Genomic DNA, 119,454 nt, shown 5'->3' with positions numbered 1-119,454 from the left:
CGTTTGGATATATGGATTTTAGAAACTAGATTTTTAGTTTGAAAATAATGTAAAAGAGGGTTCATTATCAAGCTGCTGCATGCTGTCTTGACAGCATTTCTTGGATTTTAAGTGAGAAATCCAGGTTTTAGAAATCTCTCCCGCATCTTGAGATTTCTAAAACCTGGAAACATGGGATGATCTGCTACCCTCTTGCTGATGGAAAGAAGGGTGAGAAGTCAGAAAACGACGGCCGGTCAAGTTCTTCTCTTGTCTCTTATCTACAATTTTGAAGAAATCCCGGATTCTAAAATCCGCGGATAAAGTGTTTTTGCTAAAGATGTCTCCTACTTTGCCTTGTGTGCAAAAGTCTTCGAGCTTGGAAATTTACAAATTGAGTCCATCACATTTGAGTGAATCTTGCATATCTAGTCTTGCCCTCAATTTGTGACCAATTTTCCTGTGGTTATTTTTTCCCATCAAGTGAATGAAGGGCATTGTGATAAATTTTTAAAGAGCCTAGCATTCCTTTCCTTCCGAAGTGATCCAAATGGTGGCTAGTTTCACCTTCCTCCTAGGGCACGAGGAACCAACTTTTCAAAAAATATCAATCTCGCAACATTAGAATCCCCTCTCCCTCTCTCTCTCTCTTTAAAAAAACCAACGTACTTTCATGTTATAACACTACCAAAACTATCAATATTATCAATGCAAATTCTCCAACATAAATAAACGGTGCTTTCAAATATTTTCCAGTAACATATATGCCTGTTTTGCCATAAAGACTACCTAGCAAGAATCATCGAATAAAACTAAAGAAAAACACCATAGTGGAGTGGGGGAGAAGACGGATAAGAAACCCCATCAGAAAATGTAAGGAAAAGAAAACAAGAAAGGGCAGTGATATTCCCCCCCCCGCCCCCCCTTTGACAGATATCGTTAGGATCTACAAAGGGGTGGTGGAGCCACCGTTAACTCCAAAAGGCTTAAAAGTTAAAGATTTCTGTTAAAGGCGCGGGAGGGGGTGGTGGTGGTGTGGGTTATCACTGCCCAACAAGAAAACATGTGATTAATGACGGTCCTGAGAAGACTAGGGTTTATTTGGTGCAACTTCTCGATGGATTTTGGATAGCCGTTCAATGAAAAGGTCAAATGTTTCATCTTTGTCGACCATGCTGACCCTAACATACTTAGTATCTGCACCAAAACTGGCCAAGCAAGAGCTGAAACTATAAACAGAGTATATGCCTGTTTTTCGTGTTATAGTATCAACAAAATCATCAACGCTATCAGTTCACATTCTCCAACACCAATAACATTCACCATTGATACTCAAATATATTCCATTACTAAAATATATGCCTGTTTTTATTTAAAGTCTACCCATTAATGATAATGAGAGAACAGCCAAAAGGGAGAAAGCAAGGTTTTGTTTGGTGCCACATCTCAATGGCATACTGACAGCCGTTTGACGAAGAGGTTAAATATTTCATCTCTGTCAACCATGCTGACTCTAACATACTTAGGATCTGCACCACAATGCTTCCCACTCCGAGTCAGTATTTTGTTGCTCTTTAAAAACATCTCCAAGTCCTCTATGTCTCCTTCACATTTCAGCCAAGCAAAAGCTGAAATCATAAACAGAACAAATTAAAAAACAATGGAATTGGTGACTCAAAATCAGCTAATTGTTATCTTTCTCATTAAACATCTATTTTTAGTCAGAAGTTATACAATTGAACAAATTTAGATATGTTGAGTGTGTAAAATCTCTTTCTATGCTTGTCAGTGTTCTATATAAACACTCATTAGGCTCTCTTTACCTCATTTCACAATTGGTGCTAATCTTTCTATGTCCTTTGAGTGTTTTATATAAACACTCATTACGCTCTTTGCAATCGTGAAAGATTATTAAAAGATTCTTATCAAGATGATTAGAAGCATTGAACTACATTGCTTACCAGGGAGAGTGGTACGGATCTCGCCGGTGAAGTTGCAGAAATCTAGTTGGAACTCCGGCAAGCTGAATAGGGTGCTTTCTCTTAATGCTTCCCTGAGCCTCTCCCATCTCTCAGTCATGAGGCGATGACCGTACTCGAAGAATCTCTCCACACCACCTGTGTCGCCACCTTCATATCCATCACACACTGTATGTATAATCTTGGCAGCTCTAAGCTGAGAATCCTTTGACACTCCTATGGTGTTGAGCTCTATGAATTTAATCATTTTCTTCGCCACCTCTACGTCCTTAACCAAAGCCCACCTGCAGAAGTGTAACACCAAAGAAACAATGCATCTTAAAAATTGGGTTAGAAACAAGTTCCTTATAGGGCTGTTTGGTTTGCGGATAGGAAAACAGGAATAGAGATCCTGCCCACCTTGAAAAATTGGAGTGGGTGCATGCACAAGTGTTGGGAGTGAGCAAAAAACAGTTGTGAGCAGGATACTAATTACAATTACCAATTATTTAATCGCAACCAAACAAAGCAGCCCCAATAATCTGAACATGAGCTTTGAAACATTGAACACTAGCAATGCATAGAAATTCCTATCGTTTAATGAGATACATTTAACTCAGTGTCTAAATGACCATAGTAACCTTAGCTTCACCTAATTACCTGTTAGAATATATCAGATCGGATCCAAAATGATCTGACTGTTGGATCATTAGGGTCATATATTAGGCAACTTAGGTAGTTTTAACAATTTTGCATAGGTTTTGCAACTTGCCATACTAATAAGGGCTTCAGATTCAAAGATGGAATTGAACACAAGGAAGAGAGATTCAAAACTGCAGCACCTTGATTGAAAAGCTATAGATAAGGGCCTCCCTTACTAATAGGGCTAGCCGCAGTTTGAGTTCGGTTCTATAATTAGAATGCAACGGCACCCAAGACATTAATGGGTTCTCAAGAAAGATCTTAATATTGGATCATTAGGGTGGTATATTAGGAAACTTTGTGGTTATTCAAATGTAGGCAGTTTTAACAATTTTGCATAGGGAGTTTTTTCATGTATTTCATTTCTTTCGTGTAAAAGTCTCTATAATTAAAATGCAAAGGCACCAAAAGACACTGACGGGTTCTCTTCATATTTTCCTCTACAATACTACAAGTTACTTTATTTCAAATGAGAAGTAGTAAGCACGTTGAGAACATAGGCAGGGAGCTTACCCAATTCGGGTTCCAGCGTGTCCGGTGCATTTAGACACAGCGAAGAGCATGAGATCATGGTCAGCTGCAGAAGAAATAGGAGTGTACTGAGGCCAATAGTAGGCAAGATCATGGACCATTTTCCCTCCACTCTTGTTAACCACTGCTTTCCTAATGGAGCCATCTGGGTTGTTTGGCGAGGTGACGAATTCAATGTAAGGCGCGTCTTCGTTAAAGGTGTAAGCATCCCCTGCCCATCGATACAGTTTCGATCTCAAGTAGTCTGTCAAGGGCGGATACGACTGCAATTCATGGCGACCAAATTGACATCACTTGCAGAAAAAATAGATGCCAATTTAAAGCTTAATAATCAGGAGAGTGTTTTGGATATAAACGGTGTTTAGTGCTCAAAAAATGAGTGGCAAACTTGCAACCTTTTCTAGTTATGAACATATGATAAGCATAATTCTGAATAGTACAGTGAATCTACTTTACATTGATAGTATATAGTTGTGAATTAATGGCATAAATGGAAAATAGGGTTGCAAACCTGAAATCTAAATGGATAGAAATTGGGAATAAATGATATAAACAGAAGCAATTAACATGTCTTGAACATAATAAAAGAAAAGATTGTAAAGACAACAAGAGCAGGATGTTTTCGCATTATGACTTACGACATAAATAAAAGAATAATGAGATTTCACTAATATCAATTGATCTTTATTAGCAAAAATAAGTGTTTATATAAGCAGTTACAGATAAACACGATTAAGCTAAGGATAAACATGACAATCCTAATATAAAGCATTTGCCTAATCTATTCTAACTACCTAACACCATCAGGAAGCAAAGATCATGTTACCACTCTGATTTAGAGACGGGTAAGAATATAGAAGAAGAACATTGTGTTCTAAATTCCATTTTTAGCACTTTCCAACAGATAAAAGTAAAGATGAAATTATATAGATGCATGAGCTATACACCAAAACTTGGTATGTATTGTCTCTACTGTCGTAATTTGATCAAGCATTCAAATCATGAAAACAAATGACTAGTAATTTCAGCACTTAATTACACTAATCACATAAAATATTTGTTTGAATTATAAGATATTAATTGTATAGAATAGAAATGAGCTCACCGAGTAGTAAGGGACCGCAGACACCACGTTCATGGGTTCCGATGCGTCTGAAGGAGAAAGTGCATAGAGTGCAGCCTGAATGAGCTGTGATGAACCGGTTCCAACGATGATATGGCGGTCTTTTGTCTCGGCATTTCCGACTAACTGGTGCAATTTCTTAATCTCTTGGGCCAATTCAGGCTCCATAAACCAGCAAATGTTGCGAACATCAGAAAAATAGCTCATTGATTGTGAGCCCGAAATGACAATGGTGCTCCTTTGGCCCATCTCTTGCCAAAACGATTCATACATTGTTGGATCACCTCTGTATGATATTCATTTTTACCACAAAGTGAGACATTTGCTAGTAATATTACAAGTGTCAACAGATCCACTTGGGATTGGATACACCTACGTTAAGAAAATGAATTTCATATATTCGTCCCCTTTTTTCACTTTGGATGGCCACCTCTAGTGTATTTATGGGTTACGGCTACTCTTTTATACTAGAAGAGGGCTGTCCCGAGTAAAAGAGGGGTGAATGTATCACTTCCCAAAAATAGTTCATGGGCCAACCAAAAAAAAATACTGCATGGAATATTAGTGGGGCCAGTTGTAAGTGATGATGGAGGGGGAGCGACTTTGAGAGCGTGGAGTGAAGGAGCATGAAAAGTAGACCCGGCAAACGCGACCCGTGCCAGCGGGTCGACCGACCCACCCTCAAATTTGCTGGCACGAGTTTGAGTTTTAGTGACCCGTCAAAACTGACCCTCGGGTGACCCAACCCGCAGAAACACGGGTCAGGTCGGGTCAACCCGCAGGTCATTTGGCTTTTTTAAGGGTTTCGATTTTGTCATGCTAATCTAGTTAGATGGCTTTTTTTTTTTCTAACGCAAAAGATGGTGATTTTGTCATGCTAATCTCTTTTTTAACCTGAATAGGTTATGGCTGGCACCATAGAATATAAATAGGTTGTGGCTGGCACCATAGGTTGATCCCAACCCTCCGATCTGAATGTTAGAGGGTTGATCACTTGATCCTAACCCTCTATAGATCGGAGGGTTAGGATCAACCTATTGAAATGATTTTTGGGGCACAACCTATTTAGCCTGTGGGCCATCTAATGGACGGTTTGGATCATCCCACGGTGCCGGCCATACCGCCCTCATCAAAATCCAGTGATAACATTTCCCAAAATAAACGACTGTTTGAATTTGCGGGTGACCCGCATGTTGACCCGGCCCACAAAAATGCGGGTCATTTCCAGACCCGACCCGTGTGACCCGCACCCACATCACCCGCGGGTTGACCCGGCCCGGCCCACCCGTTTGCCAGGTCTAATGAAAAGCCCCCCAAAAAACAGGGAAAAAAATACTCAATTTGAAGTATGGTATTTGTTTTTCACTGTTTTTCTTTTTTTTTTTCGAAACATTTTTTTTTCCATGATAAATTAGTGCCAAGTTCATATGGATCTTAATTCTCCAAAATGTGATCCTAACCCTCCGTATTATAAAAACTCCACAGATCGGAGGGTTAGGGACTTAGGGTATCCATTCCGAGATGATTTTTGGGGCCCAACCTTATTAAGTTGGGGCAATCCAAATGAACGGTTTGGATCTTCTTGAAATATAAGTGCAAGGAAGGATACCATATAAAATAATATAAAGAGGAACGAAGGGACACCATATATAGAAACAAATCCCATGGTGGAGGATTCTATACTTGCTACCGTTACTGTACTCCTTCTTATTGTTTTGTATTAATGAAAATTGAGAGACTTTCATTCTCATAAAATTCAAAGTAAGGTGGCCCTGAGAAGAAAATGGGGGCTAATTTATCACTTCCCTCTGTGAAGCATGTTGAAAATAGCATTAAAAATAGGGAGATGATAAATTCGCACCTCCTGTAGGCTTATTCGCACCCATGGAATGTGATTCGACGTCAAAAAGCGTAAAAAATGAGGATAAACGGTGATAGACGTCAAATCACGTTCAAGAGGTGCTAATAATCCAACAAGGGGTGCGAATCTATGAAAGAGTGAACTTACCGGTCGAAGTTTATAACGGAGTCCGTTGAGAGCTTCATCCCCGTTCCGTTACAACGCCCATTGCTTATGCGTGTCTCTGGCTCAAAGCTTCCCATTTTGCCCTTTGTTCTGCTTCAAAGAAAAAGTGTTAAAAAGTGTACACATACCCTCCTTCACAAGGGTGCGAATTATCCTGCATGGGGTGCGAATTTACCATCGACCCTATTAAAAATAGTGTTAAAAACAGAGGGTGTAGATAGATTACACTCACTCGTCGAGGTTTATAACGGAGTCCGTTGAGAGATTCTTCCCCGTTACGTTACAACTGCCGTTGAAGCTTATGTGTGTCTCTGGCTCTAAGCTTCCCATTTTGGCCTTGTTCTCACTCTTTTTTCTTCCTTCAAAGAGAGCCTCCCTTTCCAGTATATAAAGTTGGTGATGAAAAACTAGGTTCAATGTAAATCAATCCCAGGCGTGGGGTGAAAAATCAGAAATAAAATTAGTGAAATCTGAAAGATTTGGTGTAAATTCGGAAATATGAGATACAAGATATCTTGCTATCTCTCACATGAAAACATGAATTGATTCCGATTTTGTGAAGGGGAAGTAGACCCATTTTTATATAGAGTTCCATAAAAGTGTCTCTTCAGGCTTCAGCCATCACAGTCTTTCACAATGGCTGTTCTCCATGCCCCTTACTACTCACACCCTTCTAACCAACGGTCTCGATGGGGAATGATATCACCACAACCATGTTTTGATATTGGCATTAACTCATCTTGTCCTTTATTGTTTAAACTAGTTGCAGACCCATCCGATGCACAGGGCGAGAAAAAAAGAAGAAGCTTTAGAACTGTTTTAAATAAAGATGCATTTTAAAAGAGATTCATGAGGATAAATGTTGATAACCCTATTAAAAAGAAAAGAAAAGAAGCTAAATGTACAAACAAATTAGGAATTAATGGGCGAGAAAAATTATAAATCAATTTTTATAAAGTCGTAGAAGCATAAACCAACATATAAATTAATTGCAAAAAAATGCCTTTTCTTTAAGGAATAAGACATAGCATAATAAAAAAGAGTACCTAGAGTCTGATATAATGGTGGATTTTGAGCAGAAGATATAGGGAAAATTGCAGAAATGGGATAGATGAAGGGTAGAGGCAATGAAACTATATTTAAATAGGTGGAGTTCAGGAGGCATTTCTGAAAAGACATAAGGCATGGGTGGGTACTTAGAAATTATGGATGGAAGGGTTGTGATCCTTCGTAGGGTTTGATTGGAGAGAGAGAGAGAGAGAGAGAGAATAAAACGGTTAGAAAAGCTTTATGAATAGATGCGTTAAAAAAAAGGGCTGAAATTATGGATTAAAGGGTTGTGATCCTTCATAGGGTTTGATCGGAGAGAGAGAGAGAGAGAGAGAGAGAGAGAGAGAGAGAGAGAGAGAGAGGGAATAAAATGGTTAGAAATGCGTTAAAAAAAAGGGCTGAAGTTAAAAAAAGAAAGACTGAATGCGGTATGCAGAGGGGGTGCCACGTGGCACACCCTCAGCGTACCACATCCAACTTTATATATATATAGAAGAGATAGATAGAATAGATACATGTTCCCCAAAAAAGCCCTCACAAACCAATTAAAAAGGAAAAAGACAAGCTCGGTTTGTGCAATTATAAATATATTGTTGTGATGATCAAGGTTTTAAATTTCGGTTTCAGGGTTAATTTCGGACCTACCCAAAACCGAAATTCGGTAAAGAGACACGAAATGTCGATTTTTTGGGCCGAAAAAAGGAATAAAAAATTAATATTTTTTTTTCAAATTTCGCCGAAATTTCCGAAACTTGGTAAGTTTCGCCGATTTTGGAACGTTCCGGTTTCAGTGGACGAAACTTAAAACCTTGGTGATGACATATCATTTCCACCTCGATATCTGATATTCTGTTGGGCCCTACACAAATATGTTGCACCCATAAAATCCTCCCTATAGAATGATCCTAACATTCCGAACGATCATAAACCCCTTCAGATTGGAGGGTTAGGAACATCGAACGGAGATGATTTTTTAGAGCGCACCAAATTTAAGTAACATTGAATAGAGATGATTTTTAGAGCGCACCAAATTTAAGTAAGGACCCGCAAATCATTAGTTTGGATCATCAAACAATGTGACCTTAATAAAAGGGCGGCCTAGTGCATGAGGCTTCTGTCATTGCAGGGTCTGGGGGACTGGATGTACGCAGCTTTACCCCTGGTTTGCAGAGTGGCTGTTTCCGTGACTTGAACCCATGACCACCAGATCACAATGAAGCAACCTTACCGTTGCGCCAAGGCTCGCCCTCTTAAAATCTATGTACAAATTGCTTAAAATCAGTTTACAAATTTCCATGTGGACACCATATAATGTAGCTACAGATATTGATAGTGCCATGTTTGATAGTTGCACTCACTCATCCTCTCTTTTATTATTTAAACAGCTGTCACATGTTATTACAGTTCCTAAAAAGCTCAACTACAAATAGCCTAAAATGTGAGCTAAGTATAATTTGGGGAGAATAACATAAGGGAAATGATATCAGCACAACCATATTTTGTTATTAGCACTAATGCATCTCGTCTTTTAGTATTTAAAGAGCTGTCACCAGGTTACTACATTTCCCTAAAAGCTGTCAACAGCCACTTATAAAATGAAAAGAGAACCTAGGTCCGTGCAATTATTAAGACATGGTTGTGCTGATAACATTTCCCTAATCTAAATATGATCAAGGTTTTAAATTTTGGCAGAAATCGAAACATTCCGAACTCGAAATTTATAGGCGAAATTTTTGATAAAATATTAATTTTTTATTGCTTTACAGAACTTCAGCTGAAATTTTCGGCCTTTTAAAACCTTGAATATGATATGAGTGAGAGCAGCCACAGAGGCTCACTCTTCACAAGATTTTGTCTTCATTGACGAGGTGGCTGCTTCACATGCAACAGCTCATCCACGAAATGCATTCCGCAATGGACGCTATCAAATCCCATATGATATGGGCCACCCTCATGTTTTGTCGTATGTCTTATTATTTGCTCTAATATGATGTGTGAGAAGCGCATTTCACGTCCGCGACCTCCTCTCCAAGAATCAAGGGCCTCAAATAGTTTCCCCTTATATTTTGATACATGAATCTCAGGGGATGAATTTCCAAATTAACCGAGGTATTGTTTCCTTCCATGTGAAATGAAGTGAAAACAAATTTTACGTGCATTTTCCACTTAAAATGGGTATAAAATTTGTTTTACACCCTTTTTTACGTCGAAAGAGAGAGAGAGAGAGTAAATATAAAATGCTGGGAGACACTTTTTTTGGGGAAATAATATCTGCGCCAAGGTGTTTCGATAAACAAGCGCTCCACTTGTTTGTTGTGTAGTATTTAAAGGGATTTCAGAGGATATTACGGTTCTCAAAAAGCTCTTTAAACCCTTTAAATACTACACGACAAACAAGTGCAGCGCATGTTTATTGAAACACTTGGCGCAGATATCTTTTCCCTTTTTTTTGGTTTGACATTGAGAACAAGTGTAGTGTTAAAAATTCAAATACAGCCAACTTTTCTTTAACTTGAATTACCCAAAAAGAGTTTTTATTGACTTCGCAGGATAAAACGCGGATAACTATGCCAATGTAAAACTAAGTCGACAACTCAAACGAGTCAGTGTTGAGTCGGGCAGTTTTGAAACAGTAGGAAAAAACAGTAGAACCAAGGGGATAAGTCTGGACATGTAGAAATTAGGAAGAAGGAAACATTGAGGCCATGTTTGGCAACCATGAAAATTTATTCCATGGGAGATTCGTAAGCCAATTGTCTGAGGACAGAGACAGAGGAAGAGTGTGTGTGTTTCAGCCAATTTAGAAGAATTTTATTTTTCAGTTTGTATAGAATTTTAACAAACCTCTTCACGAAAATTTTCTAAAGGATTCATTAGCGGACCCCAAATAGTTTGGGAATGGGGACACAGGCTTAGTTGAGTTGAGTTCTATAGAGAGAAGCTGGTTCACACTACATCTAGTTAGTGTGAACCAGACGCTTAATGATACTACAAGATCAAATGCTACCAACCCTCTATATATCTAGGTAATAATAAACAAAAAATTTGAATGAGAAACCGACTATTGTTTAACTAAGGAAGCAACTCCTTTATAAAGAAAGCTAAAGCTTAGGGCCTGTTTGTTTTGGATTTTGAGAACCGATTATGAGTCCAAAACTGATTATTGGACACAAATTTATCATTTAGGCCATGTTTGACAACCATGAAATTCGTTTTCATGGAATATTAGCTTACCAAGTGTTTGAGAGGCGCAGGGAGAACAGGAGAAGGATAGAATCTAGAGGGCATGAGTGAGGAGACGAAATGACAGAATAATAAACTCTAATTTTAATAGAGTTTTTCCCTTATTATTCAGCCACTTCTTACTCTCTCCTGTGTAACTCCCTATCAATTCGTTTGGATACGCGGATTTTAGAATCCGGGATTCCTGCAAAATTGTAGAGGAGAGACAAGAGAAGCGGACCAGCTGTTGTTTTCTGATTTCTCGCCCTTCTTTCGGTCAGCAAGAGTGTAGCAGATCATCCAACGTTTCCAGGTTTTAGAAATCTCCAGGGTGTAGGAGAGATTTCTAAAACCTGGATTTCTTACTTAAAATCCAAGAAACGCTGTCAGTACAGCAAACAGCAGTTTGATCATGAACCCTCTTTTACACTATTTTCAAATTAAAACCTGAATTCTAAAATCCGTGTATCCAAACGGCCCCTTCGTCTCCCGGCCTCCTTTCCCCTCCCGCCACTTGATAAACCAATATTCCATGGAAAAAACTTTCATGGCTGCCAAACATGGCCATAAGGTCAAACACTTGAGATCATGAAGAAATCAAGGGTTAGATGTGATCTTGTGTTTTGTAACTTTTATTCATGAAATTCAGCTAAAGACACTGCAAAAATAGTGGTGCTGGAACAGAAATTCCGTGAAGGTAAACAAGGGCTGCGAAAGAGAACCATACCCAGTGAAAGACAAACCCTGACAGTAGGGAGCAATTGCAGTCATCTAAGGGAGATGATTCTCATGGTGGATTGGGCTCTCTATAAGGATGAGTTTCAGGCAGAAGGACCCAAGACTTCTTTAGATGTTTTTTTTAACTGATTTCTTTAGATGTTGGAAAGAAATCATTGGAACATGGTGGCAAGGTTTTAAATTTTGGTTTTGGCCACCACCGAAATTGAAATATTTCCATTTCGGTGGAAATTTTAGCCGAAATCTTGTAATTTTCAGTGGAAATCTTGTAAATAGGGGTGAAAACAAAATTCCAGTAGAAATTTCCGCTTGGCGAGATTTCGGAGAAATCTTGTAAAAAAAATGATTCAATATATATTTCATTTCGGTCTTGGCCAAAATTGGAATATTTCGGCCGAAATGATATGTTTCAGCCGAAATTTTAAACCATGCAAGGTGGTGGAAGGAAAAGATAGTGGCAAGATAGAAAATCCACTGCAAGTAATAAAACTGAATGCTAATGGTTATTCCATCGAGAACCCGGACCCAGCGGGTACTGATGGAGTATTTAGGGATGATCGGGCTAGTGTTGTTGGCCTAATCTGGACTAATTTGTTTACCGGACTCAGAGGTAGCAGAGATCAGAGCGCTTCTCAAATGGCAGCAGGGATGAGAACGCTTCTTATGGGTATCCTGCCGTTTTGGAATGGGCTTATCAAAAGATGGTTGGGTGGAAGGTGACCCAAAGAATATAATTGGCTTGGGTTAAAGGAGAAGATAGCGGTCATCTGCGCTTCAGAGACAAGATATGGAGATCATTGATGGAATCAGAGACAGATGAAACTTGCATTCGTGTCCCTAGAGAGGGTAATGACATGCCCTTGCTAAAGGGAGGGACTGGTTCTGAATTCTGATGCATATTTAATAGGGAAAGCTCTAAACAAACAGATTATTAGCAAGTTTTGTGAAACCCGCCACAGGTAACTTTTGGACCACAATGACCGCGAGGGATCTTGCCAACTATAATGAAGAAAAACATGGCTGGTCAAGGGGATTCTGCCAGTGATGATCGTTGAGGAAAGTAGCATAAGTAAAGAGCCCAGGAAGTTTGGTTCAAGGGACAGAAAAAGATCATTTTAACAAAGGAGAAGATATGAGTTCTATATAAACAACCTTGGACTAAAAAGCAAACAACAGAGACGAGAAAAACAAGACCAAAACCTGAAAAGAAACAGATTTCCAAAAGTTTGTGGTAAACTAACCTCAGATGCCTTGAAATCAAGAGTGTGGATACCATCAACCAGACGGCAGTTCACACCATGTTTCCCAAACAAGAAGTGGACCTGCAATTCAACTGAAAGAGACGAAAGCTCAAAGTTCGCTAAGTTTTTATATATGAGTCGAGAACATAGAACCAGCAATTTAACTGAGAGAAGAAAGAACTAAGTTCACAATGTGCAGTCCTCAGAATCAAAGGAGAAAACACCAAATAATTGAAAGTAAGAGGACCCAACAAATAGACCATTCAAATTTCAATTGGAATTACATTTGTAAACTGAAAAAAAAAAAACACAAGCAACCTGAGAGGGGTGCTGACCAGTTTGCATAACCAAGAAAGCTATATTCAAGAGAGCATCATTGTCCAACTACATGAAAGATTGGTTTTTCCTTTCAACAATTTCTTAGGAACAATGAAATATTTTATATTCTGCCCTAAAAAAGCTAGGTACAAAATCTGCAAGTCAGAGATTCCACAGCTGCAAATAACAGAGAAGGGTTATTGTTTCTGCTCAGAACATGAAATTTGCTGGAGTGTTTGGATACGGGACCTCTGTGGAAAGCACACGTTGGAATTCCTTCTAATGCCAAAGCTACATCAATTATCAGAATCTGATCCGAGTATCACGTAACCTGCACTTGTCATTTCAAAAGAAATTGTTATAGAGAGTCCAGAACAAAAATAACAGAGTAATAACAATCGGTGTGTAAGTGTAACTTAGTTCGAACTTATTACAGTTCCAACAACCTCTCTCTCTCTCTCTCTCCACACACACACATATATATGGGATTTGCTAGCGTCCATCGCAGAAGGCTTTGCACGGATGGTCTGTTGCATCTGACAGTAGCTAGAGAGTGAGTGAAGACAAAATCTGCTGAAAAAAGGTGATTTTTTTTTAATGAATTCGGGTATTTAAAAATGAAGGAAATCACCAGGATTCAACACCATTCAGAGGTAAATGCGCACTAAATAAGAAGCAGAAATCGAACAATCTTCAGATACAATCTAAACCATCTTCCAGTGCCCATTTCCCTTTTATCTTCAATATCATAATAAAAAAGAAACAGTTTAGCATTCATAAATGTTCTAATATCCAACATTAAGCATCCAATCAACCGATGTTCAAAATATCACTGAGAGACTTGGCTGAGTAGACTGTTTCACCAGGGATCAGAGACAAGTTAAATTTGATTTCAAAAAAAAATAAAGAATCTGAATGGTGATAAACTTCATTCAAAAGAGAAAAAAGGTACAAAAATATTAACCAAGACGGTCAGTAAACGAGAAAAACAAAAGAAAGAAGAAATGAAAATACAAAAGAGAAGAAAACGTAGAGATGAGACCCAAAAAATGGTCTCAAGGTGGGAAGTGTCGATAATAAATAGACAATCTAAGGAAACACCACTATGAGCGAGCACATCGGCTTCTATACTTGCCAACCATAGAGCATGCTGGAATGTCACACTCTGTCCTTCAATCCAAACAAGGTCCTCAAGAGCATCCACAAACTGCCGTGGATAAACCTTCTTCCCCATCCAATGAATCAAACTGAGAGTTGCCCTCAACAATGGCGGGGCCTATCAACGATCACTTTGTTGGGATGTAAATAGTTTATTAGTATGTTTTAATCCTCTGTTTAAATTAGTAATACAACAGTAAAGTACAATTAGACATACAACCTTATTCGGTGAAACCTCTTTCCCTATCCCTCTTTATTTCTTATTTCTCCATCTTTCCAGTTTTCCGCATGGTATCAAAGTTCTGATCCAGATTTGCTCTAATCTTTTAAGTGTACACAGAGGTAGACATCAAGCCTATCAAAGGGACATTTCTATGAACTGAAAAGGTCAGCACCTGATGTCATAAGGCTGTACAGGTGACATCATGATCCGTACCACACATCCATTGCTCGATTTAGGGATCTGTATGGTGTTGGATAGATCTTGCGTTGAGTTGTTTATCATGATTTTTAATTAATATTTTGGATATTTTGAGAGGTGCTCACGAGGATCTGTGACGTCCAAAATTCTAGAGCCTGACATGAACCTCTTTTATCATCATTGCCTCTATGAAACTGTGTTAAAAGAAAAATCAGAGGGAAAATGGTAATTTTTTTAGAGAAAATAACGGCTGTGATTCACCACTCAAAGAAGTGATGATGGGTCAATGAAGACTGTTAAAGTATAAAAGATAAATAACGCCTTTCTCCAACAGCTTAAGCTTTTGGAGAAGTTGGTAAGTTAACAAAGACCTCAGATGATCATCACCAATCAAGTCCCCGCTAGATTCATTTTTTTTTTTACTTTTTCCATCTTCAATTCTAGATGTGTCTCTTCTTGACTTACACCTTGCCTTGCGTAAGAGCAAAACTACCTCTCAACCAATTTCCAGTTTTGTGTCTTGTGAGTCCATTTTTTTTTCTTACAAAGCACATTTTCCATCCATTGCCTGGTGTCATGGGGCTATTTTGTCTGGAGTTGTTCGCAAGACCGATGGCCCGTGACACTAGGCTGAAATTCCTTCCAAAGTTGCATATGCCTTCTCTTGACCTAAGTGGAAAGAGGCTATGTATTAAATGCCAAAAAACATGTGGTCTTATCGAGCTATCCAAAGGGAAGCATATCGTTAGGTGAAAAAAAAAAAAATCTTTACACCTCAAAGCACATGCCTAATGGTTCGATCCATAGTTATCAGAAACTTTCTATTTGGATAGGAAGCTCACTTCAAAAGCTAAGTTCTTCCCGCTTCCCAAATTCAGGGTAAACACGCTTCCCACACGCTCCTTGTGTGTTTCCTCTTAATTAAGAATACGCCTCGTATTCAGGTGATTATTTTTTCCTAAAAGAGTGTTTTCTCCATTCGATTATGAATTTGAGCATATTTAAATAAAAGATTGTACCTACAAATTAAAAACTCATCTTAAGTTTCCAATGAAACTGATGTTGATTTTTTTTCAAAAACTTTAATATTTTTTTTTTTTGAAAGACGACAATTTTATTGATACTATGTGTTAAAGTATAAAAGATAAATAACGCCTTTCTCTAATAGCTTAAGCTTTTGGAGAAGTTGGTAAGTTAACTTGGTATCAGAGCCAAAGGTCTCGAGTTCAAACCTCCCAGATAGCAAAAATCCACATGAGATGGTCGGCCCAAAGTGGGACCACATGTGCCACGTGTTTGCCAAGTGGGCCACACGTGCGGGGGAATGTTAAAGTATAAAAGATAAATAACGCCTTTCTCTAATAGCTTAAGCTTTTGGAGAAGTTGGAAAGTTAACACTATGAAAGGTACACTGGGGACCAGGGGTCCCAACTTACATTACATAGCAACAATTCATATTTATATGGCCAGAAGCATAGTCCTAGACCAGAAAGGTTACTAAAAGAAGGATACTCTGTACCATAGCCACACATACCATAGTCAGAACTACCAGGCCACCCAAACCCATAAAATTCTAGCAATCTTCCACAAGAACACCAGACCATCCAAAAACCAAAAAGCTTTAGCACTGCCCCACCTTAACCAGACTAAACTATGCCGCACACTTCTCCAGTTCCTTCAGGATGTGCTGGATTAGGAAGTCCGGCATCTCGATGAGTAATTCCTCTGGAACCTGTTCCAAACGGCTAGGGAGTCTTCTCTCAGCAATCATTTCTTCCACTTGACGGATACCTACCACCTTATTAGCTCCCAATTTAGCCTCCTCTTAGCCCTTTCTTCGGCCAACAGAGATTTGAAGAAAGGGTATTTAAAAAGTGGCGAGTGGGTGTCTCTAACCTCGCCTAACCCAGTGAGGCTGTAAAAGGTAAGAGGGCAATTCTGAGCATCTAATTTAATGATTTTCGGCTACTTCTTTGGGCGTCGGATCCATGATCAAGGCCCTTTCTTCATCATAATTCATCGATTTTATCCTCTTGAGAATATTCTCTAAAATCATAGTCTCAGTAAATAAACGTCTCCTTCCACCGGAGAAAACAGAAGGATCACTAGAATTACTTTGATTCTCCATTCCTGAGAGCTATCTTGGTTGACCAAAACTAAAAGCACCCAGAATACCTAATGAATCCAAAGAGACTCCTTAAGCTACTCACTATTCTTCAAGTTGCAAAACTTATAATGCCAAAAGACCAATTTGTGACCTTATAGCTTTCCTTTCCTCGGTAACGAAAATAATTATTCAGTTTCGCGGTAGGATTAATGTGGCCCACCTCAAAAATCCAAACAATAAAGATGGGACAAACCAAACCAAAAGCAGGACCTACTCTAGACACAAAAGTCAAAAATACAAAAGGCTACATTTTTATCTCTCACCCCTAATGGGAAGCTATTTAGGCGCTCTAGAATAAAACTCCAGGACCCACGGACCCACGGCTACTGAGTTACCTATAGATGGGACCTATCCTACGTCATCAAATAAAATTTTAAGAGCTTCAACAATCTGCTGATTATCTTCCTTGATCCTGATTTTGGAGCCAAGATATTCCCAAAAATATTCAAAAGGAAATTTTCTTGTGATGTTGACCCCCTGGCAATGGGATTTAAGCCATCGTAAGAGCCGCCAAGGGCACGATAGTCAAAGCCCTTCTTGGCTCTTGGGTGAGGACAAAAAGTGTTGGTATTGGTGAAAAGTGCAGCCAGCGAGGCGAATTTAAATTTCTCGGGGCTCACCAACAGACCAGAGTAGTATGAAATCTTCTCTTCAGGTCCCATCACACCTTTTTCAAGGCAAACCAACGGCATATTCATAGGCATCCCAATATGAGGATTTGAATTTGAATTCCCTATGGGGCCCAACGGCTCCTCAGGCAAGGGCCTATTACTCACCGGAGACTGATTCGCCGGCGAAGAAGGACCCGATCCAAGGGTGACGGAATTAAAATTTTCCTTTGAAAGATCAACCTCAATGGTAAAGATCTCGTCCTAAATTTTGACAACACAGGAATTAGGGAAACTTTAATATTAAATCTAGATGAATAAAACATATGAAATTATAATCCCAAAACTTTTAATTCTAATCAATCCTAAAATCCTCTTTAATACTTACAATCCTCACCTACACTAAACCCTTGTCCTTAACCTACTACAACCCTATTCTTTCCATACACTTCTTGTTCACTTCCCCAATGAGGCTTATTAAATATCTCACGTTGATTTTCAATGACGCTTTCCACATATTTCCTATTTATTTCTTTAGAGCTTTTTGCTTCTACCATTTTCTCTTTTCTAAGCCCCTCACATCCTGCTTCCTCTTCCTGCATCGCTTCTGATTCTCGTATCCCAATCTGACAACTATGGTTCGATCAAAGAATGCAAAGCTAGAGTGGTATCCTGATGTAGGGTAAGTTGTAGGGATGCTCTAATACCACTTTTCTATGGCAGTGACCGCAGAAGCGTCTTCGGATTCTTCGAAAATTTGATCAATCTTTGAAGGAAGTACTTGATTCTTGATTTTTCACCACGAGCAAGGGGACGCAAGGGGTCAGATCAAGCACAGAATCATTGGATATGAGTTTTCTTGCATTCAACAAAAAATAAAAGAAAATTGAAGATTAAGGGAAAAAAGAGTAGCACTCTAATCTACAATTTCAAAATCGTAAGGAAGAACAAGGGATAATGAAAAGAGAAAAACCCTCTCTAGTTCTCTCCAAAAGGAGGTATCTTTACAAAATCAAACTCCAGCAAAAAAACCCCAAATGAGAAAGCAAGAGGCTTTATATAGGTAGTCCCTAAGACAAGGTAAAAAACCAAACATACCCCTACTTATGCTAAAATGACAAGAAAAGTATAAAAATAACCAAACTAAACCCCCCCCCCCCCCCCCCTCCCAATTTTTTTTATATCTTTTGACTCGTCAAAAGAGAAACTTAATTTGCTGGAAGCCTGGAACACTATCAGACAACACAACCAACCATTGGATATGATGCAGGAGCATCCCCTGGACACCTTACATCAGCCCATGCTTGCTCGTTTGGGAGGCTTAGTGTAGATTTTGCTTGTTTTCTTCATTGCATGTTTCAAGATCGTCTAACTGATGTCCGAGTACGTGTTCGGATTCTTCGAAACAAAAATTAGTACAAGGATTGTCATGGAAGTTGGTTTGCTCCAACTAATCCAAAAAAGTGAAGCAATGATTTCAGCTTGAGTATGTGCTCCAAGTCATACGTGTTCTCTTGCTGCAGTAAGTTCCTTTGTTCCATATTTGAAACAAGGCGATAAGAGTATTGGGGAATATTATGGAATTCTTAAAGGAATGTGAGAGGAGCTTAATGTGTATTTGCCCCTTAGGAGTGCTATCTCAGTTCAGAGACGGTAGCGTGAAGAGTTCAGAGTGGTTACATTCATCTCTGCATTACAATATGAATATGTGCTGATAAAATCTCAGATTTTGGGCAGCACAGAGATACCCTCATTGAATGGCACCTTCAAAGAGTTTCACTTGGCGGAAACCCATCGCATGCTACTCTTGGTGATAGCTCAACTCTTGCTACAGTTGGAGTTTGTGGTCGTGGTAGAGTGATGCAGGAGCATCCCCTGGTCATTTTACATCAGCCTTGTCATAGCTCGTTACAGTAGGGTCTCTTGCATTTCATTAGCTCTAGCCATGGTTTTAGGAGAACCAAAGAAACTAATGAAGAGAAAATACTTGAGTCACCTGACGCATAGTGTCTAGTACTTGTATCTAGTACCCAAGAAGCTTTGAAGGGTGTTCGAATATACAGAAACCTCAGTTGGTGAGTAAGGGCGATCATCGAGTTCTGCTAGTATTGCACTATTGGGCATTAAACAATGATAGCAATCAATAATTGTGTAGTTCTTGTGACCACAAATCTAGCGATATTAAGCATACATTGGTTGGTGATATAACTCACTGGAGTGTAAATCATGTGGGTATGAAGAACTATGCTGCGCAACATGGAAGAACCCACGAGTAGGGTCCCCTTGTGAAAGACCTTGAAAGTAGTTGGTCAGTGTTATAGGAAAGTTGGCCACGTTGCTGATTTGGATAGTACCCATGTTGAGGCCAAGCCGAGAAATACCCTTGCCGCTAATTTAGGGTAGTAGCCTTGACCACGACCGGAGCATGGGCTGTGTAAAATGTCTCAAATGAGTCTTATGGTGAAGTTTGTGGTGTGGAGGCTTCGCGGGACCTTTAGTGGCAGACATGAGATCATCATGTTGAAAGAGAAGCACATGCAATTCAGTATATTGTATACATGGGGAGTGTTGGCATCAAGATCAAGGTGCTAAATATGATGTAATCAACTCCCGCCTAGTGTGTATGGTGGACCTTCTCATCTAAGAGCTTGAGTAATTGCAAATTGGTCGAACAAACTTTTGCATTTGTTGAGAAACTTTAAAATGGATAGTCTGCCCTACATAGTTTTGGAGCATCCTCCTGCATTGGATGCCATCCTGCGTTGGATGATACGAACCCCAGATTGTTGCAAGTACGAATCATGAAGTGTTGTCCAAAGTTCCCAAGAGAAATGTCATTCCAGATCAGATATTCAGTTGAAAGACCCTAAATACTCTTTCCTAACAAGAGTTTTTAAATATATATTTTGGTCTACCTCTCCCCAAATCACTTTCCAAGGAGACACAATGCTCGAAGATTCTTTTGATCCATTTGTTCCATACTCCAAACAACTCCACAGATTGTTAATCTCTAAAAGGAATTTTTTTTTTCTCTATCAACAATGGCCCTTTTCACCATCACAAAGAAAAACACAACCAACATTTGTAAGCTCCCAAAAAATGTCAAAACAATGTTGTATCTTCTAGTACCTTCACTACTTGAATAATTATGATTTGTGGACACAGACACGGAGTGTCGGACACAACAAACCCCTAAACTTTAGAAACGTGGACACGGCTAAAATAGAAAGTATACGTAATCATGATTTGTGGATATGGATTCGTGTTTCCAGTTTCGACATGGATACGAGTTGTCTAAATGAGGTAAACACAATATTCAATAAAAAAACAGCATGTCACACTTGACACGGTACAAAAACATGTCCACACACCCACATTAAGTCATACACTTCTAGCAAAACAAGTAAAAGTGTCCAAAGGAGTGTCGACACGTGTAGACAGGCGTGTCGTGTCCGACACAGCAGGACACATGAGTCGGCAATAAATTCGAAGTGTCAGGCAAATCATAGGAATAATGTAATATTTTCTTGTATCAATTCAGCTACTTTAAGCATAATTAGAGAAAGGAAATCAGCTCACCTTACTGTGCGAAGAAAACATTCATCCCATCCTAAATGTTCATAACAGCTGCTTTAGGTGTCTGTTCCTCGCATGATGACATGGTAGGGGAACCTGATAGGCAGGCTTCTACTGGTTCCTTTGTCAAGCACTCGGAACCAACATTTACACCTTCTAAATTCTCGGATTCTCTGTTTTCAGTGGTGGCACTTGTTTGAGAGATGGCCCCGCATGTTGATGTTCCAGTATTTGATGAAGAAGACTCCACTGTCACAGTTTCGGCCAGAATTTCTGCATCTGGAGGCCCCTTGGGCGTGAGTCTTGGAGAATTTTCTCTGCCACCATGGTCAGTGGTAGTACTACTGGAGGTTGACAGCCATGCAAACTGTAAATTATGGCTTTGCCAGCATTTACCGCTTAGAAATGCCCTTTCAGCCGAACGTCGTGTTCTGAAAGTCATACGAGCAGAACAATTTTGAGATGCCTTCAGGTCTGCACTCTCACTACTGATATCCGCATCTTCGAGCTCAACTGTAGATAGATCACCGAAAGATGAAAAATGCTCTTTCAAAACAGCAACCTGGAAAGACCATGAAGACACAAGTTGAAGAATAGTATGAAAGTGGAACACATTCAATTGGCCCAACTCTAAGAGAGGAAAAGAGAATGAACTCAAAAAGGAAAACCTAAGAAATTTTTTACAAGGAAAAAACAGAACTGAGCACCAGAGTTTTTGGGAATAACTGCTACATAATTTATAAGGGGAGAAAAATGAAAGAGAATGAAAGAGAACTTACTCCAAAGCAACTATCATGGTATAAAAAAGACACCTAACATCATAACAAACGACTACTAGGTGAGGATTGCTAGACTAGGTCTAAAAACAAGCTATCTTTTTGTAGGAGAGACTCTAGATCAGTAATAATTGATATATATATATTTTTATAGGTAAGCTGGGGTTAGGCAGACCCCTACCAGTATTTTAATGAAAGAAGATGATACAATAAAAGAAACAGGACCACTCCCCAATCCTTAGAACAAGTAATAATAATAATTGATATTTAATCAACAAAAATAAACAACAGTAAACCTTCTGTGGTATAAAAAAAAATCCTGGTAATCTTGAATCTCTGAGTTATTAATGTCACGTGACGGAAATATTTAGAGTTCAACAGATATTTATCTTGCAACTGTAACATGGAGGAAATCAATTTATACATACTAAGATTTGAATACTTCTATTTCCATCAAATATATAAAGATATGCATAAATAAAAATATATAAAAAGAGAAAGAGTAGGAATGGCATACATTCGCAAAGTCAGGTGGCAAAGGCGGAAGAATTCGAAATGTTGTAGGACGATTATCCAGTTTGAACCTATTCACCGGGAAGGGACTCCCTATTGGTGGTGGCAGGCGAGTTGGCTGTTTCAAACTCCTAGGTGACTGTTGTGGCAGTGTCGAACTTGTTTTTTGACTGGGTGAAACAATTTTCTCTCCAGAGCTGTTCTTATCCAGCATCTTCTCAGTTTCAGGTCGTGGCCCCGCGGTCATAGGCGATGTGGGCCTCAGACTAGCAGCTTTGGCAACATCTGTTTCCGTCTCCACCTTGAGTCTTTTAAAAGATTGCTCTGAGGATACTTCACCTTTCACTGTAATAGCCTGCACAGAGCCCACATTTTAGATTTCCCTGCACAAAAACCTTGACTCTCATTTATCATGTTATTGATTGATTTGAAGTGTCTAAACTTTAACCAAGTAATTTTTCCAAACTGATCACATGTCCAACTTCTCGCTGGTACTTTTTGGCAATTTATTTTGCTCATAAGTATTTTTTATAGATAAATGTTAATGAATAAAGCGTATCTCATTGTTGCTGTAAATGTACCGATCAATGTTTAAAACTCATAGGGCCAATTCATTGACTCGGGTGAGTCAACTTGTTTTAGCCCTAGTCAACCCAGATTTTCCTGGATGGAGTTATTGACTGAGAACGAAGCTTTGAACATTTGGATATGATACCAATCTCTGAGATCAATACACTAGCCATTTCCAGATAGGGAAATGATATCAGCACAACCGTATTTTGATATTTGCACAAACCCAGCTGTCTTTTCTTCTTTAATTGGCTCGTGAGAGCTTTTTGGGAAATGTAATAACCTTTTGACAGCTCTGTAAATACTAAAAGACAAGATGGTTTGTGAGAATATCAAAATATGGTTGTGCTGATATCATTTCCCTTCCAGATAATAGCCATGGAAATACATGGTTTTAGATTAACCGGAAGTGAAGTACAACATTTTGACTCCCCATACGTGATAGATAAAAAAGAAATGATAAATGGGTCTTACATGTTTCTCAAGTTTATCCAGCTGGCGGCGGAAGTCATTACGTTTCTGGTCCAGCATTTCCTGCTTTATGCGGAGTTTCTCCTTCAAAAGCTCCAAACTCTCCATCTTCTTTTGCACAGGAAGAATGGCTTTGGGACCATTTTCCACTGTACCTTTTGGAGGGACAGTGGCAAGAATAGGAACATCAGATGCACCTGTGGTGCTTGCCTTGGGGGCTATGGATGGGAGATTTTCTTTTCCTCTTTCTACAGATGGCTGTGACGGAATAGAGGCAGCCATCACACCTCGGGAAGTTACAGATAAAGCATTCCCACTGCTTTCGTTTTCATCGGGTATGCTATCCCGATTAGCCCACCATAGCTTGATAAAGCGGTTTCCCATAACAGCATCCGGTGCTTTAAGAGCTGCCTCCGCCTCTTCTCTTTTAGAGAACTGGACAAAAGCTCTTTCGCTATTCAGTGGAATATAAATGTCGATAACTTCCCCAAATTTTTGGAAATGCGAAAGAAGGGCCTCCCTCTTGTTGTTTTTCAGGGGAATACCATTAACAAAGAGAGTGCGTAAAGCTTTCTGAACCCTCCCAACATTACGTGCCGAATCCGCACGAAACCTTGGGGTAGTTGGAAAATTCATAGCTTTCAGACCAGTACCACGAACATTGGTTAATAGCTCCTCCTGATCTTGCTTCTTTTCATTTCCAAGATTACCCTTGGTGCTTAAAGGAACTGTCATTTCTAATCTATTCCCGGAATTCCCAATCCGTCCCCAAACAGATGAAGTGCTATGCGAACCCACAGCAGCCCCAATGCTTTTACCTTGGAGCTCACCATCATTGCCATCACCTAACCTGGAACTGTGACTATCAGAAGGGTCGGCGTCCCATGAGGCTTCGGTGTCATTGACCTTGGACAAAGGAAGCCTTACAAGTGCACCCGATGTTTCGGGTTGGTCATTGTTCCACAAAGGCTGATCGGGATCATACAACTCAGATTCACCGGCAGCAACAGAACCGGACAACACTCCATTTAAGCCTAACCCACTATCAGCCACTCCGGGTTTGGTACTTTTACTATGTAAACCTTTGCTGTTCATCAACGGACCTGGAGCAGCAGCAACTGGAGGTAAAGGTCCGGTCCCACCTTGCATTCCCAGTAGCCGTGCACTTGGAATTGAAACTGGAAGATTGAACTGTGAAAGGCTCTGTCATTTGCAAAATCAACTATTAGTAATCGAAATAAAAAATAAAAAACTGATAATGGAAAGGTATCATAATTTGTGTTGATGCTCAAAACTAACACTAACTACTGGTATTCATTAAATCAGGGGCAGTCTTTGGTTGATGAAAGATATACCCATGATATCATCAAAGGAATTGAGAAGAAAACATACCTGGACATCATCAACAACAATTCGATTTACACCATGCTCCATAGGGCACATATCCCCTCTCAAACAAAACCCACGCTCCTCAAAGTCTCTGCAGTGTTGACGGGGCATGCCGATATTAAGAGACGGATTAATTGGTGGCCGAAGTGTTCTTTGCAAACCAAGCGAGTGAAGTGGATCCAGACCCCCATTAGGCATCCCATGAATCAACCCAAATGCACCCCAAGATGAACTTCGTGTACTTGCAGCATTAGGCAACCCCATTCCAGCAAAGAGATTAGGATGTGTAGGTCCCTGTGAAGCCATTTGTGATGCAAAATCAAAGGGGTCAACAGAACTGAATCTTGAATCATGTTGATTCCAGGGCCCACTACTCCTTCCTCTTCCTCTACCTACTGGAAAACGGCCTAGCGATGTGGACAAATCAAGACGAGGACCAGTATCACTGTGAAATGTCTGGGGCACCCTTGTACTCTGACCTACATCCACCATAGTGCGGGGAAATGCCTCAAATTTTGCACTCTCCAAAGGATTATATTGTTTTCGAATTTCACTAGATTGAGGATCACTTCCTAGGAACGACAGACCATTTTCAAAAGGTTTATCCCTCTTTCTGTTTGACCTCCTCCATACTTGCTGTGGAGCATCTTTATCAGAAGAAAGTGACTGGGTCTCCCGTCTCCGATGCTTATGGTTGCGATCATCATCGTCGTCGTCAGTGACCTCTTTCTCTTCAGGATCACTTGATGAAGATGAAAGCTTCTGTGGCTTTGGAGACAAACTTTTGTGTTCCACGGGATTTAAAGTGGCGAGAGCCAGAGATGGTTCAATATGTTTGGTTGTATCAAAACCGTCGGGAGATTCTATAATAGAACCGTCTTCTAGGGCCTGAAATAACTTTGTTATGAAGGGCTTTGTATCTACAAACACAAGCAGACGTACAAACGGTGAACGCAATGAAGAGAGAAAAGGTACAACATAGCAATGACAATTGACAACATTATCCCACCAAAATAAACACCATTCTGTAATCACATCCTCCCGGGGAAAAACTTTTGTTTACGATTACATATGAGGCAATCTCTGCCCTTAGTGTAATTTGTAATTATTTTTACTGTTTCATTGATTAATATTAGGTTACCTGTCAAAATTATTTGTTATTTTTATTAAAAAGAAAAAGGTAAAGGAAAAAGGTGTGCTAGAGTTTTCACGTGATGATTTGATTATATTCAAGTCCATGATATCATGATAGAGAAGATAATTAAACTATGCGATACAACAAGAAAATGAGCTTAATGGCCTAGTGTACCCAACATGGAAAAAGAGAAGCTAAGGTGTCTAATTTACTCAAAGAATAATACCAGAAACAAATGAGATATTGAAAAAGAACATGGGCTTCAAAGAGTTGCATAACTTGAAGCATATTTTATTGAAATCAACTTTTGGCATTTCATATTATTCCTTTGTTTTCAAGGAAATATAAAAAAGATAGCATTTAAATAATCAGTTCAATTAATTCCATTAAAATAAGATATCGTTGGCATTTAGCAGGTAGTGATACACTGATACCTTCTTTAATACTGAATTAATGGATTTTTGTTGATCAAGGTAATAAAGCAAAAAAAGAATATCTTTAGTTAAAATAAAATCTCTTTAGCAATTAGCAGGTAGTGACACCTTCTTAATATTGAAGTAATGGATTTTTTCGGTCAAGGTAATAGAGTACAAAGAGAATACATAAAGTACAAGAAAAGTTTAATAATGGAGTTACCGGAGGAGAAAGGAATACCCCAAAAATTGCTATTAAAAAAAAGGAATACCCCAAAAAGTAAGAGATTTCAGTTACACGTTAATTAGCTCAAAGCAGGTGCAATGCAAGAGCAAATTCATGAGCAAGAGCCAGAAGTAACAATTCTTAATAAATAGAAAACAGTGGGTGCACAAAAGCAACTATTTGTAATAACATTAAAAAATTCTTCCGGACGAGTTGGGTAAAACGAGATGGCTTTTTTCTGGCCCCATTGGGTTTTGGATTCTAATGAGGCAGAGTTGAGGATGCTTCTCCAGGGTATTAGGATATCAGACCCGTCCATCCTTAGAAGCCTAATCGTGGAGAGTGATTTGTTGAATGTAATCAGGTGGATGGATGGTAGCCACCCTTTTCCATGGAGATTGGCAAATATGATTGATGAGATTCATGATAGAGTGGCGGGCTTCCAAGTGATCTTTCAGCATGTTAAGAGATCGGCGAATGTGGAGGCTGATCGTCTTTCCAGGACAAGAGTTGCGAGGGCAGGATTGGAAGTTCTTGATTTTCTTCCCCTGTGAGGCCTTAGTTTTTTTAATATGTTCTGTATATCATTTAGTGGGTTTCTTTGTCTCCTTTTTTTAAATATGTTTTGTATACCTTTGTATCCGCCCGGTTTTGACAATCTTGGTCACGGGGTTTTTCTATTTTTATTAATATCATTAATCCTTTGCCATTCAAACAAATCTTATAAATTTAACATATGCATTTATAATTTTTTAAAAAGTTTGTAGAAATCAACATATCTGGGCACAGTGGGCATTCAATAGACAACTTAGTATTCTGCATATAGAACCTAGAATATCTAGATATGGCAATAACTAAAAATCCAAGTTACTACAATATTAATAGAGTTAAATGTAGTCTTGAGAAATGTGGTATTGACAAATTGCACTATTTAAAAAAAATAGAAAAAAAAAACTGCATGTGTAGTCTTAGTAATGATGCAAATCAAGTAGGTCGACAAGTCCCAACAACTCTTACAATACCTCAGCAACAAGGCGGCAAAAAAAAAAAGAGTAAAGAACATGGGGGGATGGGGGTAAAATATGCCCAAATCATGACTTCATCATGATCTGATGTTAATGACAACAAGGAATCATAGGCTTGTACAGCTGGAAATTTTAAGGAGCTATTCATTTTAATTTGTCTAAACTTATGATGATTTTATATGTTATCTTTGGAGGTCCTAGGATGGAGTTTTAGCAAGAGTCTCTAAAGCAAAGAAAGACAACAACTAACCAAAGCAAAACAAAAAGAAGCAATGAAAGTAAACAGAAACAATACTCAAGAAGGAAGAAAATCGAAAGTCATAAACTAGTCTCTGTCAATTCAGGAAAGAGCTAGCCGATCTGCTTCACAATTGGACAATTGTCATAGCTGACGAACCACAATGTCATGACCCTCAATCAAATAACAAATCTCCTCTATCACATATGTGATAAGGTTAACTAATAAGGTCCGATCCACAATTGTCATACTGAGAAGCAAGTGAGAGAAGTGATATGTGAAGCGGAAGCGGTATTGGGGGGAGGGGGCGTAGAAAAGAGAAAATACGGAAAGCGAAAAGCTCTAAAGAAAGTAAAGACAAAACTTGTGGGAAGCTTCATTTAATGTTAACATGAAACATATAATAAGGCCCATTGGAAGCGAAGAAGTATATAAAAGGAGTAGGGTTATAGTAGATTAGGGAGGAAGGGTTAATGTAGGTAAGGATTACAAGTAGTAAAGAAGACTTCGATGTGGATTAGAATTACAAGTTTCAGAGATTTATAGTTTTACAAGTTTTATTCACATAGATTTAATGTTAAGGTGAAGGGCTACAACGTTTGCCTCATGAGAGTCCTCCTCAATAGGACCCGAAAAGGCCCATCTCATGCAGGTGTAATATGGAAATTAAGGATCTAGCAAGTCCACCACTTCTTAGAATAATAATGGTAAAGAATAGTAAATTAAAAATAATTGGTAGTAAATTTTATGCAAAATGTAATTAAAAAATTAACAATTTTATAATTTAATTCAAGTATTTAGACACTACGTAAAATTCATTTTTATATTTGAAGCAGTAGATTATTTTTAATACACTGAATCTTCAAATAAAACGGAACACTTCACAAGAAGGTTTCACAAGATACATCCATGTTAGGCTTCACACACGCTTCTATTTTGTAGGCTTATTTTATGGATTAAGGAAATTAAGCTACTTGAACCTCTCGTATGACACACTTGGCAGTAGAATTCCGTCATGTTTTGACAAAATGCATTCCCTTGAATATCTAAACCTCGGCTAAAATAAAATAAAATGGAACTTTCCTCATCTCTAGTACATTACATCACTTTAGAAGATTTTTTATATAATAATAATCATTTGATTAATATTACGACATTTTCCATATTTGCCAACCTCTCCCAACTTGAAGAAATTAACCTCAAAAAAAATCCCCTATTAGAGGTTGAATTTGATTATACTCGGCGCGAGCTCCTCCATCTTCCCATTTAAGTATTTTATTCTTCAACCTATTTTCAAAAACTATTTTCTAAACTATTTTATTTTGAAAATATCTAAGATCTCACAATCCAAGTGAGGAAGGTGTGATGTGGAATGGATCTAGCAAGCTATGCTCTACTTTTTATAATAATAATAGTAATAAATAGTGAATAAATTAAAAAATGGTACAGAATTTTATGCAAAAAATAATTAAAAAGGTTAAAAAATTTATGATCAAATCGAGTATTTGGATACTTGGCAAGATTTATTTGCATATTTGAAGCAGTTGATTATTTTTAATACACTGGGCCTTCAAACAAAATAGAACATTGCACAAAAAGTTTCAAAAAAAAAAAATCTCCCTGTGCTTCAAGCTTCATTCAAGCTTCTGTTTCTTGTATTTTGCAGGATTATTTTGTAGATTGAGGAAACGAAACATCATGGACCTCTCGTATAACACAATCGGTGGCATAATTCCTCCATGTCTTGGCAAAATGAATTCCCTTACAATCTTAATCTCTAGGTTAATCAAATAAAAGGGAACGTCTCTCATCTCCACAACCTTACCACACTTGAGGGGATCTCTCTTTCAAGAGGAATGCTAGCATCAAGCGGCTATTTAGCCGCTTGAAGGTAGTCGGGTAGCTATTGGATATCAAGGCGCTAACGTGGCACTCTTTTCAAATTAAAGTCCAACTATGGTTAAAAAGAATCGCCAAAATAGTCGGCTTTCTCTCTTTGTACAGTTGTACATATCCAATAAGAAAACAGTCATTTACTACCAATAGGAACAAGGGTGTTCACGATCTTTATTTCATCCCTAAAATCCAGCCATTTACTGCCAATAGGAAGTAAGGGCTCTCCCTAAAATCCAACCATTGATTTTGTAGACCTTTACCTTATGCATGGGATGTCCATTCCGGATGGGACAAGTTCACAAGAGTCACCTCTTGATGTTCAACGAGATCAACCCTTTCGATCTCACATACAATCCAAAAATTGGATAAAAATAGCATTCCCTTGGCCCTGTTTAGATTGTAGGATTTCATGGAAAATTTTGCTAAGGAAAAATATTTCTAAAATTTCCGACATTTTTAAGACACCAAAAAATGATAACTTGAACCAACACTGTACAATGTTTAATTAATGGGATCTTCAATTTATGATGATATCCCTCTAAACATTACAAAAGAAATTTTTGCCAAGAGAAACTTTTCCATCAAAAATGTTTTTCTTTAGGGGTGTGCATCTCAGGTTGATTTTTTGGAATTCGGGTTGAGCTTTTACCTTAAAATTAGGTCGGGTTTGGGTTGATTCCAATTCATTTTTTAGCAAAAGCTCAACCTGACCCGACCCAAGTTGCACCCCTATTTTTCTTAAGATTTCTTACAATCCGAACAATGCCTTGGATTCAATTTATTTACAATACCATAATTTAACGATAACCTATTTTGAGCCGCAAATTGGACAGTTTTGTACTAAAGATTTGATTTTTTTAATATGGTGGCCAAAGTTAATGAGCCCACATACTTAGACGATCTAAGGCATTCATATGTCGGTCCCCAATATAGATGTCTTTCCCCAAAAAAATATTCTCCATAGGATGATCCTAACCCTCTGATATGATGTCAATTTTATATTAGGGCTAAGATCATCTTATGCAGGACTTTTGGAGCACCGCCTAAATCAATGATTTAGATCATCCAATTATGTGGGCCATACTAGTGTTTTGGAACTCGTTTTTTAATTGTTATATATGGATCAAAGTACATCGAGTGCTTAGCGTGCACTATATATTGAGAGAGAGAGCCCTTACTTCCTATTGGCAGAAATGGCTGGATTTTAGGGATGGCTGGATTTTAGGGATGAAATAAGCCTATTGGCAGTAAATGGCTGGATTTTAGGGATGAAATAAACCTATTGGTAGTAAAGGGCTGTTTTCTTATTGGATATGTGCAACTTTACAAAGAGGGAAAGCCGACTATTTTGGCGATTCTTTTTAACCATGGTTAAAGCAGTTGGACTTTAATTCGAAAAGAGTGTCACATTAGCGCCTTAATATCCAATAGCAACCCGACTACCTTCAAGCGGCTAAACAGCCGCTTGATGTTAGCATTCCTCCTCTTTCAAATAATCACCTGAAAGATATTTTCACATTTTCCATGTTCACCAACATCTCCCATCTTCAACTAATTTGCCTTTCAAACAATCCACTCTTAGATTGAATTTCAATACCCGATGCCGGCTCCACTTTCCAGTTACATGATTTACGCTTGAATAATTGCAAAGTTAACAAGCATAGTGGGGGTGAAATTTCTAGTTTCTTGGACACTCAATGTGAGTTATTCAATTTAGACTTGTTACAAAGCAATCTTTCTGGTAACATTCCCTCCTAATTGATAATATGTCTAGTCTCAAAGCCATTCATTTGAGCTGCAACTAATTGGAGGGATTGTTTCCTCGATCTTCACAGTACAATACACCATCAACTCGAGTTCTTGACATCTCAAAAAATAAATAAAATTCATGGGATACTTCCCACCAGTATGGACATACATCTACTTCAATTATATTTTAGCATGTCTGGAAATGCTTATATGGTGACATCTCTTTAAAAAATGGATCGATGTTGACCACATGGTTTGAAATTTCGGTTTCGGCATAAATTTCATTCGTAGCCGAAACTGAAATTTCAGCCGAAATCCCAAAGGGAATAAAAAATTAATATTTTTTTCCAAATTTTGCTGAAATTGACGAAATTTCGTACATTTCGCCAATTTTGATTTCGGAATGTTTCGGTTTCGGTCTTGACCGAAATCTGAAATTTCGGTCCGAAATTTTGGATTTCGGACGAAATTTAAAACCATTGTTGACCATACTAGATGTGTCTAACAATAACTTTTGGGGAGAAATACCACATGCGTTGCTAGTAAATAACACTACCTTGGGCTTGTCAAACAACAGATTAGAAGGGGTATATTGCCAAGAAACTCACATGGACTATCTAATATCATCTCTTTAATAAAGTTAGTTGCTAGCAAGATCTTTTTGTCTGTCACTATCCCATCTTTGTTGCCTATCTTTAGAAATCTTGCATCACTTCTTTTGAGCATGAACAAATTTTTCAATCAAATTCCCATAGAGTTTTGTCAAATGCAAAATCTATATTTGTTGGATCTTTCAAATAACAATATTTCTGGTATTATTCCCTCTTCCTTAACAAAATTTCTGCATGAACGGAAGAGCATATTGTAACATCCCTCGGGATGTATTTATCAGTATTGACAGAAATATTTCTCATCGCACACCCATATGAATCAAAACTGAGTTCACCACGAAGGGTATAGTCTATAATTAAGAAGGTATTCCACTTTCCTCAATGAAAAGAATTGATTTGTTTATGAACCAATTGGTATGAAAAATTCCACTGGAGATTGGATACTTGAAGGTGCTTCACTCGTTGAACTTATCCCAAAACCACATAACGGGTTGTATTCCCGAATCCTTTCAAAACATGGACAATATTGCGAGTTTGGATCTCTAACAATAGGTTGACTGAGAATATTCCTCCTCAATTGACTCAGCTCGATCGCCTCAGCAATTTCAGAGTTGCATTCAACAATCTCTTTGGCAGGTTACCAGATTTCAAGAATCATTCACCACGTTCAGTCTGAGTAGTTACAAGGCCGATTCAAGTCTTTATGGACTACTGCTAAAAAATTGCTCAACCGATATCCTACCTCAACCCATTGACCATAAAAAAGGTGTTGATGATGATAAACCGAGAATTATTGATAGCCCAATAATTTTCTAAGGTTGGGTGGCTTTTTCATATATTTTGGGATGTTGGGGCTCTATCGTTGTTCTTTACTTCAAGGAGAGCCGGCGGAAATAGTGCTTCAAAACCATGGACTATTGTATTGAATGGTGTACCTGGAGTATCTTTCAACCATCATCTTATTTGTGAAATCATTGATGAATACCTAAATTCAAGGATCTTTATATGCTTGTTTGGTATTGTCTTTTTCGAAGTGTACGATAAGAAGTATTTCTGTCAATACCGATAAATGCATCCTTAGGGATGTTAACGATATACTCTCATGTCCATGCAGAAATTTGATTGAGGCAAGAAAGAATAATACCAGAAAGATTGTTATTTGAAAGATCTAAAGATTGTGCATCTAACACGACTATATATGACTGAAAATTTGGTTCATGCTTAGAAGAAGTGATGCAAGATTTCTAAGGGTGGGCAGCAGAGATGGGATAGTGCTAGACAAAATATTCTTGCTAACATCTAGCAATATTAAAAAGCTGATATTAGATAAGTCCATGTGAGTTTCCTGGCAATAGATTCCCTTCCAATATGTTGTTTGACAAGTCTAAATATTTCAAGCTAGTGTTATTTACTAGTAATACATGTGGTATTTCTCCCCAAAAGTTATTACCAGACAGGTCTAGTATAGTCAACATCAATCCATCCTCCATTTCTATTCCTCGGTAAGCTGGTCGTGGGAGCATCGGGGGAAGGGGGCAATATCTACTTGTGACTGATAGAAAGCATATCTCTTTTGTCCCTCATGCCCTACTAATTAATAGGGCATGCCCCGCCCCAAAAAAAATAGACTTACAAAGAATTTCCAGACATGTTAAGATACCCTAATCGGGGTAGATGTGCATCCATATTCATGGGAAGTATCCCATGAATTTTATTTTGAGATGCCATGAAAACGAGCCGATGATGTGTTGTACTTTGAAGATCGAGGAAACAAACCCTCCAATGAGTTACAGCTCAAATGAATGGCTTTGAAACTAGAAACATTATAGATCAACAAGGAGAAAATGTTACCAAAAAGATTGCTTTGTGGCAAGTCTAAATTGAATAACTTATATTGAGTGGCCAAGAAACAAGAAATTTCACCCCACTATGCTTGTTGACTTTATAATTATTCAAGCGTAAATCACATAACTGAAAAGATAGAGCCCATGTCAGTCATTCAAATTCAACCTCTAAGTGTGTATTATTTGAAAGGCAAGAAGATGGGAGAGGTTGGCAAACGTGGAAAATGTGAAAATACCTTTGAAAGAGAAATCCTCTTTAGTGTAGTAAGGATGTGGAGATGAGAGACTTTCCCTTTTATTTGATTGACCCCGAGATTAAAATGTAAGGGAATGCATTTTGCCAAGAGATGAAGGAATTCTGCCACCGATTGTGTTATACGAGAGGTCCAAGATGCGTAGTTTCCTCAATCCACAAAATAATCAATGCAAAATACAAGAAATAAAAACATGAATGAAGGTTGACGGATGTTAGAGATATAAAAAAAAAACTTTTTATGCAATCTTTCATTTTGTTTGAAGACTCAGTGTATTAAAAATAATCAACTGCTTCAAATATACAAATGAATTTTGCCAAGTATCTAAATAATTTTTTAGTCTTTTTAATTACTTTTTACATAAAATTCAATACCATTTTTTTTTATTAATTCACTATTTATAACCATTATTATTATAAAAAGTGGAACATGGCTTGCTAGATCCATTCCACATTACACATGCCTCACTTAGATTGTAAGATCTTAGATATTTTCAAAATAAAATAGTTTAGAAATAGTTTTTGAAAATAGGTTCAAGCATAAAATATTTAACTGGGAAGATGGAGCGCTCGTCGAGTATAATCAAATTCAACCTCTAATATGGGATTTTTTTTAGGTTAATTTCTTCAAGTTGAGAGAGGTTGGCGAAGATGGAAAATGTGGTAATATTAATCAGGTGATTATTATAAAAAAATCATCTAAAGTGACGTAATGTTGTGGAGATGAGGAAATTTCCATTTTATTTTATTTTAGCCGTTGTTTAGATATTCAAATAAATGCATTTTGTCAAACCCTAAGACGAGGATCTCACCTGGGGTGAGGACGCTTCTTGCTACAGCAACTCAATCGAATCTCCTTCCAGGAACTATAGAAAGTAGTTATCATTTCCCAAAAACACCCTTTCTATTCTCTTTCCTCTTTTCTCTCCCTCCACCTAACCCTAATCTGCTACCAAGAAAAGTCACATCTTCCCCCTTTTTTATTATACAATTATATTCTTTTACCATCTTCCCAAAAAATCATGTACCCTTCTTCCCCCCCCCTCTCTCTCTCTCTCTCTCTCTCTCTCTCTCTCTCTCTCTCTCTCACGTGCCTGACAAAACCTGCCATATTTTTCTTTATTCAAACTTAAAAGAAGATAAAAAAAGAGGTTTGGAGGTGGCGAACCAGAACCGCTTCTACACTGTCGTGCGGTTTCGGCGGGGTGAGTGGGTGGGGCATTAGCCCTACAAATAGGGTGGAAATAGCGATTAAGTGGTGGCAGTGGGTTGGAGCAGGGAAGAGGTTGGAGAGGGGAAAACATGAGGAGGTTAGAGAGGGGAAAATGTAAAAGAGCACCCGAGGAATCGATCTTTATCTTTTGGAGTGAGGAAAAGTCGCTCCAAAAATAGACCTAAAAAATCAGGACTGTTTCTTTGGAACATAGTTGTCGGAAACTCCTTAGGCGGGTGGGAAACCTGTTTCCCCTAAAACACGTTTCTCGCGGTTGGGAAACTCGTTTCCCCTAAAATGAGGGAAACACGTTTCGGAAACGTTTCCAAAATATGATAAAAAATTGGAGAAATGTTTCTGAAACACATGGGAAACATATGGAAAACTTATGTAATAATATGTAAACGCGTGATAAACGGATGCAACACTCGTAGAAAATGCATATGAAACGTTTAGGAAACATGTGTGGAACTTACGAAAATCATTTTGGAAAAAACTCCTCATTTCCTAAGACGTTTCTCGTACGATTTTCTATTGTTTCTCGTTTCTCATTTCCCGTGTATTTTTTTTTTTCATGCGTTTCCCGTTTCCGTTTCATATTTTGTTTCCCGAATTCGTTCCCCACCCTGGTAAGTATGCTTTGGAATATGTTATGTTATTAGTCATAAAAGAATGACACTAGAAAAATATTCTTCTCATAGAGCGGAAAAGGCGAAAAATAGTTCCAAAAAATAGTTAAAAATGCACATTATCGTACTCAGATCTAGTATAGACATGATATTTTATTACTGGTGAGAGAGAGGCACTTGAATGGTGTCTAGAGTTGTAATCTTTCCTAAATACTATCCACCTGGGAGAATCTTAGACAAACACTTAGTTAAATGCATGAATAGAAGTTGTTTTATAAATCAGACTTACGGCACTTAATGGGGACATGAGAGCAAAATTCTCCCAGTACGTGTTTTGATGAATCTCTCAGAGGTCAATAAATGCAAAGCAAGGTCTTTGGCAAAATACAAGCAATTAAACTCAGACTTCATCTAGATTTAATAGCATGGGACATGTACACAAGAGAAATGGTCATCCATCATTCAATATCAAAATATAAAGTTGTTCACAGCAACCTAATTTCCAACCAAAAAGAAAAATGAAGACCAGAAGTTAAGCCCAAGTAGGCCACACAATAAATAGCACATAAATCTATGCCATCAGCCTTGGGAAAACTATACCAATTACCAAAATTAATAAGAAACATAACTGGAACTGCCTGAATGTTCCATCTCCAACTAGTTAATAGTCAGAAGCAAAACTTGAAACAGAAAATAACACATCTAAAGTAAACAGCCGTTCTCCTCAGGATAAGGCAAGTGCACCGGCTAAGCAGGCTAAAAATAAGAACTTCCACCAAACAAGAGCAATTAGTTACAGAACAGCACATTGACAAGGTCAAAATGCTTAAAAGCAATGCAGTAATAAAAACATGCACTTATGCATGATGGAACTTACCATGACCAAGAAAGTCGACCAAATTCTCAGTGCAGAGTTTTTGTAATTCTTTAGTAGGTTTGTCCTTTTTTAACAGTGCTGCCACATACTTGGCAAGAATAACAGGGTCAGCCTCTGTCCTGCAAATAGCAAACAACTAGCATCAGATTATTCTTAGAAACATATGGGTACAGAAATTAAACAAAAGTACAAAACCAACCACATGAACCACAACAATGAAGATTGTGAAATATGCATCCCCCCCAAGAAAAGAAAAGGCAGTGATAAATAGACCCCTCCCTCCCTCCCTCCCTCCCTCCCTCCCTCCCTCTCTCTCTGCACATATGGGGGTCAATTTAAGATATATAGGGGTTGATTTATCACTACCCAAAAAAAAAAACTGTCATGACATGCAGATATTTTCTCCTCCACCCCTTAAACACACAAAAAAAACGTAAAAATGTCAGAGAATCATGACAAAAATGACTATTACAGGACCATATATCAATTCAAAATCTTATCCCACCCCCATTTCCAACAACATAACCTGACACATTGCCCGCCATGCTCCCGAGCACAAAACTCCATATTTCCCATAGGTATCTTCCTCCAAATGCCTCCCACTCCTCCCCAAACCTCCATATCCATTTACCTTTTTTTGAAATGGCCATATCCATTTACCTAGAAGTATTTATTCCTATAAATCGAATTCCAAGGTCCCCCCTCCCCTCCGGTTTCGACGAGTCCGCTTCTCTCAATTTGCAGGCTAATTTCCACTCAACAAATGTTTAATTTTGTTCCTCCCTCCATAAGTTGCCACTTCTATTTCATTGGTCATTCTGTTCTTCTCCTAGGTTGGAATCTCCGGTGTTCTACCCATGACTGAAAATTAGTTACAAAATTTTGAAAAAAAAAATGAAAATATTTAGAAGAATTTAGGAAACAACTACAACAATGTAACAAGTAGACAAACATTTTATACTTATCTACCAAATATAACTGCCATGAAATAGACTTTTAATGAGCCAAATCAATTCACCATTTACTTCACAACCATAAACTATGACGTAGTTACATAATCTAAACATAAATAATCAAATGCCAAATATAATAATAATACAAAACATAAATAAGTTCAAGTCTTAGAATGTTTTCAAATGTTCTCAAATCTCTCATTTATAGCCCTCCTCTGTCCACTCTCACTGGTATTCATCATCATCTCCACCACCAGTAGCTCCAACAACACCACCATCTTGAGCCTCAGCATCGATGTCCACATACTCTATGTCACCCATAGCAATAGCACTTGGTTGTTCAATAAATTGCAAACTTATGTCATCATTACTGAGGATAACATCCTCTACTACCCAATCCTCTAAGATATCAATGTTCTCTAGGATGATGGGTCTGGTAGTGACAATTAATGTCGGATTAAGTAACTGGTTGCATGAAGGGATCTATGAAGTTGCTCATCCCATTTTGTATCGATCACTGTACAAATGGGCTCATCATTAGACTTCCTACAGTTCAACCTTTCCCATTCACTTCCTTGTCCTTATCCATGGCATCATATTAATACCCAGAAAAAGCATGTCTTGATGATCCACTAGGCAGAGCACTCTATCTAAAGGTTCACTGATTTCAAAATCATTTTTACAAATGGACCAGAAAGAATTACTCAGCAATGTCCAAACAACTCCTCTCTAAGCTCATGCATGACACTTACTAGCAACATAATCATCAAAAACAAACATTAGTTGGAGAGATTCTTATAGGTGAAAGATTTTTTATGGCAAAAATGTTATTGGCAAACCTCCTCCAAGCAGGACGAAACAAATCTTTGACTCCAATAAACTAGTTTCTCGTCAATTGCAACAGCCATCCATGATTATATATAAACATAGCTATCTTTCGAACTCCCACTACAGTTGCAAATATAAGAAATTCATCTGATCAATGCAATGTCTTGAACAAGGGTCTTTCGCTCCCTTGGCACTTTATCATGGCCCTTACTTCGCCGCGATCTAGATGTCGGGGGCTAGTAATTGCAATATCTTCTTCTTGTGAAATTGAGAACATTTTGGGAATGATTAAACAGTTGGATAGCATGAATGAGATTAATTCACTGACGGTTAGGATAAGATGGAGAAGGCTCAGCTTCAAGATAAATATAATAGGCTTATTTTACAGGATGAATTGAAGTGGAAACATAGACCCAGAATTAAATGGCGAAATAAAAACACTGGAATACTTCCACAGTATTGCCAGTTCTAGGAGACATAGCAATGGGATCAATTCTCTATTAAACAATGTGGAGCGGGTGGAGGATCTCGCTACCTTATCCTCAGAAGTTGAATCGTTTTATGAGCACATATACATTTCGGAGGACCGAGCCCTTCCCAACCTAATGGAGGTCGAGTTTGGACATTTAGATCCTAGAGATAGACTATCTAGAACGCCCTTTTGAGGAAGAAGAGGTGAAGACGGGTTGTTCCCTTCTAAAGGGAGATAAAGCCCTGAGACTGGACAGCTTTTGCTTAGATTTCTTTTAGTTGAGACCACATTAAAAAGATTTATTGGCGGTTTTCAATGAGTTCCACATAGGGCGTAGGCTTGATAGGGGTACAGGTCCAGCCATCAGTTTGCTTATCTCAAAGGACGGGCAAAGAGGCTATGACTTTCAGCCTATCAGCTTATACACACTTCTCAATGATAGGCTTAGAGACTCTCTGGGAAGATCATTTCCAAGTCTCAGAGTGCCTTTATTCATGGCAGACAGATTTTGCATGAGGCTTTGTTAGCTAATGAGTGCGTTGATTTCTACCACCCTACTAATATAGAAGAGGTGTTCTTCGTAAAATTGGCATGAAAAAAACTTTTGATAAAGCGGAATGGAGATGTCATGATTACCTCATGGGAAAGAGGGGCTTTGGGGTTAGGTGGAGGGGATGGATTAATTGGTGTCTTTGGCCGGCTTGTGTTTGTTCTGCTCAATGGATCATCCTGAGATTTTCTTGAGACTTCCAGAGTTCTTTTTCAGGGTGATATTACATCTACTTTCCTTTCCATTATCTTCACAGAAGCCCTTAGTAGGATGTTGAAAAGGGCTCGGGTCAGAGGCATGATTGATGCACTCAATATTGGTTTGGCTGAAGAGAAAATTCCACACCTGAAGTACATTGATGAAACCCTAAGTTCTAATAGTCCTGAACGAGGGAAAGTGAAAATTTTGAAGGTTGTCATGCGCTGTTACGTGGTTGTTTCTGTCCGGAAGATCAACTTCTCTAAATCCATGGTAATGAGTATTCATATGAGCATTGAGGAGGTGACAAGTATAACAAAAATTCTCAGTTGCAGAGCTGCTAATATCCCTAACTCTTATCTGGGCTTGCCTCTGTGTATCAATAGACCCGATAAGAGTCTTTGGGACCTTGTAATTGAGAAAAAGGAAAAAAAGAAAAAGAAAAGACTCTGGGACCTTGTAATTGAGAAAAATGAAAAGAAAAAGAAAAGAAAGACTCTCCCCTCAGAAGAAATGCCATCTGTCCTTAGGTGTCGACAAAGGAGGATTTCATTGCTTAATCATTCAGATTATGCGCTACCTGCTCTTTTCTCCTGTTCAACCAAATAGAGTTGGTTTCCTAGTCAAAATCTGAGCTCACTAGGTGCTTTTGGGCTTGTGTGTGGGGTGAGGCAGGGGGGCAGGAGCCTCTAGAAGATGCATGGCAGCCCAATTATGGTCATAGCACAAGCGATAAACCAATTTTGACAGTGAGATAGAAGAAGATCAAATTGGAATTCTCAAGTACGACTAGCTTTAGGATTCTTAAAAAGTAGAGAAGGGGCACTGTTTTTATTTTTTGAAGAAGATAAATATTAATAAACCAAAGGGAACCTGGGGTCAAGGCAACCTCATCACCACTAGAAATACAAAATAAGGGTGGCCCAGTGCACGAGGCTCCCACCATTGCGGGGTCTGGGGAGGGCTAGATGTACGCAGCCTTACCGCTGCTTTGCAGAGAGGCTGTTTCCGTGACTCGAACCACCGGGTCACAATGGAGCAACCTTACCGTTGCGCCAAGGCTCACCCTCTCACCACTAGAAATACAGCAGATAGAAAATGCAAAGACAATCAGATGATGGGGCAGTGGTCTAAACTAATCATGATGACCGAAATTTTTCTGTTTCCATCCCTAGTGAAACACATCAAAAACAAAACACATACGAAAACCAAAACCGTAAGTATATTAGTGCTATACTATATTTGTATGCACATACTGTATCTGTATGTGTTGCATAATTATATTTATATGAATTGCATGTGAAATGTAATGTATGTATTATGTATAAAAATTTATATGAATTATATATGAAATTGGTATGTACTGAATTATCAGACATGTGACACACCACATGTCACTAGTTTTCGATATTGTTAAACCCAGTGTTTAAAAATGCGGTTATGACGCGGAACGCGGCCAAAGAAAATCCTTGTCGACTCGGCGCGGACGCGGCCAATAATGCGGCTGACGCGGCAAAGTCATATGAGTTGTAAACTTTTTTTAAAAAATAAATAAATAAAATAAATATAAAAAATATAGAAATGAGATAAAAAGTAATAAGTATTAAAAGAACAATAACCTCATATTCATTAAATGAATAAGACAAAATATGCAACCAGGTGGCTGGTCTCTATTGCAAAAGTGTCCCACTAAATAACTTTTTGCAAAATTACCTAGCAGATTAGTAATAGATTCAGAAAAATGATATATTATGCCTCCTTTTTACCGGAGACAGCCCCCTCTAGTGCAAAAGAGTAGTCATAAATAAACTACAAGGGGTTGTCCCAAGTTAAAAAAATGTGACAAGTATATCACTTGCCAAAGATTTAAATGAACGTTAAAGAGGCATGATGAAACAGCTGTGGCGTACTTCTCAAAGACGCTTCCACAGATTTCATAAAAAAAAATGAAATAAAAGGTCAAATATGTCACTTCTCTTCTTTGTTGATTAGTGAAAGCACATGTAGCCATGACAGCTCAGCCTGCCTTTATAGCTATCCAGCAGTAGCGTGTGCCAGGACATAATGAAAATAAGGCATGAGATATCCCTCCCCTTTTGTTTACTTGGGACATCCCCATTTAATATATTTATAGCTATTCAGGCTATCCCAAATTCCCAAGTAAAAAAGGGCTGAATATATCATTTCCCTTTAAAAATTCAATTATCGCCTATATTTTTTCAACTTTTGAGTCCCACACAGGACATGATCGTATGGCATGATCCAACGGCTCGTATCTCTTGCATCTTTAAGCACTAGGAAAGAGAAAAAGTGAAACAGTCTTTTCTTCTTTGAAACCTCTTCTTTTCAATGTGAAAACAACCAACGAAACCAGGCGGAGAAAACAAATTTTTGCTAAGCGACGGTGAAAGGCGTTTGTGCAAGAAATCAAGTAGGGCTTTTCTCCGGATGAATGTGAATCAACTCCCTACCAAAATGTATAGGTAAGATTTTATAGTTGCCCTTGTTTTTTTCTTTTTTTTTTCTGAATCAACTCTCTGCACATGAAATCTTGTTTTTTTTCTTTTTCCTGAATCATCCTCGTTCAACATGACTCAGACTCGGCCGAGTCTGTGACTCCTTGATGCGGCCACCACCATTCCGAGTCGACTCGGCCGAGTTCCGACCCGAGTCAACGAGTTTTTAAACACTGGTTAAACCATTATCAGTGGTTTTTCTTTAGTGATCATTTTGGAGTGTGTATTTTAGCTCATTCTAACACTTCCTGAAGCTTCATCTTAAATGTCCATCGTGTTTTTTGGTAGGTAAGCTAGAATTGAACCTCCGACCTCAGGCTTGAAGAACATAGTCTTTACCAATTGAGCCATTGGCTCAACGCCTAAATGTTCACCATTTGCATATGTTTCCCAACGTTTCCATACTTTTACAGGATAACGATCTGGAACGACATGTTTCTCTTTCCATCATGATCAAAACGCATACCGAAACATAAAACCTTGGAACTAATAAGCATATCAATGAAAAAGCCTTCTTTTGCAAGGTCGTCTACCATTGCGGAGAGCTACTAGACTGACATGATTATGAGCGCCGAGACAGAGGGCCTTATCATTTGAGGCTATAAGCCATCTTCAATGTGTTTTGGTGGAGTTCTTGGATAATTCTTTCAAGCCTTGAGAGAGCCTAATAATGTTGCTGATTCTTTGACCTAGGAAGATGTCTTGACAGCATTATTCTGAATAGATGATGGTGTGCCCCTTCAGGTGAGCTTAAGTACTTTGGTATGCCCATGCTTTTGTTCCCTTAATATAAGTACATATCAAAGAACTAAACATTACAAATGTTTCATACTAATAAGGCTTGCACACGCTATATATCGACATCGATATAGCGTCAGCATACTCTCATAAATGATGTTAGGATCGGCTGGCTCATCCTTGGAATCCGAAAAGAAAACAGAAAATATACATAGTACTGATATTGGCACTACTGTGTTTTAATAATTGCACAAACTCATCTTGTCTTTTATTATTTAAACAACTTTAAAAGGCTGCTACAATTCCCAAAAATCTCTGAGAAGCCAATTAGAACAGAAAAGACAAGCTCAGTCAGTGCAATCAACAGACATGGTAGTGCCAATATATAAGTATCCTATACCTAATGCTACATTCGGTCCATCTCTGCCGTCGAATTTCAAGTCCAATTCCAATCTTCCAACATCAAAACGCACCATCGTAGTTCAACTTTTCAAAACCAAAATTCAGTTCATCAATTGCAAAACAGAAACGACAATAAATTCAACACTGACAAGGTGTTAATCCTCTATGATACTAATTACAAGAGCCACCCAATAAAGTTAACAAAAACAAGTAGTGATTAAGCAAATGCTTACACAAATGAAAGTGCGGACTCTATAAAACCCTAGATACAGAAAAATTTCTCCAAATAACTAGGTTTTCAATGATTGAAAGAGCCTAAAAAGGATTAAGAAACGCTTAATTAAAAGATGAATTAGAGAATCGATAATCACTTACAGAGGTTCGAGGTTCTTCACGAGATATCCAGTTAGAGAGGATTCATCAAATTTCATATCACCAATCATTACTCTTCATCTGTGACCGAATGTGTAGATGATGAAACCCTAGAACGCTATGAAGAGGAAGGAAAGTGCAGAGGAGAGAGTGGCGGAACGGTAATTAATGTAAGATCGAAGGGGATTTCGTAGAGACGTTGGTACGGTTTTTCAGCGCAGGGAGAATGTGGTTTTTCTGATTATTCCCGGCAAAGAATTTTGGAGATGAAGAAAAAAGAGAAGGTAAGCAAAGGAAGGAAGATTCAAGGCTGTAACAAAAATTGGATTTAATTACGAAAATAACCCTAAATTTTGTCAAATTGTCCGGAAACCCCTTGTTAAGTCTTAAACATGATCTAACCAGATGTATAAAAATATAATCGAAACAGATAATATAGGAAGTTTCTCTTTCATGCAGGCCCCACCTCAGATCCCTTCATTCAAGTATCAAATGGTTAGAATTGTCTGTTATGATTGACGCAAAAAGTCATTTTCCATGGAAATTTTTTTTATAAAATCGAAAATTTTCCTAATTCCAAAGAAAATTGCAAACCTAGTAGATTTTAGAATTTTTTTTTTCCAGGAAATATTATTTTCCATATCCTAGGGCGGGCCAGAATGATGCACAGTAAATTCATTTATGCACTATTTTTCAATGAGATATTATAAGAGGAGGAATGATAGATGCAAGGGCTAAAGAAGGACCCTTGAATAGATCCGCGTCATTAAGTGCAGCCGAATTCAGTTTCTCAACTAACTTTAAAAATGACGTGGATCTATTAAGGGCCCTTCTCCAGCCTTTGCAAAAAGAGAGCCCTTGCATCTATCATTTATTGTGTGTCGGATCAAATCCTTTGGTTGTTAGAAAATTGAAGGAAAGAAAAACTTTTTCCTAGGTTCTATAATTTTAGTGATGTAACATGGGTCGGGCTCAACCTGAACCTAACGAGTTCAACCCATTATTGGCTCGGATTGTGTTGTCATTTCCTTGGGTTGGGTTTGGGTTAACACAATTATTATTGGGTTGGGTTAGGATTGAGGCATTGGGCAGCGTGACACATCCCCCTAATTTTATTGCTCTATTCAAAATCTTAGGATTATGAATATTTTTTGTAGTTTTTTTCCAAACCAATCTGAACTCAACCCGATCCACCCAGACCCGATTTAGATAATCGGGGTGAGTCTGGTTGGGCTAACGTTGGGAGATTTATACGCAGGTTGGGTTAGGGTTAACCCTCCTCGACCCAAGACTCGGGTTGGGTCAGGTTAGGGTTGAGCTAATGCTACTCTGGGTTGGGCTAGGGCTGACTCAACCCAGCCCGAGTTGCAACCCTAATTGTTTTTCGTTATTTGGTAGTACACCTGAAACATCAAATGTGATAACTGAAATCAGAATCGGAACTGGCGATGGAGCTATAGTGCGTAGTGTCGGCCCTTCCCTGGCTCCAAGTTGTTCAGAAATAGTGGCGTTGAGTTTCTCGACCAAAGGCAGAAGGACGACTAGCAACTAAGTGCAAAGAGGACGAAGGACGAAAGCCAAAGGCGAGGACAGAAGAAAACTAACTAGATATGTCACAGTTAGACTTAAGGCCGAAGCAAGGATAGCTGCTAAAGAAAGATAACAGCTAGCTCAACTCTCTCGAGACCCTTTCCTTTAAGCTCTGTTCACTTGCCTTCTTGAGAAAGGGAAGGAGAAGAAAGTAAGCCAAATTTTCCTGTGATTGGACATGATTTGACATTTGCCGCCGTTCACTTGTTCTCTCGGGAAAGCGGAATTACACAGGTAGAAAATATAAATAATGACATGGAAAACCAACTTTCTTGCACTTTCCCTTTAAATTTTCTCACCAAAAGGATGGGAAAATCATTTTCCTGAGAAAACCACTTTGCCTGCATACTTTCTTTTCCTTTCTCGGCCAAGTGAACAATGGAATTTTCTCACAAAAGGAATTTCCTCACAATTTCTTTTCCTTTCTTTTCCAGTTTTCCACGTCAGATTCTTTTCCTTTCCTTTTCTTTTCCTCCAGCTAGAAACAAGTGAACAAGGCCTTACGCTACATGGAATCTGATTCGACAGCTAAATGTTTTAACCTGGTACGATTCATGGCCGCATCTTCCCAAAAAAGATCTTTTCCTTATTGAATTAATAGATGAAGAAATCGGAATTTTTAGGAATGACTAAATATCCATCATCTCGATATTCATCGTCAACTAGGCCGTGTGGTGACTCCTAATTTATGATTTCTTGCTTTAAATAATAATAAAATTATCTCAACATCATTAGAACTGTTTTTTTATAACCTAGCCCGCAATCACATGATTTGGAGTTAATTTGAGGAAATTATGTTCAATTTACGGATGTAATGCATGACTATTAAAAGAATATCTTTACTGTGCCCCTCATGATGATGGGATGAAGGGCATGACTAAAAGATCAACGGTCCATTTAGATGTCCCCATGTGGGACCCGATGTTGATCTTCCGCATAGCTAAAAACCAGTATTTTCTTCACAGAGCACAATACCATTAACAGATATCACGGATAAAGACAAAATGGGATCACAATACCATTAACATTCCGGTAATTATTACAAGTAAAACAGTAGCATTACCAGCAAAAAAAGGGAAACAAAAAGAGCTGCTATACATATTCCCAAGCGAACAACAAGTTCAATCCGAACAGCGTCCCTTCTCAACAAGATGCTTTGAAAGATTGAGAAAAAAGTTCAGAAACGTATCAAAGAAACAACTCTCACAACTTTACACAAGAAATTAAGAAAACCAACACATATCCATCACCGTCCAAACCAACCTTTCTGTGGCTGAATTACCTCACTATCATTCATCAGCTTGTCCAGTACTACATTCAGATCAACTGACTGGCCATTCTCGGTCAGCTTCCTCACAGTCGCCCTCACTTGTTCTCTCGAAAAGCCCATCGTTGTCACCTTATCAATCACGTCATCAATTGGGACCCTATTACCAGTTCCACCTGAATTTGAACCACCATTACCAACACTGGCTGCAGTAGGGAGAGCCTGTGGTAGTAACTGAGCAGTGGGAAGACGTGAATAACCACTTTCTCTAGTAGGAGCAGGAGTAGAATGCTGGGGTTTTTTCATTGTTGGGTTGCCATAGTGGGAAGGGGACCCACTGTAAGGATAGGAATCATTGAAATTCGGGCCCGGTGGTGGGCCATACCCAGCAGAGAATGGTGACTGGCCTGAACTGGGTCTACCCCCTGAGGGTTCATACATGTTGGCAGCGGGCCCATAAAACTGTTGAGATGGTTGGGACCCACTTGGTGGCTGAGAAAGCGGACCATGTGGGTAGCTCTGAGGTGGTGGCATGTAAGGATTTTCTTCAGTGTGATGGCCCAATGGGGGTTGGAACTGGGGAGGAGGAGGATTTACAGGGCTTGGAGGTTGCTGTTGTTGTGGGGGCAGTCGGGATGGTTGAGAGTACTGTGGGACCTGAGGAGGTGGTTGATAGTTTTGCTGAGGTGGAGCTTGAGGCTGCTGAGTTGGCATTTGATATTGCTGATATGTGGAATCTGGGAGCTGACCTGGCCGTGAGAAGTATTGTTCTCGTGCCAAGTGTGGGGCGGGAGGCATTTGGCTTTGGGGTAATTGAGTGTGAAGCTGAATTGGAGGTAAATTTTGCTGTTGAAGGGGTGGAGGGGCATTTGGGGGCGGAAGAGCAGCTAGTGGAAGTGGCTGTGATAGAGCGACCTGAGGTGGAAGAGACTGAAGTGACTGCTGTGGTGGAGATACTACTTTTTGCAGAGTATCTGATTGTGCAGGGTTTGGGTTTTCGATTGGTTGGTCGCCCTTAGTGGTTTGAAGCTTCGCCAGTTGCATCTGAGCATCTGCGATCTCTTGCTTATCGCGCAAAAACTGTACACCAGTTTGTAACTGCAAGAGATTAAGTAGAGCATGTGACTATGAAATCAAACAAAACTTGTAGTGTGGCTGCTTGGACTTTGAACACCAGTGCATGCTTGACAACAGAACAATTGAGAAACACTCAAGTCTGGAGTAAAGTAGTGAGAATATAATGTTCCCTTTTAGGAACATTGATCTAGTGTTGTGGATCGAATGGATGGGGCCATATGGGACAACTATTTGTGTGATTGGACATCATTCGTGGGTCTGATCATGTGGAGGTGGCCTACTCGTGAGGCAAATGGAGTGGCAGTCCCTCCATAGGGCATGGGGCCAAGGGCCATATAGCATTCAAAGAGGATATAATATGACACTTTGGAGTGTTTCAGAGTGGTACTGAAATGATAGGGGCACCCCTTGTATGTGCATTGGGCAAAAGCCACTCCATTGGACATTTTTGCTTAGGCATTGATTTGATATGGACAACTTGTTTTGTATTTGTTATAAGTAGGTTGGATAGGTAAGGAAAGGGCTTATGCTTGCTTGTTTTCTCTATGTATTGAAGTGAATTTGGTTAGTGTAGCCGACCTTGGTAGTGAGATAGTGCATCTCCTACATTGGGCACCCCTCTATCCATCCAACTCTTGGAAGAAGATGCACTGAGCATCCTCTACCTCAATCCACTATCCATTCTAAGAGTAGTGTAACCTTGGATCCGACAACCATTATCTACTTCCCACATTTTCTCCACAATATCCCTCTATGTAATGTCCCCCTCTTTTGTATGTGAATGAATTGCTATATGAAGAGATTACTGTGAGATTGTCCATGATCCATCTATTTCTTGTATTGTGATGTTGTATCTATGGTGTGTTGAATGGAGAGTGTTTTCATGTGTGGTATGTGTATGCAATGTAGCCAAGCTTGGTGAGAGTTCAAGACCCTTCATTTAGGTCGAAGAAAAGGGTCATTACAGAGAAGCACGGAGAAGGCTAACATACACAAATATTTCATCATTTCCCTCAAAGTATTCAGAAATTTCAAAATTAGACTACACAGTATTTTAAAATGCGGATGCAGGTCAAAATGTTGCCGAAGAAATTCCTAGTCAACTCGGTAAGACGCGATCAAGTACCCGATTGATGCAGCTGAGTATTCAATTGACGCGGTCATAATTCGGGAGAGTCTAGGGCAAAATGCGGAACGTGGCCAAGGTAAAAGGGAGTCAAGTTGGGGCAGTCCACGATGACGCAGGGGAGTTTTAAAACTAAGAGACCACCTATAGAAGAAAGAAGAACTAGCATAATATGCACATTTTTCCTACAATAAAATATTGCATGTTTGATGAAAAGAGACATTGAAGAACTAAGAACCAAAGCATGATGAAGCAAAACATTAAGACCAGTTTCTTTGAAGGATTTGGCAGATAAATTGGGGAAAAAGTTGTGAATAAATGTATAGATTGCATAGACTGGAAAATACTGAATTTGAAGAAGCAGTGCCCAAGGGTATCCAAAGTCTGTAAAAGGTAGATTGCAAAGTTAAAACTTACATGAACAACACATCTTTCAACTAAGGCCATATTTGGCAACCATGATTTTTTTTCCCATAGAATACTAGTTCATCGAGTGGTGGGAAAGGGGTAGAGAGGATGGGAGAAGGAAAGCGGAGAGAGTTAGAGGGCATGAGTGAGGAGAGAGTGAGAAGTGGCTAAAAAATAGGGAAAAAAATAAATCAGATTTTGAGCGGAGTTCTATTTTTCCTTATTTTTCAGCCTTTTATTAACCTATCCTCGCACAGTCCCTCTTAGGTCCTCTCCTCTCCTGCTCCTCTCCCGCCCGCCCTCAGTCATTGCGTAAGCTAATATTCCATGGAAAAAATTCAAGGCTACCAAACATGGCCTGAATGAACTACTAATCACATGCAAACCTATGAAACTTCATGTCTATGCCATGGAGTTGCTACAGATGATATCAACCAAAATATAAACTCAAGACATTGCAGTGCACTGAACACAACTATATTTCTCAAATCCTCAGTACTGGAACCTTAGAAGGCGATACAAAAACTCAGTTTCCTCGGATGAACATGGCCCCATACAAAATTGAGGCGGTCCACATGCTGGACTTCATCCACTCATACAAACCAGAAAAACTTACGTCAGATAATCTAAAAAGACACTCCGTCCATCACAGGACTAATAATGTGTAGGTTTGTAATGTTCCTTTTTAGGAACATTGATCAAGTATTATGGATCGAAGGGAAACACAAGGATTGGGTCGTGTGGGACAACTCAGTGGGCCGAAGATCAGACAAAGGTGCAAGGTTTGAGCCGTGTGGGGCCCCTTTTGTGTGTTTGGGCATCATCAGTGGGGCCGGATCGTGTGGAGGTGGTCCACTTGTGGGGCATATGGAGTGGGAGACCCTCTCTAGAATACGGGCCAAGGTGCCATCTAGTGTTAAAGAGGCTATGTCATGGGCCATGTTTTGAACTTTTTATGCTTCCGTGCTGAAATGATAGGGGCACCCCTTTTTGTTGTCCATTGGGGGCAAAGGCCCCTCTTGTGGTTGCTTTCAAGAGGGCATTAAATTGGTAGAGGCACTCCATATGTTTTGGGTAGGTGTAATTGGGGAGTTATAAGTGCCATGTGGTGAAGGGAGAAGAGATTATGCATGTTTTTATCTTTCCTTTGTAACCAAGAACACCCTACGACTAGTGAAGTCGTGTGTTAGCAAGAGGAATGAACAGTGCGTTCTACTTCCTCTAGCAATTGGTGCAGTGAGCACCCCATCTATTCATCCTTCCTCCTTGTGGCAGTGTGCACTTGGAGCATATCCTTTCCATCACCACTTTAAGTGGTTCCCTCTTCCATCCCACCAAATTCCATGGTGGAGCTAGCAAACTTCTCCATCTCAAGATCTAATGTTCTCCTTTTGTTGCTCTTCACTTTTGTAATTGGCGAATTTGGACCTCTCCAGTCATCATCTTAAGGAAGCTATAGCTGTATTTTCTTTGTAATACCATGTTTGGTGGGTTGAATTAAAGGGAAATGCAAAACAGTCCTCTATATATTCACTTATTGAAAGTGTTTGATGAAATGTCTGAGTGAATTGTCATGCATTTTAAGTGTTAACAAGCTTGGGAGAAAGGCCATAGAATCATAGTTTTTTGGGGTCATTACAAGGTTTGCAAAACACATTTCAAGACGACAGCAAAAAATGCAGTACTCTATGCCATCACATCCGAAACACTACATTCTGCCCATCGCCAAGGGAACTAAATGAAAAATACCACTAATAGCCCATTCTAAAAGAGAATAAGATTAACCCATCACTTCATTGCCACACACCAATGCTTTCGCACCAACTCGAAAAACATAAATACAAATCTAATTGGTCAGAATCTATCTATCCACAAGCAAATGTTCCTCTTGAGTTTGTTTTCTTCGTAGCACATCGCAAAAACATGACAAAACCTTTCACATCCTCACCAAATACAGAGTGGATAAATATAGTAGACACAACCAAAATAATAAAGCAATCCCAATTCCTCCCCTCCAGTAGCAGCAAAACACCAGCAACAAAAAGGCTCTCCCACAGTCCACTGAAGCTAAAGTAATAACTCTCAAAGGCTAGCCACATTCTAACCAATCTAAGCATGTAACAAATGCCAGAGACATTTACAATCTACCAGACTACCACATATTTAGCGTAGTAAGCAGCTGAGTCATTTATATAGCCACAAGTACTGGTATAGGGAATTTATAGGTAAGGTTATTTCCCAGGAGATTTTTATTCTGAATAATGGAGATTTAAAACATCAATATATGACAGAAGGCTAAAAGGTGCCAAAAAAAAGGGGTTAACAACCAAATGAAAAATATGGCAGCATTTCTCTTTTTTCGGCTTTCTCATGAAAGTAAGATGCAGTTTTGGTGGTTATTGGAACCTTAAAAATAAAAAGGAAGACCAAACATAATACTATAAAATCTAAAGCCCATATATAATTATTAAAAATAAACAAAAGGCATAAAGTCTAAGATAATTTAGGGGGGAAATATGAGTAGTAAATGAAAAAAATCTATCAACGACAGGTAGTTCTATGAACATAACTAATTGATAGGGCCAAAATATGGAAAAACAGTAAATAGAAAAATATATCAAAAATGTGCAGTTCGGTCAATATAACTTTCTATAAAATTTACTTTTTTTATTATATGAAAATTAAGTTATTCTCCATAAAATTTTAAGACTAAAATCCCATAGCATCAACTAGATTGCTAAAATGTTGGGGTGCGTGTAGGTTCATGCGTGTGTGCGTGCGTGTGTGTGTGTGTGTGTGTGTGTGTGTGTGTGTGTGTGTGTGTGTGTGAGAGAGAGAGAGAGAGAGAGAGAGAGAGAGAGATGGTCGGTATCAAATATTCACAAAATATGGTGTTAATTCTTATTTAAGAAGTTATTTTTTTGTTGACTTTTGAATTATTTCACCAAAAGTTCCCAGTGTTTTCAATGAATAACCCATATAGGGTGAAATTAACTCGCAGGTAAACTGCCCTGTACAGACTTTGGAATATGATTCCAGCACTATGTAACTTCAGGTTGCCAGTTCTGCTCAACTAAGCTTTCTAACATGCTCAAGATTAAGGCCATCCGAAAAAAAAAAAAAAAAAAAAAACTCAAGAATAAGAATATAACAATCAAAGAATGCCTTTAATATCGATGTCTAATCTGAGTTATCTCTCGGACTAAAATCTGAGAAGCTGTGTTCTCAATCTCCATGGTCATACATCCATCATATCAATTTGACTTCTGTTCACTTCACTGATAGTGGATTCTCCAAAGTTAAATAAATCGCGTCATCCTGTGAACTGGGTGATAAGCAAAAAGCATAGGCTAACAATGCAGGTTAAGATATTAACCACATGAAAACACTGCATGCTCAACAAAGATCCCGCCCAATGTCATATTAATTAGCACGAGCCAGATAACAGATCAAAAGATCCAGCAGCTAACCTTTTAATTCACAGAATACATGTAACCCTGACTGCTAAAGATGGGCTATAGTAACGAAATATACTGAAGCATAACACCCAAAAAAAACAGGGTTTAGAGATTTTTAGGATCCTTTAACCAAAAACTGGAGTTAAAAGCATAAATGAATTATCAAACACTTCTTGGAGAATGTCTACCAATATGAAACATGTCAAAACAAAATATGAATACCAGATAAATACCTCTCTTAGTATATTCTCCAATTGCCTCAGCCTTCCATCATTGCTGCCATGATTATTTCCAATCAACAACTTCAAATCATCCACTGAGCTTTCTATGAGGCGAGTTCTGGTTTCCAGCTGTGACAATCGTGCGCTTACACCATCCAATGCATGTAACAGATTATCAGCATGTTTCTTCATTGTTCGATCAATCTCCGACACTGTAGCTGTATCATAAGCGCTCATATCTTCCTCCAAAGTAACTTTTGTTGATTCATGGGGTTCTAGAGAAGCATAATTCTATATTTATCACAAAAACACCAAAAAGATGTTTAGTAGAGTTTGTAAACATCAACAAAAAAAAATCAAAAGAATAAAATAATTATTGATCATCCTAATAATAAAGAGATTAGTTTCCATAAATGCTGAAGAGATTCCTTTATATATAATTAAATAATATGACAGTAATACAATTGCACATTTACTTATTCAAAGGATGCTTCTATAATGAGAATATTCATGTAGCAAGATATTGATAAGGGCTGATTCTCTCAATGTAGTAGGCCGTGGAGGACTTGGATAGAGTGGTGGTAGAAGGGGGTTCCCTCAATGTAGTTCGCTGTCTAAGCGGTTCACATGTGCCCACTTGGAGATTTGCTGAGCTTTTTTATGAGATCAAAGACATTGTGGAGGGAACCCAATATCTCTTTCCGCCACGTCAGGAGATCGTCTAACGGGGGGGGGCAGATAAGTTGGCCAAGAATGGGGTGCTTATGTCGTCTCTTCAACTTTTCGATTTCTTACCTTTTTTATTTTCTTGGCTTTGCTTTTTGTATTTTTTATCTTTTCTTCCTCCTGCACTAGAGTCATGTTTCTATGTTTTTGTTTCCATCCGTCATTTACAATTAGCATTTCTCACAAGCTGCTTTGTATGTAGTCTACGCGAGGAAATGCGCTTGGACATACGAATGTTTAAGCCCACATCATTGACAACAGGGATCGGCTTGGCTCGGTTGCAAGATGAGAAGATATCAATGCGAAGACGGCAGGGCCACGAGGAGCCTTCCCGGCCTTCACAAGCCCAAGGCGCCCCAGAGATACAGACCATACTACCGCCCATTAATAGGTTGACTCCTGTAGAGTAGGGCTGACAATTTCACCCGTGAAAACAGGGATCCGCCCCACACGGGCGGGGATTCCCCCGACTTGGGGTGGGGAAGGGGACGGGGACCTAAAAAATCCCCTGACGGGGGGCGGGGCGCCCCGCCTCGTTTTAATATGCAAGCCATTATAAATATCCTCTTATTTTAGTAATGTTTTAATATTTTTTTGTTAAGAGTAAATATTTCTTTTAGGCTAGTGATATTGGCACTACCATATTTTGATAAGTGCACAAACGCGGCTTGTCTTTTTCTTTTTTATGGGCGTTAAAAAGCTTTTTTGAGGTCAGGATTTTTTGTGAGGGACGGGGATGGGGATTAGATATTCCCAGAGGGGCGGGGTGGGGATTAGATATTCCGATGGGGACGGGGAATGCAACATTCGGCCCCACCCCGCCCCGTTGCCAGCCCTACTGTAGAGGCAAAGGAGAGGCGCGGCTGAGGGCTCTGCAACAATTATGACATGAGAAATATCGATCGGGTCACCGCTGTAAGTTACAAAAGCTTTTCCTCATTGGGGGAGAAGGGGACCAAAGACGAACATGAGGTAAACGAACTAGTGTCGTCTGGAGAAAATATTGATCCAATGCCGGAGATTTCACTACACGCCATGGCAGGCACATAAGCACCACACACCATGCGAGTAGAAGGGGTTATATGAAAAAATCGAGTCACCATACCCATAGATTCAGGTAGTACCCATAACTTCCTTGATCCATGAGTGCTTGTGAAGGCTAAACTAAAACCACAACCGGGAGGAAATCTATTAGTTATGGTAGCCAATGGAGAACGGCTAATGAGCAAGGGGAAGTGTCCCAACTTGAATCTTTGGGTTCAAGGTTTCCATGCCAAAACTGATTTCTTCATTCTTCCCTTGGGTGGTTGTGATGCGGTTCTTGGGGCGTATTGGTTGACGAGTCTAAGTGCTATTGTATGGGATTTCTCTAAGTTGTCCATTTGATTTGCTAAAGACAGAAGGAGTTACACCATTAAAGGCAAGAAGGCATCATACATAAAGGGAAACTGTGAAGTGGAAGTTAGTCGCAACCTGCGAAAAAGCAAAGGTTCCTACTACAATTGTCTGGCTTAGAGATGACCCATATGGAACCACCACTTGAGCCTAGAATGAAGAGTCTACTTGACCAATTTCAAGAAGTTTTTCCTGAACCCAAGGGATTACCTCCAAAAAAGTCTCAATATCACAAGATTTCACTTCACATTAACAATAAACTGAAATTTGCACGACCATACCGGTACCCACACTAGCAAAAGAACAAAATTGAAAGGATAGTTCGAACTATGCTTCAAGATGGCATCATTCTTCCCAGCCAAAGTTCCTACTATTCTCTGGTCATATTAGTGAAAAAGCGCAACAGGAGTTGGCGTCTCTGTGTTGACTATCGAGCTCTCAACCATGACACAGTCAAAGATAAGTATACCATTCCTATCATAGATGAACTATTAGATAAATTACAAGGGATTTGTTGGTTTTCTAAGTTAGATCTACGGTCCGGCTTCCACCAGGTCCGAGTAAATCTTCAAATATACACAAACCAGCATTTAGAACTCATGAGGGGCACTATGAGTTATTAGTGATGCCCTTTAGGCTTACCATTCAAAAAAAAAGTAATGCCCTTCGGGCTTAATAATGCTCCCTCAACTTTCCAATGTCTTATGAATGATATTTTCCGACCTCACTTAAGACGATTCCTACTTGTCTTCTTCGACGGTATATAGTTTATAGTAAGACATACAAGGAGCACCTTTATCATCTCCGCGGTGCCCTTGAGACTTTACGCACTCATCAGTTGTTTGTTAAGATGACAAAATGCAAGTTCGGGCAATCAAGCATTGAATACTTGGGTCACATTATTTCCATTGAATGAGTTGCCCCTGATCCAGATAAGATCTCATGTGTTCACTCCTGGCCCAAGCCGACAGCTCCCAAAGCCTTGTACGGATTTCTTGACCTCACAGGATACTATCGAAGATTTATCAAAGGATATGAAGAGATCACAGCCCCTCTTACAGCCCTATTACGCAAAAATGCCTTTGTATGGAGCGATGCAGCTGATCATGCTTTCATTAGTCTCAAGCAAGCAATGATCTCTCCTTCTGTTCTTGGCCCCACCAGATTTTAACAAGGTGTTCTTGATTGAATGTGACGCCTCTGGTTATGGGATTGGAGGAGTGCTTATGCAAGAGGAGAGACCCCTAGAGTTTATAAGCCAAGCTCTTAAGGGTGCAAGCCTGTCATTATCTACGTATGAGAAGGAGTTCCTTGCCATTGCTATTTGTGTTCAGAGATGGCGGCCATACCTAAGGGGGCGACATTTCGTCATCCACACGGACCAACAGAGCTTGAAGTTTCTTTTGGAACAGCGGATCACCACCCCAGCGCAAGAAAAAATAGCTTGTCAAGCTCTTGGGATAAAATTATGAGGTGATATATAAGAAGGGACATGAGAATGGAGTAGTAGATTCTTTGTCAAGATGGGAAGATGAAGCCCAAAGCCACGCTATATCTGTTGTTGTCCCGGCATGGCTTGACCAAATCAGGGTTGAATACTAAACCGACAATTACCTCCAGGAGAAGCTTAAACAACGGCAACAAGAAGCGTTAGACTCCCAACAATATCAGATGCTTCAAGGAGTGTTGTACTTCAAGAATCGATTACTTATTGGGCCAAAATATGTTCTTTCGGGAATCTATTCTCAAGGAATTTCATACATCTTCAGTCGGTGGACATTCAGGCTATTTCCCTACGCTACAACGAATTCGGTTGTTTTCTATTGGCCAAAGATGCAGTCGCATGTTCGCCAATTCACAAGGGAGTGCGATATCTGTCAAAGGACCGAGAACGAAAATACATCATTAGCAGGCTAGATACAGCCGCTACCCATTCCCAACTGTATTTGGGTAGACATCTCTATGGATTTTATAGAAGTACTTCCCACTTCGCACGGTAAGAACGTGATTTTTGTTGTGGTTGATCGTTTGTCTAAATATAGCCATTTCATTCCACTATCACGACCCTATATTGCGTCCACATTGGCGCAACTCTTCATTGAGAATGTATTCAAACAACATGGGATGCCTAGGACCATTGTAAGTGCTCATGGAGCCACTTTCATAAGCACATTTTTGGCAAGAGCTCTTCAGAATGCAAGGCACCCACCTCAATATGAGCATTGCATACCACCCTCAGTCAAACAGCCAAACCGAGGTCGTCAACTGGTGTCTCGAGAATTATCTCAGGTGTTTTACAAGGTTTAAGCCGAAGGAGTGGGTAAAATGAATTCCGTGGGCCGAATGGTGGCACACCACAACCTACCACTCTTCCATTCGGATGAGTCCATTCAAAGTAGTGTATGGTGTTCTACCACCTAACATCCTTATCTATGTACCCGGAACTGCGAAGGTACGAGCAGTGGAACAACTGTTGCGTGAAAGGGACCGCATACTGAAAGTACTAAAGGAGAATTTACAACAGGCCCAAGAATGAATGAAGCATAATGCAGACCGGCATCGAACGGAACGTGAATCTCTCGTTGGAGACTGGGTTTACCTTCGACTCCAACCATATCAGCAGATGTCTGTTACAGTTACAGCTAGGCAATCATTGAAGCTCTCACCTCGTTACTATGGGCCTTTTCAGATTTTGGAGAATGTCAGCCCAGTTGCTCATAGGCTTGATTTACCATCATCCTCACGCATTCATTATGTATTCCATGTTTCGAATTTGAAGCCAATAGTAGGTTCTCAAATACAACCGATACAAGATTTACCACCCGTCAAAGATGATGGGTTGGTGCAGCCCATGCCACAGACCATACTTGCTCGATGGATGGCATATCGACGAACCGTGTTGTCACTAGAGTTCTAATCCAATGGGAAGCAACGAATGAGGATGACGCTACAGGGGAGCGATTCACCGATATTGTGGCAAATTTCTGGAGGTGAACCTTGAGGACAAGGTTCCTTCTTAATGGAGAAGGGGTGATACGTGCATGATCTCCAGTGATAGATGTTGTGTGCCACATGGACAAGCTGGTAGATAGGATAAGGATTTGTTTAGGAGTGGAATTGGAATAAAATCAGTGATGGTTGAGAAATATCGGGAGACCTCTATCTATTCGTTGTTACTTCTTTCTTTCTTTTTTTCTTTTTTTTGAGAAATATGGCAATTCATTGTTACTTCTTATCTGTTAGTTTTATATTCCTTGTTCTTCTTTTAATCGCCGTATGAGCATTATAAAGATAAAAACAGAGACTTATTCTTCTTCCTTCTTGACGAGATTTGGAGGACGGTTCCCCTCGAAGTGGACCAAATCATTTCTTTTTGTTTTTCTGGCTTGTAACACTAAATCCCAAGCTTATCAACAGGTACCCAACAAAAAATTTCTCCAAAATCAACAGCCACTAGCCAAATTAACCAAAACCAACAGATGCCTCGAACTATGAAGGTACAAGCAGTGGAACAACTTTTGCGTGAAAGGGACTGCATATTGAAACTATTAAAGGAGAATTTGCAACAAGCCCAAGAGCGAATGAAGTATAATGCAGACCGGCATCGAACAGAACATGATTTTCTTGTTGGAGATTGGGTTTACCTTCGGCTCCAACCAGATCAACAGATGTCTGTTACAGGTAGGCAATCACTGAAGCTCTCACCTCGTTACTATGGACCTTTTCAGATTTTGGAAAAGGTCAGTCCAATTGCTCACAGGCTTGATTTACCATCATCCCCGCGCATTCATCCTGTATTCCATGTTTCGAATTTGAAGCCAATAGTAGCGTCTCAAATACAACCGATACAAGATTTACCACCCGTCAAAGATGATGGGGTGGTGCAGCCCATGGCGCAGACTATACTTGATCGATGGATGGTACGTCGAGGAAACCACGTCACTGAAGTTCTGATCCAATGGGAAGGAACGAATGAGGATGACACTACATGGGAGCGATTCAGTGATATTATGGCAAATTTTTGGGAGGTGAACCTTGAGGACAAGGTTCCTTCTTAAGGGAGAAGGGGTGATATGTGCATGATCTCTAGTGATAGGTGTTGTGTGCCACATGGAGAAGCTGGTAGATAGGATAAGGATTTGTTTAGGAGTGGAATTGGAATAAAATCAGTGATGGTTAAGAAATATTTGGAGACCTCTATATATTCGTTGTTACTTTTTCATTTTCTTTTCTTTTTAAAAAAAAAATATATGACAATTCGTTGTTACTTCTTACCTGTTAGTTTTCTATTCCTTGTTTTTCTTTCAATTGCCGTGTGAGCATAACAAAGAAAAAAACCAGAGACTAATTGTTCTTCCTTCTTAAGGAGATTTGGAGGACGGCTCCCCTCGAAGTGGACCAAATCATTTCTTTTTGTTTTTCTGGCTTGTAACACAAAATCCCAAGCTTATCAACAGGTGCCCAACAAAAAACTTTCTCAAAAATCAACAGACACTAGCCAAATTAACCAAAACCAACAGATGCCTCGAACTATGAAGGTACAAGCAGTGGAACAACTTTTGCGTGAAAGGGACTGCGTATTGGAACTACTAAAGGAGAATTTGCAACAAGCCCAAGAGCGAATGAAGTATAATGCAGACCGGCATCGAACAAAACATGAGTTTCTCGTTGGAGATTGTGTTTACCTTCGACTCCAACCATATCAACAGATGTCTGTTACAGCTAGGCAATCACTGAAGCTCTCACCTCGTTACTATGGACCTTTTCAAATTTAGGAGAAGGTCAGTCCAATTGCTCACAGGCTTGATTTACCATCATCCCCGCGCATTCATCCTGTATTCCATGTTTCGAATTTGAAGCCAATAGTAGCGTCTCAAATACAACCGATACAAGATTTACCACCCGTCAAAGATGATGAGGTGGTGCAGGCCATGGCGCAGACTATACTTGATCGACAGATGGTATGTCGAGGAAACCACGTCGTCACTGAAGTTCTGATCCAATGGGAAGTAACGAATGAGGATGACGCTACATGGGAGCGATTCAGTGATATTATGGCAAAATTTTTGGAGGTGAACCTTGAGGACAAGGTTCCTTCATAAGGGAGAAGGGGTGATATGTGCATGATCTCCAGTGATAGGTGTTGTGTGCCAAATGGAGAAGCTGGTAGATAGGATAAGGATTTGTTTAGGAGAGAAATTGGAATAACATCAGTTATGGTTAAGAAATATTTGGAGACCTCTATATATTCGTTGTTACTTTTTCATTTTCTTTTCTTTTTTTTAAAAAAAAAATATGACAATTTGTTGTTACTTCTTACCTGTTAGCTTTCTATTCCTTGTTTTTCTTTCATTTGCCGTGTGAGCATAACAAAGAAAAAAACCAGAGACTTATTGTTCTTCCTTCTTGAGGAGATTTGGAGGACAGTTCCCCTCGAAGTGGACCAAATCACTTCTTTTTGTTTTCCTGGCTTGTAACACTAAATCCCAAGCTTATCAACAGGTACCCAACAAAAAACTTTCTCAAATAGCAACAGACACTAGCCAAATTAACCAAAAACCAACAGATGCCCGGAATTACCCCTCAAAAACCATCTAAAACCCCAAAATTTATCCACGAAACCAACTCACATATCAACAGATGCTAAAGGAATTAGCAGTAAAATCTCCTATTATCAAATCCAACACGAATGGCATCCAGGTCTTCTCTATAAGTAGATAAAATACCCGACAAGTTATCCCCACAATCTTTTCGAAATCCACCAAACACCTTACGAATTAAACCTAAAATCTTCCACAAACGAGCCAAATGCCCATCAAACTAACGCTCAAAACCCATCTAAAACCTAACAATCATCGCATACTACATTTACAAAAAGAATACAAACAATCTTATTCTAAAACCAGACGCATTCGACTTCGAATCCGCCGAGTTCAAAGCCCTAGCTCCAGTGACGCTGCAACCCATCAAAATAACGATCAAAACCCATCTAAAACCCTAACAATCATCACATATTACATTGACAAAAAGAAGAAGAAAAATACAAATAATCTTACTCTAAAACCAGACGCACTTGACTTCCAATCCGCCGAATTCAAAGCCCTAAACGTCGCAAACTAACTAAAGCCATCAAACTAATGCTCAGAACCATCTAAAACCCTAACAATCATCACATATTACATTTACAAAAAGAAGAAAAATAAGACAAATAATCTAAAATCTAAAACCAGACGCATTCGACTTCGAATCCGCCGAATTCAAAGCCCTAGATCCCGCAAACTAACGCTCAAAACACATCTAAAACCCTAAAAATCATCACATATTACATTTACAAAAAAGAAGAAAAATAATCTTACTATAAAAACAGACGCATTCGACTTCGAATCCCCCGAATTCCAAGCCCTAGCTCCAGTGATGCTGCTACCTTCGAGATTGGGCACAGTGGAAGACCTAATCGGCTGAAAATCGTAGCTCGGTAAGATCTGCTCTTTTTTCCCTCCGTCGTTAGGGTTTAAGAACTCGAAAAAATCGCTGTTTTGGGATCCTGAAAGCCCCGTGATCTGCTTGTCCATGAACTGAGACGAATTCATTGAATCCGATAATAGATTTTGGATAAGGAGATAGTAGAAATCGAACGAAGTTCTTAAGAAATTCTACGGGCTTAAGGATCAGAGAGAGAGGGAGAGAGAAGAACCAGAGTTATAAAAAGGAGAAGAACGCGTTTACGTTCGTTCTTAGGAGACGGAAAGTAACCGCGACTCTTGAGATTCGGAAACGATAGCTAGACACGCTTTTGCCAGGATCGTGACTCGCAAACATTCCCAAGTGTACCCAAAAAAAAATATGTTTGTTAAAGGGAGATGATTTTTTTCACCCCTTCTCTAGGATTATGCGCACCACTTGTACCGGAATTGTGGGCTGACCGGCTGACTTTAACGCTTTTGACGTCAAATCACGTTACGAGGGGGGCGCATCTTCGTACAAGGGGTGAAAAATTAATCTACCTTGTTAAAATACTTAAAGGCATTAAAAATACTAAAAAGGCACTGGTTGTTATTAGGCTCACTTCTAACCGTAGTGGTGCAAACCCTTTTTTCCAACCCGAACTCGACCCGACCCGACCCAAGTTTTTAAGCTTATAAAAAAAATCATAAAAAATGTCGGGTTTCACTCAGGTCGGGTTGCCCAGACCCCCAACCCGAACCCGAACTCAACCCGACATGACCCGGCTTTTTTTTTTTTTGGTGGGGGGGGGGGGGGGTGTTGAACCCGCCCCGAGTTGCACCCCTATCTAACACATGCCTTTGGGACAGCTTGTGCCGCTTCTATGTGTTGGGTTGTAACATTTGACCAAGACTACGACGTGGGTCTTATGATTGTTCTACAAGATCAATGGTCTTAAAATTTAGACTTGGGAAAAAGTGCCCGGGACCCATGGTTCCATCCGGCCCCGTATGGGCTGGGTCCGGGTCACTAAAGTAGTGACCCGTAGAAATTTGACCCGGTCCGTACGGGTCACGTCAAAACTGGACCGGGCCTGGTGGACCTGTGGGTGCCAATAAAAGCCCAAATGAAAAAGATTTTATATGGTGTCAGCCCTTATAGTCCCGTATTTTTCAGAACGTATTTTACTGACTATATCATAGGATGATCTAAACCGTCCATGTGGTGATCCATTCCATATTTAAATAGGTCACCCATCAAAAATCATTTCCATAGGATGATCCTAGCCCTCCGATCTATAGAGGTTTCCATAAATAATAATATACAATTCCTCCTTAGATCATAGGGCTAAGATCATCATATGGAAGTGATTTTTTGGGCACAACCTATATACATTATGGCCCATCACATGGACAGTTTGGATCATCATATTATCGTGTGAATAAAAATAGCAAAAAAAATAAAAATCAGGTGACCCGCGGTTCCACCTTCACGAAATTGTGACCCGTAAAATTTCAGGTCATTTTTTATACGAGTTGGGTGAAACCCGGCCCTGCCCACTCGTTTGCCAGGTCTACTAAAACTTATGTTATAGGCTTATGCTAATTTCGAAGCTTATGTTGATTAAATTAGGGAAATGATAAATGCACCCCTTCTCATCACTTGGGACACCCAGCTACAGTGTATCTATGAAAAGGGCTGATGTACTTTACATTTGAAGGAATGAAGTGACCTGATTGCCACGTACAATGTAGCTGGTGTCCCAAGTGGTGAAAATGGGCGCATTTATCATTTCCCTTAAATTATTATTATAAGTAAAATAAATATTTATTAAAAAATTAAATATTTATAAAAACAGTAAATGATCTAAATATTTATAAAAGGGAATTGCTAGCGCCCATTGCAGAAGGTCTTTCGCAGGTCATAGACAAGCCGCGAAATGCCTTCTGCGATTAACCCTAGCAAATCCCTTTATAAAAATAATAAATGGTTGACTTCCTTCCAGAAAGATGCTCATCATAGACCATTGGGCCCTATGCAATGAGGCGGAAGAAATAGCGGATCATCTTCTTCTATATTTTACGGAACAGCTCATAAACACACTAGAGGGGCTATCCCAAGCAAAAAAGGGTCGAATATATCATTTCACCCTTTTAAAAGATGATTTTCTCGACCCCCAAAGGATAATACGCCCCCTTTTAACGTGGTAGAGGATTTTTTCGCCCCACTGTAGGATTATTGGCCCCACTGTAACGTGAATTATGAAAATAATACAATTTGCACCCCATAAAAAGCTACAGCTGACGGCCTAGGGCTAGATTGAGTGGACAGACTGACAGAAAAGGGGAGGAGAAAGGAGAGCTTGAGAGCAAACGGTCACAGGCTGTCACAATGACTACGGAAAAAAATGCCGACCATGAAGCCATGAAGCACCAGCAGGTAGTGGCGGAAACTAAGGTTTTATAATTTGCTCTAGTGAGCAGGCTGCCCACCAATCAAATATCTGATGTTCACATGACCAGACTCGAAATCACCATACAAGAACAGAACTACCATGAATACTACAGAACAGCCATGAATACTACTGAATCCTTGTACAGGAACGATTACCCCAGCACAAAGCCAGAGCTCTAGAGACACAGGTTCCAATTCTCAGTTCTGTGCAACAAGGCATCAAAATAAACATACAGATGGCAGCTGATACTTCAAAGTAGAGAATCAAGCAATTGTCAAACCCTAGGGAAGTGGATGTTGAAACCTATGAAAATAACTGAAAATCTGTTATTTTTAGTTTGTTCTAGTGGCACAAGGAATGAGATACAAAATAACGACTTCAGTGCAAACAAATAGCCCTGGTGACAAACAAACAATGGATACTTATCACCATAAGAAGACAGATTTACATTTCCATGCAAAAAAGTTAAAACAGCCATGTATATGCAGGCTAATAATTTAAACCCCAAAGTAAAATAATTCAAACAGCTATCAACACAACAGCAGCATAGTTTGAAAGTCATGTATGTTGACAAACATGCTAGTTTCAGTTCATCTTTCACAGCACCATATTCGTTCCTACATGGGATATAATGTAATATGGAGAACACAAAATTGTTTGAAGCATGGATAGAAGCAGAACTGCCCCTTGTTTCAAAGAGAGGATGGGTTATTCACATTCATTTGATGGACAGAAGTGAATTGAAAGCTAAGTAGTGGTAATTCTGAAGATCCCTAGGGAACAAATAGAGATGTCTCCTGTTACCTGCAATGTGTGGAAGTGTCGAAGTAATTTTATGTTTATTTGGTCTGAATGCTACATGAAGAACATAGACAGATAACGGGATGGGGAGACCTAAGATGTATAAGATCATAAAACGAGTGATTAAGCAGATTCGGATTCCTATGGAAACAAATCTTTGTACCTACGACCAAGGAATTCAGCAATTCTACAGATTTTATGTTATACTTAAACATGAAACTTTTATAAAGTTTTAAATTGTTGAGAAACCGATCCTATCTCTGAGCAAGTCCATTATTCTTGCATATCAAATTGAAATCATTGACTGAGCTCTTAATCCCTTACATTGTACTAACCACAATGAATATATAAAGTGAAACCATAAATTAAGACTAAACTAGAGAGAAAAAATTATAAGCATAGGAATGAACATACAGAAGAAGCCAAATCATCCGCCTTTAGAGTTTTTGCAAGCCCAAAGTCTCCTGTACACATGCAAGAATCGTATGAGCAAAACTAGGTCAATAGAATAATGCCAATCATGTCTTGGGAAAGAAAGAATTCAAGCCCATTTGACTACCACCAAAACATGAAAAAGTACTCACCAAGGCGAATATCCTGATCCTTAGTGAGAAATATATTGGAACACTGCGAAGCGGATATTAAAGGAAATCAGTCTACGTTCTTAACAGAGAAAGAAAGTTAAAATGTGCCATTTCTGCATCATTTTTCTCTTCACGAACCTTGAGGTCTCGATGCAGAACAAAGTTCGAATGCAAATATTCAACGGCCAATAATAGTTGTGTGAACCACTTGCACAGTTTCTGATCAATGCCAACAATTATTTTAAACCCACTTCTAAATACTAACAAGTTGATGCCCAAACCTCCTCTGGAAATAGTGTGCCATTCACTCTCTTCATCAACTCAGCCCTGTAAGAGGTAAGAAGGTATAGATGTCAAAACACAATATATGACTTTTTAAAACTCTGATATTGACCTTCAGATCGCCCAATTTCACTCACATGTCTCCACCTTCGCAGTATCCCGTGACAATGCAAACATAGCATCCCTACAAGGACAATCTCTATTTCATGAACTAAACAAATAGGAGTGAAGGCAGAAAGCACTATTTTGATAATTAGGTGATTTTCTCACCTTCTCCACCCATGCTTCCTTGAACTCGACAATGAAAGGGTGTTGGATTCGCGCAATGAGAGCCATCTACAGTCCACATTTACAAAAAGTATGAATAGAATAAAAAAACATCTAGATTACAAATAAGGTCGATAAACTGGCAATGAGAGCCATCTACAGTACAAATTTATAGAAAGTAAGAAAGGATAATCTCCAAATTACAAAAAGGTCGATATACTCGCAATGAGAGCCATCTACAGTCCAAATTTACGGGAAAGTATGAAAAGATCTAATCTTCAAAAATAAAAATAAAAACAGCTAAAGGTCGATATACTCACAATGAGAACCATCTACAGTACAAATTTACAGAAAGTATGAAAATATCTAATATCCAAAAATAATAAAAAGAGCAAAATTACAAAAAAAAAAAAAAAAGGTTTATATCAATCAAACCTACATCTTGATGAGCAGACCTCCTGCAACAATCTGTTTGCCGTGTGAGCCGAATCTTCTTCAAAACATACCTGGCATTGGAAAAGTTCCAAAACAACCAAAAATGAGGCGGAAAAAATCAAAATTCCAAAGAAAGCATAATGAAAAAAAGGGAAAAAGCCCTACTTCTTCTCCAACTTGTGATTCACGAGATCGCGGCTCCGAAAGCCCCTCGGCCAACTGCACTGTACAAATACAGTATCTCATATTTTCTGAGTCCATTTAAAAATGATCTCTTGTCCCTCTTTGGGATCCATATAAATATGATGACTTATTTCCTTTGGGAACTGTACAAATACAGTATCTCATCCTTTCTGAGTCCATTTAAAAATGGTCTCTTATTCCTCTTTGGGATCTATATGATGTCTCATTTCCATGGAATCTGTATAAATATGGCATTTCATTATCTGTAAGTCCATTCGAAAATGATCTATCTCTTATTCCCCTTTGGCCTGTACAATTACAGTGCCTCATTTTTTTTGAGCCTGTTTAAAAGCGGTATCCATTCGAAAATGATCTCTCATTTCCTCATTGTCCGTTTGAAAACAGCGCTACCTCATAATTATCTTTCATTCTGAGATGCGTAATTTTTGCAATCAGATTGGATCCATTTCTCCATTATTCTGAACCATCAAGTCATAGTGTTTAGAGTAAATAATTTTTGATAACATTCTAATTCTAGGACTTCATTTAGGGTCTTGCATTAGGTTAGGTTGCATTGTCAGGTGAATCCTTTGTTGATTAACACTACGCAAAATGGTTCTGTCACTTTTGCTTTGGTATTCGATGACTACGTCATCTTTACCAAAGAGGGGCATTTGTAGACACCCCCATTTTGTTACGCTTTAAAAAGCAAAAGATTCAAGAGTTTCATTAAGTCTTGAGTCGATATTCCGCAATAGATTAGGCACTTATGCATTCTAGGGTAGATTTTCTCTCATTTTAGGTGTTTTCGCAATCCTAAAGGTTTCTAGGGTGTTCAACAGTATCTGGAAGATGAAAGTTCAAGTTTTCAAACAAGTGAAAAAACCTGCTATTTTTAGAATTTCCAGGGTTTCCCTCATTTTTTCCCATTTTTGCACTACAGGGGTATTTTAGTCATTCCCGATATGTCCCGTTTGACCCCCCGAGTTGTGTCTGAGAAATCTTGAGCGATTCCATTAATTTTGAAAAAGCTGCTGTTTTTAGAATCTCAAGGTTTTTCCCATTTTGTGTAACTTGGGGTTGTGTTGATCATTTCTAGTGCGCCTGAGATTATCTTTAAGGTATGACTAAAGAATCCTCGAAAATTTCAAGTGTTTTAAGAAACCTGCTATTTTTAAAAACTCATGGGGCTTCCACATTTTTATCATCTTATGGATATTTCGATCATTTCCCATATATCAAAAATCATCTTGAGGGTATTATGACTGACGAATCAAGAGTAATTTCATATGTTTGGAAAACTTGCTAAATTTAGATCTCTCAAGGTTTCTCTTAGTCTTGCTCAACACTCAGAACTTCCAAATTAAGTGAAACCCCTGAGAAACTCTAAATTTAGCAGGTTTTCCAAAATTCAGGAAACTATTCATAATCTCTCAGACACATTTCAGGGATCAAAGTATCACACAAGAAAAGACCAAATTACCCCAAGGTGCAAAAATTTGGTGAAACTAGGGAAAACCCTGAGAAATTTCAAAAATAGCAGGTTTCCGAAAATTCATGAAATGACTCAAGATTTCTTAGACATAACTTAGGGACCAAATATGACATATTGGAAATGACTAAAATGCCTCTGAAGTGCATTATTTCGTACTGATCCATTCGAGACTCCATGATTCTCGAGATCCAAGGAAGATAAATGTTTAAAGAAAAGAAAAAGAAATGGTGAACGGATTCGAATCGATTTTCACAGGAAAATGCTCGAATCCGTCGATTTTTTCCAACTACTTCACACCATTTCTCAGTCCAGAGGAATGTGATTCCATATCTTCTCTCAAATTCCCCGTTCTAGCTCAAATTCCCTTCAATTCCCAATGCAAATGCTCAAATCCTTGCAGCATTCCTCTCTCAAGGCCTGAGATCTCTTACTCTACCAAAAAAAATCTGATTTGCCCTAATTTCTCATTAAAGTTCTCGATCTCGTCACTGTTTTTTACTCGCTCAAAGAATCCTCGTATCTTCTTAACCTGATTTCTTTAATTTCCACATCAAATGCTGTGGAATCGTTTGATCCTATTCAGCCACTCCATGCCATATCTCATACTAGGGTTTGAGAAATTAAAGAAGAAAAAGAGAAAGAAAATGGGAAACAAGAGAGTGATTTTACTAGCATTTTCAGTTTTTGTGGTTCCCTCTCCTTTTCGATTTCCTGTTTCAGCAAAACATATTTGTGGAGCATATATAACCAGAGAAGGGTTTGTTACTAACCATGGTTCAGTTAAAAGGCAAAGAGGGAGAGAGAGCTTTAATGGAGTTAGCTCATGCCATGCTTCGTTAAGTGCCGAGTGCCGACGATGCCAGCTGGTCTCTCCTATTTGGATTTTTCCAAGTTTGTTCCCGAATACGTATAAAGACAGCGTGTTCCTTCTCCTTCTATGGTGGAACGGCACGTTACTATTACTTATTAGTTATTTCACGAGTTATTTCACTATTACTTAGCGTAGATTAGGGAGCTATGGGCCCACTCCACTAACTCATCATTACCGCATTAGATCATGATTAATAGTAAGAAGGTTGAATGAGATACGCTTGGCTCTGTAAACAAAACGAGGCTGTTCTAGATAAGCCTGAATTTGTATTATCCTTCGATTGTTGGTTTGGTATAGCCCCTCCCAGGGAGTCGTTCAGTTGATCAATTTGCCATGTCATTTTTCTCTCGGTCTAGTTGGGTTCTTCTAGTTGAAGTATAGATTGGTTTATGAATGTGGTGGTAGAAGGCGACTCTTTGAATGTAATCCTTTAGCTTAAAGGTGCTAAAAAATTGCCCTAGAGATTCTATATGTTGTTTGATGAGATGTTTGATTAGATGAGATTCTTCCTAACCGTATTTATTCATGGGCGTCGCTCAGCCAATATGGGGCAGATAGTCTCGATAGAGATGGAGTCTCTAGGGAAGCTCTGGCTCTTTTTGACTCTCTCCCACCTTGACTTATCTTTTCTGTTGTTTCTCTTTCTGTATGACCATTTTGGTCTCTTCTTTCTTTAATAAATTAGCTATAAGTTTTTTTAAAAAGCGACAACTCCAAGTGCTTAAGCTTTTAGAGTAACTGGTTGTTTCACATGGTATCAGAAAAACTTTCTCAAGGCAGGTCCTAGTTTCAAAACCCAACAACTCCTAACATTAAAAATCTACTTGTACGATTAGATAATTCCAACTCTAACCGCTTAAGCTTTTGGAGTAATTGGTTGTTTCACATGCTATCAGTGCAAATGTCCTTGGTTCAAAACTTATCGATATTAAAAAAATCACATTTAATGGCCGACCCAAAAGAAGGGCCACATCTGCCACGTGTAGGCCAACCGTCAAAAGAGGGGCCACACGTGAGGGGGGAGTGTTAAAGGACTTAAGCTTTTGGAGTAATTGGTTGTTTTACACTTGTTTTAAGGAAAATTGACATGGAATTCCTATCGACGATGTGGATTCAGTGTTGGTCTTTCTTTCTTTGTTTTGATTTCCGTCTCACACAAGGAAATTACCCTCTTCTCTCTCGCTCGCCGCCTGCCCATTGGTTTTCTCTCTCACCATCTACTAATTTTTTCTCTGCCCGTGCACCACCACCACCACTCACTAGTTTTCTCTCTTGTTGCCCATCTCAAATGTTGATTGTTGCCCACCACCACTGCCTGACCCAGTGTTTTAAAATACGTACAATGTAAATCCTCGTCAACTCGGCACAGTGTGGCAGGGTACTCAGTTGACACGGTCATAACTCGAGAGTCAAAGGTGTTTTGATTTATTTTGTAGGGCAAAATGCAGACTCAGACAAGAATGCAGCCAAGGTAAAAGGGAGTCGACTGGGTATGGTTTGTCCATAATTGGTAGCATTTGAGGAATTATATTATTTTTGGCTTACATTTTCAAGGAAAATTTTACAGTGGAAGTGCATATAGCCACCCAATTTGGCGACCCAATGTTATGCTTGTAATCGGTGGGTCATATAATGAAAATCTGCCAAGTCTGACATACCTAACCCACTAAATTATCAATATTTTCCACATTGAACCAATCAAAAAAAAATTTTATTTTCCACATTGTTAGTTTTTTACATTTTTGAGCCATCCACCTTACCTGCCTGGCTGCCTCAATTTGAAGGATTAATTAAAACCATATAAAGCAGCAGAATATAATAGGGCCTATCTTGTTCGAAGTTCCAAACCATTCAACATAAATTTCCTGGCCAGAATAGCATCTACATAAGATGATCCTAACCCTCCAATCTATAGAGGAACAGTACACTATAGAAACCTTAACAAATCAGATGGTTAAGTTCACCATCCTATGGAGATGATCTTTGATGATCGTTGGGGCACAACCTGTTTAAGTTGGTGCCCAACAAATGAAGGGTTTGAATCGTTGAATAATGTTGGCTCCACTATTTTTAAAAAATGTTTCCCAGGGAAAAAAACTAATAAAAATAGCAGAGATAAGCGTGAGGTGAAGATGGACATTAAACCCAATTTCCTAACCAAGTCACCATTCACAACCAGAAGTTTTTTTTTCGTTAAAATTTATTTCTTTTGAAAACGATTTTCCAAACCTTTTATGGTCAAAATTTTGTACCTAGCCGTCTAGCCCTCTGAACACTTAGTGCTCTCATGCCTTACGGGATCGTACTCATATCAATGAATCAAAATCAAGCCCCGTCTTTATACGAGTGGGCCCCTTTATTCCTACCAATTGTCCAATTGATGATGCTTAGTGAAATCTTTTCTTGTCACTGACAAGAGCTATTAAACCCACAATCTGTGGTTGCAACATGAAGCACCTTCCAAAACAGATCCGAGTCTGTTGGGTTGGCAAACTGAACTGTCCTACTCTAGTGTCACCTTTTTTTTTGTGGCTAGTCGTAATTTTATCCTTTACTTCTTTAAAAATTGTCAACCTCTACATATCTAGGAATGTTTGACGACCATGATATATTGGTCCTCTAACACGCCTTAGAGAATATTGACATGGATCTTTGGCGATTAACGTCGAAGAAATTACGAATTTTAATGGTTCTCAAATGTAAACGGAAAAAGACTCACCGGTAGCCATTGAAGGTGGTCTTGAAGCTTGAATCTTGCTAGAAACCTCTCTTCCTCAACCTTCTCTATTTGCTCCATGAATTTCAGTAATGGAACCGGCTTTAATCTCTCTTTCTCGTGGATTGGAAAAGAGAGATTAACGCAACTTATCGTGTGCAAGTAGGGGGACCTTGAGGACCTCTCTTATAAATGATTGGGAGAGTGTGGGGAGGCTCCACATCGCGCAAACTACCACAAACATTCTCCCCCTCAACTCTCGTTTATGTTTTTTTCAGTTTTCAAAAACCCACGAAATTTGTTTTCTCAAAACAGTTAGGTTTTGGCTTTATCTTTTCACATTTAATCCTAGCCCTTGATTATTGCTATGACATCTAAAGGCTTGTAGTTGAAGAGGCTATTCGGAGCCCCCTTCTCTTTTTCTCTGCTTCTCTTCCGGGCTTTGTATAGAGATTCGGGTTTCATTTGGAATTCTTCGAGCATCTTTCTTGTCACCGAGATTTTTATTAGAGTCAGGGTTTCTCCGGCATCTGATCTTTTTATCGATTTACAAGAATTTCCTCTCAGGTTTGAGGATGACAATATGTGTCCTGAGCCAGCCTTGTCCCTTCATATCTTAGGGTTTTACAGGCCTAGGGATCCCCTCCTTAAGGTCATATTCTTCATATCCATAGGATTCTTTTCTAGGGCCTTGTCCTTCATTTTAAGAGGTTATCTTGTCCAGTAGCTTAGACATCTTCTCTATCATAAGGGCAATGAAGGTGTTAACCCAAGCCCATCCTTAGGGGACTTGCTCAGTCCAAGTAGAGCGCCCCTCCTTTGTATAATAGACTTTACTAGTCTTTTAGACACCGATAGAAATTAGACCCCTACTAGGAGACATGCTATGTCTCATTAGGCCATGCTCCTTTGGAGACAAGCCTCATTTAGAGCCTACCCTCAGGGAGGTTGCCTTGATTTTGACAGATAGTGTACCCATAGGAGGCATGCCTTGCCTCATTTATAGAGCCCCTATTTGGAGACAAGCCTTGTCTCATTTAGAGGGTTTCCATTTTTAGAAGGCTTACCCACCCTTATATTAGAGCAGCTCATTTTAGAGAGTCTTTGACTCATTCTTCCTTTAAGTTGTAGTATTAGAGAACATTTGGCTCATTTGTCTTCTTTAGTGATTTTTATTGGAGAGTCGTTGACTCACTCGTCCTTTGGATGGCATTGTTAGAGAGTCGTCGACTCACTCGTCCTTCAGGTAGTGTTATTAGAGAGTCTTTGACTCAGTTGTCTTTAGGTGGTTATTAGAGAATCTTTGACTCATTTGTCCTTATTAGGGAGTCTTCGACTCAGTTGTCCTGCTTAGCAGTATTATTAGAGAGTCTTTGACTCATTCATCTTTTTGTGGTATTATTAGATAGACTTAAACTTTTTTGTTCATCTCCTTGGCATTATTAGTTAGGAGTTTCTCCTTTAAGAGTTGTTACCTCTTCTTTATTAGAGACTGGCATAGTTTCACTAAAGCTTTGTTTGTTTAGAACCTTAGATTGTTTCCAGTGTCTTTGACACTAGCTTATTCGGTTTAGGGGTTTTCCCTGTTGGCCCTAGGGTGTTGCTTTGCATTTTTCCTTAGGTCTTTGACCAAAAGGGTGAAATCAGAAATTTAAAATCCAAAAGCTTTGGAAAAGCTTTTAAAATCTAAAAATCATTTAAAACATTTAAAAATCCCAAAAACATGTTAAAATACTTAAAACTCAAAAACATTAGAAATTTAAAATATAAAAAACATTCGAAAACCTTAAAAAAAATCTAAAGTGTTAAGTTTTAGTGGTAGTTAGGAGAGTTCGATTTCGAACTACGTTGGCTTGATCCTCTTCCACGAGGTACGTAGTGCAGCTTGGGATTTATATCCCAAGTCTAGCCAAACTTTTGTAAATATCATTTTAAATCTTTTTGAATAAGCAACCTTTAAAACCTTGTTTTTAAAAGATCTTCCTCTAGAGTTAGGAGTTTCTCCTAGATAGAGAGTTTTAGAGTTAGGAGTTTCTTTTGATAGGGTGTTTGATTGTTTGTTTGTTGTGTGCTTGTTTTAGAGTTAGGGGTCTGTCCTAGAGTTATAGGAGCGTCTCCGTCCGGTCAGTCGGCGATCCACATCGCCGAGTGATTACTAGAATATGATGCGTTAGTCAACCCTTTATTTTTCTTAGGAAACACAGCCTAGTTACACATAGGTTGTAGGAACCACCTGCATTAGCTTAGGGCTAATCTGCATTTAGTTAGGGCATATATGGTGTCCTAAAATCCACAATTCACTGGAATTTAAATAATCGTACAAGAAACTTTAATAACTGGTCCGGTCTTTTAGATCGAGTCTAGGATAGAGGTCTAGGTGTCTTAGGCATCATAGCTTAGAATAGGCGCGAAGAACTATGTGACTCTGATTCTTGTGGAGGCGGGGATATGTAGGCTTCTTTGGATGAACATCAGACCATCCGAAGACTCGGGTCAAATCGTTTAGCGTCTTAGGATTTGTTATGATTGTATGTTTTGATGTGTTTTCTTACTTTCTTGTACTGATCCTATATCTTTAGCTGTAGCTTGGATGTGTATGTCCATTAGAACTTAGACACCAGTTAGGTATGTCACTCACAACCTAGTTGTCATTAGGTGACACATCTTTTATCTTACTTTATGTGTGCTTATTATTTCATCCTCGAGTCATGCATGATTAGGTAGACGTTCACTCGGGGATATTTGTTCCCATTTCACATGATTTTTACCCAAATTCTTTGGAGTTAATGAAAATGGCTTAAGAGACCAAGTACTTGCACTCGGACGAATTGGGGGTGCTCTTCAGACCTTCTCCATTCGTAATCAGGCACGAACCTATATATATTTTTGGTTATCCATTGCACAGAGGATTTGATTTTGGGGTTCCATGGCTTATCCATGGATGTCGGCTCTAATTTATTTTAGGTATGTCTGGGTTTTGAGCCTTGGCTCCGGATAAAGACATATCTCTTTCTTTTTATATCGCCACTTGTGCTATGCTATGAGGGTGGCATCCGTTCCGAGAGTTCCTTGGTAGAGCTCTCCACTCACGTGGATGATCCAGAGGGTGTTAAGGACTCGTTTCCTCACTTGTCTCTCAGGATCGGGGTCCACACCCGTGCATGGAGTTAATCCGGTTCGCATAAGCTTTACGCCTGGCCTTGGTTGGCCCACCAGTAGCCGATCCTCCAGAAATCTTCTCTATCTCGCATGTCGAAGCAGTACGCTGCCTCTCCCGACGAGGAGAAACGTCGGGAGGACGTCGGCTAGGGGAACGTCGGTGGCATTCTTCTTCCCTGACTCGACTAGGGGATCAACGATTTTCTACTGGCGGGTCCCACAAATATCTTCGAAAGTACCCTCTCTCAATACTCAACTCAACAAAGCCTTTTTCCCAAACTAGTTGGGTCGGCTAAATGAATCCTTTAGAAAATTTTCATGAAGAAAGTAAGAGGAATCTACCCGACTCTAATCCTAGCTCTAGGGGTAGGGCTGTAAATGAGCCGAGCCGAGCCTTGGGGTGTTCGGGCTCGGCTCGTTTCGTTTTTATGAAGGCTCGTGTTCGGCTCGGCTCGTTTAGTTTTTGAAAAAGCTTGGCTCGGCTCGTGAAATATTCGAGAGAGCTCGGATCGGCTCGTTAAGTGGAACGAACCGTGCTTAAGCTCGGCTCGTCTCAAGAATGTTAAAAACATACATTTGTGGGATTTGAACCCAATACCCCTCTAAATCCAACGCCTTAACCACTCGGCCAAACTTCCATTTCTAATAAACAACCCACATTCTTTTATTTTATATATAAAAACCAAACATAATCCAAGCTTTAAAGCTCGGCTCGGCTCGGCTTGTTTATGAACCGAGCCTAAAAAGCTAGCGAGCTTTTCCAAGCCGAACTATACAAAGCTCAAGTTCGACTCGTTTAGTAAACGAACGAGCCCGAACCAAGCTTTTAACTAACCGAACCCAAACATGTTCGGGAGCCGGCTCGGTTCATTTGCAGCCATATCTAGGGGCCTTGTAATCGTAAAGTGGGGCGAAAAAATATTGGTCTTTAACGCTTTTTGACGTCAAATCACGTTACGAAGGACGCGCATTATCCTACAGGTGGGGCGAAAAAATCCTCTCCCAAAACTGAGGACCTTTCTTGCCGCCTTTCTTTTATCTGCCCTGACTCTCCATGAACTCGTGAGCTTTTGATATTTTTCAAACCCTAAACCCTAAATCCTAAACCTAAATTTAACAGGACTGCTCTTCCATCCTTGAATTCCATCACTTTATTTCTTTGTTGGTAATTGCAGGTTTCAGAAAGGTAATAAATCACACTGATGCAATCAGGAGGGAAATGAAAATGAATTCTTATATAGCTTCGGTCCTCTCTCAGTGATCATTTGCCATCGGATCTGAATTAGGGTTTCAAACTTAGGTAATTTCTTTCAAATGTTAAATCATTTGAAGTACTGCATTTATGATTGATAGACTAAATTTTCACTCTTCATAAAGAAGTTAGACATTCATAAAAAAGTTGAGTCCTAATTCAAATGAGATTAGTAGTGAGTTTAGAAATGGGATTATCCAAATATGTTAAAAAGTCTCACTCAAAAAAGAGTATTTCTCAATGTTAACCTAAATTAGGAAAAAGAACAAATTAGGGTTTTGAATGCAAAACCATGAATTTTGTAAAACAATTCAGTGCATTTATTTTATAATCTTGTACCTCAACATATTTAGTTTATTTATGACCAACATTTATATGTAGCTGTGAAATGCTTTAATTTTTTTATGGGTTGATTTTGACTTGATTTTTTCTTGTCAGATTGCATCCTTTATCTTGCACATCAAATTTAGCTCAAAGCCAAGTTTCTTATATGTTATTTTCTATCTTTCTCTTCTGCCAAAGAGATTTTGATGACATTGAGGTTATCTTTTATTTTTTGGCACTTATTGCATGTACTTATTCTCAGCTGACAATTATGTAGTGGATGCAGATAACACAGCTGGTAATATTTATTATTAATGTGATACTTAGCAGGGCAATAAGAAACGGATTTTTGTTGGCATTTTTTAATAGAGATGGGAGAGGCATCGTTCTTTGACAGCATGATCCGTCATCTTCGCTCAACTAGCAGGTGCGCGCATCTAAAATGATTCACATGTAGATTCAAGTTTTTTCCTTTCTCCATTAGGGTTCTTATATTCTAGCTATACATTTTTAGATGACTATGCCATATATTTGCTTCACAAAGCTCTTGCTTATCTTCCTATCATTCACATTGTCGCCTTGAAATTATGTGCCTCTTGACGGCAGAAATGCCCAAACACATGGGTATTTCTTTTCCTGGGATTCATGGCTAACTATTTTAATGAATTGCTAACATTAGTGCTGAGTTTGTAACGTTACATCCTCTATTAAGGGCGTGCTGATTAAATGTCTGAGTGCCACTTGTTATCTAATTCATCTGGTTGTCTGTGGTGGACTTGTAAGATCCTAAAGTCTTGAAATTTTATGGACCTCGACTTTATTGTGCGCGCGAATATGCTAGTATACCTGTGACCGTGTGTGTGTGTGTGTGTGTGTGTGAGAGAGAGAGAGAGAGAGAGAGAGAGAAAGAGAGAGAGAGAGAGAGAGAGAGAGAGAGAGAGAGAGAGAGAGAGAGAGAGAGAGAGAGAGAGAGAGAGAGAGAGAGTATTTCTTGGTCAATTGATAATGGCTTCATCATATAGATTATGATTATATCAGTCATGTCTCTCTATCTTTGCATATTGAATAATAGTATGTAAGGGAGATGGAATCTAAATGAAGAGTTTATGGCACCTGTACCGCCAAAGCAATAAAGTGGAAGCTTTGAAGCATAAGGACTAATTCTCATCTCGACATTCAATATAAAATTGTGAAGAAATAGAAATGAATGAGCAATCTTACAGCAAATGCAAGACGATATTTTAATTTAGCAAATTCCTTCCACAGCAAATTGTGTATGCAGTTTGTATATAAATGGTTTTTAGCAACAAATTGAAAACTTATATTATCGAAGAAAAGTAGGTAATTATAATCAATGTTTTAAAAGGCCCTAGGTAAAATTTAGGTGATAGGGCCCCTGGAATGCTTGAGGCACTCGGTGGTTGCCTAAGTGACACCTAATAATTCAAGGCGGATTTATTTGCTTTTATTTTTATTGTTCTTTATCAATAACAGTTGAGATGCAAGGTTATTTCTGTCCATAAGTATGGTTAATTATGTGTTAGGCATAATTTAGGTAGTTAAGGACAGTTTTTTCCTTGATATAAAAGTTACTATATTAATAAAATAAGAGTTGGGCTTGAGACGCTATTCACGCTTTGCCCTTCATTTCTCTCATCTATCTTTCTTTCTTTTCCAAACACTTGATTAATCTTACTAGTTTTTAAATTGGTATTGGAGCACATAACTGACATTGTGTATCAATTGAGGCTGATTGTAGACCTTTAGAAGACTTGCAAGGTGTTGCCAACATCACTTGACCGCATTGCTGACATCAACTTACAGTCAAGATCACTAGGTTGGGTCATAGCCTATAACAATCATATCATCTTGATTTAAGATGATTTATGGCGATTTTTTATTAGAATTTTTTGAAGCCATATGATGGAAACAAAACCAGGTGGCTTTCATGATTGGAGGGCTTTTTTCCCACGTGGATTTAGACCTAGTTGGGCCTTTTTTTTTGGTTAGGACTCTTTTGGTTGTAGTCTCATGACGTTTGGAACTTTGGATAAGATTTGACAAACTTCTAACGTTTTTGTGGGTCTAGGTTGCCCCGCTCCACACCTTGCCTTTAGTGGTCATATGCCATGAAGGTGTTTATTGGATGGAGAATCAAAACGGATATCTGACGGGCAAGTCAAAAGCATCATCCCTTATTGATCCAACTCACGACAAGTGGTAAGTAGAGAATCTCACTATTTTATCTTTTTTTTTTGTCAATTTGGTGGAGCTAGATGTCAGTAGTGGCTTAATGTTCCTGAAGGCATCCAAGTATATTTGGGATTCTGCAGCCGAAACCTATTCACAGTGAAGAACTTCACTCGTATATATCAATTGCGACAAGACATTGCCCATCTTAGACAAGTGGAGAATTCCTTGGCTAGCTACTTCTCCTTAGACATATGTGGGTGGAACTTGATCACTATGATGATCCATATAAGCCGGTGTGTACTACAAATGCTTTATCTTACAGAAGAAAGATGGCGAGGAACCACAACATTGAGTTTCTTGGTGGCCTTAATCCTGAGTTTGAGCTGATTACAATGCAGATACTTAGACGGGAGGAGTTACCCACTCTAAAACTAGTCTATGCTCATGTTCAGAGTGAGGAGTGTTGGTCGGCATCATTGCAAAAATGTTATGCCCCAATGCTTGGGAAATTATCACTCGCCTCTAACATTACATTTCAATGGGGAAAGGGGGGATAAATGGAATTCAATAAGGAAAAAGGAGAAATTGAAGTGCACTCATTGTGGAAAGGTGAAGCATGACTGGGGACGTTGTTGTAAGATTGCTGGTTGGCCAGTGACGTATAATTGTAAGAAGGGTACACCTGTGGTTAACACTGTATCTTGTACAGAGGGTCCTACATCCACTAGCTAACCACTAGCTCACAGACCATGCCTTTATTCACTTAAGCTATTGCTTCTAAGGTGGTCTCTTTCTGAGGACGAATTGAAACAACAGTTCACATAGGTATATGTGCAGCTGCCTTCCGCTTCTCTGTAATGGATTATTGATTATGGTTGTATCGGATCACATGACGAGTTTGTACTCTGTTTTTTCTAGCTATTCCATCTATGGTAGAGAAAAATTTGAAGTTGTAGATATGTCTCCTCTTCCATTGTTCTTAATGGAGATGTCTCTATTCATTCCAATTTGTCCCTCTCTTCTGTTATGCATCCCCCAAATCTTACCACTAATTTACTGTCCATTACTTGCATTACCATATCTTTGAATTGTACTGTGATAAAATTTTCCCAATCATTGTCTTTTAGGACCTGCATTGGTGGAGGATGATTGGGAGTGCTTAGGAATCTAATGACACACACACGCACGCACGCACGTACATATAGAAGAGTAGGTACTCCCTGGAGTAGATAACTTATCTACTCCCTAGCTTAAAATAACAGTTGGGGCCACATTGTTTGGGTGATCCAAAGCATTCATTTGATGGACCCTCACATAGATAGGGTGTGCCCAAAAAATCAGCTCGATAGGATCATCCTAACCCTATGAACTGTGGAGGCAAAAATGGACATGTATAAAACCTGAACAAATCTGTCCATTTTTGCCTCCACAGTTCATAGGGTTAGGATGATCCTATCGAGCTGATTTTTTTGGCACACCCTATCTATGTGAGGGCCCATCAAATGAATGCTTTGGATCACCCAAACAATGTGGCCCCAACTGTTATTTTGAGGTAGGGAGTAGATAAATTATCTACTGGAAGTACCTACTCTTCTCTCTCTCTCACACACATATATATTTATTCTTGAGACATCTCCAGCTCTTTCAGTAGCTCATCAGTCTAGTTGTAATAGTAGTGGTTCTAGTAGTAGCAATAAAGACCAACTCATGTTGATCTTAGTAGGATCATCTCCAGCTTTTCTCTATTTTTTAATTAATTATCTTTTTTTTTTGTGGGGGGGCATCCGTAATGACTTGCGAATATGTCGGCAAAAATCAAATTGCTTCTTGATATGATTCCATTTCGACTCCCTTTTACCTTGTTTGAGTTCATGAAAGTCGAAATTTTGCTGTACCAAATCAATCAAAACTCCTCTGAATTGTCGAGTTAGTGAAAAATTAACCGCGTCAATCATTGACTAGCCAGAGTTGACTCCCTTTTACCTTGGACGAGTTCTCATCTAAGTTCATGTTTTAAAACGTTGGGTACAACCTTATATATGAAATGAAGTGAAATTTTAGTTGCTGTCCTAGGAAATGACTTGTATACCAAATTTAACTTCATTTTTTTGAAAGATATTTGGGCCATGTCTCGCAACTATGAATTTTTTTTCATGATAAATTAGTTTCTCCAAGTGGTGAGAGAAAGCTAGTGTGGGTGAGAGAAGGTGAGACTTTTTTTTGGCGTGGGTAAGCTAGGATCGAACACCTGACCTCACGGTGAAAGAACAAAGTCTTTACCAGCTGAGCTAGATGCTCAACCCAGGAGGTGAGACTTGAGAGGGCACGAATGAGAAGGTGAGAAGTGGCTTAAAAACAAGGAAAAAGTTGGTCGTATTTTGGGTGGAGTTTCTTGTTTCCTTGTTTTTTCAGGCTTTTCTTACCCTCTCCTCACTCAGTCCTCCTAGGATCTATCCATCTCCCAGCCTCTGTCACCATTGGGTAAGCTAATATTTCAGGAAAAAAAAATTCATGGTAGCCAAACGTGCCCTTAGTTTCTTCAAAATTGTGAGTTTTGTGTAATAGCTCATATACCGAATTCAACTTCATGCATCGACACTCTTTCCTTAGTTGGTATATTGATTGACTAATGACCAATAGCTCAAGAATGTTGTGATAGGCTGGTAGCTTTTAGAAGATATATAGGAGAGCATGATAAAGGGATACCTGACCACTGTCTTTCCGCATTTATCATATCAATCTTCTAGGTCCCTCAACTAGTAGTATCTTTGCTTCCGTCATCCATTTATGAGGGAACTGACAGTAGGTAGTAGTGTATTATAGAAAATATGATTGTTCTTTTCACTTATACATTGTTCTCCTCTATTATATACAACACACTTGACTGTTTTTTCTGACTTAAATATAGTGGAACTACTTTGTTTCACTTAATGCTATTCACGGGCCTTTTATGAAATGTTAGGTATTATACTGGTTATCCAAAGGATCTTGGACCTTCCCAGGTTATTCACTTTACCTCCGAGCGTCAGTTTATCCAACTCCTGCAGGAAGGACACCCAATTGTTGTTGCATTTACAATCAAGTAACTTTGCTATTTTGTGGTTTTTGTTTCCATCCGTCATCAATATACCTCTATCCTGGCCTATTCATTTGAATTTTCTTTGCAGGTGTGCTTACACAAAGCACCTTGATAAAGTATTGGAGGAGGCAGCTGCTGAGTTTTATCCAAATATAAAAGTTATGCGGGTATGATCTCATTGCTCAAAAAGATTTGTACAGAAAGAAGATATTTCCATGATTGGCTTAACCCACCGTGGAACTATTATTACTGATGAAACCTAGCGTTGAAGTTTCTACCCATGATTAGCTTAACCATGCATCATTTGCTTTCTAATGGTTTTCTCTATGATGCTATCTAGGTTGAATGCCCTAAATATCCAGGATTTTGTATAAGGCGGGAAAGAAAAGATTATCCTTTCATTGAAATATTTCATAGTCCTGAGCAAGTAGGTTTGATGTTTGACTACAACTATGTCCTTTGATAGTTTATTTTTTCTAGCCCTGCAAGATAGCATGGCGTGTGTAACTGAAAATTTCTCATCTTAAAAAGTTATTGCCATTCGTTGTTTGTACTTTTGCTTTTTATTCATGTTTATCTTTCCAAGAAATTTCTGATGGGTGCAGAGTGGATGTGGTGCATGGGAATTGATCCTTTTTTCTTTCCAAGACATTAGTTCAATGTTCAAGAACTTGGACTTGAACGTGAATGGTCTTTTGATTTCTCAATTTACCACATCGAAAAATTTTAAGGTTTTATAAAGAACTGGTTAACCTATTTCAAAACATTCCTTTTTGTCCTATTGGTATAGGCAGCTAACCAGGGAAGGATTGCAGATCCAAATATAACGAAGTACACAGTCAAGGCCTTGCCTGTAAGTTCTGAAACTTGTTTGGTAATTTTCATATCTGTCCTGTTTCACTGTTTGGTAATTTTTATATTTGTTAGTTTTCATTTTGAAATTTGTGTGCTTACATCAAATGCCAAGTTATTCTTTTCAATGCATGCTAATGGAGCACATGTGCTTCTAAAAGGACTTTACTGCATGCTTCTAAAGAGAGTTCAGTACACTGCCCTTTCTTTTCAAACACTACTTAAAATTTTCCTTATTGTTGAGGGTAAAAGCTCAATACTGTATACACTAGATAAGGATTTGGAGCATATACTCTCCCAAAATATTTGAAGGGAAGAAATAGATATAAATATTTAGTCATGAAAAAAAAAATAGTTCAAATTAGGAAAGTGAAGAAAGTTGGGTGGGCAGTGAGGCCACGTTTGGATACGTACAAGATTTGGATTTGGATTTCTCACATTTGCAGTTGAGATTTGTAACTGGATAAGATCCTTAGATTTCCAAATCAGCTACAACAGTGAAAAAAAATCCGATTTGCAAATCTGTTCTGCAAGACATTATTTGGAAATCAATATTTGTGGCAATTACCTTCACCCTCGCTGCTCCTTGACCTTGCTGCTGCATTGTGAATTAGAGTATTTGGCTATTTGCAGATTTGCTTGGTATTATCAGGCTTTTATCATCTAAATTCGCTCTTTTTTTCAGTTCAACTACGATGTCAGTGCATATGGGTTGAGGGAGTTTTTCAAGCGGCATGGATTACGTGCCTCAGGTTCAAACTAAAGTTTCAATTCTGGCTTAATGTTCCACCTTTTCACCATGCCCTGGAATGCCTTTGAACACAATTTTTGCTGTATTTCCTTTGAGATGTTATGGAAATATGGGTATATGGAATCCTTTGAGATTTAATGTAACTACGTTACTGGATTGTAATTCAAATATGCGAAATTGGATTGCAAAGAAATCCTTTACATAAATTTCCTAGCTTCGGGTTTAAGTTTGTGTCACCAATGCATGTATAGACTCTAGAAACTAATCTAAATCATTAGTGTATTAGGAATTGCCTTTGAAATTAAGTTGGAGCTCCCTGCTTGACTACTGTTCCAATTAAGATTGAAGTCATGAATGTGAATATGAGATCTGTACGAGCTGTTAAGGATCACAGGAGCATAATATGAAGAGATCATGGAAGAGGTACTATGAAGTATAGCAGAAGAAAGGCATTGTGCTTGAGAAGGTTCATTTTCCTCCTAATAAAGCACAAGAAAGACATTGTTTGCTCAATTGCTCTCCTTGGGAATCCCCACAATACATGAGCTGTCTGCTTTTCTGCAACAAAATTAACCTATAAAATTTGCATCAAATGGCAAAAGCCCTTTGATCGGATGGTTAGAATCATTCAATTGATGCAGTATTTGGACAATGGCCCATTGTCCCTAGGGGTGCAACTCGGGTCGGTCTGTATCGGGTTGAGGCCAACCCTAAACCAACCCAACCCAACACAAGCCCCGGGTTGAGGATTGTCAACCCTAATCCAACCCGCCTCCAAATCTCTTCGCCATGACCCGACCCATCCAACCTGAAATCGGGTTCGGGTTGTCGGGTTGGGTTCGAATTCACCTGGGCCAAACAGAAAAATGCAGTACTCAAACATAATAGAGATAAAATTAGAGTTCGGAGGTCGGGTTGCCAAGGCCTCAATCCTAACCCAACCTGAAATTAAATCGGGCTGGCTTTTCCCAACGCAACTCAAGTTGCATCCAATTGTCCCACCAGACTACGGTGCCTGTGACGATCGATGGGACCCTCCGAATCCATCAGTGTGGGTCCCATCACTTCCATCAATCTAAGTATTACGGCTAACGATTGATTAAGGGGTTGTTTGGATCTAGGGAAAAGAAAATTATGAAAAATAATATTTTCAATGAAAAACATATTCCATGGAACAAGAAATTCTAGGCTCTATTAGGTTGGCAGTTTTCATTGAAAACGAGTAAAATTTTCGATTTTAGAAAAAAGTCTATTAAAAATGAGTATATCAGACACTGGAAAGTTCAGTTTCCATGCGAACAAATTCCAATTTTTTACCTACATCCAAACAGCCGGATTCGTAGTTCCAAAAACAGGCTGGTCGACTCGGGATTAGGCAGAGTTGACTCGACCCAGTCATTAACTAAGTTCGTTGACCTACCAACTCACCTGGTACTACTGGAATTTGGGGGTTGTTGGAAGTTTTAACTTCAATCCAATAGTATAAATAAGAGCCCCCATCCGGGTCGAGGTTTCTTAACCATGCTGTGACATATAACGCATCCTTTTTTCTTCTTTTTTTCCCCCTTCTGAAAGTAGCAGTTTGAGTGAGGGTGTGAAGTCCAGTATTTTTCAAAAGGTAAAGTGGCCCCAACTTTATAGGATCATCCAAACCGTTCAATTGTTGGGCCACAGCATAACCCTTGAATCTATAGAGAGGGTTAGGATCATCCTACGGAAATGATTTTTAGGGTACATACCATTTACTTAAATCTATAGAGATGGTTGGGATCATTCTATTAAGTGGGTCCCACTGTACTTCTGGAAAAAAAAAACCAGACATCATGCGCCTTAACATAATAAAATCTCATCAGTTGGCATGCCAATCTAAATCATGTTTAAAAACATGGATGCGGGTCAAAATGCGGCCAAGAAAAATCATTGTTGCTTCGGCGCGGATGCAGCTAAGAATGCGGTTGACTCAGTTGATGCGGTCATAACTCATAACTCAGGAAAGTCAAAGGAGCTTTTATTAACTCTGTCGGACAACACATGGAACACGGTGGCAAAATGCAGAACACGGCCGATGGAAGAGGGAGTCGACCATGATGCAGGAGAGTTTTAAAACTAAGATCTAAATAAACTACCATTATACTTCTTCAAAAAGACTGCCATGACAAGAGAGATAAATGAGAAAACTATAATGTTTTCCTTTTTCCAAGGCAAGGAAGCTGGAAGATCAGAGTTTTGAAGGTCAGAGACCCAAGCCTCCTATTATTTCAGTCCTAACAGTACTCTTGCTACTTCTCAATGAGTGCAAAAAGCCCTCCCAACTTTCAGAAACGATAGTAAATTTTAGTCCTGTTCTCGAACAAGCAAAAAAATAGTTAAGAGAACAGATTCTAAGATAACTTTCCAATGCTCGACAGAGGGCCAAGAAATGTCAGTTCCTTCAAAACAAAACAAAATTAAGAGCTCTCTCCTTTAAGCTTCAATTTCCACCTTCACCCGAGTTTCTTCCTCGTTTGCTTTCTTGTCACCAACAAAATCATCTCCTTCATTTAGTTCTTTCTGAGAAAGCTCTTCTTTCAGCCTATTGAGCTCATAATCCTTTTCCTCTAGCCTTTGTTGCAAAATAAGCACCTAAATATAGAATGACCTTTCAATATAGAGATCTCAATGCTTGAAATAGAAATGAACGATAGAATTCAACAACGATTTAAAGGAAAATATATAGCTCCAAAAATGAGTTATTTTTCTTTCCTGATAAATAAGCAAATAGATAACAATTTTTTTTACTTTTCATCTCTTCATTGCCCGCTAGATAACAGTAACAGATTTGCCGTTAGCAAAGAGTCAGACTGAATACTGGATAAAGATCATTTGTATAATATAGGAACTGAGATCATTTCAACTGGTAGCTGATATTTCCACCCTCTTGTTTTGCTACCTTCCACCCGGCTCTTTGTTTACAATTTCTTCTTTGGGCTGATATTTCCCAATGAGTTAGATGAGCCAATGAAAAAGTTACAGAGGGGATGTAGAAATTATGGGTTATACAAGGAAATGATAGATCTTTCGTATAGTATAATGGGGTGCCTAAATACAGCAGTATGGTGTCCACGAGAAGACAAGATCTTTCCTCAGGTCTAGAAACTGAGTTAAAGAAGATTAAGGAACCATCAAATTGAAGAGAATGAATAAAATCATAGTTCCTTTCCCATTCAAAGTTTCCAATCACCAAAGGAGAACATCAAAATTAAACTGAATTGGAGCCTCCAATGCAGTATTTTTTTTTCTTTACTTTTAAGAATGACAATAAAGCTTTATTGAAAGCCTCAAATGCAATTAATTTGTAGCACAATATTGGAAATTCTCTTATAGTTAAAGGAGAGAAAGAGAACCTTCCATACTGTTGATGATTAGGTTCTTTTTCCTTTATAAATGCCCTACGCGTGGTGGAAAGGATTGTTGATAATGTTTTAATGTGATTAGGTTGGTTTTTAAAAAACCTCCTGTAATTTTAATTAATCCATGAATGTGCTTGTCCTTAGAATCTTTGGTCATCTCTCTTAGTAGAACAAGCTTGAGAGAAATTTTAACTTTTCTTGATTCATACGGACCAAAATTCCCTTATTTAGAAAAAAGACCTTGGTCAACGAATTGACATTAAAGGAATAATTGGATGTTAACAAAATGTCAAAGAGGCGGATTCTCAAGCTAGGAGGGGGGTTGGTTTGGAGTCTTGGGAGAAATTAGATTTTCTTCGCCCTTGATGGCGTTATTTCTTGAGTTGTATTGTTTATTTCTTATTTGTAATCTCTGACCATCTCGGTCTTTTTTAATGAATTTTACCATTCAAAAAGAAAATGTCAAAGAAACCACTGGTTCACTTCTCTTAGTTTTCTTTGAAGATTTGTCAGGCCCTATACTCTTTAGATTTCCCAAAAATTGATGTTTTATACAAGGATGACTTTATCACTACACATACATTTTATAAATGACTTGCTATATGATGCAAGGACATATTTTCCCCAAAGTTTAAAACTTCCGGTTCGGTTTAGGTCGGCATGGAAACAGAAACATTTCAGTTCTGGTTGGAAATTTTGGTGGAGATCTTGTAAAATTATAGAAACAATGGAAGCATATGCGTAAGATGAAACTTTACAAAGTACTAGAATAAGCAGAAACACATGTAAAAAGTCATCACATAAGCAAAACAACACAATGGGTTAACATATAAAAAACCTAATGATATATGCTTTCACGCATGTGTAATAATTCAATGCATACTACATTTCGCATGCAATTCATATAAATATTAATGCATAATACATTAGGTTCACATGCAATTTATATAAATATAATTATGTAACATCTACTGGTATACTATACCACAAAGAGACTTATGGTTTTGGTATGTGTTATGGTGGGGATGAAAACAGAAATATCTTGGTCGTTTCATGTCGGTTTTGGTGGAAACTTAAAAGCTATAATTTTCCATTAGAAAAAGGAGCAGACAAAAAGTGCATATGGGGGGCACTTGTCCAATGATCCAAACCATTTATCTGCTAGGCCTTACAATGGATGGGGCTCTACGTCATTAAAAAAATCTTTATAATATGGACACATCAGCCATTTGTACAAAAACAAATTGAAGCTCACAAGAAATTCAACAATGGTTTCAAAGGGAAGCGGCATGTTAACTACTTTCTTTGATCTAAGGTGTATTTCTGTTATTTCATGAAAAGTTAGAGAACAAGGAAGATTTCCTTGACCATCTACTTTCTTTGATCTGTGTTGTATTTCTGTCATTTCATGAAAAGTTAGAGAACAAGGAAGATTTGCTTGATGATGGTCAAAATCATTCTGTTTCTTTAGTAAACAAATCCTTTCCCATCATGAAAATTCCTCCCCTTTTCCTAAAAATCTTTGCAGTGACCAAAATGTCTATAATCGATATGTTTCTAGCCATTTGATGTTGGTAAATGCCTTCTTTCTTGGTTTTGATGCACTGATCTCAAAGCATAGATAATATACCAGGTGAACTATACTAGTTGAAAAGAGGTCAGAGATATGCGAGGTTACCATTTCATTTGATTTGTCCACATCATTTGTCAGTCCTTCCATATATTTACATAATCCTGTGTAATACAACAATATAAAGAATGAAATGAGAAGAACAAAAGAGATACAATTCACTAAACATCAAACGGCAGTGAATGTAAAATGACATGTTTATCCAAGATGCAAAAATGACATGCTTTCGGAGTTGAGACATGAGCCTGAGGATGAACACCATCGACTGCAGCTTTCACTTACAGGTCCATGGTTTTTTCCCCCCTTTTCTTTATCTTACACTATAGGGCCCAAGGTTTAAAATTTCAGTTTAAATTTTGGCCGAAATTTCGGCGGAAATACACGGTAAAAACAAAATTTCGTGAGAATCTGAATTTTTAGCTGAAATTTTGGCCCAAATTCCGGCTAAATTTTGAAATTCCGGAATAAAATTTAAAAATAAATTTGGCCGAAATTACTGAAATTTCGGAATGGCCGAAATCACTGAAATTTCGGAATTTCGGCCAAAATCTCTAACCGACACCGATTCAAGGTACTTTTGGTGTCGGTCCTGGCCGAAATCTGAAGTTTTAGCCCAAATTTCAGTATTTCGGCCAAAATTTCAAGGCATGATAGGGCCTGGGAGGGGAACAAAATACTTACTCATTGGGGAAGTTATGACTAATACCTCCAGAAACTTTGTTACTTACCTTTTCCTCCTTTGTCAGAATGATTGCATTTTTTTTTTTTTTGAAATGGTAGTGATTGCCTAATTTTTCAACTTCCTTTTGTTTTCTCTTCTTTTTTTCAATGATGCCTGTCCTCTATGGGTTAGAAATAGAATGGACTAGACCTCCACCATTCCTAAATGTTACATCTTTATAGAGGAAAGCACAGTTTGGTTAATTATGAACCTCTATTTACTATTACAAACTGTCATATAGTTAGGAACGTGTTACAAGTCCTTCCGTTCTATTATATTTTCTATTTTTTTGTCTTTATCTTCTACTACCACTTTATTTTTACTTGGCAAATTTTATCCAATTTTATAAGTTTTCATTTTAACTTTGTTTAAACTTTAAACAAATTAAAAGAAAATCTAAGCATCTCCACTCAACTTCTGAGGCTATGACTCTTAACTGCACAGCATGCCTCCCATATACGTTCTATAGCTTTTTGGAACATAGGAAATCACAGAACTACACCATGCAAGCATTAAGAAAATGGTAGAAGCAACAAAAAACTTTCATCAACCAACAGAAACAACAAAGATTAGTCTGCATAACACCAACCTTCAAATTGAGTTCTGAGTTCTGCATTTTGAGATTTTTGCAAAGCAAGTTTCATCGACAACTCGTGAATCTACAAATTCAACATTATTAGCAGCAGGCAGTCATTAGAATAGATCACATGACACAGGAGTACCTTGAGGCCCTGAGAGCTTGTAATTTCAAGTAAGAGTGACTGAGAGGAAACACTAAAATAATTTTCAGGTACACAATAAAAAATTAAATAAGCAATACGTATATCAGGAGTGCCATGAAAAATTAGTTCTCATAAATCTCAAACCCCTCAATGAAAAGATAAGTATTTTTAAAAGTAAACTGATTGCATGCTCATGCCATCCTATTAAAGTCAGTTCATTTGTTAAGAGGTATCCTCATGATATGATTAAAGGAGATGGGGGTGGATGGCCACAAAAGGGCGTGGAATAGCATCTGCCTATATATATACATACATATATAGGCCACTTCTGTTTACTAGGAAAAGCCCCTTTTTAGTGGTTTAATGACAAAAGACAATGTTTCAATAGTCATAAAATCACAATGTTTCAATAGTCATAAAATCACTACAAGGGGTGTGTTCTCGCTCGCTCGCTTGCTCACACGCAGTGCTATTCAAATTGGGGCCTTATATTCCTTAGAAAATTGGTCCCTTTCACCAAATTTTCATAAACTCAGCCAAGTCAAACTTTATAGCGGTAGATGAATTTGTTTACTGCACGAGAAGAGTCGTAACTTCGGAGACTGCAAAATTCTTTTTTTTTATATGAAAAGTAATCTAAACTACTGAGATTTTAAACTAATTGGCCAAGAGGAAAAAGAAACGTCTCTGTGGATGCAGGGCATAGCAGAAAATAGTTGGGTACATAAGAAGTAAACTACGAACAATACCTTTCCTTCAGAATGCAATTGTCCAACCTCCTCATTTTCCTCTTGCAAGGTCCTACATTTAGCCATTAGCATTTTGCCCATCTTGCTTTGAGAAGTAAAATTGACGGCAGCAATACTGTCCTGCAACTCTTTTACCTTTTTGTCTTTCTCCTCTACCAAATTCTGGAATAAGTCAAGAAGGTAAACATGAACGCGTACAAGCATATGTTTGCGAACTACCTCATCAAATAGTAAATATTAAACTAAAGGCAGCAAGTCTTAACGTGACTGGTTAAAAATTTAGAGCACCCACGCAAAATCACAAGACAAGACAAGGATGTAAGCTTCACATATTTGCTTTGGGATGTGAGTGACATGACTGCCAAGGTTAAGGACTAGTTCAATAGAGTGACCATAAGAGAGTTTTATGCTGAAATGTCATTGAATCTCTGAAGAGTGCTGAAAGGGATTTTGGCTCTTCAAAAGGTTGTACGTTACAGCCATGAAGGTGAGGGTTCTTGGGGACTCGTAGCAATTTTGGACCTTGCAGAAACTATGCTAGTCTGAAACCAGTTAAAGCAAAAATTAAATTTGTGATAATGCCAAACTTATGCTGTGTGTCATGCATATCCACATCTATATGTGTTCGGAACTCATAGAGGTAAGTGTACTTAGAAGTTCCCTGGTAGGGTAGCGTGGGATTTGTTGTTTAGAAGGGATCTTAAAGAGGACGAGACACTGTCGTATTAGGATCATACTGGACTGTTCTTAGTCACTTCCTACGAGTTGGTTCTTATAAATGAGGTTAGATCGGTGGGTGTCATCCCCTCCTAGAGTGGAGGCTGCTTTTGGACTATGGCCAAGGAGCACATTAATGCCTAAGATGTTCATAAGAAAGAGAAATTTAGACTTCCAACCATGTGCATTCTTTGTAGGGAAGTGAAGGAGTCAGCTACCCATCTATTCATTCATTTCGAAGGGGTGGATATAGTGTGGTCTAATCTTTTCAACTGTTTTGGTTACTTAGGTGTTTGTGGCATCAATCCTTAACCTTTCATCGAGCCTATTGGGTTGAAAGGTAAAACGCCTTAGAAGATCACCCTGTATGTGATTGTATGGGTCTTTGGAATTAAAAACAGGAGAGTTTTTTTTTTTGTTCAATAAAAGACTCATCCCCGGGTTAGATTGTGAATGATAGTAAGCTCTCTATTGTCCAGTGGGCGACGAGGGATTTTTTAGGTTTAGAGATGAGCGATATTTAGTGGCATCAGAAGGATGTTGCTTGGAGTCACTCGAGTAGTGCTAGATGAGTACTTATGTCACCTAATTCTCTCAAGCTAAACTTTGATGGTAGTCGATAGTTCCAATAGGAATGTAGGACCTGCTAGCATTGGTGGTGTGGGGTGTTTTTGAATGATGGTGGAGAAGTTATTAAAGTTATATAGGTAATATTGGCATTGTAGATTCTAATGAAGTGAATGTGTGGGCTCTCCTCATTTGTCTTTATAGTTTCAAGTTGGACTTCACTGGCACCCTCATGATGGAAGGTGACCCGTCTAGAGTCATTTCTTGCGTACCTTCGTGGAACCCTATCAATGCAATTAGAGACCTCTCTACCTCTCTACAGACATCAAACCAACCTTTAAACTTATCCTTGGGTGTGCAAATGAGATGGTGGACAGACTTGCCAGGGACCTTTACTTACTAGTTAACTCTTCACCTGGCTGTTTTTATCTCAGCCCTCTCCTTTGTACTTTCTTCTTTAATGAAATCACATCATAATTTCAAAAAAAAAGGAAGAACAGATATTTATAATGATTGCCCTGGGGTCGTTTACAAAAGATTGTAATTCTTCGTCATTCCTTAATATATCTGGGTGGGGTCCTGCCTAACCCCAGCTTGCCTACCAAAAAAATAAAAAACAAGATAAATAAAAGAATCAAAAGTTGTGTCCCAAAATAAAGACTATAGGATAATTAGTCTTCATGACAGAGTACTCAAACAGTGCAAGTCTCATTCTGAAAAAAAGAAGAAAAGTAATAACACATAACCAAAAGTTGAAAGACACCTTTCCAGAAATTAACCTGTAGTGGGAGTATCAGGCATGCACCTTTAAACGTGTAAACTCTTCATGTATGGCCGGATCAAGTAATAGCCTCCTTGCCTGTCAATGATTTCCAAAACAACAACTTGAAAAATTAATTCAAAGTTCCCAACGAATAGGAAGCCCTAAAGGCAGGTAATAGTGCACTAATAAAGCTGTAGCCATCTCAATGGAAAATAGAAACAATAAAAAGATCAAACATTAGAGAACCACTGAGAAGTAAGAAAACTCGGCATAGGCTCCAAGTAACGAGAAAATCAAGAATTTTTTGCTCATGTTCCGAAAATACCGAGTCAGACCGAACAGGACTTGAATCTTGACTATGTCGAGTTAACACTGTTAAAGTTCAAGTCAACTCATCTAGTTATTAACAATACTCATGAAATCGTATACTGGTTGAACCAGTGGAGGATGAGGTCCAGTCGAAATGTTTTAAAGTTTAAACCATGATAGAAAATTATCACATAAATCATTAATAAAAACAAAATGCATAGAACTGTACTCTCGCTTAGCAGGCTTTTCCCTATCCACTATCTCTTCGTACTCATTACCTTAGAAGTCGTCATGATGCTTGCTCCACTTTTCCTTTTTCCCCATCCTCTTATCTTTTTGGCTTTTTGCAACTTAAGTGGCAACAATTAGAATTTGATACTACTGGAAATCATCTTAATAGAGGGCATCCAATGTAGAAAACCTAGGAGAGAAGAGAGGTGATGTATGACTGGTTAGGGAAATTTAAATGAAGTCCGCTGATTTTAATCACAGAAGGAGAAGGGTAAAGGTCTAAGGTTTGAATTCTGGTTGCAGGAGTTTGGTGTAAGGGAATAAAGAAACAGGTTTCTAGTGGGTCGGGTGTCGATTTGGTGAACAGTAGGGGTTGATAGGGGGGGCTTATGACTGGTTTAGAGGTACTGTTGAGACTGTTGGGGAACTGGGAGTAGCTTATGGTGGTCGGTTGACTGGGAAATTTTGATTGTGATTGTTAAGGGATATTAGGACAGCTGGTGATAGGTTTAGGACTGTTCTTGAGAATTATGACAGATAAAAAAAAGGAACTTATTAGTCGGGTGACCGGAGCGAATTGGCGTGAGTCCATTTCGCAAGAGTTTTGTTCATTCTATCAACATGGTTACGACCAATGACGTTCTCTGGTGCAGGGAAAGAGAGACAAGAAAGGGATAAAGGAATAAGAAAGGGATCAAGAAGGATCAAGATGGGGCTGTGGGTTGTGCAATGGCTAGGGAATAGACTGGTAAAAGGTGGGGGAAACAAAGATGGTGATCGGCAGGTTGGTGGTGGTGGGAGGCTAACTTCTTGAACAGCAAACAAATCTCAGAAAACAGAATTCAATAAATGAAAGTAAAGTAAATAAACCAAAGAAGAGGGGAAGGAGAAGATCAAGAATCACTCTAGGGTTCCTAGGAGTCACAACAAGGCTTGAAGGATCACACCTCAAAGTATGCAAGTTTTAGCAATCTGAATTATCATTCTATATCTGTATCCAAAAGAGGCCAAAGGCCGTCCATATATAAGCAAAGGAGACTCCAAGGCCACGTGGGTGTGGGCTAGTAGAAGTCCACTTGAACTACAACTTTAGAACATAAAACCCTATCTTATATTGCCACTGGACAAGGGCTAAACCATGGACCCTAAACTGACTAAAACCTATGATTTGTGGACACGGACACAAGTGTCGCGTGTCGACACGGACACGGTGAACTCCCAAAATTTAGAAACGGAGACACACCTAAAATAGAAAGCACATATAATCATGATTTTTGGACACATATTCGTGTGCCGAGTTTCGACACAGACATGAGGTATCTAACATGGCAACCACTAAAAATCTAGAAACAGTGTCACACTCATACACATACATACATATAAAGTTACTGACACTTCTAGCAGTACACTTAAAAGTGTCTAAAGGAGTGTCGACACGTGTGGACACGGGTGTCGTGTCGGCAATAAATTCAAAGTGTCGGCCAAATCATAGACTAAAATATAGACTCTAATTTACTTGAGACAGAGACTCTTAATCAAGGAAGCAGGAATCTTTACTCATAATGGGGAATCTCGATTCCCCGAAAATCGATTCCGAAACGGGAATCTTCTCGATTCCGATTTTTGAGAATCCTGTTTCAGAAACATGGGAAACACGATTCCACTCGATGGGAAATTCAATTCCCACTTTATGGGAAACGCGTATCCCACTTTATGGGAAGCGTGTTTCCTATCTATCCTCGTCTCTTGCTAGTCCTCTTCTCTTCCTCTTCTTTGTAGTTACATGTAAAGTCATTTAAGTACTTAAAATGTACATGTAAATAAGGGAATAACCCCCATTTGAATCTATTAAAAATAGTTTCAAGACCCAAATCTAAAAGGATAAAAAGTAAACTTTCCCGTACAAAATTCGAAAAAACATTCAGGTCAAAATCTTAACTTCGAAACCATGGGGTATTTTTCCAATTTTAAAAATTCATAAATTCTAGCATGTCCAAACATTATTAAATCTCAAAAGTCTGGTAAAAAAAATCTCATAATTTGGTTTCCAATTTTTTTTTTTCATGTCAGGCATTGGTCAACAGACTGGTCAACACAGGCATTTCAGCTGATAGTGATTTTCCTTTAAGTAAATGTCGGATCTTTTAATAAAAAGTATTTTTTTAATATTTGGTTCATATAATTATTTTTTATATTTTTTTTGTAATTTTTATTTTTTAAGTTTTTTTAAATATTTAACTATTCAAAAAATTCTCCAAACCTTCACGCTTCCTGCTTCCCACCCTCTTGAGAGCCTTCGCTTCCCGCTTTCGCTTCCCGATCTGGCAGCCTTGCTCTTAATCACTTAAGGCATGGATTCTTCAAGTAAATTCCCAATGACAATAAGATTCTAGTCCCACAAAAATTTGTCTCTTCCCACTTGATGCAAAGTCTATGTGGGCCCTCATTACTCACATAAGTGAGTTAAGTGAATTAAAACGTAAGAGTTACCCTCCCCATAAATTTTTCAAAAAACTTGATGGCCCAGCTTTTGTGTAGTATTCACGGAATTGACATAAGTGATTTTGTACCAAAAAGAAGTAACCCTGCGACTTAAAATGACTTAAATAACAATCTATGACTAAATAAAAGACTCTAACACCAATGTTGGGTTCCATCTTCATATTTAATTCATTAATTCTCGTAAATGATGGTCCTCATCAAGAGGAAACCGAAGAAAGTAATCGGGTTTGTGTTTTTGCCATGGTAAGAGGAAGACCCTAGTAGCAGATGTGGAAAAGATTGATGCGACAGACAACAGGCATGGAGGAGAGGTGGCAAGGGCCTGGGCATTGTTGCAATTGGATGAAACTGAAAAGAAAAGAAAAGACAGAGGAGGTTAGTTGTTAGGCTTGAGATCGTGTTTCCGTTGGAAGGTTCTCTGTTTCTCAACCACAAGGTTGAGGGATCAGGGCCACTTACCAAACCAAAAAAGGAAATACAAAATAAGGAGAAAGAAGGCAAGTTGCTGGCAGAATATTGAAGTCTCAAGCTGTGTATGGACCGTCTAGTTTGAATGGTTCACTGATTGGACCATTTAAACCATACAATGCACATGGATAATGAGAAGAAGGTGGGTTCAGTTCAACCAAAGCAAAATAGGTTCTAGTTCAGGCCGAACCAGCCATTCTGGCCATCCAGTCCACCTTTTAGAACGTCAGTCTTTAAACTGCGGGCTCTACTATAGTGGTTTCCAAGAGATAAGCTCATGTATAGCAAAATAATGCAGTAGAACTATGGATTGATAGTTCAATACGTGAAAGCATTGACCAATCCCATCAGTCAAGAAAACAACACGAAACAAACCTTCAACAAAACTAGTTTCTGGCTATTGCCACACATAAAAAAAGTGAATTCCAGAGAAAAAGATGGTCGAATAAGGTTCAATCAGAATCAAATATATAGCTTGGGACATAATACAGAAAATATAAAAATAGAAGTCAAATACCTGCATCGATGGTGGTTTCAATTGCACCTTTAGATCCCGAAGAGCAGACTGAAAGTTTACCGGGTAACCTTAAATGTTAGACAATGACTTTCACAAAGGGTCAAAGAAATCAAGAGATTTAATAGAGTACAAAATGTTTAAGAATGCATCTAGGCAATCTAAATAGAGTATAAAATGTTTACGAATGCATCTAGGCAAGGTTTGCATGATAAATGCTACTTATAAACTGCAAATGGGTGTTCGCATTAAGCAGTAGATTTAAAGTTAGGAGGATCCAACAGTAGGGCAAGTTAATGTCCATCCGAAGTGAAAGTTAATGTAGCCCTTCCAAATGATCAGTTCAAGAAGATGTGCAAAGTAGATATAAACTATTGTTTAAGAACTTGCACTCAGACAAGTTGACTCAACTGAGTCAATGGTTTGACTCTTCTGAATCAAATGAGTTTTCCTTTGAGAAGGCAGAATTGTTCATTGAGTGGAATGAGGTTTTTGGTGTTTCTAACTGACCAAGTAAGGAAAGTTAAATCAGCAGAGCCAATGTTTTTTTTTTTTTTTTTTGAATGGTAAAGCTGAGCCAATGATTAACAACAGAAATTTTTAAACATTTATATAAGCACTAGAAAATATAGCAAGTTGGTGGTCAGGCATAGCAAGCAAACAGCGTCACCTTCAATTCTGCAATCTCCTGATCTCTTTTTGCAAATGTTACAATGAACGCGGCTTCTTTTTTCTTTGCTTTCTCAAGCTGAAAATGAACAATCAACATCAATACATGAAATCCAGCAAATAGAAGATACGTTTATTTCCTATGCATATAAAAAAACTAACAAGCAACCAACCTGTTCTCTCAGTGATTCCTCAGAAGATTTTAGATTCTGAAGATAATTTACAACTAACCCAGGTTCTGCATTGATAGAAACATTCAGTTAATGATTTTGATAAGATATAAAAATAAATTCAAGGTGGAAGATTCATTGGGAATGAGCCTTACTGGTCATGAGGGAAAAAAACACCTTGAGCCAAACAAAAAGAATGTATTATGAAGGTAAAGACAAAACGCTAACCAGGAGTCGTGGCAAAAGGTATGGCTGACTCATTCTGAAATGCAGAATGCCACTTTTGAATCTCTGATTTTGCTGCCTCAAGCTCCGTCTGGAACAAATGCCAGATTATCATTAAACAATGTCCAGGCACCAGAGAAAATGGGCTACAACCCGCCCTAAAAATTGGGGTGGGGATACCTTATGTCATAAAAAAAAGGGGCTACAAATCGTGGGAAAAACATGATCTTGTTCATATGCAAGCTCATCAAATACAAGATAACATAATGGACAAGAAGAGCATGGCAAGAGGATCTTATTAATGCACTACCTCGAGATAGAGGAAAACTGCTAATCATAAACCGTCGATATCTTCCAACAGATGGCATGCAAATTCTCAATATCGAAAAAGGAAAATATAATGAATGGCCATGAATAGGATGATATTACATACCATTAAAAGAGAAAAATGAAAATATGCATAGTTTTTTCTCTCCATCAAATCCCCTAAAAACCTATGATATGTGGACACGGACATGAGTGTCATGTGTCGACATGGACACAGAGTGTCGGACACGGCAAACCTCCAAACTTTAGAAACAGGGACACGGCTAAAATAGAAAGTTTATGTAATCATGATCAAGGTTTAAAATTTCGGTTTCAGTACCGGTTTCGGACCCTGAAATTTCGAAATTCCGGTCGAAATCTTGTACAAAACCCAAAACCAATATTTTATTCAATATTAAATTTTGGCCGAAATTTTGGTGAAATATTAAATTAATATTAAAAAAAAAACAGATTTTTTGGGTCAAATTTCGGAAAAACCAAAATTTCGACAAAATTTAAAACCATGATCGTGATTTATGGATAAGGATTTGTGTGTCCAGTTTCGACATGGATACGAGTTGTCTAAATGAGGCAAACACAATACTCAATAATTAAAAAAAAAACAGAATGTCACACTTGACAAGATACAAAAACATGTCCACAGACCCACATTAAGTCTAACACTTCCAGCAATACAAGTAAAAGTGTCCAAAGGAGTGTCGACACGTGTGTCCACACGTGTCGTGTCGGACACGGCAGGACACGCGAGTCGGCAATAAATTCGAAGTGTCAGCCAAATCATAGCTAAAAACCCATTCTCCAAGTTAAACTAATGCCATTTCAAAGATTTAAAATTTTGGCTTCAGACATATTTCCCAAAAAAATTTACACACTACTTCCATTTCCACCATAAATAATGGTTTAGCCCTTTAATACACAACGGAATCTAAATCAGGGGACTTGCTGAGTTAAGCAATTCCTCTAAAAAAAGGTAACATCTCCATCGAAGTATGGAATATCACATTCCCACCTGCCTGTTCTCTTTATTGAATAAGCTAAAATGAATTAAACACCAATATTACAGATATTTGTGCATACAAGAATACATTCTACATGCACAAATATCATACCGCCGCGAAAAACAATTTTGCAAACAGATCCATCAAAGTACAAGTTTGACTAAAGATATAATTTATCAAATATTCGACAAAGATGAATCAAGAAATCATTACTGCTGCAGTGGATAAGTAAAACAAGAACACACTACGAGCACCTTGCACTTGTGCATGACCAATTATTATAAACGAGAAGCCCAGATTCTACAAGTAACCCAATCAAAATGCGAAAGAAACAAGGTCATTATGTCAATACTCAATACCAACATATCTTCCTCAAGCACATAAAGTTACTCTGTTTTGCCTTGACCATTTTCCAATATAGCAACACCTTTCTTTAAAAGACCAATAGAGCAACACCTGGCTGAGTCAGTCATTGCCAATCAGAGTTGCACACTAATTTTACTAACAAGGCTATCGCTCACACTAATTAGAAGTTCAATACCCTATTTGAAACCCCACCACACCCAATCTCCCATTTCTTTCATAACTTTTACAAATTCAACAAGGATGGTTACGTGTAACTGAAATTAAAGTGGACTGTTTGTACTCCTTGTGGGCTGATGTGCACACGAGTGGACTGTTGCACCGTACTATGATTGGCTTCTCTCTATGTGGACTATTATGCATTGTTCGGCACACCTATGCATTGTTTTACGATACGACGTTGTGCCTTGTGCGAACAGATGGTACATTTAGTATGTGCTGCTGAAAAAAGTGGCTTGAATGCTTGATGTGCCAATTGTTTTCCCTTAGATTTCCGATTGTGAGCTGATCTGTTGGCGAACATTCTTTGATAAGTATGGACTGCTATTCCACTTTCTTTGCCGTTGCTACTTACTGGTGTGGTGTGCTGTCCCATTTGCTTTATGGTGTTCCTAAAGTACTACTTGCTGCTATATTGCACCCCTTAGATCGTTGCTAGCTGGTTCTCTTTGTTCTTTTGACTTACTGGAATGCCTGAACCTAACCCATCAGTAACGGAGGCACAAACCATCCAGCTGACTTATGTAAATCTCAATGGGCCCTAGTACTTCTTCTGGGCCCAAGCAACCAAAGTTTTCTTTGGTGCACACGGAAAATTAAAGTGATTAACAACTTCGATCCCACCAAATTTGGATCCCAGTACGATAATTGACTCCATGAAAACTACCAAATCATGACATGGTTGTGGAACTCATTGGAACCGCAATTAAATGCCATATTCCACGATAAGGCCAAGGAAATTTGAGACTATCTGAGAGACGTACTCATCTAAAGCCAATACTTCAAGGTCTATAAGCTGTTTGAGAATTGAGACACCGAGAGGAGCTTCAGAGCTTGCGAGGTTGGAGAGTGGAGACGGTGAGAGTCGCAAGAGTCGGGGAAAACTAGGGTTTCGACTTTCCGATTGGGGAATGATATTTTCCTCCTTGCCTTAACGAGTTAACGTTATTCGTTAAGTTTAAAAGGCAAAGAAAAACGTTAAGATTAAAAGGCAAAGAAAAACGCTAAAGGGGAGTGAATTTATCCTTAAGCAGTAAACAATTCTCATGGAACCGTTATGGCCTACTGGGAAGAGGGAGGGGGATATCATCCCGCTCGGTTCTCGGTTACAGGATCCCAAACCCAGAAACAAACCGAATTCCAATGGTTCCCAAATAAGTGAACCGGAACCGAACCACTAAAATTTGGAACCAAACCGAACCAAAGTGGCCCTCGGGTTGGACCCGAACCATGTCCACCCCTAGTATTGATGCAATCCTCCAACGGTGGAAAAGGCAAAGAGACATTGAGAAAAGTCCCCGATAATGAAGAGAAAAGAACCAAGAAGGATTAGTTCTTAATCTTTCTTCTTGTAATCCATGATTGCTCGCTCTGATAACATGTTATTGTTTAAACATCTTCATCTATCCATGAGCATCCAAAGGTAGAGAAAGAAGTAGAAGAAAAAAGATGAAGATTTGATTAAAATGAAAGAAAGAAAAGAAGATGAAGAATAAGAGAGGACACTGCCTGAGGGCTATTTTATATTGCTTGTAATTATGAGAGACCCGTATTTTGCGTTGTGTATTGACCTCCTAAGCTGTGGGATTTCCCATTTTTCTCGTAAATAAAATTTATTGCCATTCAAAAAAGGCAATAAGAGAGGACACTTACATAAAAGAGGGGAACTAGTCTTATGTCAGAGATGTGGTCCTCTGTGAATGGCAATCTGACTTGATTTTTGGGATAGAGATAGCTCCCTGTCAATCATGGCATATCGGCCCAAGGAGATTTTTAGTTTTAATATAGCAGGGCGATATTGTGCCTCCCTCCTGCCTCTATTGTCCTTTTCTTCTTAATAAACTTACTGTTATTTCTCAAAAAGAATAATTTTATCTCATACGTATTAACAACATATTAAAATTTATTATTTTTACATGGAATTTTTCTTGAAATTTCTCAAACTTTTGAAGTTCCTTGTTTTCTCTTGTCACACTCAAAGAAATGAGACTGAGGCTTGCACCAACGTGGCTTGTGTCTCATCCAAATTAACTCTTGGTATTTAAACCACAGTACCCTAAACCCCTTCTAAATTCTTAAAATAACAACTGAGAGGGCTTTAGCCTCTCATATTGCACCAAATGCTCAAGGAAAGGAAACAAGAAGTAAATTTAGTGTGGGATTTCACTTTGTAACAATAAAAAAAAAGCATATAATCAAGATAAATTGATGCATTTGAATAGAATCAGGTTTCTTTAGTAGTAAGACCAATGAATCAACTTATTTACATTATTAGCATTAAATTGGGAATCCGAGTAAAGTGAATTTTGTAAACTACACCATTGTTACATTATGGTCCTGACTTCATTTTGAAGAGACAAACCATGTTTATAATTAACAACAATGTCTACCAACCATGCGAAAAGGCCAAGCATGTTGTGATTTGAACATCCAGTTAAAATAGAAAACCAAATGAAGAAAGAAAAAGAGCATATCTCTCTCAACTCAACTCAACTCGACTAAGCCTTTCCCCCAAAACAAGTTGGGGTCGGCAAAAAGAGCATATCTCTCTCATTAAAGTAATTGCATACCTGGCATGTTGCAAGGGTATCCTTGCAGTTCTGAAGGCTGCAACAATAAAATTACAAATAAAATGTATGACAGACATTACCATCTTCATCCTGGTTTCCCTATTAAAACATTTTTAAAATTCTGAAATATCACGTGTACCTCTCACGAAGAGACAAAATCATTCCAGTGGCAACACCAGGTACACTTTCGTCTACCTTTTGACTCCCCTACATCAAGATGAAGAGAGTTAGTCTCCCAAAATTCTGAATGCACTAACTCATACAACTCATTTTCATTCAACACGAAATGCATTAACTTTTGTCATTAATACTCGATGAATTGGTCAGCAAAACAACTGCATGACATCATTATAAATTTGGAATATATCTATATAAAATACTGAAAAGGCATAATAAAATGTCATATTAAGCATCAAGATAACCCACAATTGCTAAATTTCACACTAAACAGAAACAAAAAATTAAACCAAATAACTCCTTGGCTCTAAGGCCCTTAGAATTACCACATAGACAACAATAAGCTCATTTTCTTCACGTTGTCATATGTTGCACAATATGTTTATAATAGTCCACACACAAACAAATAGCTAGAAATCTATCAATGGTGCTTCACCAGTTAATGGATGACTATTTTAGAAACGTCAGATCCAAAGAAAATGGCACTATTAGTACAAAATAAAATTTGTTATTACCTCTAATGGAACCTTAATTTACTAACAGAATGAAATGATATTGGCCAAAAATGTAAAACTTGTTGCCCAATTTTTTTAAGATTAATGTAATCAATATGTCTACAAAAGCATGAGCAAGCACATGGAGATTAACTTTTTCCATAAATTAAAGAACTCCTCTACCAACTTTTGTATGGCATGAGATGCCTAAATTATAGTAGGTTTTCTTCTTTCTTCTGTTCTTTTTTGGATCTACATTTGTTCATTGGTCACTTTGGCATCCTATTTATTAATAAATCTCACTTGATAAAATAATTGTCTGCCATAATGATTTTCATCCCTACCTTGATTAACTCAATGTTCTTGAATTAGATGTATGAATGAAGCATGACTAGACTTGGATAATCTGGATTATTCTTCAAATTTATAAATTCCTAGTAAAAATAGGTTTATAATAGGGCATGATTTGTGCTTAACACCTTCCAACCTCGTAACTAGATCACGAGCCCGTCTGTAATTGTACATCAACTTTGCTCATAGTCATTTACAGGTCCGATAGCCCAATTCTAGGTGGCGACTCTTTAATTTTCATGCCATCCATTCAAACGAATGAGATTTGAAAATTTGAAGTTTCCTACTCATTTCTTCACCAAGTGGTGCAAACGAAAGGCTCCTTTTGGCGGCGGTGCCAACAACTTCACTAAGGGCCTGTTTGGATGTAAGGAAAATTTTTATTGGAATTTTTTTCCATGGAAAATGAATTTTCAACATTTGATTAATGACACCCCCTCCCACTGCCCTATGAGGTTGGCAACCAAACACTACTTATCACTATTCTACAAGGTAAATTCTAGGTAAATCAAATGTTTGTCTCCTCCCTATTGACTACTCATACCACTAATCTACAAGGTAACCACCTGTATCCAAACAGAGCCTAAAAGAATTTTCTACACCCCATCCCATATAATCAGTGGCATTTTAACTCTCTTCCATATTCTCCACATCATGTCCCCTGAAACTCTTACTAGAACCCAACCCACTGATTTTAGATTCTCGAATGCCAAGAAAATCAAATGGGAACATTGGCGAGAAGCCTTCAAATGAAAGCATACTATTAATCGTCATTGGATCATTGCGGCTATGCCTTCTCACCGTCAATTCCTTTCTCTCACAGAGAAGCCCCCTTGAAATTTCCAACAAAGTGAAATCTTTTTCAAGTATCGATGGACAGTAACAATAAATTAATTAAAAATCTACACATAATACATCAAATGTGGCTTCTTGAGTCCATAATTCAATAAAAATTTCACATAATGATTAAACTAACACAAAAGAAAAAAGATTGCATTTAGGCCCCCGTTTGGATTGCAAGAAAAACCTTTCTCATGGAAAAAATTATCTTGTCTCCATTCCATGATTTAGAGGCAAATGATATAATTATGGTTAAATTGAAGGTCCCTCTAAATAAAAATTGAATAGGGTTTGTTCAAGTATCTTTTTCCTGTGTAAAAAAGTAATAAATTTTAGAAATATTTTTCCTTTCCAAACTTTTCCAGAAAAATTCTTGCAATCCAAACAGAGACTTAGAATGGATTAAAAGTACAAGAAGCCAAACCCTACCTTCTTCGAACCGAAGAAATCTTCTTCATCATCTTCGAGATCTCCAAAGCTTCTTTTATTTCCTAAGAATTTTTTTTTAAAAAGATCAAAGATCGAAAAAAAAAAATGTATGCGATCTCGCTCAAATTCCAATAAAAGAAAAGATAAAAACAATTAAAAAAAAACATATACCAGATCGCTTGCCGCTATGGCTTGCAGAATAATCGCCTCCGAAATCATCCTCCTAAAATTCATACAAAAAAATCGCAAAAAATATATAGAGAGAAATTTTTAAAAAAATGGAGAATTTTGAGTTCGCAGGGAGAAAAAGAGAGCTTACATCGTCAAGAGGGGAATGAGAAGCCATGGAAATCTGAAAACCCTAGAAAATGTTTGACTGATACTTCTCCTTTGATGGATGCTTTTAGAAAAAAACAGTGTAATTTTCTAGATCCTGGCTCTCGATTTTAATCCAAAATGACGCGCTCGAGCCCACATTTTGTCGTTTTCGTGGGCTTTTCTACAGCCCATGAACCTGGGCCTAGTTTCCCCTTTTAGGTGGGTTTATTATTGGGGAGTCCGGCTCTTTTTGCATTATAAAGTGAGGTAAATGATATACTGGCCTCCTTTTTCTTCCCTGGGCCACCCATTGTAGCGTACAAACTACAAAGAGGGGATATGAAATTATTAATACACTAGAGAGTGGTAGCCCGGGGATAAATCACGTCCCTATAAAGAGACCACCTTGCATATTTGATATATTTAGGGCAATGATTAATTCACACCCCCTATGCATGGGTGTAAAATGATGTGGGCCCACACCATCAAAACATGAGGTATAAATGGTGGGGCCCACCCTAATGCATAGGTTTGGATAGAGATGGTGAACCCCACATCATGAATAACATAGGGATGAAATGGTGGGCTCCACCATATGCATAGGTATGGGTAAAGATGGTGGGCCCCACTCACCAAAACTTTAGGTGTAAAAAATTGGCCCCATCCCATCAATAACATGACATGTAACATGGTAAGGCCCGCCCTATGAATGGGTTTGTGTGGAGATGGTGGGTCCCCCACATCAAAACATGAGGTGCAAAATGGTGGGCCCGCCCATTGTAGGGATGATTATGTTAGTCCCTGCCCTACGGGTGTAAAATAGAGGGCCCACCATATCCAAGTATGAAATGGTGGCCCCCACCCATGCTATGCTTGGGTATAAAGTATTAAGCCCCACCCTATCAAAACGAAACATGAGGTATAAAGAAAAGGTTTTCCAATAAAAGTTTTTCTTAGAAAGTAAGCGAAATACAGTGGAAAGAAACATGCTCAGTATACTTATAGATTATAGATAGGAGAAATTATATGGTGGCCGACTGTGAAATCACAAGGGTATAGAGAGAGAACCTGTCACCTTGATTTTAGATCCAAAGAAAAGTAAAAAGGGGGAGCTTTTGATGGATTTAAAATCAAGGGAGGGCGTGTTTTCTCTCTCCGACCTTTACATGTAAAGGTCGGCCACCATATAAAATCTCTTCGATAGATGAATTATTATAGATAGGAGAAATTATATGGTGGCCGACCGTGAAATCACAAGGGTATAGAGAGAGAAAACCTGCCACCTGGATTTTAGATCCAAAGAAAAGTCAAAAGGGAGGGCTTTTGATGGACTTAAAATCAAGGGAGGGGGTGTTTTCTCTCTCCGACCTTTACATGTAAAGGTCGGTCACCATATAAAATATCCTCGATAGATTAATTATTACAGGATAGATTGAATATAAAAAAATACCCGTATCTCATAAAATAAACAAAGTAACCCTATCTAGAAAATGACCAAAATACCCACTTCTCATGAAAATGACAAAACTGTCCATATCTCGTGAAAAATAACGAAGTATCCATATCTTATAAAATTACTAAAATAACCGTATCTCTCTATAAAAGCTCCGGATCTGGGAAAATGGGCTAGGGTTAGGGTTTCTGATTTTTGCTCTTCGTCCGTCTCTTTTCTATTGTTTCTTAGGGTTTCATGGCGGAATTTGGCAATAATGGCAGTCCTAAGAGCCAGTGTTCAGACGAGCAGGATCGATTCCTTCCGATTACAAACATCAATCAGATTATGAAAAAAGTGATCCCTGCGAATGGAAAGATTTCAAAGGAGGCGAGGAATCCGTTCAGGAATGCGTTTCTGAATTTGTCAGTTTTGTCACCAGTGAGTAATAAAATCATCTCATTTCTCTCATAGTTTCTGATTTTATGCTTTGTTTTCTTCATATATTGAAGTTTTTTTTGTTGTTGTTGTTAAGGCGAGTGAAAAAGTGTTGAGAAACTTCAAAAAAAAAAAAAATAGATGATTTTTTTCCTCTTATAGTTTTTTTTTGTTTTTGTTTCAGACAGATTCAGAAACGCATTTCTGAATGGATTCCCTCGCCTCCTTCGAAACCTTTCCATTCATAGGAATCGCTTTTCTCATAATCCGACTGATGTTTGCAATCGGAAGGAGTCGATCCTGCTCGCCCGAACGCTGGCTCTTAAGACTGCCATTGTTGCCAGATTCCACCATGAAACCCCAAGAAACAATAAAAAAGAGACGAGAATAGGAGCAAAAAACAGAAACCCTAACCCTAGTCCCATTTTCCTGCAGAGACAGAGAATCAGATCGGGAGCTTTTACAGAGCAAGAGAAAGCGTATATTTTTCACTTCTCTTGCCATTTTTTTCTCACCTTTGGAGGAATGAGAGAAGGAAAAAGAGGAGTTTGGAAAACGATGGGAGAGTCATGTAGTCTGATCGCTACCGTTGGTCTTTTGTGGGGCTTTTCTGCACCTATCTATAATAATTTTTTAACATTACCTTGCCTTTTGTCTTCCTCTCTGTCCTCTTGAATGTTTTTAATGTCTACAATTACGCGAAATAGATTTTGCAACCCAATTGAGGAAACGAAGTGTGAAAACAATATTGGGGGCCCTGTTTTTCATTAAGGAAGTGACACCTCGTATAAACTAAATGAGGAAAAATGATGTCACACTTCTTTTGCAGTAAAGAACTGCCACCTCATATGAATTACAGGAAAACTAATGATTTCATTACTAATCAGTTGAAATTCTTGCTGGCATTTGATGGACCATTTATAATATCATTATTTTGCTTATTACATTTTTTGGGGGAAATGATAAATGCGCCCCTCTTCATTACCTGAGACACCCGGCTACTGTGTATCACATTTGAAAGAATGAAGTGACCTGATTGCCACGTACAATGCACCTGGGTGTCCCAAGTGAGATTTCTTGTGTTCGCCAACATAGCATGATTAGCCAACCAACATTGTGTGCATTTGATGGGCCCCACTACAAATTCAACTCTATGATGTTTAATGAACGTGTTTTGTTCAAGCATTCCACACGTTATTGGTCCACCAACACACCATCTTTTGATCACTCACTTATAAGTTTGTGTTTCAGTAACATGGACGGTCCCAATTTCCAACTCCGTAGGGGAAATACACTATATAATATGGTGCTTTTTCTAGATCATTCCACTAAACCCTCCGTATGAAAATGATAATTCACATAAACTAAGGCCATTGTTGGCAACTTTGAAGAAGTTGATGAAAACAAAAAACTAATTTTAAGTAGGTTTTTTTTTTTTCATTATTTAATATTTTAGGGACTCTCTCTCTCTCACACACACGCGCGCACGCACACACGCTTGGGCCTCCCATAATTTTTTCATGGTTGCCAAACATGGCCTGAGACTTTGATTTGTTGAAAAAATATTTCTTGTTGAATATTTTTTCCGAGGAAATTTTTTATGTGTCCATTATTTAGAGGAAAATGATATGATTGCGACTATTTAGAGAGATAATGTCATTATAGATAAATTGAAGGCCCTTCGGAGTAAACTTTGAACTGCGGACTGCAGTGGTTCAAGTTACTTTTTTTTTTTTCATTCGCAGTCGGACAAATTAATAAATACGAAATTATGTAAAGTCCCTTTTCCGAACTTTTCCAAACAATCCAAACATGATCTGAGTTGAAGATGGAGAGAGCAATGAAGCAAAAGGAGACGTTTAGGGCATGTTTGGCAACCATATATGAAAAATTATTACATGGAATCTTCATGGCCCCAACTGTGAGAAATGAGCAGAGAAGGAGAGAGAAGGGACTTGATGTTGTGGATTTAGGGAATAATACTGCTTATCAGATTTCTGTTGAGGAACAAAAACAACAAACAAACAGTGTTAGTAAAACCTTTTCCGATGCGGCGAGATGAGGCACGGACTTTGTCGCTCTCTTTAAGGTGAATTTGCGCCTCTGCGGAAACTAATTTCGATGTAGCAGATAACTGGCCGCAAGCACCCCCAGGATACAACAGCCCGATGCACCGTCGATCTCCAAGAACTGCACGATCTCAGATATTCGAACCTCCGAACACTTCGATTGCCCAACAAAATACGTAAAATAAAAGAAGAATGAAATCTCTGTTTACGGTAAAATAGAGAAAGCAAGAAGAAAACAACAGTTTTCGTTGTTCTATTGTTGTACAAAAACCACAGAGAACTTCCTCTTTTATAAACAAAATCATGTATGTTCAATGCACCCTTTAATGGAGTAAATACTTTTAAGAAAAGAGCCGTTAAAAGACGTTACAGATGCGAAGAGACACTTCTCCAACAGTCACAACGCTGGCGGTCCGCCAGCTTACCAGAGAACTGCGCCGTTATTTACCCTGTTAATTGACGTTCCAGTAAGCCGGCTTACTTCAGGTACGCCGGCTTACCTTATCAATAACGGTGAAGGTAAACGGAAGTTAACGGACAGAAACAAAAATTAAAATGTAGGGGAAGGAAAAACTTTGACTCGCACGCGCGGCCGGCTTAGCTGAGACCGGCGGGGCGGCGTGCGTGGGGTATAGCCAAAAGCCCACAGGGTCCACTTGGTGGCTCATGCGCGAAGGCCCCGTTTCTCCTCTTCTCATTCACAAAGCTAAGGAAGTGAAAAGCTATATAACCACATGAAGCTTTTCTCTACTTTCCATTACGGGACTATTCGCTTTTGAGAAGGAAGTGAGCAAACCATTGTCCAAAACCAAAGTGATTTCTTTTTATAAACAAAAGAACTTTGTAAAACACCAACAATGCCACTTTTGTATTAAAATACCAACACTTGATAGGGTAAGAGTGGAGAGAGCACGAGAAATATCCCTAAAAAACGATGAAAACAAATACGCTAATAAAAATTGGGGTTTTATTTTCCTGTTTTAATGGGCTTCACATGCTCCCATCACTCATCTACTGTCCTTCTATTACAACAACAAGCCCCGCAAATGTTCAATGAAATTTTTTTTCTTGGTTGCCAAACATGGCCATAAAAGACAAAAAGCAACAATATTCTAAACTTGTGGCAATCCACGTATATCCATTAATTCCCCTTTAATGCCGAAAGAGAAGGCAAATTAAGTCCACTAATCTTGAAATTAGGGAAGAACATCTCAAGAAACGGGAGAGTGCTGTTGGAAAACATTAGTTTGACTCCACTGAGAGGTTTTCTCTTGTTTCATCCACTCCTTTACAGCAAAGAGCAACTCACATGAATAAAAGCAGTCCAAAGAAACAAAGAGATACAAAGTAATGGACTAAAATACTACACTTTGGGTTTCTTTAGTGACCCCAAACGAAAGCAAGCTTAGGAAAATTAAAAAACAAGTGTATAATATTGAATGGCTGAGGGATTGGCTCACATTGTTAATTTGGTTTTTTGTGTCTCGCGCATCGACGGCTATAATGTAAGCTTTGTTTTAGATCGAGTGGTCGAGATTAAAACGATGGTATCAAAGTCGCCACACAGTTAGGGGTGTAAATGGGCAAGATAATCCAGCATTTGGATAACTAAAATGCAAATTTTCTTGTTTCCCAAGAAATACTTAACCCTGGCTGACCCATGAAAATTTTTACCCTACATCCAAATGATCTAAAAAATTTCTTGCAAAAATGAATTTTCTAGCTTTGGCGAACTCATGATGTGTTCTTCGACGCTTCTCATCCCTCCGAATTTTGAAAGAACAAATTTCAACCTTTTTCCTTCTTTTTTTTTTTTCACACAAAATTTAGCCATTTTTCAAATGAACTCTTATGGTAAGAATATCTTATGATTCACATGAACTCTCATGGTACACATTTTTCAAATTTCAGTGAGCTAAGAATATCTTGATGTAAATAGATATCTTGCATATGATATTTTGATGAAGGGAGTCGGTTGTTCATAAACAAATCACACACGAGAGTGCCCACAAAGAAAGCACTGACTATTGAGACTCTTGAGGGATTTACCAAATACAACCAATCCATCATGTGATAATAATAACAATGACAAGAACTTAAGTAGATAAAGCATTGAATGGAAAGGGACAAAAGAAAGAAAAGTAGGGTCCAAAGATCCACCACCACCTGTGCTTCATGTTCCTCTCTAAGGCCTCTTAAGTGAAGGCTGAATATTATAAGAAAAGAGAAGAAAATAAAGACTATAAAAGTAAAGAAGCTCCATTAGCTAGTCCTGTTGATATCTCATTAGTCTCTGAATATTATTCAATGGGATGCACCGACTTATGCACAGTGGGTCCCACGTCTGACTGATCTGAACTGTCCATCTGATAGACCTTACTTTGGATCGCAAAATTTATGCAATCCTAGCAGCTGATAATGTATAATTTTAGCCGTTGGATGTGAACCATTGGCTATATATAGTTTTTGACCAACAAAAGAACACGCATTGTTTGGTGCAACACTTAGATGAGGCAGCCGATATCTGCACTACCATATTTTGATATTGGCTACTCACTTTGCTTTATATTGTGCTTATTGGATGTTGATATCCTCTTGAGTATTATCGTAGCTGTTGAAAGCTTATAAAAAAAAGTGTAAAGCAAAGATAGCAGTGCCGTTATTAAAACATGGTAGTGTGGATATCCGCACTACCATATTTTGATAATGGCACTAAGAGTGGGACCAACCTAAGATTGGGACTATTGCACAAGAAAAGGCGTGCTTTATTCTATAATAAGATGTCTGCAATCTACGGCCTACGAAATGGAATGTTAATAGAATGGAAATTGTTGCAGCTGAAATATAACCTAATAAAGTTTGAATGGGTCCAGCTAGAAGCCCATTACAGAAGCCTTTGATTAGTAGGGGTGGAACGTTTTCATCTTTTTCTGGTATCCATGCTCGATCTATGAAGAACACCCTTTAAGCAGTAGATAAGCCCCCCTTGCAGCCTTGCAGGGGGATTTAGGGAGTGGTTTGGCTAAAGAATCCGTCCTCCAGTGATCTGCGTTCACAAACAAACGGTTAGAAAACTACTCAGAGTTTAGACTCCGGAGAGGCTCCCGATGCTTAATCAGAACAAGCAACAGTAATATAAGCTCTCTGATGAGAACTTTGGAATTTGTTAAAAGCAAAAGTGATTTAGTCTACCTCGGAAATTGTACCTCTATTTATAGGAAATATTAGGGTCCTGAAGAAATGCTAGACGATTCCATTCTCCTTCCATCGAAGGGCCATGGCCCCCCAAAGTTGGCCCATTAGATACCAAACGCAAGTGCCCACTGTGTATGGTTATGATTACATGGTTGGTGTTGGCATTAACACGTGGCAATCTCGGGTGCAGGGGGGCCTTATGCTTTAGATAGGACACATTGCGGCTATTTTGTCTTCCTCCTCTCGTCACCCTGCCTTACAACAGCCTTTTGCTGGTCCCCCAAACCTCACGTGCTCTCTTTTTTGTAATCCAACTATTGTAACACTCCAAATTGAGAACTATATAAAAAATAATCATCAAATCATTTTCATAATAAAATAAATAGATAATGTAAAGCATGCTTTTCCAAGCACATGCCCTTGCCAAAATGATTAAACTACCCTGTACATTATTTTGTTTAAAATTTGATTAAAGGCGAAATCTGATGTCCAAGTGCATATCTAAGAGCTAACGCCCCTTAGATATTTTTCGCGTTTGGTATTGGCTAAGAAGAACTTTCAACAAGTTCAAGATCTAAAAGAAATTTGAGGTGCTGAAAAATCAAAAGATATCTAAGAGCTAACGCCCCTTAGATTGTGACAACCGATTGTTGGCTCGATTTAGGACTGTGGTCCCAAACCTATTATTGGACTTAAAACTAGGGCTGCAACTCGAGCCGGGTTTTACCCGACCCGCATCGACCCGACCCGAAAATAGCCTGGGTTGGGTTCAGGTTTCATGGGTTTCGGGTCGAGCCGGGTTGAGCATTCAAAAGCCCGCATGAATCTCGGGTCGAGCCGGGTTTGAAGGGGCCCGGCCCGAGTTACATAAGTTATGGTATGTACATTTTTTTTCTATTGTTAGTTAAAAGTTAAAAATGAAATCCTACGCACCCACTGTTATTGTATGTGAGTGTAATTTATGCTTCTATGAGTTGAGTTGATTCAAATGTTTGATTGTAATTACAACATTGTTTGATTCAAGTGTAATGTGAGTGTAATTACATCATTGTTTGATTCAAGTGTAATGTGAGTGTAATTTCTGCTTCTATGAGTTGAGTTGCCTTGCCAAATAAGAATTTTCCTTAAAAAATTGCGTCAACGTGAAAAAACCCGACCTGAGATATTTCTCGGGTAGGGTTGGGTTCTCCAAAACCCGACCCGCCCGACCCGAGTTTCAGCCCTACTTAAAACTGCGCTGTGACAACTGATTGGGGGTCCAAACCTATTATTAGACGTAATTTTTTGAGTTCAATAATAGGTCTGTGCCTACAATGGTTGTCACAATCTAAAACGATCGACGCAGCCTAAGGGAAAAAAAATGAGGCCATGTTTGGAGACCATGAATATATTTTCAGGGAATATTAGTTTGCAAAGCGGTGGGAGAGGGTTAGAAAGGATGGCAGAAAGAGAGAATTGAGAGGGTAGGATGAGGAGATGGTGATAAGTGGCTGAAAATGGTAAAAACAAAACTCATTTTGTGTAGAGTTTTTCTTTTCCCGGCTTTTTTCAAGCACTTCACACACTCTCCTCACTCATGCTCTCTCTCTCTCTCTCATCATTGGATAAAGTGACATTCTATGGAAAAAAATTCCCATGCCAGGGAACGATGTAGCTGGTTTTGTGTTTAGTGTGTGATCTGATCGACCCGCTCTAATACTATGAAAAAACTTAAAATTGTAAGAAAAAAATACAAAGATGACTCGTAAGCTTTTACCAGAGACATAAAATATACGCACAAAACTTCCTAGGCAAAACCACTAAAACCTCATATGTTTGACATTCAAAATATGATTAAGAGTAGCTATAAAATGAAGGAAATGATATCAACACGACAATGTTTTAATAATTACACAAACCCAGCTTGTCTTTTCTATTTTAATGGGCCTGTGAGAGCTTTTTGAGTACTGTATTTGCCATTGACAACTCTCTAAATACTAAAAGGCAAAATGAGTTTGTGAAAATATCAAAGCATGATTGTGCTGATATTATTTCCCTAAAATAACTACTAAGTTATCTATTCTAATTAGGGGTGGACATGGTTCGGTTCAGTTCGGTTTTGGGGTATGCCCAGAACCGAACCATATGTAATCGGTGTTCCGAGAATTTGGAATCAGAACCGAACCATTTTTCTCTGGAACCGAACCGAACAAGAACCAAACTTGATTGGTTCGGTTCTGGATTTACCCAGGTGCAATGTATATCCATAAGAACCCTAATCTCTGCAATGTATATCCACAAGAACCCTAATTGATGCAAAAAAAGGGAACAAGAACCCTAATCTCTGCATTACAAGAAGAAATCCCCCAATATCCGCATCACAAGCATAAATCCCCCAATTCCAACCAACAAAAAAACATAATAAACCCTAACCGAAGCATCAAAAACAAGATACACCCCCCTTCGGAACCCCAAACACATCCCCCTTCTTCAATTGTATTGCCAAAAAATTCCATCAGTAAATCCCCAAATACATCCCCCTTCTTCAACTGTATTGCCAAAAAAAAAATCGAAGAGAGAGAGAGAGAGAGAGAGAGAGAGAGAGAGAGAGAGAGAGAGAGAGAGAGGTTTCATACCTGGTTTTATCCAAGCGTTGTTGAAGACGACGAGAGTGGCGAGAGGAGGAGCTTGTGCCTTGCGAGGTTGGAGTCTCGAAGAGAGTCGGAGACGGCCAGAAAGGAAAACAGAAAACTAGGGTTTTGTTTTTTACGATTGAGATTTTATTCGTTTTTTAACTTTTTAAAACTAAAAGGCAAAGCAAAACGTCTTGGGGGGGGGGATTTTCTCATGGAAAATCGAAAACCGTTCGGGGGTGGGGTGATTTTATCAGTTGAGGGTCATTTCTTGGTTCGGTTCTCAGTTCCGGGATCCCAAACACCGAACCGAATTTCCACCGGTTCCAGGATCTCAAACCGGAAACGAACCATATAAATATGAAACCGAACCGAACCGAACCAAAGTGGGCGGTTCGGTTTGGTTCGTCGGGTTGAACCGGAACCATGTCCACCCCTAATTCTAATCATGGTTTAAAATTTCGGATACCGGTGGGGCCCGAAACCGAAAATTTCCGAAATTCAATTTTTCGCCATTTACCAAATTTCGGTTTAAAGACATTATTTATTAAAAAAAAAAGTGTTACAAAATTTTGGTCCGGAATTTGGAACCAAATTACCAAATTTTCCGAAATGTCGGTTTTGGTGGGGTCCGAAACGGTTACCGAAACCGAAATTTTAAACCATGATTCTAATATCCATCCCTCATTTCTTAGTATTCCAAAGATGCCCCTGACATCTAACATAACTAGTGTCCCATTAGAGCCTCATCTCGAGATAACTAAAACAATAATCATATTTACAATGACAAAACTACCCCCAAAATCTCCCCTTTTGTTTTTTTACGTGGATAAGCTGCTGATTGATGGGACTCTAATTTTAATCCTACATGCCCATAAAACTAATCTATACCGTTGATACTGCTAGTGATCGTCCCCCTACTCTATCTCCCTTCCCAGAAGCTTATTTATAACTTAGAATCTACGAATGACCAAAATACCCATAACGCTCCAAAGGACGAAAATGCCCTTTAATCAGCAACAAAACCTGATCTAAGGGTAAAACGGGGAACTAATCCAATGTCCGCGTCATTGTGGGCTGCTCTACTTTTGAGGGGACTTGTCTCTTCCTCTTGCCGAAAAGCTGTCCGACACAATGGACGGTATGGCCTTTAAAATAATGATCCCCCCTTTCTTTATCAGTCCAACCCCTTCTCTCCTTAACTTATTTCTTACCCTCCTTCATGTGCTCTATCCTACGCTCCCCTCGTGCCTAGATTCCTCAGAACCCCACACACAGACTCTCTCTTTCTCTCTCGTGATTATTTAAAAAAAGGGAGTGATAAATCGACTCTCCATGCGTCTTTCTCTCTCTATTTTCTCTCTCCATGTGAACTAATTCAATAATATAGGTAACATGTCACATAATCTACATACAAATGTATGTTCTTTGGGATTTGCTAAGGACCATGCACAAGGCATTTTACCATGTTGCATGTGAGTGCAGCCACCTCAGATGAATTAAATGAATAAGTAGAAATCTGAGCCTATGTGGCTGCACTCTCATGCAATAGCCATTCCGCAAAATGCCTTCTTCTCCGATGGTCCCTAGCAACTCCCATGTTACATAAATAACATTAGGGAAATGATATTTCTGCTCTTATCGCAGAAATAAACATGATACCAACCAAAGGGGGTGGGACTGCGGATTTTTTTTTTAGGTAGATTCTAGTGGGGGCAAATAGGGGGTAAATTAGTAATTTACTCTCTACGAAAAAAAAAGAAAAAATCATGGTTTGGCTGTACATCATGCAACTTCCCTCTCGGAAAGTCATTAGTAGCTTCTTTGCCCGTCATTTACCTCAAATTGGGGTAAGTGGCACACCCTATTTGAGGTAGTAACTAGAAATGTGATTAGTAGCAAATACACACACTCTCTCTCTCTCTCTTCACTATGCTTATCACATAACATCTACTAGTTAAATGTAAAAGTGTAGTAAATAGTTTGGTGATCATATGAATTATCACATGATATTGCTGATATTCCTTTGCCAATGAAAGAAAAATCTTTTGTCTGTGATGCTGCTCAAATTTGTGCATGCATGAGTGTGAACCTAATATGCCTAGTGCTTCCTATTTGATCTTGACGGGATGAAGGTGGCTATGACCTGTTGACTTACGCTCACAGACAAAAGATTAAGGATAACCTGGAGTCGGAACTCCGGGGAAGCCTTTGACACTCAAGTCATATCGAGGCACAGAGAAAGGAGAGATGAACGGGAAATGGGCGATTGATCGTCGTATGTTGGGGGTGGATGCACGCAGGCTGGGGTCAATTTAGGGAGCAACTATATGACTGCCATCATGACGACAAACTCTATATGGGTCCACTACAGTGTTCTTGATGCATCGTTCATGCAGCATGCTTTAGGTGATCATGTCCTCTTTGAATTTTGCCAATTGTGCTAGTGGCACATGTAAAAGATGAATAAATTTACGTCCTTCATTAACAGTGCATATTGGAACAGTAGAAATCAAATATCTCCCTTAGGTTACGAAATAAATTCAAGGGTAAACAATTGCAGGGTAAGTAGATTCCTTTCAAACTGTTTACCTTGTAATGGGTTAACGGAAAACAAACAAAACGTTGGAAATGCTGGAAAGAGGGTGGAAATATCATCCAATTTAATTTCTCTCCATATGAAATGCTACTCAGAAATTGCATGAGGCCACGTTACCCAACTAAAGAGATAAGCTTATAAAATATAGAGACAAAGTTACTCACCTCCATCTCTCCCTTTAGTTAAAAAACTCCCTCCTCCCATCCATAAACAACTCAAAAAACACTCTTTAAATTCTATTTCTCTGCACCCACATCATGGCCTAGCTGTTCTTGGATCCGGAGATTGTGGGTCTTGAACCTAAATATTTTTAATTTCTCCTTAGAAAAAGGAACATGGGTTCATCTAATCTCTTCCACTTCCCTTGTCTCAAATCCTCTTTTTTCATACTCTAGTTGAACTTGAACTTGAGTAGTAATGCCTTTCAATCCATGGACTTTCTTCTCCTTCTTTCTCTTATCTCTCTCTCTATCAAATTCCCCTTCCTTCACTTTCGCGCTCAACGAACAAGGCAAAGCTCTGTTCTCATGGAAGCAGAGCTTGAATGGATTGGTACAAGCTTTAAGCAATTGGAACCCAAATGATGAGACCCCATGTGGTTGGTTTGGGGTATTCTGCAATGGAAAGAATGAAGTTGTAGAACTAAATTTGAGGTATGTGAATTTATTGGGTCATGTTCCTTCAAATTTAAGCTCATTGAACAAATTGAACAAGCTTGTTTTATCTGGTACAAATCTCACTGGTTCAATTCCAGCCCAATTGAGCCAGTTTCAAGAACTAGTTTACTTAGATTTGAGTGGGAACAATCTCACAGGCGAAATCCCAATTGAGATCAGCAGATTAAGCAAGCTTGAGATTCTTTACCTCAATTCGAATCAGCTCGAGGGGGTGATTCCGGTCGGAATCGGAAATCTCACTAGTCTCAAATGGTTGATTTTGTATGACAATCAACTTAGTGGTGGAATTCCATCTACAATTGGGAATTTGAAGAACTTGGAAGTGATTAGAGCTGGTGGGAACAAAAATCTTGAAGGCCCTTTGCCAATGGAGATTGGGAATTGTACTAATTTGATCATGTTAGGACTAGCTGAGACCAGCATTTCAGGGTTTCTTCCACCTTCTTTAGGCCAGCTCAAGAAATTACAAACACTCGCGATTTACACTGCTTTACTCTCCGGCCAGATCCCGCCGGAACTCGGCCAATGTAGTGAGTTACAAAGTATATATCTTTACGAAAACTCGTTATCCGGTTCGATTCCGATTCAATTAGGGAATCTGAAGAAACTTCAGAATTTACTACTTTGGCAAAATAATGTGGTTGGTATAATCCCTCCTGAAATCGGAAATTGCAATGGATTGATTGTTATAGATTTTTCTATGAATTCGCTAACAGGAAGCATTCCTGATGAGCTTGGAAATCTTATATTCTTGCAAGAGCTTCAATTGAGTGTTAATCAATTATCCGGCCGAATTCCGGCCGAGCTTTCAAATTGCACGAGCTTAACTCATCTCGAACTAGACAATAACCAGATCTCCGGCGAGATTCCGGTGGAACTCGGAAGGCTTCGGAATCTCACATTGCTTTATCTGTGGCAAAACAAGCTGGAGGGGAATATTCCTTCAGAGATCGCACAATGCGTGAATCTGGAGGCCGTTGATTTGTCTCAGAACGGTCTGATCGGTCCGATTCCCAAAGGAATCTTTGAGCTTAAGAATCTCAACAAATTGCTGCTCCTCTCTAATAATCTCTCTGGCGAGATCCCGCCGGAGATCGGGAATTGCTCGTCTTTGATCAGATTCCGAGCCAGCAACAACAAAATCGCCGGAGAGATCCCGCCGGAGATCGGAAATCTAAAAAATTTGAACTTCTTAGATCTCGGATCCAACCGATTGACAGGAATCATCCCGCCGGAGTTCTCCAGATCCCGGAATCTGACATTCCTTGACTTGCATTCAAACGCGATCGCCGGAAATTTTCCACAGAATTTCGGCAATCTCGTTTATCTTCAATTCGTTGACGTGTCGGATAATCAGATCGGAGGAAATTTGACCGAAATCGGATCGTTGACTTCGTTGACCAAGCTTGTTCTCGGAAAAAATAGGTTTTCCGGCAAAATTCCGCCGGAGATTGGCTCGTGCGGTATGCTCCAGCTTTTAGATCTGAGTCAGAACGAATTTTCCGGCCAGATCCCGGCGAGTCTAGGAAAGATCACGGCGCTCGAGATCGCATTAAATCTCAGCTGGAACAATCTCTCCGGTGCGATCCCGGCGGAATTTTCCGCCTTGGAAAAACTCGGAGTCCTCGATCTCTCCCACAACCACCTCTCCGGCAATCTCCAAATTCTCGCCGGCCTTCAAAATCTCGTCTCGCTCAATATCTCGTCAAACAATTTCTCGGGCCACGTTCCTTACACTGCTTTCTTTTCGAAGCTTCCCCTCAGCGACCTATCAGAAAATCCCTCACTCTGCCTCTCCGGCGCCGGGAAATGCGCCGCCGGCAACACGAAATCTGCCGGCAGCCGGCGTACCGCGAAAGCGGCGCACGTTACCATGGTCGTGCTAGTGTGTGCCGCGAGCGCAATGCTCGCTGC

General features: G+C 38.8%; 7 protein-coding genes and 1 long non-coding RNA gene across 18 annotated transcripts in view; 3 read left to right on the top strand and 5 right to left on the bottom strand.

Moving 5' to 3' along the window:
* Positions 1 to 1,252: 1,252 nt before the first annotated feature.
* LOC143853992 (L-tryptophan--pyruvate aminotransferase 1-like) lies at positions 1,253 to 7,560 on the bottom strand. Its single transcript, XM_077363685.1, has 7 exons — positions 7,370 to 7,560; positions 6,552 to 6,730; positions 6,302 to 6,409; positions 4,276 to 4,579; positions 3,153 to 3,433; positions 1,941 to 2,242; positions 1,253 to 1,607 (listed from the first exon to the last, which is right to left on the bottom strand). The coding sequence occupies exons 1-7, from the start codon at positions 7,496 to 7,498 to the stop codon at positions 1,426 to 1,428; spliced, it is 1,485 nt and encodes a 494-aa protein (XP_077219800.1). The 5' UTR covers positions 7,499 to 7,560; the 3' UTR covers positions 1,253 to 1,425.
* A 5,218-nt stretch (positions 7,561 to 12,778) lies between these two features.
* Positions 12,779 to 44,041, bottom strand: LOC143854090 (zinc finger CCCH domain-containing protein 27-like). 4 transcript variants are annotated; one of them, XR_013237365.1, is made up of 8 exons: positions 43,679 to 44,041; positions 36,647 to 36,765; positions 24,541 to 25,457; positions 23,152 to 24,351; positions 22,112 to 22,462; positions 20,822 to 21,380; positions 13,335 to 13,461; positions 12,779 to 13,219 (listed from the first exon to the last, which is right to left on the bottom strand). XR_013237365.1 is itself a non-coding variant. In XM_077363845.1 (7 exons), the coding sequence occupies exons 1-6, from the start codon at positions 43,744 to 43,746 to the stop codon at positions 20,853 to 20,855; spliced, it is 3,183 nt and encodes a 1,060-aa protein (XP_077219960.1). In that variant the 5' UTR covers positions 43,747 to 44,041; the 3' UTR covers positions 12,779 to 13,219; positions 20,822 to 20,852. The 4 variants fall into 4 exon arrangements, 2 of the variants coding, with proteins under 2 accessions (XP_077219960.1, XP_077219961.1); XR_013237364.1 differs by having other exon boundaries at positions 13,335 to 13,458; XM_077363845.1 differs by lacking the exon at positions 13,335 to 13,461.
* A 2,218-nt stretch (positions 44,042 to 46,259) lies between these two features.
* LOC143853991 (uncharacterized) lies at positions 46,260 to 61,737 on the bottom strand. Its single transcript, XM_077363684.1, has 3 exons — positions 61,300 to 61,737; positions 52,835 to 53,113; positions 46,260 to 47,630 (listed from the first exon to the last, which is right to left on the bottom strand). The coding sequence occupies exons 1-3, from the start codon at positions 61,531 to 61,533 to the stop codon at positions 46,512 to 46,514; spliced, it is 1,632 nt and encodes a 543-aa protein (XP_077219799.1). The 5' UTR covers positions 61,534 to 61,737; the 3' UTR covers positions 46,260 to 46,511.
* Positions 61,738 to 63,830: 2,093 nt separating this feature from the next.
* On the bottom strand, positions 63,831 to 68,866 carry LOC143854360 (serine/threonine-protein kinase Nek5-like). Of its 2 annotated transcripts, none has more exons than XM_077364258.1 (10): positions 66,377 to 68,866; positions 66,216 to 66,282; positions 65,981 to 66,012; positions 65,780 to 65,845; positions 65,647 to 65,693; positions 65,509 to 65,554; positions 65,366 to 65,446; positions 65,228 to 65,270; positions 65,058 to 65,107; positions 63,831 to 64,145 (listed from the first exon to the last, which is right to left on the bottom strand). In XM_077364258.1, the coding sequence occupies exons 1-10, from the start codon at positions 66,470 to 66,472 to the stop codon at positions 63,969 to 63,971; spliced, it is 705 nt and encodes a 234-aa protein (XP_077220373.1). In that variant the 5' UTR covers positions 66,473 to 68,866; the 3' UTR covers positions 63,831 to 63,968. The 2 variants fall into 2 exon arrangements, with proteins under 2 accessions (XP_077220373.1, XP_077220374.1); XM_077364259.1 differs by lacking the exon at positions 65,981 to 66,012 and having other exon boundaries at positions 66,377 to 66,435; positions 68,660 to 68,866.
* A 6,695-nt stretch (positions 68,867 to 75,561) lies between these two features.
* On the top strand, positions 75,562 to 83,312 carry LOC143854658 (Thioredoxin superfamily protein). 7 transcript variants are annotated; one of them, XM_077364724.1, is made up of 9 exons: positions 75,562 to 75,697; positions 75,811 to 75,935; positions 76,326 to 76,428; positions 76,542 to 76,638; positions 81,367 to 81,486; positions 81,572 to 81,650; positions 81,824 to 81,910; positions 82,274 to 82,336; positions 83,021 to 83,312. In XM_077364724.1, the coding sequence occupies exons 4-9, from the start codon at positions 76,583 to 76,585 to the stop codon at positions 83,096 to 83,098; spliced, it is 483 nt and encodes a 160-aa protein (XP_077220839.1). In that variant the 5' UTR covers positions 75,562 to 75,697; positions 75,811 to 75,935; positions 76,326 to 76,428; positions 76,542 to 76,582; the 3' UTR covers positions 83,099 to 83,312. The 7 variants fall into 7 exon arrangements, with proteins under 7 accessions (XP_077220839.1, XP_077220840.1, XP_077220834.1 ...); XM_077364725.1 differs by lacking the exon at positions 76,326 to 76,428 and having other exon boundaries at positions 76,581 to 76,638; XM_077364719.1 differs by lacking the exon at positions 76,326 to 76,428.
* Positions 83,313 to 85,255: 1,943 nt separating this feature from the next.
* On the bottom strand, positions 85,256 to 104,742 carry LOC143854000 (FKBP12-interacting protein of 37 kDa-like). Its single transcript, XM_077363698.1, has 14 exons — positions 104,520 to 104,742; positions 104,372 to 104,423; positions 104,201 to 104,262; positions 102,049 to 102,116; positions 101,910 to 101,946; positions 97,436 to 97,523; positions 97,211 to 97,275; positions 97,039 to 97,116; positions 96,372 to 96,419; positions 92,387 to 92,440; positions 90,298 to 90,459; positions 89,416 to 89,485; positions 88,154 to 88,209; positions 85,256 to 85,708 (listed from the first exon to the last, which is right to left on the bottom strand). Exons 1-14 carry the CDS (start codon positions 104,544 to 104,546, stop codon positions 85,550 to 85,552), a joined length of 1,026 nt encoding a protein of 341 aa, XP_077219813.1. The 5' UTR covers positions 104,547 to 104,742; the 3' UTR covers positions 85,256 to 85,549.
* A 1,410-nt stretch (positions 104,743 to 106,152) lies between these two features.
* On the top strand, positions 106,153 to 107,037 carry LOC143855147 (uncharacterized). The gene is made up of 2 exons (XR_013237709.1): positions 106,153 to 106,391; positions 106,573 to 107,037. It is a non-coding gene; the product is annotated as an uncharacterized LOC143855147 (long non-coding RNA).
* A 9,950-nt stretch (positions 107,038 to 116,987) lies between these two features.
* The window catches only part of LOC143854265 (uncharacterized), a 4,867-nt gene continuing 2,400 nt past the window's right edge, over positions 116,988 to 119,454 (top strand). Inside the window, exon 1 of the mRNA XM_077364142.1 lies at positions 116,988 to 119,454. This exon is cut by the window's right edge and continues 692 nt beyond it. Within this exon, the coding sequence (XP_077220257.1) occupies positions 117,281 to 119,454 (2,174 nt within the window). The 5' untranslated portion in view covers positions 116,988 to 117,280.

This window comes from Tasmannia lanceolata, unplaced genomic scaffold, assembly GCF_043159265.1.
Source record: "Tasmannia lanceolata isolate RefF3 unplaced genomic scaffold, GAP_Taslan_0.1 ptg000020l, whole genome shotgun sequence".
Classification (NCBI taxonomy): Eukaryota; Viridiplantae; Streptophyta; class Magnoliopsida; order Canellales; family Winteraceae; genus Tasmannia; species Tasmannia lanceolata.
This window is presented reverse-complemented; position numbering and strand designations above follow the sequence as displayed.

Excerpts from the sequence above, each read along its gene's own strand:
- LOC143853992 (XM_077363685.1), bottom strand. The coding sequence starts at position 7,498 with ATGTCTTTTCAGAAATGCCTCCTGAACTCCACCTATTTAAATATAGTT. Across the intron at positions 4,580-6,301 it reads TCCGTTATAAACTTCGACCG|AGGTGATCCAACAATGTATG; the intron begins GTAAGTTCACTC and ends AATATCATACAG. Across the intron at positions 1,608-1,940 it reads GATCCGTACCACTCTCCCTG|CTTTTGCTTGGCTGAAATGT; the intron begins GTAAGCAATGTA and ends TTATGATTTCAG.
- LOC143853991 (XM_077363684.1), bottom strand. The coding sequence starts at position 61,533 with ATGAATTCGTCTCAGTTCATGGACAAGCAGATCACGGGGCTTTCAGGA. Across the intron at positions 53,114-61,299 it reads CGAATGCGTCTGTTTTTATA|AATTATGCTTCTCTAGAACC; the intron begins GTAAGATTATTT and ends TGATAAATATAG. Across the intron at positions 47,631-52,834 it reads TGGAGAATATACTAAGAGAG|TTACAAACTGGTGTACAGTT; the intron begins GTATTTATCTGG and ends AATCTCTTGCAG.
- LOC143854090 (XM_077363845.1), bottom strand. The coding sequence starts at position 43,746 with ATGATTGGTGATATGAAATTTGATGAATCCTCTCTAACTGGATATCTC. Across the intron at positions 24,352-24,540 it reads TTGTTGTTGATGATGTCCAG|AGCCTTTCACAGTTCAATCT; the intron begins GTATGTTTTCTT and ends TGCAAATGACAG. Across the intron at positions 22,463-23,151 it reads TGGATAAACTTGAGAAACAT|GCTATTACAGTGAAAGGTGA; the intron begins GTAAGACCCATT and ends GGCTCTGTGCAG.
- LOC143854000 (XM_077363698.1), bottom strand. The coding sequence starts at position 104,546 with ATGGCTTCTCATTCCCCTCTTGACGAT. Across the intron at positions 97,524-101,909 it reads ATACCCTTGCAACATGCCAG|ACGGAGCTTGAGGCAGCAAA; the intron begins GTATGCAATTAC and ends CATTTGTTCCAG. Across the intron at positions 97,276-97,435 it reads ACCTTTTGCCACGACTCCTG|AACCTGGGTTAGTTGTAAAT; the intron begins GTTAGCGTTTTG and ends CTATCAATGCAG.
- LOC143854658 (XM_077364725.1), top strand. The coding sequence starts at position 76,583 with ATGGGAGAGGCATCGTTCTTTGACAGCATGATCCGTCATCTTCGCTCA. Across the intron at positions 76,639-81,366 it reads CATCTTCGCTCAACTAGCAG|GTATTATACTGGTTATCCAA; the intron begins GTGCGCGCATCT and ends ATGAAATGTTAG. Across the intron at positions 82,337-83,020 it reads ACACAGTCAAGGCCTTGCCT|TTCAACTACGATGTCAGTGC; the intron begins GTAAGTTCTGAA and ends TCTTTTTTTCAG.
- LOC143854360 (XM_077364258.1), bottom strand. The coding sequence starts at position 66,472 with ATGGACTCAGAAAATATGAGATACTGTATTTGTACAGTGCAGTTGGCC. Across the intron at positions 66,283-66,376 it reads AATCACAAGTTGGAGAAGAA|GTATGTTTTGAAGAAGATTC; the intron begins GTAGGGCTTTTT and ends TTCCAATGCCAG. Across the intron at positions 65,846-65,980 it reads GCGAGTATATCGACCTTTTT|ATGGCTCTCATTGCGCGAAT; the intron begins GTAATTTGGAGA and ends TGTGGACTGTAG.